This window comes from Phyllostomus discolor, chromosome 4 (genome assembly GCF_004126475.2).
Source record: "Phyllostomus discolor isolate MPI-MPIP mPhyDis1 chromosome 4, mPhyDis1.pri.v3, whole genome shotgun sequence".
Classification (NCBI taxonomy): Eukaryota; Metazoa; Chordata; class Mammalia; order Chiroptera; family Phyllostomidae; genus Phyllostomus; species Phyllostomus discolor.
In genome coordinates this window covers 163,313,780-163,457,958 of record NC_040906.2, presented here as the reverse complement: position 1 = coordinate 163,457,958, position 144,179 = coordinate 163,313,780, and the positions used below count along the sequence as shown (strand labels likewise).

The following is a 144,179-nucleotide window of genomic DNA, read 5'->3' as shown; positions in this document are numbered from 1 at the left end:
CTCTCTCTCCCTCTCTCTCTCTCTCTCCCCCCCCTTCCCTCCCTAAAAATAAATAAAATCTGTAAAAAAAAAAAAAAGTAAAAATAAATGATTACATTATGTAGAAAGGACAAGTGAGATACAATGAACAAATTTAAACAAATTACATTAAATAACTGACAATTATGGTTAGAGAGCAGAATATAAATCTTATAATTCTTTAAAGAGAATCTTAGTGTATAATAATAATTTGACTATAATAGTTTAGGACAAAATTCTCAGAGCATGCAAACAAAAATTCAAAGTGGAGGAAATGGAAAGCAATATTTGTGCTTTACTTCTCTGTCATATGCCATGCTCAGTAGAAATGTTAATTCTGTGATCTGATTTTACCATGTTTTTATTTTTGAATAAGAATAGAGACCATTTGCATTTCCTTAAAACTAAGTTCTGGAGGTGCGAGAAATAAGGGCTATTTAATTAGCTTCATTATAGAATCTCAGATATGGAAGGGATCTCAGGCTACCTATGAAAATATCTATTTAATGGCCTAATAAATTCTATTATTTTATTTCAGACTGATCAAATGACAGCTGAGGCAAATGTGTACATTCCTCCTTCAACTCCAGAGAGCTTAATAATGATTCGTTAGGCAGCCAATTAGATTTGCATTATTCTCAGTAAGAAGCTCACAGACTCTGCCCAGTGAACACACCTTTGGCATCCTCTGTGCTCTTGGAGCATCTTTATGTTGCTATTTAGAAGCAGCCCAAGAGGGAGTTTTGTGTTCTAGGAAAAAGAAAAAGAAAAAAAACTTCTGTATTTTATGAAGCCTATCAGTGCACTGATTTTGATTTGTTTTGTTTAATATACTTCAAAAAAGAAGTACTAGGGAATTTAATGATTCTATGGCATATATATAAAAGGAGAAATTGAAGACAATAGTTGGGTATGTGGCAAGAAACTACATAGGAAGGCACATGTGCAGGACTATAATGTGAGGTTCTTTTGTGAAGAACATCTTGTTCTCGTGACCTGAAGAAAATCCCAAATACATAGATTTAAAGTCCACTTATTTGGTTCTCGAGATAATAGGGTATTGCCCATGGAAAATTCATACATGTAGAATTTTTGTCCTACTCCTGATTTGGCAAAATTCCAGTTCATGAATCTCTAGGGCTTGCAAAATGGTCACTTAAAATGAGATTTTTATTCTTATTACAAGAATTGCCACCATGCTTGAGTTTATTATTTTCTAGATAGATTATTTTATGTATTTCAAGCAAACATCTTATATGGTTTCTAATTTGTTTTGTCATAGATCATAACCTTTTGTCATAGATCATAACCTTGAAAACCAACATCAGAGACATTGTCAAGGTTACAGTTCATAAGTGCTGACATCTAGTGGCTCTTGCTGTTCTTTGATAAAGACTAAGCCAGGTAGTCTTTTCTGCAAGCTCCATTTTAAGAGGTTTAAAAAGTACTGACTTCAGATTTCCAGTCAAGATGGTGGCATAGGCAAACATGGCTCACTTCTTTGCAAAACTACATCAAAATTACAAGTAAGATATAAAACAACCATAATTCAGAAGCATCAGAAATCGAGTTGAATGGAAGTCTGAGAACTATGGAATTAAAGAAACTACATTCATGCAGACTGGTAGGAGAGGCATCGATGCAGAACAGGCTAGTCCCGAACCTACCTGTAGTGGATAAAAATTCGGGTGGGATATCTCAGGAGCAAGAAGTTCCAGCCCCACACCAAGCCCCCTAGCCCAGGTTCCAGTGCCAAGAAGGTAAGTCCCCAAAAGTTCTGGCTGCAAAATCCAGTGAGGACTAAGTTGGAGAAAGAAACTTGTGGAGCCCCTAAGAGTTCCTCTTAAGGAACACACATATGGACTCACCTTCTCAGACTCACTGCCTCTGAGTTCCAGCGCCAGGGTAGCAGCTTGAAAGGTACCAGTGGCATACAGGGAGGAACTGAAGTGTTTGGCATCAAGGTGAGCAGAGGCCTTGTCCCTTTTCTAAACCTTCCCCCAACAGAGCTGGCAAGTTGGTGCCATATCTAAGACTCCATCGACCTGGCTAACAACATTCAGTCAGCCAGGGAAATCCCCAAAGACTCGACTCTACCCAGTTTATAGGCCCACCCAAGCTACTTTTGCATATGAATGGCTAATCTTAGCTCCTGCTTCACAATTTACTAAATCCTATCAAACAGGCAGTATCTGGCCTCATTGAGCCCTAGGCATGGCACTAGCAGCAGCCAGCCTAGATTCACAGATTGGCTTCACCTGGGAATCTTCAAACCCAGCACAAGTAGCAACCCTGTCAGATTGCTTTATAGCTCAGGCAGGGTGGCCCAGGGCAAAACACAGGTGGGAGCTAACCTTGGCTTGTACCACCTGGGAAATCTTACTGGACTCAGTGAACAGCTACAGACCACATCAGAGTGCTACCACACTACCCCTGCACAGTAATCCTCCATGGAGGGTGGAGTTGATGGAAAGTGGTCACAGCCAATCCTTGCAGCTGATTGGCCTGGGTAAATCCATCCCATTGATCTGCCAACAGCAACCAAGGCCCAACTACAAGAGGAGGGTGTACTCAGTCCCTATGAAGGGTGCATCTCAAGTATCCAGCTTGGGTGATAGGGGAGGCAGTGCCACTGGACCCTATTGGGCATTAGGCCACAATACCAAGACACAGAGTCAAAGCAGCTCTACCTAATACACACTAACAAACACAGGGAGACTGCCAAAATGAAGAGACAAAGAAACGTGACCCAAATGAAGGAACAGATCAAAACTCCCCAAAAAGAACTAAACTAAATAGTTTAGCAGTCTATCAGGTGCAGAGCTTGAAACACTGGTTATAAGAATGCTCAAGGAACTTAGTGAGGACCTCAGCAGTATAAAAAGATCCAGTCAGAAATGAAGGATACACTAATTAAAATAAAGAACAATTTATAGGAAAACAACAGTAAAGTGGATGAAGCTGAGAATCAAATCAATGATTTGGAAAATAAGGAAGCAAAAAACAACTAATCCGAACAACAAGAAGAAAAAGAACCCCCAAATGTAAGGAAAATATAAGCAGTCTTTGGGACAACTTCAAGAAGTCCAACATTTGCATTATCGGGGTGCCAGAAGGAGAAGAGAAAGAGCAAGAAACTGGAAATCTGTTTGAAAAAAATAGTGAAATAAAACTTCCTTAATTTTGTGAAGGAAACAGACATGCAATCCAGGAAACAGAGAGAATCCCAAACAAGATGGACACAAAGAGGCCCACTCCAAGACACATCGTAATTAAAATGCCGAAGGTTGAAGATAAAGAGAGAATCTTAAAAGCAGCAAAAGAAAAGAAGTAGTTACCTATAGGGGAGTTCCCATAAGACTATGAGCTGAGTTCTCAAAAGAAACTTTGCAGGCTAGAAGGGATTGGCAAGAAATATTCAAAGTTGTGAAGAGCAGGGGCTTACACTCAAGCTTTCCCTACCCAGCAAAGATATCATTCAGAATCAAAGGGCAGATAAAGAGCTTCCCAGACAGGAAAAAACTAAAGGAGTTTATCATCACTAAACCATTGTTTTACAAAATGTCAAATAAACTTATTTAAGAAAAAGAAGAAAAAACTATGAACAATAAAATGGCAAAAGATACATATCTATCAACAATTAAATCTAAAAACCAAACTAAGCAAACAAGAAGAACAAAGACAGAATCATGGCTACAGGGAACATTTTGATATTTGCCAGATGGGAAGGTAATGTGGGGGAATGGATGAGGAGGTGAGGGGACTAAGAAATACAAATAGTTACAGAATAGCCATGGGGCTGTAAATTACAGTATAAGAAGTGGAGTAACCAAAGAATTTATATGCATGACCCACAGACATGAACAATGGTGGGGGATTGCCTGAAGAAATGGGGAGTGCTGGGTGAAGGGGGGCAAAGGGGGGAATCAGGATAACTGTAATACTATAATCAATCAAATAAAATTTTTAAAAATGTAAAAAATATAAAAAGTACTTCACAGTGTGGTGATTGCTTAGGGGAGGGTGTATAAGGGTACTAAAAGGTAATATAAAAAATACAATAAAGATTAAATTACAAAAAAGTACTGACTTCGAAACTTAAAGTAATTTTATTTCTCTTTATCAAACTCTGTTACTTTAGGCTGGTATAGCTCAGTGGATTGAGTACAGGCCTGTGAACCAAAGGGTCACCAGTTCAATTCACAGTCTAGGGCCTATGCCTAGGTTGTGAACCAGGTCCCCAGTAGGGGGTGCATGAGAGGCAACCACACATTGATGTTTCCCTCTCTTTCTCCCTCCCTTCCACTATCTAAAAATAAATAAATAAAATCTTTAAAGAAAGAAAAAATCTCTTATTACTTTGATTAATAAAATTCATTCTGAACCTTGATATTACTTCTCCCTGCCATTATGCCATTCATAAATGTAGTGCTTTCCCGTCATAACATCCTGCTATATGCAATAGTTTTCAGAGGTGTGCGGAATAAAGGTATGAGGTCTTAGGGTACAGGTAAGGATTTCCTAACCCCCTTGAAACTTGCTAATTAAAAAAAAATTATTTTCTCACCCAAGGACATTTTTTTCCTTTGCTTTTAGAGAGAGAGAAAGGAATGCAGTCAGAAAGGGGGGAGAGAGAGAAATGTTGATGTGAGAAACATCGACTGGTCACCTACTGTATGCACTCAAACTGGGTATCATACATGCTCAGTCTGGGAATTGAACCCACAACCTAGGTATGTGCCCTGACTGAGAATCAAAGCCACAACCTTTCTGTTACTAGACAATGCTCCAACCAACTGAACTACACCAGCCAGAACAAAACTTGCTAATTTTAAGTTTTTCTTTAGTGTTTGCTTAAAAGCGTGGATGACGTCACTGGGTTGTAATGATGATTACATGCATTGGGATTTCCTGGAAGCTTAGGTCCCTAGTATAATTTTGGTGATCACAAAGAATGCTTAAATGAAAACATACACTTATTAGGCATTTACTATTCCCAGACTAATCCTAGGGACACAAAATGAATTATTGAGAAATTTTAAGGTAAGATAAACAAATATATCATGAAATAATAGCAATTTAGTATGATAGGTGTAACGTTGGGACTATGGTAAATATTACAACACACAAAGAAAATGATTGGAGAGAGGAAGAAAAACTTCACATAGGAGTGATCTCTAAACCAGGTTTTAAAGAATATTCATGAATTATCCAGGTGATGAAACAAAGACACTGTAAACAATCATTTATTTGTTAACCATTCAATAAATATCTATAGGAGAGCAATCATATGCCTAGTACAATACAGTATGTGCAAAGGCTAGAAATATGAGTGGTATTTTAGATTGCTAAAGCAAAAACTAGGAGAAATTGGGGGAGCAGTATGAAAGCAAGGCATATAGTTGGGAAGAACAAATCTGAACTCAAAAATCACATCCACTACGCATACTATGTAAACTTTAAGCAAGCAACATAAGCTCACTAAATATCATTTATGCCATCCATACAATACAAGTAAAGCTGTCTTGTGGGTTATTGTGAAAGCAGGCATAAGGTGTAAAAGATTATTGTGGCCATCTGCTTTTGCTGCACTATAAACAACCACAGAAATCTCCATGGCCTACAACAACTAGTATTTATTTTGATGCTCATTGGTCTTCAGGTAGACTGCAGTTGGGCTCATCTAGGCTAGGGTGGCTAGGAAACTCTGTTTCCGGCTGTGGGTGAAGCCCACATAGCTCATTTTGAGCTCTGGCTGTAAGGATTTAGGCTACCAGGGTATGGTCTTACAGTGATGGCAGAAGCATAAGCCCAACTAGTGAAATTCCTTTCAAGCCTCTGTTCATGTCACATTCCTAACAGCCTATTGATCAAGGCAAACACATGGCCAAACTGAAAGTCAAAGGGTGAGAAAGCATCCTGTGACTCCATGAGTGACTGCATGGGTGTGGATATGTCATACTGCCAAGATTGTGGGAATAATTTATTATGTTATATTTATTGCAAAGGCCTTATATATAATCCTAAGGTGTTTTGACTTTATCCTGTGAATAATGGAAACAGCTGATCAAATCTGTGGTTTTAGAGAGATGGTTCTCCTGATGCACAGAGAGTAGAATTGAAGAGGAACAAGACTAAAAGCAGAAACACCAGTGGCAGTAATGTCTAGAGATGACAAAGGCCTGAACTGGCCTGCATAGAGACAGGAGACTTTGTTAAATAAAGAGGAGAGAGTAGTACAATAGGTTGAATTATGAGTCTGAATCCTGAGGGATTTATTCATTTTATCTGCTTAATTTTTTAAAATTATTGAGTAAATCTGGTCAAAGCAATTCTTCCTAAAGCAGGGGAATTTGGACTTGATACACTGGAAGTAATCTTACATTGCTTTGAACAGCCTCTTTGTCCAATAGATGTAGAAAGTGAAACTCAAGTAGAGGGGTGCTAGAGGCAGCTTTTACTGGTTTTTGTGAGTTACTTGTAAAATTTTTAGGAATTTTGTGAGTGAGTTGATTTATGCAGCCATTGTTAAAAATTTAATTGTGTAAACTTATGATGAAATAAATTATGCTAAAAATAAAAGTAATTACTTGTCCTTCCAGCCAAGATAAAATAACAGGAACTGAATTTATTTTTCCACCTGAAAAAAATTGTAAAACTCAGGTAAAGTGTACTAAACAACAATTTTCTAGACACTGGACATTTGGTAATAAAAGACTGATCCCTAAGAGATGAGATGCTACAGTTGCCCCCAGCTTACTGCCTTGAGAAAGGCTCTTGGCCATTGAGCAGAGGGAGAATGTAGGCAGAGCTAAGGACTCCCTGAAATGTGGAGATAGTGTTAAGAGTCCAGAAAGACCAGGGCAACCAGTGTTCTCAGGACAAAGTACCAGAGAGGAGAGAGCTATAGAGATAAAACACTTCAAAGCTCTGTCTAGGGTCTCCCTGGAGTATTCTGCATAGCACTGATCAGCATGTGCGTATAAGGAAATCACTTGAGACTAGAGAAAGAACTGTTGAAAGGATTAAAGGAAAGAGTACTCTGTGCTCACACATGATCTGAAACAGTGCCTGTTCCCACAACTGAAAAAACTTATAACTTGGGTAAAATACTGAGAAGGGTCTTGCCTCAATAGTGGGGAATAATTAACCTGATTTAAATATTATTGCTCAGGTCAACCTTAAAAATTCTTAAAATTGAGAACCAAAAAGATCAAACTGTTCAAGTAACTTAAATACGTCACAGAAAAGGCCCAAGAAAATTTAGAGGAGTACAAAAATATGCAGTACTCAACAAAGTAAAGTTCACAATATCCAATCCAAGATAACAAGAATGCAAAGAAGCAGGAAAATGGACACTATAAGAAGAAAAATTAATAGATTAAAACCAGCTTAGAAAAGATACAGATGTTATAATTAGCAGAAAAAGATAGTAAAAAACTGATTAATTATATTCCATGTGTTCAACATCTAAGTACAATGAAAATATGGAAGATGTTTTAAAAATCCATATAGAATTTCTAGAGATGACAACTACAATGAGATGAAAAAAAAATACTAGAATGGATTAACAAAAAACTAGACAGCACAGAAGAAAAGACTGGTGAATTTGAATACATAGCAGTAGAAACTATCTGCAGTGACACCCAAAGAGAAAAAGAATTAAAAACAAAAAACAAAACAAAACAAAAAATAAAAAGAGCATCAGTAAACTTTGAGAAATAACCCAAACATAAATTAATAGGTGAGTGGATAAACAAATTACGGCATATTCATGAAATGGAATTTACTTGGTAATAAAAAGGAATAGACTATTGTATATATACAACAACATGGATCTCAAATAATAGGCTGCTAAAGAAGTGAGATAACAGGAGCATACATGTAGTATGACTCTACTTATACAAAGTTCTAGAAAATCCAAACTAATCTAGTGACAGAAAGCAGATCAGTAGTTGCCTGGGAGATGGAATGAGGATGGGGATGGATAGGCAGGAGGGGGATTACAAAAGGTCATAGGGAAACTTTCTGCAGTGACGGATATATTCACCTTGGTGATTTTGATGATGGCCTCATGGGTGAATACATGTGTCAAAAATTGTACACTTCAAATATGTGTTGTTTATTGTATGTCAATTTTACCTCAATTAGAAAAAAAAGCAGATTCTGACCCACAGTGATAATTCAATAAGATTTAGCTGTTAAGAACACACACACACATACACACACACACAAAGGTAAGATAGAACTCATTTCCCAATTATTTTACTACATGTTATTATCATCTGTGCCCTTGAAGTTATTTACATCTATTTGTGTTTGTATGGTGGCAATATTACATGATAGTATGCCATTTTGAATGTCTTCACAATCCCACATTCACTGACATCATGCTTGTAGTGTGATATTGGTCATTATGTGAATATTTACATCACAGAAATTGGCAAATACTATATAAATCATGGCCATTTCCTACCCCCTGCCCAAGAGCCTTTGTTAGCTAGTTAGAGAGATGGGTCTAAAACTAGGTGTTCTATTCCTAAACCCAGTGATCCTTTCTCCAAATCTGACACACCAGTATAACTAGAAGCTGCTCAGAGAGACGCTGGGGTGGTGGAGACTGAAGCAGAGACTGAAAGGACCATTTCCTCCTGCCTTCCAGCCAGAGGAACAACTTTAGTTAAGACTGTGAGACTTCGCCCTCATTGTTTCTTATCATTTTCACTTCTTCACTACCCCCTTTCCACCCCTTTTCACCTGATAAAGGAACAAATCTGCTCTCAAAGAACATTTCCCAACAAAAAAGAATACATTATTTTTAGTGGAATTTCAACAATCAGTGGAAATGATTTTTTTCTTTTAGTGAGGCTTATTTCCATCACCTCTCTCATTATAACACATGAATGTGGTAACTATATTTCTGCCCAAAATCAGGCATATAGTTTGAAGATCAAATTTATGCAATCACATTGTTTATGAACATGGTGGGGAGAATATTTGGAATCTGGATTTTACCAGAAATTCCATATAGGCTGAATTTGTCAGTCTTCACCAGTCCCAGTCTGTGGATACAAATGGAGTTAAATAAGTGAGCAATCAAATTTTAATATTTCTGCCCTCATCTACTATCACAGGACCTCCATTCTCCCCCTAAATTCCCAAGGCATGTCTTGCAAGGAAGCCCTCTTGTGCTGGAAATCTGGTCACCTGGTTAATTTTCTGCCTGAGAAGAGAAGCCCCTGAAAGTGGTGGCTGCCTTTGCTGTCCTCATCTGATTGAACCTATTGAAGGTACCATTTTTAAATGTGTATTTTTTAAAACAAGATTTTATTTATTTTTAGAAAGAGGGAGAGAAACATCAGTGTATGGTTGCCTCTCATGTGGCCTTTATTGGGGATCTGGCCCGCAACCCAGGCATGTTCCCTGACTGGGAATTGAACTGGCAACCCTTTAGTTGGCAGCCTGTGCTCAATCCACTGAGCTACACCAACCAGGGTTGAAGGTACCATTTTTTATTGCTTTCAGAGTTGCCCAATCTGGAGGTGCTGAAGCACCAATGCATTTTCTGAAGCTGTTGTTGGTGATGCCAACTCATGCTATGCTGTGAGAAGACCTGTAGGGAGTGCCCCTTTTTCTCACTTATATCGAGCTGTGTAACCTTTGGCTTCCAGAAGTCACTTAAAATGTTCCTTGGAATTCATTTTGTAACTTTTCTTTATAGAGAGTCCCAATGGGAATCAATGGAGTTCAGCCACAGAATATATGATGTTCTCCATCTTTGGCCTCAGGTAAGCGGTTGGGAAGGGTGTGAAGAGTGGGAGATGGCAGGGGACAAAGGAAAATAAAATAGTTAGAAGTCAGTCTAGTTATATCTAAATACTGGTTTTGACTCAGTAGGGGCTCACTACATCCTATCACATGAGTAACCTTCCGTTTTTCCTACGGCAGTAAAACTGGTGTTATTTAAACCCTCTGACCAAGTTGTCATCACAGAAATGATATGTCTGGTTAGAACATGTAGAGACAGTTCTTGAATGCCTAAGGAAATTAAGACAAGTGTTAAATCAGAACACATTACCCAATAGCTTAGCTTTTTTCTTTTTCTTTTTTTAATTTGACAAATCATCCTTCTCATTCTATCACTGAATCTAGTATCTTCCTTTTCGTGGGATAAACATTGAGAAGAGTGTATTTGAAAGGCAGGAAGAAATGCAAAATAAAGTAACATTTCCTTCTCCTTCTTCTTTACAACTTTAGCATTAACTGATGCATGGACACTTGCATGTGAAGTCAGTTTTATAAAAAGAGAAAAATAAGGCACTGAGGGCTTAATATCTTAACTTCACAAAGTCCCTAAAGGCAGGGATGAACTAAGGGTTTGTGTCTCTTGACTCCTAGATCAGCAAAGCCTCTGTGTTGGCTTCTTAACTTACCACCTTATTTTATATACTCAAATTTTAAAGTCCAATCTGCTGATAACTATTATGAAGGAATATCATTATGTTACATTTTGATACATGTTCATGACTACAGCCCATGCAGTGCTGAGGATTTTCTCATGCAGAGTTTTTCTATCACAGATATTAGGTAAATTATGAAAGCTTTGCAGCATGGTAAAGAATGTTTTGACACATCATAAACCACCAGGAATGCAGTTTTGTTAGAGTGTGTGTTTTTATATATTCATAATTTTCCACAAGCAGAAACCTAGCAAATACATGAAAATTTAAAACTCTAAAGGCTTAAAACTATACTTCAAATTCTAAAGCTACAAAAGCAATTGAATGATTTAGTTCAGGCAGGGAGTTTGTAGGGCTCAGTTCTAATATTAGACAAATCAGTTCACTCATCTCTAGTTGACCTATTTGTTCATCCATCCAAGTCATTACCCTAATCTCTATATCTTCTGTGCTCTGTAAGGTAATTAGCACATATGGGATTCATTTGTAGCAGGCTCTGTCACCTCCTTGACAATAAGCTTAATCGAAATATGTATTTATAAAAAACGTACTCCTCAGAGGAGCAACCAATTGATTAAATGGAAGTAGGTAAGGTGTACCTCGGCAGTCACTGTCAGGCAGTGCAGAGCTGCCTGGAGTGCTTCACTCCAGACTCGAGCACTGCTCTATAAGTGATGCTAGAGACCTCTTTGCTCCGTGAGTGGGTATGCTCAGGACCTTATGCAGGTAGAAGGAAATGACTGAACAAAGCTAGTTAACAGGCTGGCTCTGTAATAACCAATCCTACTCATCCAATTTTACTCCACTGGCTCCCTTATGTAAAAAACATATATATTACATATTCATGATCACATATGTAAACACACATATACTTTGTCTATTTCCTATGTACAAATGCACAGAGACATACACATACAGATTTCCTCCACATAATATAGAAGGAAAGTCTCTCTCGACTTGTTGCTTAAACAGCTCTGATATTAGTGGAAAAAATCAAGGATGGTAGTAAATACTCCACTTGAGTGTGTCAGCAGTCTTCCTCATCAGTTCACTCCTGTAAACATCACTGTTCATGTGGAATGGACAACTCATGTCCTTTTCCAAGGGACAGATTAATTTTAGTTGTCAAAGAAAAAACAGGTTGCATAGCCACATCATTCCTTTGGGGAAAAAAGAGTATTACATCTTTAAAATGTTACTTATATGCATATTTCCCTAATTTTACTGAGGTGCCCTCATTTCATTACTTTCTTTAGGCCAAGCAACTCTAATCTTCTTCCAACCTTTTCCTTGAAGGAGTTGGCAGACTTTATCTTAGGGGTCAAATATGACTCATGGTTTATTTAAACTAAGAATGTTTTTTTACATTTTTAAATTGTTACTTTAAAATTTTAAAAATACAAAGGAGAATATGTGATGGTAAATATTTTCTGGCCCACAAAGGCCTAAAAATCTGGTCCTTTTCAGAAAAAAAATTGCCAACCCCTAATCTAGGAGTTGACTCAAAGTCCCCAATCATAGCATCTGCTGAGGAAAAATTATTATGGTCCAGACTTGTCCCTTGATATTGCTAGATATTAGGCAAAACCTAGAGATGATTTTAGCAGAAGTATATAGGGTAGGGCGAAAGTAAGTTTACAATTGTGAGTACACAAAATACAGAGTTTATTCTTGTATTATTATTTATTAATTATTGTATTATTTTCCAAATGAACATCTGTAAACCTACTTTTGCTCCCACCCTCTATAGTAGTTTCTTCTATATCTTTGAACAGAGAATGAGTGTTGTGTACAGGAAGGTGTCCTCTAACCAGCAAAGAATAAATCTGGAAAAAGGACACACAGAGCATTGAGGACATGCATGTAGTCAGTCACATCGTACCACACTCATTACAGAGGTTCATGAAGAGACTTGAGTTAGGGCCAGACAGCATTTGCATTCACAATAGTTACAAGAGTGATGCAGCAAAACAAAGTGGGCATATGGTCCTCTACTACTTTTACTGGCTTATTTGCCAAACTATTGAAGTTCTGTTCACAGCTTTTTTTCCTACTAAGTTGGCAGTATTGTCTATCTCTGATGAAGGAGCTTCTGATGTTAAGAATCTTACCCACTGTACATTGTATTCTTGGTTTGTTTATTCTAATGAAACTGTCCTTTATTTAAAATAGTTAAAAATAGAGTATAAGTATTCTCTTATGTTTAAGTAAGAGACAGTTTTCTTCTTGAATGAAAGAAAAAAAACTTGTCTCTATATACTGTGCTTACTTGTTGATTTCTCCTAATTGTATTGACACTTCTTTATCTATTTTGAATAAAGTCAAGACAAAAGTTATTCTCAACTTATATGACTTATGCACATGTGTATACACACACACACACACACACACACACACACACACACACTTGTGGTTTTCTTCCTAAAAGAGGTCTATGTAATTTTTTCTTGAGAGAATAAAATAATGTTAAAATAAAGTAACTAAAATGAGGGTGGAAAAAATCACACCTCTACTCATCAATTTTCCCTTCCCCAACCTCACTTTTCTTTCATTCTGTTTTATCCCCCGCTCCCAATTAGTGCAAAATAATTGTTAGTGAATTAAGGTATCTGCTTCCAAATGTAAAGACCATGAGGACTCAGGAAGACCTACCTAGGTCACAGTTGTAATCAATAACAATCATTCAATCTTGTTCATGCCTGTGGGGAGTGCAAATCTGTTAGCTCTTATCTGTCCACACCAGGGTTATTGCTTAAAACTATTATCTCACTTTTATTGGCATGCCTTGAGTGCTTGTGGATTTGAATCGAATTGAACTGAATTCAGATAAAAAGGCAGGAAGAACTTACTCTAGTTGCACTGTTGTATGGACATGCTTGCCTGCTTCTGTACGTGAAAATGCTGTTTCTAGTTCTCATGTCTGAATATCTTCCATTGTTTATTTTATTCAGGTCATTCCTTCCTTTTTGTCCTCAGATTTGACTTTTCCTTCCTCTGAGAGTGATTCCTGGCTATCTGTGTTTGGATTTGATGACGCCTACCATTCCTCTGCCTGAGCATGCTAGATGGGCCTCTGCTGTTGGCCTTTGAACCATGTCTGAGTCTTCACTCTAGCGCCACTCTTGATACACAGTAACAGATGCCTTTCTGTAGCAGCAAACTATCCACAATGGGGGTAATAAGGAAGGTGCGCATGCATATTGCTGTCCATGGTCCTGAAACTCCATTGTTCTGAAACAACCTGTGGTTACACTCCTCTTTGCTCTCCAGACTAATTAATGGTCTTGGCCTGTGAGTTTCACTCTGTCATGCATTGGACAAGAATGCTATTTTTAATCTGAAGCACTTCCAGGAAGATGCTATGTAGAGGAACTAAAATAGTCAACTGGGCTTGTATCTTCCACCTGGGTTTATTTTTGTTCGACCAAAAGACGTTTAAAACCAAAGACCATGGCTTGAAAGAAAATACAGCAAAAGGCTGTATCCATACAACAAAACGGAAAGAAAACAGTATTTTCTTTTCTGACTCTCTGTATTTTATCCAACTCTTTAACTTTCTATCAATGCACACTAATAGTTTAAAACATAATTATCATTGTAGTTATTTGCACAGGATTTTTATATTTTTGAATTGTCATGGAGATAGAAAATTTTAGGGGGGTTAGATTTTATTTTTTAAAATATATTTTATTGATTATGCTATTACAGTTGTCCCATTTCCCCCCTTTATTTCCCTCCACCATGCACACCCTCTCCCACCTGGCTTTCCCCTCTTAGTTCATGTCCATGGGTCGCACATATAAGTTCTTTGGCTTCTACATTTCCTATACGATTCTTAATGCCCACCCTGTCTATTTTGTACCTACCATTTATGCTACTGATTCTCTGTATTTTTTCCCCGCTCTCCCCTCGCACTCCCCACTGATAACCCTCCATGTGATCTCCATTTCTGTCATTCTTTCCCTGTTCTAGTTGTTTGCTTAGTTTGTTTTTGTTTTAGGTTTGGTTGTTAATAGCTGTGAGTTTGTTGCCATTTTACTGTTTATATTTTTTATGGTTTTCTTAGATAAGTCCCTTTAACATTTCATATAATATGGGCTTGGTGATTATGAACTCCTTTAACTTGACCTTATCTGGGAAGCACTTTATCTGCCTTTCCATTTTAAAGGTTAGCTTTGCTGGATAGAGCAATCTTGGATGTTGGTCCTTGCCTTTCATGACTTCAAATACTTCTTTCCAGCCTCTTCTTGCCTGCAAGATTTCTTTTGAGAAATCAGCTGACAGTCTATGGGCACTCCTTTGTAGGTAACTGTCTCCTTTTCTCTTGCTGCATTTAAGATTCTCTCCTTATCTTTAATCTTGGGCAATGTAATTATGATGTGCCTCGATGTGCTCCTCCTTGGGTCCAACTTCTTTGGGACTCTCTGAGCTTCCTGGAATTCCTAAAAGTCTATTTCCTTTGCCAGATTTGGGAAGTTGTCCTTCATTATTTGTTCAAATAAGTTTTCAATTTATTGCTCTTCCTCTTCTCCTTCTGGCACCCCTATGATTCAGATGTTGGAATATTTAAAGATGTCCTGGATTTCCTGAGTCTCTTCTCTTTTTTTTTTTGAATTCTTGCTTCTTCATTCTGTTCTGGTTGAATGTAACCTTCTTCCTTCTGCTCCAAACCATTGATTTAAGTCCTGGTTTCTTTCCTGTCACTGTTGGTTCCCTGTATATTTTGCTTTATTTCACTTTGGGTAGCCTTCATTTGTTCCTTCATTTTGCAACTGAGCTCAATTACTTCTTTGAGCATCCTGATTACCAGTGTTTTGAACTGTGCATCTGATAGGTTGGCTATCTCTTCATCACTTAGTTGTATTTTTTCTGGAGCTTTGATCTGTTCTTTCATTTGGGCCATTTTTTTTTTTTTTTGTCTCAGTGCAACTGTTCCATAGTAAGGAGCAGAGCCTTAGGTGTTCACCAGGGCAGGGCAACCCACATCGTTGTGTTGTGACAATGTATATGGGAGGTGTCCAAGAAAGAACAGTGTTGCTTGCTCCACTCTCTGCCAGTTTTCAGTCACTTTCTCCGCTACCCACAAGCAAATTGGTCCCTTCTGGTGCTGATTCCCGGGTGGGTGGGTTTGTGTACATTCTAGGACCCCGTTGGTCTCTACAATGAACTCTCCTGTGAGGCTGGGAGTTTCTCCTGCCACTTCAACCCCCATAGGTGTTTTCAGTCAGAGTTTTGAGGCTTTATTTCCCCACACTGGAACCCTGGGTTGTGTGGTCTGTCTCACTTCCAAGTTGTTCCTCCCTGTTTATCTGCACGTGAATGTGGGACCACCCAGTCCACCAGCCATCACCTCGCCGGGTCCACGAGCCACCGCCTTACCACAGGTTCTCTCCACCCACTGCCCATCTCTGTCCTTCTTACTGGTCTGGATGGATATTTCTGCTTTAACTCCTTGGTTGTCAGAATTCCATACAGTTAGATTTTCTGTCAGTTCTGGTTGTTTTTTGTTTTTACATTTATTGTTGTCCTTCTTTTGGTTGTGCGAGGAGGCACAGTATGTCTACCTGTGCCTCCATCCTGGCTGGAAGTTGTGATTTATATTTTAAATAAGTTTGCCCCAGATAGTTGTGAAACTCTGAAAAATAATCCTCTAATAATAAAAAATTATTTTAAAGTTTAATTAAAGTTGTTGAGAATAGTGAATGGATTAGAATCCAGGTATTCATAAACTCTCTTTATCTTTGGATAAAGATGATTACAATAAGGAAGAAGTTATATGAGTAGAGAAAAAAAATAAGGTTTTCATTTTAGGCAAACAAGTATGGCCATAGAATGAAGCTGGGTTGTGGATACTAAGGGGTCCTTACATAAAGGGGTAGGTAAAAGTAGGTTTGTAGTTGTTCATATGGAAAATAATACAAAAATTAATAAATAATACAGGAATAAACTCTGTGTTTCACCTACTCACAATAGTAAGCCTACGTTTGCCTTCCCTTGTGTATTTCCTCTATTTCTGCTTATGTTTGGAAAACTCCATAACAAAAACGTTTTTTAAGTTGTTTTAAATAGTTGCAAAGAAAATAAAAACTTATGAATAAAGTTACACTACATCTATATAATAAAATACCAGATACATATTAAAATTATTTCTGGGCTCTTTTATATAAACATGAATGTAATGTAATTAGGTAATTGTAACAGAGCTTTTAAGGGCATAGGAAATTCTATCTAGCCTGGGTCAAATCCTGCTCTATGAATTCACAAGTATATGCTTGTTTAGTAGCAAGATTAATACTTAATTCAACTTGGGTGTTGTTATTATTTTTTTTTTGGTAAGCCCTTTAAAAATACAGAGACACATGAAGTATAAATTGCTGCATGTTATCTTAACTTTTTGTCTCTCCATATAATGTCCCTCATCAGAAATGACACCATTATCATGTCCTTAATGGGTATTATCCTTGTAGACTTTTAAAAAATTATTTAATATTGATGTGTAAATGTATAAATATGTAGTTTTATTATACACATATACATTATATTGTATAATGTCTTTCTGCCAATTGAATTTTAAACTTAACTATATTTGAAATATAGTGAAAGTCATTAAATATAAATTCACTGTTTTATTTATAATACCTATTTCATTGTAAGACTAAATTCGTTGTCTCATTATTCTAATAACAAGCTTCTAGCTTCTGGTGTAGAAAACAAAATAAAGGGTAAAATTTCAAAGATAAAAGAAAATATTTATGGCCTACTATTACCACAGCATGGGTAGTTACGATAATTGGTTGAACTGAGGCTATAAAATACTGGCAATAGTGATTTGGAAATACTTCTCTAATTTTCCCAGACCTCTGGTACTGAGCGACAATTAGACTTCCAGTCATGGTGGGTTCTGCTTGGGTCCTATAATTACAGCCTCACATGCAGAGTCTGACAACTTTGTTCTGGGTCATCCATGAACTCATGGCTGCCTGTCAGTTTTTCTCTTTCACTTTCGTTGAGCAGTTATTGCAATTATAGTAGCTAAGCATTTGCAGGGATATAAACAATCATCTGATTTGCTTAACAAGGGTCATAGCACAAAGTGACCTCATATTATTGACATGTCAATGTCTTAAAACTTTACTTGCTTTCTTAAAATTCAGATTCCCCCCCCCCTTGAATTAGCGGTTTTCTTTATTTTTTTTCCAGTTTTGTTCAGATGTAATTGACACATAACATTGTTTATGTTTAAGGTATACAATGTGTTGATTTAATGCATTTATGAATTGCAAAGTGCTTACCACCATAGTATTAGCTACCACATCCATCCTGTCACATAGTTTTCATTTCCTTTTGTGGTATAAACATGTAATATCTACTCTCAGCAACATTCATGTATGTGATACAGTATTATTAACTATAATTAGCATGCTTTACATTAGATCCCCAAACTCATTAATTGTATGACTGAATGTTTCTATCTTTTGCCTAATATCTCCCCAGTTCTCCCACCCCTAGCCACTCACAACCAGCAGTCCACTCTCTATTTCTCTGAGCATGTTTTTCTTAGATTCCACATATGACATCATATAGTATTTGTGTCCAAACCCAGATTTTTGCCTTCATGTAAGTGCCATCACCTCAATCATCACTGAAGCAGGTCAGCTGATTGTATTATGAGGAATTGACTTTTAAATACTTTTTAACAGAATTTCTATGTATATGAAGTTGATAAAATCAGATAACGTTTCCCTGAGTTTCCCTAATGTTTCCCTGGGTTGCCACTGGGGCAGTACCTTTGAAAAATTTTCTATTTAAAAACATATGTGACCCATCCATTTGTAGGAGCAAATTTTCAGAATAAAATTTGCAGTGAGATTTTCATAAGAGGCAATGTGCCTTGTAGAAGAGGAGTTTTGATAAAGAGGAGAGAGTACTGAGTTAGGAATTAAGAATTCTCATTTTAGTATTGCCATAATTAACTATATAGTTTAGGAAAACTCATCTAATCTGGTTAGGTCTCAGTTTCATCTGTCCAGTGGAAATTTCTTTTCTGTCTCCAGTGATACTTTGTATCCCATCAGCAAATATGTATTAAAGACTCAAGGCAATGAAGAGGTAGAGATAGCAAGATCCTACCTCAAACAAATCATTTAGTGAGGGAGACAAACAGTAAAATAACTTAACGCATAGTGAATACACTGTAATATATGTGTATAGAATAACTTATGGGATTACAGAGGGTGGGCCTCTAACTCATCTAGGGGGTGGAATGCGCTGAGACTTAAAGAATAAATAGCAGTTAAGCAAGTGAGTGAAGTTAGAAGGACATTCTAGGGGAAGGCAACAACACCTCATTCCAGTGTGATGTGCAAGAAAGCACTACATATTTGAGAACAATTGGAGGGAAGGGTTCATATAGCATAATATCAAAAGAAGATGAAACTTGAAATGGGGCTTTAGAAGTGCCCTATATGCCATTTCAATAATCTGTACTTAATTCTGAATGAGATGAAGACCATTTGACAGACTGTAAATCTGGGAATGATACAATCAGATATTAGAAAGACAATTGTATAATAGCAGTTTGGAAGATTGATTGCAAGCTCTGACAACTGGCACCGGGGAACCACCTAGGATACTATAGCAAATATCCAAGGAGAATATGCAAGAGGAAATGATGAAGGCCTAACTGTGGCCATGGTAATGGGAATAGAGATAAAAGGATAGATACAAGAAATGCTTAAGGGGAGTTGGCTGTGGGGTAGGGGAGATGGTGAAGGTTATTAACAGGTACAAACTTCTAGTTACAAGAGAAATAAGCTTTGGGGATATAATGTACAGCATGGTGACTATAGTTAACAACACCATATTGTATGGTTGAAAGTTGCTAAGAGATTGTATCTTAAAAGTTCTCAGGATAAGAAAAAAACATTTGTAATTAAACTTACTGTACTTATTTTGCAATATATACATACATGAAATCATTGTATTATTATATTGTATTTTTGTTACATTGCATATTTATTATGTCTCAGTAAAGCCAGGGTGGGGAGAAGAAGAAATCCTTAAGCGGAGGTGGAGCAACAGATCTGTGAGGCCTAGTGGGTATAGAGTGAACAATTATAAGATGATGCCGTGATTTCTTGCTATGCATTTGGATGGAGGTAGATAAAAAATGTGTTAAGAAATACAGGTAGCATAGCAGGACAGCAGACGTTTGTTGTTTGTGCGGCTACCCAGCACCAGAACTTTCTTTTTTTGAGAAGGGACAACTCTCTATAATATAAGTCTCAGTGATAGTCAGGGCCCATTTCCCACACTTGCTAGCTCCCATTGCAGCTAAGACAGAAGCACATCTCCTAGGCTCAACCATTTAGATACTCCCAGAATTTAAACTGGAAATCAATGGTATAAAGAATGGGTACTCTAATTCATTTCTGTGATGACAGTCACAGTAGTAGAAGCTGTGCTGTGGCACCCAGTGTTTGCTGTCAGCAGCTGCCACTGATTGCAACCCTGTGACTGTGATACCTGACACTCAGCAGCAGTCAGATCAGACTCTTTCTGTAGAGTGATCCTGGTTGTAACCCTGGCTGCTGCCCTGGTTTCCAAGCCTGCCTCTGTGCTTCCTAGTGACTGCTCTTCAGCTTAAATTAGAGTGAGTTACTGATGCTTGTGATTTAAGTCTTTGATGAATACTAGCAAACATGGAGGGTAAGATGGTGTGGAGCTGTAGAGAAAATACTATAGTAAATATCCAAGGTGGATATGTTTCCACACAGCTAGAGCTTTCTAAATAAATGTTACTGAAACTTGGTTCCAGCAAGCCTAAAAGGTAACTTACGACTAATTAGATAATGAGAGACTTCCAGAGAGATTGACTGTGGATGGATACTGGCCAGCAGTATCCATCTCGGCTGCGGATGTTCGTCATCACACGAGAAAAACATACACAGAGACAACCAGGTCCTGTGGGGGAATAGGAACAGCAGGCCCACTCCTCATGTGGGGAGCACCTTGGCCACCCTCTCTCCTGGAGGGTGCCATGGCCACTCCTCACATGGGGAGCACGCTGCTTGGCCACCCTCCCTGGTGGGGAGAGCGCCTCCTTCCCCCTCTGGAGAGGCTTTTTATTGGTTTTGTTTGAATAAGAATTCAGGTAAAAGCTCATTACTCATTGCTAGGAAGTAAGGATTAAATAATAGATAACAAGGAAGTCTGAGGCCCTATTTTGAGTCAGGGTCAAAAAGCTGTAAGACTTTAAGGAATAAACTAACTTCTTCCTTGGACCCTTATCATTCAACTGAGAGCATTCTAAACAAAGAAGGCTTCACAGGAATTTACATGTTCTTTCTTAGGCCTGATCACCCGGGGAACCCGCCCTTTTCAGCACAGAGCTGCACCACCCTGTCATTGTTTCAGGCTTAGGTGGAGCAAGGGAACTAAGGCAGCCAAGAGATAAGGAGATTTTCTCCCAAACGTTGAGGACTCAGGCTACGTCAAAGCCGAGGAGTGAGTGTCCATCACCCCCTTTTGCTGTAGCCCCCAAAGTCCTTCTTTTGGGGACCTCTCATGTGATTGTGCCTGTGTTAGGTCGTTTCCCCCTTGGGGAATCTTACCCGTCTTTGGCTAACTGACCAAGCTTTGGGGTTCAGTTATGAATGAAGCAGCAAAAGCAGTGCTCCTGCCAAGGAGATAAGCTTTTGTCTCCTTGCTGGCTTATGGTTCCAAGGGCGTTCCCTTAGCCTTAGCCTAGGTTGGGGTTACAGCTTCTGATACCAGGCAGGGCAGTTCCCAACAATTGACCTCAGAGTAAATCTCTTTACAGTTGGGGGCACAGTGGTGGGGGCACAACAGCCCAGACCTTGGACGCATCCCTGAGTTTTAAAGGTCTTATCTTTCCCCTGACAAATTTCTTTAAAAAATATATATATATATATTATTGATTATGCTATTACAGTTGTTCCAATTTTTCTCCCCTTTATTTCCCTCTGCCCTCTACCCTGCCTCCCACCACGATTCCCCCACCTTAGTTCATGTCCATGGGTCATACATGTAAGTTCTTTGGCTTCTCCAGTTCCCATACTATTCTTAACCTCCCCCTACCCTGACAGATTTCTTTACATGAGAATTCTGGATCCTCTCCATCCCGTCTCCAAGGAGACTTTCATTAGGGAAGGAGACAGCTGACTCTTTTTTTTTTTTTTTTGTATAAATATCCAGGTTCTTTTGTGGGAGGACATTCCTCTTCTACTATACAAGCCCAATTTTTGTAGAATAATGTTTGGTTTTTGTTGTATCACCCCAGGGGAAATAATTGGGCCATAGGGGATCATAGGGTGGTTATTGCTTTAAAGTGAATAATAATTATCTGATTCCATTCCAGAAACTTTGTATGTATGTTCAGGGTAATGTTAATAAACATGGAGAAAGAGGAAGAAATAGTCAATACGTTCATGTATTTTGGGGATATCACTGGTCTGGATCACTGCTATCACTAGCAGTTGTCAGGAGGTCAGAGGGGAAGGACAAGGGGATTCAGAATTTGAAATGGTGGCAAAAGATAAGAAATTGAATCAAACTGCATCAAAACTTAAGAGAAATGTTGTGGTGGTAGTGGACTGATAGTTGGAGAGAAACCAGAGCAAAAAAAAAAACTAAGAGCTCAACACTAGGAGAATGCACATCCTCAGGAACGGGATCTGATCCATTCACCAGGAAGTTAGAACAGGAGTGCTTTTCTCCCTGAACTTCACTCATGCTGATTCTGTGCTCCTATACTTGCCAAGTACTGTGCTAGGTTCTGAGGATATAGCAATGTGCAAAAATAGACTGAGGTCCTTGTCCTCAGGGAGTATACATTCCAGTGGTGGAGACAGATAAGCAACTGTATATGTATCAGGTGGAAATAAATATAAGGAGAAAAAAGAAACAGAACGAAAGAGCTAGCAAATGACAAGTAGTCAGATGAGTATTGTTTAAAGATAACCTGAGGCATATTAAATATTTTAAGATTTTATTTGACCAAAATAGCCCTGGCTGGTGCAGCTCAGTGGATTGAATGCCAGCCTGTGGGCCGAAAGATTGCCTCTTCGATTCCCAGTCAGCACACACACCTGGGTTGCGGGCCAGGTCCTCAGCTGGGGGCATGGGAGAGGCGACCGATTGATGTTTCTCTTGCACATGATTGTTCCCCTTGCTTTCTCCCACCTTCCCCCTCTCTCGAAAAGTAAATAAATAAAATCTTTAAAAAAAGTTTATTTAAGGAAAATCTATTTTAATTGGGCAGCATCCAACTGGAAATGGTTAGAAGCAGTCTACTAACAGGATCAACGCTTTTATAGAGAAGACACGGAAGCAAACAAGGACATTATTGGATTACCTGTAGCTTTCGTGGTTACCTTATTTGGAAAAGCCTGGTTGGCTTTTGTGATTGATTGTCCTTAGGCTTTGATTTCTTAACCTTCGGGCATTTACAGGCTTAGTGTTTGTTTTGGTTATGTAGGCTGACAGGGCATTACAGCCACCTCAGTTTAATTAATTTAACAGTATTAATTTATATAGGTGGTGGTTAAAAAAAAACTTACGATACTTCTCTGTCATAGAGACAAAAGGTAGAGCAGTGGTTGTGGGGTGGGGGAGAGTGGAAATGGGGAATTAGTATTTAATGGATACAGAGTTTCAGTTTTGTAAGATAAAAAATATTCTGGAGACGGATGGTGGTGATGGCTCACCACAATGTGAATGTTCTTAATTCCACCAAATTGTGCAGTTAAAAATGGTTAAGGTGGTAAAATTCTCATATGCAAATTTCACTACAATTTTAAAAATTAACTTTACATATGTTATTTTGCACATATTCAAGCATATCCTCAGAATAAATTCCAAGTTGAATTGCTGAGTCAAAGTGTATATTTGCATTTTGATAGCCACTGTCAAATTAAAGCTCTTTCATTTAAACCCATTTCAATCAGGTTTTACACTTATCATCCCACTGAAACTGTACTTATCAAAGACATAAATGACATCTAAGAAATTCAAGAGTCAATTTTCAGTCTTCTTAGTTCTGATTCTCAGGAGTGTTTAAACACATTCTTCAGGTGGCTTCTGGTCTCCCAACTTGTACTACTTTGCTAGATTCATCCACACTTTCCTATCTGTTAGTGTTGATGGTATTCCCTAAGGGGTCTCATCCAGTTTATGGTTTTAATGCTATCCTGTGCTGATGAGATACGTAATGTAATGTAATGTAATGTAATGAGAAATGTAATATGTTGCCCTGGCTGGTGTAGCTCAGTGGATTGAGCGCAGGCTGCGAACCAAAGTGTTGCAGGTTCGATTCCCAGCCAGGGTACATTCCTGGGTTGCAGGCCATAACCCCTAGCAACTACACATTGATATTTCTCTATCTCTATCTCTATTTCTATCTCTATCTCTATCTCTATCTCTATCTCTATCTCTATCTCTATCTCTATCTCTATCTCTATCATCTCCCTCCCTTCTCTCTCTAAAAATAAATAAATAAAAACCTTAAAAAATAGTTTAAAAAAAGACCTTTAAAAAAAAAGAAATGTAATATGTCTAGCCTCAACCTCTTTCCTCAATGCCAGACTTATAGGTCCAACCTTCTACTTGACATTTTCTCTTAGATGTCTAATAAGTGTCTGAAAGTTAAAGGACTCCTGATTCCCCCCTGCCCCAACCAGCTCCTTCTCCAGAGTCCTCCATATCAGTAAATGGTAACTCCAGTCACATAGTAAATCAGGACAAAATCCTTAGCTCTAAATCTTAGACTCTTGGCTGCTCTCTTTCTTTCAAATCCCTCATCCTACCCACCAGCAAATTCTCAAAAACCATTATATCTCACCATCTTCACAGAAACAATTCTGGTTTAAGCCACCACCATACCTCTACAGAACTGTTGCTACAACCTCCTAACTGACCTCTTATCCTGCACTTCTATATCTCCTACAGTTTGCTCTCTACTCAGTAGTTAGGGAAGTACTTTTGAAAAATATACATTAGATTACATCATTCTGTTTGTTTCAAACCATTTGGTGGCTCATGAAATTACAGTCTACCTACCCCTATATTTTTTTGACCTTATGTCTTAGTACTTCCCCCAAGCTCACTCCACTTTAATTGCACTAGGCTTTGTGCTATCTCCCAAACATTCCAAACTCTTTCCCACTTCACAATTTGTACTTGTGGATCCTTCTGCCCCCCCCCCCCACCAACTTATATTATTTATTTTAATATTTGTATTTTAAGTTTTTTCTATTTAAATGTAAACCCACAAGGATGAGTATATTGTCTGTTTTGTTTAGTGTCATGTCCCCAATACCTAGAACAGCACCTGAAATGCAATAGATACACAATAAATATGTGTTCAGTGGATTAAAATGTGCATGTCTTAATCTGTTTTCCATCAATGATTTTACATCTCCCCCATCTTTATCACCAGCTCTCACTTGTTATTTTCTCATAGACAAGGATAACACCTTATTTTTCTCAGTACCTCTGTGAGAGTGAAGCACAAGGCTCTACACTTGTTCCACCTGTTGAACACATGATGAAGTAGGGATTTGGAGAAGTAGATAGATGTCAGAAGGATGAAAGGCTATTTCTTACAGTCTGATGATATCTTGCAAAAAATGTTTAAAGTTATAGTCAACCCAGTTATACAAAGCTGTTCAGAATAAAATAGCTGTGCAGCTCCACTCTGACCAAGTGCCAGTCTAGTGGCAATATTCTGAGCATCGGTTTAAGCAGTACATGACCATGTGTGAGCATCAAACCCCTTCCCACCTTCAATGCTCCAGGGAACAGTTTCTTCCAGAAATGAGGTGCTCGGGGCAACATAATCTGCTGACATAAAGCTCTTCAAAGCATCACTGGGTCTGGGCTCAGGAGTTTAGGTGGTCTCCCCCATTCCCACTATTCCTCAGTCATCCAGTCCAGAGCACCAGGTTCCCCTTTCATCTGCCTTTTGCCCCCATCCCCACCAAGCCTCTCTCCACAATGACCCAAAAAGTGTAACTGAATCTACACTTTCAGAGACAGATAGAACACAAAAACTAAGTATTCTGTACAGATTATTTAGGAAGACAAATAGAAATCAGCCATCTCCAACTGAGCTAGTGTTCAGCTGAGAAAATGCCATTAAGCATCAAAGGTTTTCTACATTCTATTTCTAAGTCTGTATACTTGCATTCTTAGGTATCCATATTTTAGGTACCTGCATTTTACCATGTATAATGCACACTTCTTGCCCAAAATTTTGAGGGGAAATTAGGATGCACATTATACATTGGTAGTACTAGTTCCATATTTTCATAACTGTTTTCAATTCTTTTATTTATGCTTATGCATTAAAAATGTAACCATAGAAAGCAATAACAATATTCATATGTTCAAAAATAAATGCTAAAATTCCTTTATAACACAAAACATATATCTAAATATAAATAAATAAATACTTGAATTAAAAATTAAAATGAAAAGTTTGTTTTCCTGAAATTTGGGCCAAAAACATGGGCACGCATTATACACAGCAAAATATGGTAATTGTCAAGTTTTAAAAGATAGATCCAACCATCTTTATTGGGGTTTTTTGGGCCCTGATTTTCATACCAAGTCAAGCCCTGTCTTTATGAATGCTATAGGCATACTTATTCATAGATTTAATTTAAAGAATCAGTGCCGCAAATATTGAAATGTAGAGGTTAAACTGGGACTGTAGGAGTAGGTAGAAAGCAGGTTGCAAAGACACAGAAGTCAATGGTTAATTCAGTGAAGTTAAGTAAGGACTTTGGAGCTGTGATATGTGTCCAGGTACAATAAAGCTGTAAGCAGACTGCTCCTCCCTTGATAACATGAAATCTACCATCTCCAAGGCTCAGTGTGGGGAAGTGTTCCCGATCCTTCCCAAATGACCAATCAGGATCAAGAGAGTGGTGAGGTGGCACAGAGTTCCATGGTGGCTATTGTGGAGGGTCGAGGGAACAGCAACTGCTGTTAGTTCAGATTACCTTTTGTCTAAAAGCAACAAGTACTAAGATAATAATTGAGAATTTCTGGGAGTCTGGTAGTGCTAAATTGAGGAAGGATTCAAACAAAAGAAGCAAAAATTTAACAACATTTTGGAAGAATAGACATAAAGGATATTATTTCCCAGACACAAACTTTTGGAGTTGAATAAATCTACATTCTCTGTTTTGGCCAAGTTATTTTGTGTCTCTTGACTCCTACATTTTGGGGAACTGCATACATAACCCAAGCACCTGGTTCCTAAGAGAGCAGCCTATTTAAACAATATGACCCTGCACTCCAGTCTAAGAATGGGCCATCAAGAAAAGCTGTAAGATGTGAGACCATGTTTCCCACCATGAAATACAGAAATAAATCAGTGAAATAATATTTGCTTGTTGACACTGTAATTGCTCCCATTTTGCCAACACTGAAAATGGAGGCTTCCGGGGCTTAAGGAAGTTTTCAAGGCATGTGATTAGTTGGGGTAGACCCAGAAATTCTAATGCCAGTTTGTTTGCCTCTAAGACAAATCCTGGTTGCAGTAAGGGCTCAATAAATGCAGGCAGTTATTAAAATAAGATTGAGAAGGTTGTTTGAGGACAGACTGTCAGGCTTTAAATAGCATACTTAGGAGTTTAGTTTTTAAATTAAGAAGAATGCTGATGCTGCATAGTTTCTAAGGTGGGAAGTAAATGTTTCAAGTTCTTTAGGAAGAGAACTCTGACAGGAAACCAGAGAGAGTCTTATGGTGCCTCCTCCTTTGGGATCCATGAATCATCCTATTATATTAATAAATTTATAGTTAATGTAAGCTAGCTGAAGTCAAATTTGTATCACTTGCAATGGAAAAAGTCCTGATTAATAAATCTCAGTTTGCAGACAAGGAAACTTGAAACCAGATATTCTGAATAAATCCCAGTTTTCTAGTGTCAGTGTCAGCATGTCTTCGATGTGTAGTTAAATGACTCTGCAAAATCACACCTTTTACCTTTTTGCTGCACTAATGGTTTTAAGGTGAACAAGTCAATTCATAGGCAGTTGAAAGTGATTTTATGTAAATTAACCCACACTGACATTGATGCAAAAAACTAATACTCATTAAGACAGATAGATTTATTAAATGTATTTAGCATAAGATCATCCCATACTCCTGACTCAGTCTTGATAATATTCTTCAGACTCTGTGAATCTAATGATTTGGAGTTAGAGACACAGCATGTGCACATAAGTAGTGAAAAACATGATAATATGTGTTTTTTAATAAATCCACTGTACCAAAGTAGAGGACAGACAGACTCAAATGCATGTAAAACTAAATTTGAATGCCTCTGGCCTAGCTTTATAAGAAATGGATGATTTGCATTTAAAATAATTGTCTTCCTCCATGAAAATTTATTAACAAGTTTAAATACTTTTGAACAAGTGTTTCTCCCTCATAAGAATTTACTCTGCCTACCACTATTTTCGGAGTCATTTTTACTCTTACCCATCTAAAATCTAGATTCTGCATCCTATCAATCCACAGTGCTCACATCCATCTTTTTTTCTTCACTCTCACCTTGATAGAGTGTTTTGTTTCACTCACCTGAATAATTGCAGTGGCCTCCTAATTCATTCAGCTGTTGCCACTCTCTTTTAATACCATTTCATTTTGTTGCTCCTCTCTGCTTGAGGAACAGGCTTCAAGCGCCTAGGCATGGCATTCAAGGCTAACTGAAATCTGACTAACACATGTTCGTTAGCCTTAATTATCCAATTAATCATAAGCCTCCACTGAATCAGGTATTAATGCTTAACAGGCATCAAGTGTTATTATTTTCTATTAATCAGATTGTCTTGCTTGTTTCTATTCACCCTGTGTTAACTTGACCTCCTTTCAAGCATGAAATTTTCCTTGATTCTATCCACCCCCATAATGACATGTCTCCCTCCCATAACCATGTTGTTGTTGTTGTTTTTGCATAACTTGAAGGACTCTCCACAGTTTTCTATGTGTTATTTTCATGTTTGTACATGTCTTAACTTTCTCTCCAGCAGTTGAACTCCTTGGGAGTAAAAATATCTTATTCTTTATTGTATTTCCACCTTGCTCCTTGCTTGTAAATATTTGTTTGAATTGAATTTGGAAATGAGTTACTGATGATTGAACGAACTCACCGACATCTTTTACCTAATCCAAGATGAATGTTTTAAGAAAAGCAGAATTTTACTGAAGTGGGCAAAAATCAATACAAATAAAAATGGTTTTAAATATACACAAGTTCAATGATACTAATTTCCTCAACACTGTTATTTTAGGTAGGAATCATGACCTTTCAGCTCCCCCAGGTGATCACCAAGGTCATTAAACTTCCTATACAATTCAGGAAACTCTTTCATAGGACTAATCACTGATTTCATTGATTTATTATGGAAATCAGAGACTTCTACAAATGCTTTAACAGTTTAAAATTTAAAAAAATCTTCAGTCTGCATCTCATTTTTGATGTTGTCTGTCTCTATATTCCAAGGCTTCACTTTAGAAAACATAGCACTACTTTCAATGTTAGCATATATGAAAGTTTGAAATGTCAAAATTATTTTAGTTGTAGCCAAAAGCTCCCACTTTACACAATCACAATTTTGATGATTTATGGAAATCCCATAATTTACATCTCTCTCCAAAATTAATACATTTCAACCCTGAATTTCATGTAGGCTTGCAATAATCTACTCCTGAGAAGTTCTGGTGTCTTGCAATTTTTATCCATGGGAAGAACTGCAGTTGGCATGTACTTCCCATGGTTGATGTGCAGGGAAGAGAATTGATACCTATAGTGCTTTGAATTCATAGAGATATGAGTTTTTAATGTGTATGTCTTCAGTATTTGGAGTTTTTTATCTCAGGACTCAAGAAAAATAGAAAAAAAATTACTGCAGTTAGATTTTCTCAGGATTAATTTTGTCCCATATATTAAGCTTATATGTTGTCTGGAAAGGTAAACATTTTCCTCACTATGCCCATATTATTTCATCTTAGTCTTAGACACCAAGGGTTGTGCATGATCCACATTGAGCCATAGCATTTGGCATTCCTTGGAAGCTTTGACCTCTCCACCTCGTTGCCACACTGGTTTAGGTCTCATCTAAACCCGCTGGTTAGAGTATCTATCCTGAGCCTGTTGCACCACTGGCACAAGTGACCAATAGTTGCAGATTGGGACTGATTTAGGATGGCATGGGCATGGAAAATCCATGCCAGCCACTATCTGCCCCTAAATTTCCTGGATGGGCAGGTGAGACTATCTTTCTTTCTGGACTAGCCAACATACATTATCAGCATTCTTGTGCCCATTCATTGGAAAAATAACTTTGCTTTTCTGAGGAAGAAGATGTAAAAATCCACATTCTTTCTTTCTCTTTTACTCTGGCATCATCTTGGCATTGGTTATATCCAAGAAGGGAAAATTCTCCCCTTATCTCTTCATTGTCAGTGGTGTTAGCCAGGTTCATATTCACCTGCGTGGATTAATTCTTTCATGTGTCAGCTGCTCTAATTTCTCTTTTTATATTGGCTTGTGCTCAACTTTTGTGTAGAGGTGACAAATATGATCTCCCTCACTAATTTTCTTTCACATTTTGTTTGTATTTTTAAGTTGTTTTCAACTTAACAGTTGACCTCTCTTGTGGTCAACTTTGGAAGACCACAAGAGAGGGCGTGTTGACACCCAAAAAATCTCGCCAGGAATTTGAGGGTACGCCCAGACTTTGCATTGTTTTCCTCACACACTGCCCTACCCAGGCTTGAGCACTGCCAAAGTGAGAGGTAATACCAGTGTAGAACTGGCGTGGCTCCGCTAGGATAGGCGGGCTCGGGACTACGATTCCCAGAAGGCTGTGCGAGGCCAAGAGGGAGGAGCCGCGGCGCCGGAAGAGCGCGAGAGGCAAAGGTGGCGGTGTTCTTTCGGTGGTCTGTTTGGCAATCTCCGAAACCCGGACAGAGAACGAGACACTGAGCAGTCCTCGAAGCCTCAGGCGCTTGCCGGGCCAGCCGGCACTTCCGATCGCAGGATACGTCAGGGCGGAATGTAGGGCGCCGGGAGCGGAGGCCGCCAGCGCGGCTAGGGTGGCGCGGGGGCACTCTGAGGATGGAGAGAGCGATGGAGCAACTCAACCGCCTGACTCGCTCGCTGCGTCGAGCTCGCACCGTGGAGCTGCCCGACGGTGAGCGGGGCCGTGCGTGAGCGGGGCCGTGCGGCCCGGAGCTGGGGTCGGGGGGCGAATGGCCCGGGGGTGGAGTTGGGGCCCCCGGAGGTCGGTGGGAAAAGTAACTGAAAGCTGACAAAATGCCCACATTCACTTTCCCGAGCCTTCGTCCTCTGCTCCCGCTTCCGCAGGTGGGAGTTTGCGGGAGTGGCCAGAGCCGTGTGGGTTCTGTCGGTGGAAGAAGCAGAACAGACTGAAATCTCTCGGGACAGGTGGTGGAGACTCGGGTTCCGGAAACATCACAGTTGTGGGCCATTTTACGGTTGCTGCTTGCTGGGGATGGGAAGATGCTCCAGAAATAATAATATGTACTTTAGGCTGCGGGAGGGTGGGGTGGAGATTAAGCAGCATCCCCCCCCCCCCCCAAATCGTAGAGCAGGAGTCCCCAACCTTTTTTGGCAGTAGGGACCGGTTTTGTGGAAGGTGAGGGAGGCGACAGGAGGCGCAGTTTACGTGATGTTTGTTCGCTCCCCAGCTGTGGATGAATGGGTTGGGGAGAGGGGAGGCTGAGCTCAGGTGAGCTTCCCTAGCTCACCCACAGTTGCGGGGTAGGGAGGCGACGCGAGGCGGAGCTCAGGCGAGCTTCGCCCTGGCCGGGTTCGTAAAGGGCGGCGGAGGGGCGGTGGGGGGTACCTTGGCGCAGAGCTCTATTGTATTTTCACAATAGATAAATAAGAGGGTGTCAAATGGCAAACTTGTATGCTTAAAATACTGTGTGTTTACAGACTCGTATATACACTTTTCTTTAATGTGCTTGCCTGCTTTCATTATATTGTCAGACGTGGGTGGGGGCGGGGGAGCTTCTACAAAGGAACGGGGCGTGATCCCCGCAGTTCAGGAATTTTAGTTCAGTGTGCCAGGCAGGGTTCCTTCAGGACAGGTGAAATACTACTAATAACAGAGGTGAGAAAAAGTAAGCTGTTTTGTTTGCAGCCTCATGAATTCAGACATTTTAGTGGTAGTGGGAGATGGCAGTCAGCCTCTCAGGCTTCGTTTATGTATGTGAGGAAAGGGTTAGGCAATTATGGTGGCTAATTTTTTAAATGCATTGCATTACTTTATCTTACTTCATTTTTTCAAAACTTTATTTGAATTGCTGCTAGAGAGGTGATTTGTAAATTAGGGATGGAGACCTTCGGAGGGAGTCATCAAAGAAATGCGGATATGGGTATTTTGGTGATAATTTTCTTGAAAAAATTTTCTCTAGTCTCTACTTACGATTCAGAATAGGGATGATTTGTGGCCTCTGTTACTCAATAATTTTGTATTTGATTCTTTGCTAGTATGAAGTAGTTGACTGAAGATAGTCCTGATATGTAGTAACTAGAACTCCAGCTTCAACTTTTTCTGTTTTCTTTCAAACTTCCACCTTTGAGTTTATTTCTTAAGTTCTGCTCTCACTCACTTTCCAGTCATGTTATTGATATAGGTAGATGAAGACTGCATGTGTAGGTTTATTGACAGTAATTTGTATTGCCTAATTTAAATCCCAAAGTTTTTAATATAAATGTGATTTAGAATTTGATTAATGTTTCTGGGTTTTAAAAGTATTAATGTATTTTCATTGTAAAAAATTTTGAAAAGAAAGATGAAAAATTCTGTTATTTACCTAGTAATAAACAAAGTTAATATTTTCTTCAGTTCCTTCTATTGTTTTTCTTTCTCTACAAAATTATTGCATATCTGCTTTTAGAAACCACTTTTTTGGTATTTTTAATTTGTTTAATGACTTTGTAGGATTTCATAGGATATATGTAACAAATATAGAGTCTAATTTTGTTAAGATAGATTTTATGAGGTGAAGCTGGTACTTTTTAAAGTCTTAGTCTGTCTCCATAAATATTTTCTTAGGATTAATACATACAAGAAATATAGATCTAATTATATCAACATTTTTAAAATTGTGAGTATCCGCTTCTTAACTTACTCTTTGGAAGGTTCCACCAACACATTGAGAGGCCCTGGAAACTAGAGTAACTAAAAATAAAACTTTTCCCTATGTTGTTCAGCAAAAGTGGCATTTTGCTTACATTTGTTTTTCTTTGGTTTAATGAGTCTGTGCTCATCTTGTTCCTTTAATTTATCTTTGTCCTTAATTTCTGATGACTCTTTTTGAATTCTGTGAGATTGGCTGTTTCGTGTGTGTGTGTGTGTGTTTATGTATCACATTCTAATAAAATTCCAGGTTCTGTTTGCATTTTGAAGACTGAACAGGACTTCTAAGATCTCTCTAAATTTAGGAACTAATGAGATATTTATTTTGCTTTGCTAGAATTCATTGGTTAATAAGCGTCTAACTGGAATTCATTAAGATTGGAAAGTTTTTAATCATCTTTACTCTAAAATTGTCACATAGGATTAAACTGTAGATACTTGATTTCCTGAATTGGATACTGAGATGACACATTTATATTTCCTTCGTTTGATGAAAGCCTGAGTATTGTTACTAAGTAATGGAGGTGGTGGAAGTTGTTGGCTCCTGTCCTGTGCGGGCTGACATAGGAATATTCTCATAAGAGAGGAAGTGACAGGAAAGAACTTACTTTAGGGATGTGGATTCTCAATGGCCTTTAAAAGTTGGGTTATATTGTTTGCTTATGTGGAAAAGGTCTTACCTATTGCATTGCAGTGAATGTAGCTTGTATAATAAAATAATAGGACTTGAGCCTATTTTAACCTATATTTGAATGATGATTAGGATAGCTATCAGTATTTTAAAACAATCACTCCCATATTATGATTTGATGAGTAGTTACATATATAACATATAAATGTTTTCTTAAGGTTTTCCTTTTAGTTGTTGAGTTGTGTAACTTCATTAATGAAAATGGCCAACCTATCTGGTTAAGTGAGAGATTAAACTTTTCTTATCACTGAACACTTAAGTTATATGTCTAGTACTCAGTGTGTTTATGAGCATAGAGAAAGAAGCACTTGACAAGTTATATTCTGTTTTTAGTAAAGTATTTATTGGATAGTCTCTTTCTAGCTCTATTACTGTGATTCTCCTTATTTCTTCCTACCTTTTAATGTGTGTGAGCTATATTTTAACAAAGTTAGATTTGACTTAAAAAGATCTACATCTAAATATTATCTAAATAAACACTTGATAAATAAAACCTGTGTGAACCTTATAATGCTCACTAAAAATTATGTGCTACCTTGATTTATAAGTTTCAATTCACAAATAAAAGTATTTCCTGTTTATAACTTTGTTGATTGTGGAGTTACTTCATTGAAATTGTCATGGTTTAGAAGTCCAGACTTTTTTTGGAGTGTGTATTATATGAGATATAGAATGTTAGTGAAAGCAAATGGGACTATATAAAACTAAAAGCAAAGCAAAAGAAACCGCCAACAAAACAAAAAGGTACCAATGGAATGGGAGAAGATATTTGCAAACATCATCCCCCACAAGGGGTTAATATCCGAAATATATAAAGAACTCATATAACTCAACATCAAAAAGAAAGAAAACAAATGAAGAAACAATCCAAATAAAAAATAGACAGAGGACCTGAACAGACACTTTTCCCAGGAAGACGTACAAGTGTCCAATAGATACATGAAAAGATACTCAACTTCACTAGCTGTTAGGGAAATACAAATCAAAACTACAATGAGATGCTACCTCACACTTGTTAATATGGCCATTATCAGCAAGACAAGGAATAACAGCTGTTGGAGAGGTTGTGGAGAAAAAGGAACCCTCGTTCATTGCTGGTGAGAATTTAAATTAGTACAGTCAAAATGAAAAACAGTATGGAGAGTCTTCAAAAAATTAAGGATAGAGTTGCCTTATAACCCAGCAACCCTTCTTCTGGGTATCTACCTGAAAAATTTGAAGACATTTATTCACATAGGTATAGGCACCCCTATGTTCATTGCAGTATTATTCAGTGACCAAGACATGGAAACAATAAAAGTGTCCCTGGATAGATTGGATAACCAAGATGTACACAGAAACAATGAAATACTACTCAGCCATAAGAAAAGGTGAAATACTGCCATTTGTGACAGTATGGATGGATCTTGAAAATATGCTAAGTGAAATAAGTTAGAAAAAGTCAAGAACCGTATGATATCATACTCATATGTGGGATGTAAAATGGAAAGCAACAAATGAACAAACAAGAAAAATAACTCATAGACACAGGCAACAGTATGGTATTTACCAGAAGGAAGGGGAGAGTAGGGGATGTAGCAGTAAAGGGTAAAGGGGGTCAAATGTGTGGTGACAGAAGATTTGACCTTGGGTGGTATCATAGAATTGTGTGCTTGGAGATTTGACTTTGGATGATGAATCATAGTCTTGTACACTTGAAACCTATATAATTTTATTAACCAATGTCATCCCAATCAATTTAATTAAAAAAAGTCAAGAAGAAAAATGTTACCATGCCCAGGGAAGCTTAGTTAATGTTTTTCAACTCCTGGTGGTGATTTAGTTTTAGTTGATGGAAACAATTTAGTAGTTACATTCAACACTAAAACAACAACAACAAAAACTATATAGAAGGTAACAAAACAGATTATAATGTATTGCAATTATGTGAAGAATAAGTTTTATATTTTAGATCTTTGGTTACTGTCTATACTGCATACTGGTACATTGTAAGATTTTTATTATGGGGCTGTGGAATCACTTAACGTCACCATCAGCCAGCTTGCTTAGTGCTTCAGTTTTCTCATTTATAAAATGGGGATAATAATATTACCTACATGATGGAGGATTGCGAGGATAAAGGAAATGATTCATGTGAAGTGTTTAGAACATGCCTTTAAGATAATAGCTTAAAACATGACTTAATTACTAGGATTCTTTGGTATTTTATTTTTATAGCAAAGGAGTTGTATTTGCATACTAAACTTGTGAGTGTTGATTAGCAGTGAGTTTCTTTTAATGACAACAAGTTTCCCTCTTTTGTTGTTGTTTTTGAGGGACTGATTGTGTATTTTGAAGACATTTGTCAATTTTCAGTATCAACATAGTTGCACTGTTGGTTTCTCTTTCTCCCAGTTGGTCCCCAAAGAGACCACACCAGAGGAGAGTACATTTTAAGCCAATAAACTACAGGATGCACACCTAGCAGAACTCACAGGAACCTTACCAAAAAGGGGGTACTGGCTAAGGAAAGAAACTTTTAAAGATCGGCATACTGCCAAGCCCAGATTGTAGAGAGCTTTCATAATCAGATGGAGTGGCCGGTGCACCCCAACCCCAAAGAAGCAAAGTTTCAGAATAATATAAAAATTATAAACAATTTTGAACTTAAACTATTCAAGATTTCTCCAGCACTAACTGGTACAAAGCACAATGAGAGGGCAGTTGTAGAGACAGCAGCTTCAGGCCTAGCGGAGTGAGATGAGATGAGTTTCATATGGTTTAATCAGTGGCAAAAACATCATTTTCTTTTGAGGAGGCATGAGAGCAAATAACTGATCGCTTCAACATAAGGGGCACACAATCCATTTTGTGAACCATTGAGAAGGGTAGAAATGGGTCAGGATCTGGTATCAGAGAGGTCTCACCAGAACATCACTTTTTTTGGCTAACTCCTGGAACAACCTTTCTGGTTTGATTGGTACTCTGTACAAAGCAATGATTCCACCTAATGGAGGCTTTCTCTGGGTTCTGTTTGGCTCTCAGTAATGTAGGCCCATACCTTTTCTCCTCTTCTGTGGAGAGGGCAATACGGATTAAGCTAGAAAGTTATCTTTTAAAAGGGAGAAAGGGATTAGACTGCTACTTGAAAACTGTGGAATTATTTGAAATGCTTTAAAAATGGTTGCTACAACAACAAAAAAGGTAATTACAAAATGTGTATATCACAACATACTTTAAAGACACTGTAATGTGCTCACATTCCCTTAAATGTTGTTTCCAAAGGTACTCAGCTTGTAGTCCAACCAGAATCTCTGGGGAGAGGCAGAGGCAGTTTAGCAAAAAAGACTTTGGGGTAGGGGGTGGGGGTAGGGGATGAAATGAAAGGAGAAAGCAGCCTTTCAGTTAAGGATCAGCCCTCAGTTTAAAGGTCAGCTTCTGGTAGGCTGGCCTCAGGCGGAGTCAGGGTCAGGGGGTGGAGCAGCGGCTGGGTGAGACGGGTGCCGTATCTCATTCTGATCTAGCAGAGTTTGGTACAAGCATCCTTTTGTACAGAGGTGTTCGTCTTTGGTGCATTTCAGTTTATCTTCCAAATCATCAGTTGTCTTTTCCACCTTGGCTACTGATGATCTCTCCACAAACTCAGCTTGGGTCTCTGCTTCTTTGGATTTATCAGTAAGAATCTTGATCTCTTTCTTATATTTGTCTTCTTTTTGAGAGTATTTTTCTTTAGCAGTACTTTTGGTTCTGGGCGATCAGTCTGATCTCATCCACCTCAGCAACCGGACCCTGCCAGCTCAGCTCATTCCTGTATGCATTCTAAGTCTCCCTCAGTAATCACCAACTTATGAGCCACCTCTTCATACTTCCTATCTGCCCCTTCTGCAGTGTGCTTAGCTTCTTTGAGTTGGATTTCCAGAAGTTCCATGTTCATCTTTTAAAGCTCAGTTTTCAGTAACCTTCATAGCTTTCTCGCTCTCATCAGCAGCTTTCTCAGCTTCCTCCAGCTTTTGCAGGGTAGTGGCCAGGTACCTCTGAGTGCAGTCCACCTCCGCTTCAACCAGCTGGATATGCTTCAGGGGCACCATCTCAGCCTTAGCCTGTCCCTGGGCCCTCCTTCCTCCCTCCACTTCCGGCTGGAGGCGCTTGACCCTCACCTCTGCATCACCGGCCTGCTGCTGCAGAATGTGGATCTTGGTGATTCCACCCATAGTGCCCAGCCAGCTCCTGCTCTGATTTGGTTTCCTGTCTCCTCTACCTGGAGCTGTAGCTGCTCCTTCTCCTTTGTTTTTATTTATTTATGTGTTTGTTTGTTTTAAAGATTTTATTTATTTTTAGAGAGGGAAGGAAGGGAGAAAGAGAGAGAGAGGGAGAAAGAGAGAGAGAGAGAGAAACATCAGTGGTGCGGTTGCTGGGGGCTTATGGTCTGCAACCTAGGCATGTGCCCTGATTGGGAATTGAACCTGCGATGCTTCGTTCGCAGCCCGAGCTCAATCCACTGAGCTATGCCAGCCAGGGCTGTTGTTTTTATTTTTAATATTTTGTTTTAACTGATTTTAGACTTAAAGAAAAGTTGCATAAATAGTGCAGAGTTCCTGTAAACCTAATGTCCCCTGAAGTTCACATCTTCTACAACTGTACTACAGTTATGAAAATTTAGGAATTAATGTTGATATACCATTAACTACATTAGAGAGTTTATTAGAATTTAACAAGTTTTCTCACTAATGCCCTTTTTCTACTTTATGATCTCATTCAGGATACCGTATTGCATTTAGTTTTCATGTTTCTTTAGCCTCCCCTAAACTGATAATTCTTTTTTTTTTAAGATTTTATTTATTTATTTTTAGAGAGGGAAGGGAGGGAGAAAGAGAGAGAGAAACATCAATGTGTGGTCGCTGGGGGCCGTGGCCTGCAACCCAAGCATGTGCTCTGACTGGGAATGGAACCTGCGATGCTTTGGTTCGCAGCCCGAGCTCAATCCACTGAGCTATGCCAGCCAGGGCCTAAACTGATAATTCTTCAGTTTTCCCTTATATTTAATGGCCTTGAGACTTTAAAAAAAATCCTCACCTGAGGATATATTTTTATTGGTTTCAGAGAAAGAGGAAGGGAGAGAGAAACATCAGCGTGAGAGAGAAACAGTGATCAATTATTTCTCAATCAGTTACTTCTCACGTGTGCCCTGACTGGGGATCAAATCTGCAACCTAGGTATGTGCCCCGACTGGGAGTTGATACCCGCAACTTTTTGTTGTACAGGGTGACACGCCAACCAACTGAGCAGTCTGGCCAGGGCTTAACAGCCTTGAGAATTTGTAAGAGTACTATTTAGATATTTTGTGAAATTCCCCTTAATTTGAGTTTGGTGTTTTCTTTCTTAAGATTAAAGTTATGCATTTTTGGCAAGAATATTGCAAAAGTGATGTTGCCCTTCTCAAAGGACCGTATCAGGGGCTATCTGATATCAATGTGTATTATTTCTGGTGATGTTACTACCCTGTATCACTTGATTAGGTAATATCCTCTGGGTCTCCACCTTAAAATTAGATATTTTCCTCTGTCATTAATATTTTGGGGAGATACTTCTATACTATATATTTATTTTTTTCCTCAAAATTTAACTCATTAATGTTAGCTTTGGTATTAACTTTTTAATGGCTGGCCCTGGCCTGGTGGTTCACTTGGTAAGAGTGTCACTCCCGTGTACCAAAAGGTTACAGATTCAATCCACCGTCAGGGGACCTACGAGAGGCAACCAGTTGAGGTTTCTTTCTCGTCTACTTTCTCCCCTTCCCTTCCTTTCTCTTTCCTTCCGTCCTTTCTCTTTCCTTCCCTTCCCTCTCCTCTCCCTTCCCTTTCTCTCTCTCTAAAATCAATGAGCATATCCTCAATTGAGGATTAAAAAATAAAGTTTTTAAGGGCTAAGTGGGAGTTGTCAGGGTTATTTGTTTGTAAATAACTTACTTAAAAAAACATAAACCTCTAAAATGCATTGAACTGAGAAATGACCGTTAGTAATACATAACAATAAATTAAAACACTAGCCGAAACTTACATAAGTATGATATGGCATTATAGATGTTATTGACTTAATATAACTTTTTCTTTTGTATCATGTTTGTGTGAATTTATGCTATGAAATATAAATGAAAATGTGTGAGTAGTTAAAATTAGTAAGTAAAACTAAAACTTTAATGCTGTTTTATAAAAGCTTCTAAAATATTTTTTGTTATAATATTGGCAAGAAACAAGTACTATGTATTTTTAATTTAATTTTAGTTTTTAAACTTTTAAAAAAGATTTATTTATTTATTTTTAGAGAGAAGGGAAGGGAGAGAGAAAGGGAGAGAAACATCAATGTGTGGTTGCATCCCATGTGCACTCCCCACCCCAACTGGGGACCTGGCCCTCAATCCAGGCATGTGCCCTGACTAGGAATTTAATCAGTGACCCTTTGGTTGCAGGCTGGTGCTCAATCCACTGAGCCATACCAGCCAGTGCTGTATATTGAATTTTAAAAAAATTGTTAGTTTATATAGCTTTAATATCCATATGTACTTATTTTTTACAGGATTTTATTTATTTACTTTTAGAGAGATGGGCAAAGAGGGAGAAAGAGATGGAGAGAAACATTGATGTGTGGTTGCCTCTCACATGCCCCCAGCTAGGGACCTGGCCTGCAACCCAGGCATGTGCTCTGACTGGGAATTGAACAGGTGACCTTTTGGTTCACAGGCCAGTATTTAATCCACTGAGCCACACCAGTCAGGGCCATATACACTTATCCCCCAAAGTACATGTAACTATGATAAAACACAAAGTCAATAACCACCTTTTTGGAACTAAAAGAAATTTTAGTTGTTAAAGCTGCAGAAAATATTAGGGCTCTAATTTTCCCCTCAGATCTAAAAGCTAAGCAGTTTTATGGTGTTGTAGAGGGGATAAGTATTAGAAGGGATAAGAAATTCTGCATTATTGCAAATTTCACAATAGTTCTGATATTTTGCACTGTTCTTAACCTTCTTTCACCTCTTCTACTTTTTATGTGGAGTTAAGAAAACTCTAAAATAGTCTTAGGCATCGCCCTTTGGAAAAAGTAGGAGATAAAGGAATTCTTTTTTTTTTTCTTTATCAGATAATGAAACTGCTGTTTATACATTAATGCCAATGGTTATGGCTGATCAACACAGGTGAGTTCCTATTTCACAAATTTATACTTTTTTGAGAAATGTAAGTTTATCTGAATGTTGTATGTACATACACACATGTTGGACATTTTGGACATAGATGTTATCTGGGGGCATGTTATTTAACCTATTATAATTTTCTGTCTGAATTAAACGCGAGATTTTTCAACCTCTTATGGCAAGAGATTTTTAAAAAATAGATAGATATTAAGTCAAGTATTTGGTTGGTTGGGGCTGGGTGAAGGTGGGCAAAGAGGGGAAAAGGGGGACATCTATAATTGTGTTGATCATAAAAATAAAGTAAAAAGATACAATTATGTGATTATGGGGTGAAATGTATACATTTCTAGTAGACAGCTGTGCTGTGGTTAGCCATTGGGTAGTTTGGTGCAAATAAGAAGAAAGTGAAGAGAAACTGTATTTTGGGACAAATTTTTTGCTTTAAAATTCCTGTCTGATAATAATTAAAACTTTTTTTGTCTCTGATTTTTTTATTTGGTCAAGATTAATATAGCTGGGCTCAGCTTTCTGCAAGGGAAGCAGCCAGCCTTACTCCCTTTGTTCCTCAAGAATCTACGGGGAGCTGGAGGCTACTTTGGTATCCTCAGAGCAGGTGACATGGTGCAGACGAGGAAATCTTCAGCTCTAATTTATCATCGGTCAGGGCAGTTGGGGTTTGGATGATACTGTGCTGGCTGCCATGCTTCACTTAAAGAACAATACCTGTTTTTTTAGTTTATGCCAGACAGAATCTTTTGAATAATTAATTGGTAAGAGTAACTAAAGAGCTACTAACTTTAGCTATGTGTTTTTTAAAACTCTTTTTTAAAACATATCAACACTTTAATTTTCTTTTGTGTCAGATCTGTTTCTGAACTACTATCAAATTCGAAGTTTGATGTTAACTATGCATTTGGACGTGTGAAAAGAAGCTTGCTTCACATTGCTGCAAAGTAAGATCAAAGAGATTTTGGATTAAACTCTGGTCTAGAGTAATGATCAGTAGTAGGCTGCTTTGAGTCAGTGTTGGCCCACAGTAGTTATGGAAGGAGACAAGGACTGCTAAGTAGTTCTGTATATGGTTAGGGCATTGTGTGCTATGCTTGCATTTTTTTTCTATGTGAATTGTTCACTTTGCATTGGACTCAAGCCTTGTATCTCCTGTCTTAGCTTGTTCTAGGTCAGATCAGAGTAGTTTAGGCACAGATGGATTGTCTTTCCTAGATGTATTTAAGAGGGTTCATTCATCAAAAAAATTTTTTTTAATCAACCAGTATGAGATTTTATATGCTAACTGCACATGGTCATTGGCTTTATAGTATCTTAAAGTAGAGGACATTTTTTATTTGTGACAGAAGTTAACTTCAACTTTAGGTTAATATGGGCTTTAAAATAGTGTATTTAATAGAGATTGTTCTTTAATTAAGCTATGTCAACTTGGCTGTTTGTTGAATGTATCTGACCTGTTTTTAATACTGTTTTAGTTGTGGATCTGTGGAATGCTTGGTTCTGCTATTAAAGAAAGGAGCAAATCCTAACTACCAAGATATTTCAGGCTGTACTCCTCTTCATTTGGCAGCTAGAAATGGGTAAATATTTGTTTCCTTAAGTAGATTAAGTTGTATTATCAGTATTCAAGGCACTCTATCTTGATTTAATTTTTTTCCCTAATATCGTTCTTGGAAAGAGGGTCTTGGGTCATATTCAATTTTTAAGTAACTATCATATTTAATAATTAATGAAATTGTTTGCTGATATCTTTGTTTTTGAAAATGTATTTGAAGTTCATTTTTACTTGTATTATAATGACATTTAATTTTCTGAAAAACATAATTTTCACCTAAGTTTTGGTGTTTTTTTCTTGCTAATCTTTAGCCACATCTTACTCCATGGTATATTTTCCCAATTGCTTATTTAGTTAGTTTTATTAATGGAACTAAATACAGAGTAAATATTATATCCTGTTTATGTATAGTAATTATTTGAGAATGAGCTGTACTAGATAGAATAAGCTTTCTTGATAAGGGTAGCTTACTCCTTTCAGTAACAAAACTACTTCTTATTTTAGTTGTGACAAAATGTTTCCTCAATAAATAATGTGCTTGTTAGCCCTCCTTTTAATTTTTTAATTAAATCAGTTTTTCCCCATTATGAAAGTAGTGTTTCCAAAATGTAAATATATTTTTGCCTTTTCCTGATAACTCTGGTCATCATTATGAACATCATTATGTTATGGTGTGCTGTTTTAAATCCTAATATACTTTTTATGATTTCTCTCTTCTTTTTTGTCAAAAATATTAGATGTTACATCTCCATGTCTGCCTTTATCACTGTGTTTTTACTTCTTAAAGCTCTGTTAGACCAAGAAACCAGACAAAATGTTTATGTTCAAAATGAAAATAAGTAGTTTTTGATTCTGAGTTTGAGAAACTTATAAACATTTTTCTGATGCTATAAAACTTCTTTATGCAAGGTTGTTTTTATGTGTCTCTTATTTTGATTACTCTTGAAAATATTTTTGTTTTCTGTTTGAACTAAGATTCTCGATACGGATATGGGGGCTAAAATTTTCTACTGCATAAGCCGAAGACAAATTTGTATACAAGGATTAAAGTAAAACCAAAAACATAAGAACCTTAGTGATATGTAAATTGGACTGGGAAAGGCATAGTAGTCCTTTGACCCTGTCTGGTCTTCCCCATTTCCTGATTTAGCATATGCACTGGTTTAGTTATACACTTTTCTAATCGGTAACAGCAGCTGATTAAAGAATTGTTTTTATAATAATTGGCCACATTAGGTATGTTTTAGGGTTTTACCCCAGTGTCATAGAGTAAATTATTAATTTCCTTGCTGAATTAATCTCAGATCTAGATACCTCATTCCAAGCGTTGGTAGGATAGTGACAAAGGTCTTCAAAAAAGTTATACATAGAAAAATAATCTCAGTACTCTGTCTCAACAAGGACATATGGGTGTGTTTATTGAATGGGTGTCTTGTACAACTTAGAGGTGCTCAGTAAATGTTTGCTAAGCCATTTGAGTACCTGTTATTTCCTGTAGCTTCTTATGTTTTCAGAAATAGCTTTTTACTTTAATTTTTTTATGAGTTCATATTTGTGTAGACTGAAGCATAGGTCATACAGGAATTTTGCCTCTTTTGCTGGTCCATTTGTTTCTTGGGGTTTTTTGTTTTGTTCCCTCAGCTATCATTGTCAGGTGCCCTGCTTTAGCATTACCCATTAGTGCTGGGTGCCAAAGTTATGGGTCCAATCTGTGGTCAGGGCATATACAAGAATCAACCAATGAGTCCTGGCTGATGTGGCTCAGTGGACTGAGTGCTGGACTGCAAACCAAAGAGTTGCTGATTTATTCCCTGTTGGGGCACATGCTTGGGTTGTGGGCCTGGTCCCTGGTGGGGGGCACATGAGAGGCAACCACACATTGATGTTTCTCTCCCTCTCTTTCTCCTTCCTTTCCCCTCTCTATAAAAATAAATAAAATCTTAAACAAAGAGAATCAACCAATGAAAGCATGAATAAATGGAACAACAAATCAATGTTTCTTTCTCTCTAAAAATCAATAAAATAAAGGTGCTAAATTTTATGTTAGGTGTATTTTTCCACACTAAACATAATTTGAAAAAATTGAGTGGGTAGGAGGATGCATTGTATTAATTTTGTATATATGTTCCTATAATTCATGTTAGGATATTTTTTTTTTTAGATTTCATTTCTTTATTTTTAGACAGAGGGGAAGGGAGGGAGAGAAACATCAATGTGTGGTTGTCTCTTGCACATCCCCCACTGGGGACCCAGCCCACAAGCCACGCATGTGCCCTTATCAAGAATCAAACCTTCCACACCTTGGTTTGCAGGCCGGTGCTCAATCCCTGAGCCACACCAGCCAGGGTTTGGCTTTTTTTTTTTTTAATTTTTATTTTTAGAGAGAGGGGAAGGGAAAGAGAAAGAGAGGGAGAGAAACATTAAGGTGTGAGAGATACATCGATCGGTTGCCTCTCACATGTCTGCAATGACCCCAGTGACCTAGCCTGCAATCCAGGCATGTGCCCTGACCGGGAATTGAACTTGTGACCTTTCAGTTTGTAGGCTGGCGCTCAATCCACTGAGCCACACTGGCCAGAGCAAATGTTACCATTTCAAATGATGAATTTGTCCCAATGACATAAAAATCCTATTGTGCTTTTTCTTTATTTTATTATCTTTGAGTCATAGAAACCATTTTGTATATTATTTCAAATGTCATAGTGTTTATTTAAATATTGCAGATATAGATTGGTACTTGTCATTAAATAGTATTGAGTATAGTTAATATTTCAGCAAAATAATTGTCATTTTATCAGTTATTTATGACTGTATCTCTTTTCAGGCAGAAGAAATGCATGAGTAAATTATTAGAATACAGTGCTGATGTCAACATTTGTAATAATGAAGGCCTTACAGCAGTAAGTGCTAAGTATTTCATGAGATTCTTAAAATATGTTTTAGAAAATAATATTCAAAGTGATAGTAATGCAATGAATAATACCCATGTTTCTGCAAGTTACTTATTTGTGATAGTTAAGAAGATCCGGAATGACTTGAGATATAATTCTCAGCTATATTTATTAAGAGAAGCCATGGTTTACTAAATTTCTCCTTTTTCCTCCTATTTCAGTTTGTGACATTTCATTTGTTTTGAGGTCTCGTTTTCTCAGCTTTTGTCATCGACTTTTAAAGGACTTTGTAGGAGTAGCTCCGCTAAGGTGTATGATGAGTTCATTATAGGAGAATTGTTTCTTATTATGTCCTTTTAAATTCTTCTCATGTGTACATTATAGGAAAATTGTGTTGCTAGACAGAAAGGGAAAAAAAGGTTAACAAAGGGAATGACCACTCACCTGTATTTCCTGCACTCAGAGATAATCACTGCTAATATTTTGGCCTATATTATTTCAGAAGAATGTGTTTTATTAAAACTAATATTTTTATTGATTTTGCCATGTTATTTTTTTCCAAAAAAGTTTATTTTTAATTTTTTACCTACACAGATATTATAGGGAAATGGTATGGGATATTTCTGAAGAGATTGTTGAAATAAAAAATTTTCATTACATTGTCAGTATTTAATGAAGTATTATTCATTTTAGAAGTAGAGATAAAACGGAATTTTGTGATTACTGAGAAATTATTCCGAAGTCATGACAGAAGATGTTAAGTTTTATTTATTAAATTTAACCGGACTCTTTGTGAGGTATATATGATGATCTGTTAGTTAACTGGATGGTGGGAATCCTTTCACAATGTATATCCAATCATCACATTGTATACTTTAAATATTTTATAACTTTATTCTTTAGTCATATCTCAGTAAAGCAGAAAAAAAGTTTTTACCTTCCTTTGGTAATATTTGTAGATTTTGAATCTTTTAATTTTGAATAAAGGAGAATATTAAGTATTTACTTTCCATGTCAGTTTTCTAGACCTTTCTTATTAAAAAATTTTTTTTTGGTAGTGGGGGAACTTAGCAGGTGCACTAGAGCATTAAAAAAAGTGTCCTTAAGATTTGTATCCTTCTTTTCATGACTTATTAAAGAATAAGCTCAGTCATGATTGTGTAGAATCCACAATTCCTGTGGTAATTCAGATACCGTTATATATATATATATCACCATCTACTTTATAAAGAAGAAGTATTTTGAATATCTTCCTGTTGCTTAGTGATATGCTAGATATCTGTATGGAACTGATACAGATCTATCCTTAGGGCACTATCTGATATAGGCAAGATAAGATGTCCAGTATTAATATAATTGTTTTATCACATAAGTTTTTATCTGCTAATTTCTTCCCTTCTTGAACTTTAAGGGAAGTGAAGTAGAAAACTTTTAAAAGTCAAATTTTTATTTAAAAATTATTTATGCATATATTTAAAGAGTCATTTGGTTCTACAAGGCTTGTTATAGAAAAACAGTGTCTACTCTTCTTTCTGCCTGGGATCAGCCTCAGTGTTCTCTCCTGTGGCCCTGATTGGGTGGTGTGCTTGCTTTTCTTGGGTACTGTTCTGACTGCCAAGGATGTTCCTGCCTTGCCCCAGACCACTGTGGTGGAATTAATTAGACAGTTGGGCTCATTGACCCCATTGGATAAAGGAAGCTGGGATGCTGAAAAGGTGCTTTGTTCTGAATTCAGCACAATTATAAAAATTATGCAATAGGAGTGATGGAATATCTATTTGGATTGTGACTAATACCATCTCCCAGCTACTATCAAAGAACTCACTGCCTCTAAGAGAAAGTTCTGTGAGAACAAAGCAAAAAGAACATCAGTAAGAAATACTGAAGTCAATGGTGACTGATTTCATGCAGGTGACAAAGTCAAGGTGTACTTTTATCTATCTGTCTGCATATTTATATCTTTGTCTGTACTTTATCTGTCTCAGGAAATGGGCAGTGACTACTAATGGGTACATGTTTTTGTTGATGATTGTACAACTCTGAGTATTGTAAAAACCAATGGATTGTATACTTTAAGTAGGTGAATTGTGTGACATGCTGTATGTCATTTTACCTCAATCAAATATACAAATACCTTATGATACCCTTGTTCCCCCACAAAATAAAACATTCTCTTGATCTTCCAACTCTCAAAATTCTCATTCCATAGTCAACTCCTTTCAAATATTTTTAATGGATTTAAAAACTTCGTTTTCCTGTACCTGAATAACATGCTAATATTTCTCCTTTTTGATTTTTTCAATTCAATAGGCATCAGCTGTTGACTTTCTGGAAGATAAGATTATTGCTCTCTTTTTTCAGTCCCTCTTCCTTATATTCCATCATGTACAAGCACATTTCCCTCATAACTTTACAAATATAGTCATAATTTTAGTGACATCATTTTTCAGTGTTTTAATTTTTGACTTTATTGAAACTATTCATAGTTAGGCTCAGTTGTTTTCTATAGTTACTTTTCTTACAATGCATTTTGTTTTCCATGTAGTTAGTAACCACACTTAAAAAATGGAGATAATTGTAGATTCATATGCAATTGTAATATATGATACAGAAAAAATCACCTTTATATTTTACCCAGTTTCTCAATGATCACATTTTACAGAACCATAGTTCATGTAATATAATATCATGACCAGGATATTGACATTGATTCAATCTTACTCATTTCCCTAGTTTTACTTGTTTACTTGTATACAGTTTTACTTGTGTGTATGTATATTAAGTTGTATACAGTTTTATAACCTGTGTAGGTCCATGTGTCTATTACCATAGTCAGTATTCCAGACATTTCTAATTCTACAGTGGTATGCTGCTTTTCTTTTCTAACCACACCTTTCTTCCCCTTAATTCCATGTCCAATCCCTGGCAACCACTAATCTGCTTCGGTTCAAGAATATTATATAAATGTAATCATACCGCATAGAACCTTTTGGGATTGGCTGTTGTGTGCTCATCAGATTGCCTGGAGATTGATTCAGATTTTTGTGCGTATAAATACTTCGTTCTTTTACTTTACTGACTAGTATTCCTTGTATATAAGGACTAGTATACAAACAGTATACCACTGTTTGTTTAACCATCACCTTATGAAGGACATCTGAGTTCTTTCCTGTTTGGAGCCATTGTGAATAAAGCTGCTATAAACACAAACACTAGTGTACAGGCTTTGGTGTGAATATAAAAATGTTCATTTCTCTGGAATAAATGCCCAGAAATGCAGTTGCTGGGTTGTATGACAGTTTTATGTTTAATTTTCAAATGAGCTGCCTAACTTTTCCAGAGTGGCTGTATCATTTTAAAGCCCCACTAGGAATCTCGTTTTTTGGCATCCTCACCAGCATTTGGTGTTGTTACTGTTTTTTAGCTATTATTATTGTAGGTATATAGTGATACCTATTGTGGTTTTTACTTGCATTTGCCTAATTGCTAATGTTAAGCATGTTTTCCTGTACTTTTTTTTACCATTTTTTCATCCTTTTATGTAAAATGATAGTTCATGTCATTTGTCCCATTTATATATAATTAGATTTTTTAACTGTTGAGTTGTGGTAATTCTTTATATATTGAAGATAGCAGTTCTTTGTCAAAGATTAGTCCTTTACAAATATTTTCTCCAAATCTTTAGTTTGCCTTTTCAAACTTGACAGGGCTTTTTTTATAGTGCAAAAGTTTTAAATTTTGATGAAGTCCAGTATAAAGTTTTTCCTTTTATGTAAAAGAACTCCATCTAGCTGTAGATCCTGAAGATTTTCTCCTGTCTTTTTTCGAAAAGTTTTATAATTGTACATTTTACATCTGAGTCTTATGATCTGTTTTGAACTCATATCAGTATAAGATGTGACACTTAAGTCAGGGTTCATTTTTTGTGTCTACGAAGTCCAATTACTCTAACATTGTTAGTTGAAAAGGCTACCCGTCCTGCATGAAAGTGGTTTTGCATCTTTCTCAAAAACCTGTTGGGCATATTTGTGTAGCCTCACTTCTGGGTCCTCAGTTCTGTTCCACTGATCTATGTGTCTGTCCTTTTGCTACTACTACACTGTCTTGGTTATTGTAGCTATGCAGTAAGCCTTAATATCAGGTAGAGTAATTCCTCCTACTTTTTATTTTGGTAAGATTATGTTAGCTATTCTGATTCCTTTGTCTTTTCATATACATTTTAGAATAAGCTTGTCTATGACAAAAAATTCTAACTGGGATTTTTATTGAAACTACATTAAACCTGTAGATCAACTTGGGGAGAGTAGACATCTTTACTATGTTGAATCTTCCAATCTATAAACTCAGTAGATCTTGCTGTTTAGTTAGGTCTTAGATTTCTGTCCTCAGTATTTTGTACTCTTTAGCAATTTAGATCTTGTACATCTTTTAAGTGTATATCTAAGTATTTCATTTTCTTTGGAGCAGTTGTAAATGGTATTATGATTTTAATTTTGGTTTCTGTGTGTTTTCTGCATCATTTCTATAGTAGGTAGAAATGTGTTTGCTTTTTGAGTTTTGGTCGTGAACTTGCTAACCTCACTTATGATTTCTAGGAGATTTTGTACATTCCATGGGATTTTTTGTTATATGCAAATAGAGATAGTTTTCAGTTCCAAACTGTATGTTTTTTATTTCTGTTTCTTGCCTTATTGTAGCATAAATTTTTTTTCAAGTTTTCTAAGTGCTTATTACTTTGTTAGCAAACTTTGCCTAAGCTTTGTATCCTCATAATATGTATTCAGCACCTTTTTCCTTCTCTTTTTTAAAAAGATTTTATTTATTTATTTTTAGAGAGAAGGGAAAGGAGGGGGAAAGAGAAATAGAAGCATTGATGTGGGAGAGAAACATCAATTGTTTGCCTCTCACATGCCCTCAGGGAACCAGGCCTGCAACCCAGGCAAGTTCCCTGACCCTGAGTGCCATGGAGTGACCTTTCCAAAGATGCTTATCCCATTGAGCCACCTCGGTTAGGGCCAGTACCTTGATTAGTTTTGAAGTCTCTCATGGAGACTGCTGTTCTCTGTAGGCCAGATTGGTTGATATCTAAGCCTACTTCACACTTTTTGGAATGTCACCATCGTCCTAGAGATTCCTTTTGCCTTTCTGTTGGGTTTTTGGGTTCTTTATTATATAGGTTCTATATCTGTATTTTCTAGTAACTATTTTATCACTTTGCTGGAGTACGGTTTCTAGTAATTAACTGAGAAAGGATGTATAGGAGGCAAATTTGTTGGTACTTAGCATGACTGAATATTACTTGAGTCTTTGAGTTTGTCTGACATTTGAAGTGACAACGAATTCTAGTCTTGACATTCTTTTCCCTTAGGATTTTAAAGCATTGCTTTGTCTTCTTCTGGCTTTTGGCTTTGAAGTTTGGTGCGATTTTGATTCTGATTATTTTTATGAAACCTGTTTCTCTCTCTCTCTCTCTCAACTTAGAATTTACTTTGTTTTTTTTTTATTTTATTTTAATCATTGTTCAGATACAGTTTTCTCCTTTTTACTCCCAATCCAGCCCCCCCCACCCCTCTCCACTTACCTCCCATTACCACTCTCCCCTTAGTTTATGACCATGTGTCCTTTAAGTTTGTTCCCGTGAACCCTTCCCACTGTCCCCTGAAATTCCCTGTACTCTCTTCTGTGGGCACTGTCAGCCTGACCTCTGTTTCAGTGTCTTTGGTTATATTTTGCTTGTTTCTTTGTTTTGTTGTTTAGGTTCCTGTTAAAGGTGAGATCATATGGTATTTGTCTTTCACTGCCTGGCTTGTTTCGCTTAGCATAATGTTTTCCAGCTCCATCCAAGCTGTTGCAAAGGGTAGGAGCTCCTTCTTTCTTTCTGCTGCATAGAATTCCATTGTATAAATGTACCATAGTTTTTTGATCCATTCATTCACTGATGGGCAGAATTTACTTTGTTTTTAGAGTGCTAAAATTTCATAATTGTATGTCCTGGTCTGGATTAATTTTATCCATTTGGCTGGATAATACTGACATTTTGTCAACCTGGAAACTCATGTAATGGGAGCTCATGAGAAATTTTCATAAATGATTTCTTTGATGATTTCCTCTCCCCTGCTTTCCCTGCTCTCTCCTTTTTGAATTCCTATTGTTTGAATATTAGATCTCTTGGCCTAGCGTTTTAGTCTTCTTACCTTTTCTCTTGTTTTTCCTTTTCTCTGTCTTTTTATGCTTTCTGGGAGACTTTTTCAATATTATCTGCTAAATCTTTTGAGTTTGCATGTCTCTAATCACATTATTAATTTTTGAGAGTTTTTTTGGAACTGTCCACTTAAAAATTTTTTTTATGATGTTGTTTTTTTTTTTTTTAAAGATTTTATTTACTTTATTTTTAGAGTTGGAATAGGGAGACAGAGAGAGACATCAATGTGTGGTTGCTGGGGGTTATGGCCTGCAACCCAGGCATGTGCCCTGACTGGGAATCGAACCTGCGATGACTGGTTCGCAGCCCGAGCTCAATCCACTGAGCTACGCCAGCCAGGGCTGATGTTCTTGTTTTAAGGATGTAGTCACCATGTTCTGTCTCTGAGAATATTAAATCTAGTTTTTCCTTTTCAAGTTTTTTTCTTGCATATTCATGGTACCTTCTGTACTTTTTGCTTTTAGTTTATTTTGTATTTTGTCTTTTAGATTAGCTGCAATTGTCAGGTGTTTGGTGGGACAGGAAAAAGCTATTTGAAAGCTTTGAATGACTGAGGTTTGTGCACTGTGGGATTCAGTGTAGGGTGATCTGCCTTTAGGATACTCTCTGATGTCATTTTTCTTAGGCATTTACTCTTGAACTGGTTAGCCTTCTGGATGCTGGGTATAGGAGAATGTTTTGGGATTTCAGTATTCAGTGTGTAAACTTGCATATCATCTTCCTTTTTCAATGTGTTCTTGCTTCAGTGTGCCTAGTGCCTTTTATGTAGGCATTTTTATTTTTAAGCCTCTTGTGTTCTCTCAGATTAAGGAGGGACATTTCTTAGCTATACAGAGTAGGGAAGGGTTGGGGACCTAAGTATCTAAATCTTATCAAATCTGTCAATTGATCTGGTTTTAGTCCCACATTCACTTCTGCTTCAGGAGGTGATAACTGATGATTCTTAGGTCTTTGGGGAGTTCTGTTTTAGGAATCACCATCCTTGGCTTTCTTTACTGTAGGATTCAGCTTTTGGTTTTGATAAGTCAAAAGCTTCCAGTTTCTAAAATTGGTTGCTGTTGTATTCTTTTCTTTACCATATTGAGTTTATCCTTTAAGATGAAGTACTCTTTACTGTTATTTCAGTGGTGTTTGGGGAAGAAATAGATCTGATGCATGTGTTCAAGCTGCCATTTTAAAACAAGTTTTCGTGATACAGATATATATTTCAAAAATTTATTCAGTATCAGCAAGAGGAAACTTTGATTAGCACCACAGAACATTTTATGACTTCAGTTATGGAGGAATACCACATTTTTTGCACTTTTAATTGACTTCCCTTTTTATACATGTTGGCAAGAGAAAAAAAAGTTAGCATATGGCTGAAAGATAAAATAACTAAATTCCATGGAAACCTTTAAAATGAAAGGTGAGGCTTATGTTGAAGGATCAATTAATATATTTAGTTACTTTTTTCCTTTTGATTTATTTTTTCATATACATACTGGAAACAACAGAATTTTATATGTCTGTTTTTCTCTTGCTGCCCAGGTTGATGTTTCCACAAAGTGGTTTTAAGTTCCATCTGCTGAGATTTTAAGTATTTTGATTTGTTTAAAAAGGGTTGTTCATAGAAAAAAAATTGCTTTGGACAGTGTACAGGACTAGTGGAGATAGGCTGGTTCACAACATCAGACAATATAATCCGTATCAGCCAGGTGGCTGGTTTCTGTGGACACCCTTTGTTGTCCTCACTGAAGGTGCCTTGTGTCTTGAGGTAGTCCACTCCTCTTGCCCGTAGACATCGTATGTCTTGTCACTGAGTGCATGTCCTTAATTATCATGATATATTTTTAATTGGAAAAAAGTCAAATAAAAATGCATGGTTTACATAGTCCAAAATTTTAACATTGATTATCTTTGAGTGATAGATTTATTGGTGTTTGGTAGTTTTTTATCCTCCCTATATGTTTTATTACTTGTACATGCCTTACTTGTAAAGTACAAAAAGTAAAGAATATGATACCTACTTTATTAATTACTTTTTAACTCATGTTTGCTTCTGGGAAGAGAAAAATGTTCACTACTTTTTTTCAAGAGATAAGATATGCATCTGCTCCAGGATTTGAACCATAAAGTGCTTGATTTTGAAATACATGGTGATATAACTAACATACATCTTGATGCATCTTTTCCCATATAAAAATTCTGGAAAAAATATAGACTTACATTTTAATTTTAGTCTTCAGTGTGTGTATTATGCTCACATTTGGGAAATAATAGCATTATTTATCTGTTGTTTTTATATGAAAAACTCTTGCATAAATGTTAAGTAACTGAATGGCTGCACAGATACACTGGCTGGCTGTGAATGGGCGGACGGAGCTACTCCATGACCTTGTACAACACGTCAGTGATGTTGATGTTGAGGACGCAATGGGGCAGACAGCACTGCATGTGGCCTGCCAGAATGGTCACAAGACGGTAAATTCAGCTGTGAGAATTTTAAGTTGCATGTGTTTATTTTTTAAAAGTTTGAATCTGTGAGAAGATTTTTACTGTGCATAATTGGGAACATGAAGCATTGTAGCAAAATCTTATTACATTTTCTTTATCATAGTCTTCTGATTTATATATTTTATGTAGAAAAAAGGAATAGAAAATAGTGCTTTAAATCTGCTTAAAATATTTACAACTTGGATTTCAGTTTTATTTCTGATTTGTAGATTTTTAATAGCTGAATATATTAAAATTTTAATGTAGTATGTTCATGTATAACTTTAACAATTATGTTTTCTTCTCAGTTTTATCAACTAGTTCATGTTTTATTTTTTACTTCTAAGCCTCAGTTATTGGAATTAAATAGTAAAAAAAGTGAATACCAGCATTGCTTAAATAGTTAACTTGTGTTATCCTTGTGTTTGCTGCTTTGGAATATGATACAAGGACTAGAGTGACAGTAGTTTTCTTTCTGACTTAAGATTTCTGAAATTATGCATTTGTTCTATAACCATACTTTTCTGTTATTCCCATGTACAAACATTTGGCTTTTAAAATTGCTTCTAGTTTTCTCTCTCATTAGGAGACTTTGCTACCTTATATAAACGTTGTAAACATAAGATTTTAGATGAATTTCTGCTTTGCTATAATTTCCTGTGATTTCCTGGTTACTTTCATTTTTTTTTCACATTTACTATTGTTCATAATAGATTTCATTTATTTACTTTCTAATCATAACAATAACAACAGCAAAGACCAACCCAAAACAAAAAGCCACCACCACCAACTACAAAGATACATAATTTTTTTAAATTTATTTTTTTGTATACTATCTGAGTGTTACCTTTTTGTTGAGAGAATTCTTAGTGAAATCCTGGATATCCATCTCTGCAAACAGTTTTTTCCTATGGGTTCAGGATGTAGGATCCTACATGATTAGATGCTTTATGTATGACCTCAATTCACAGAATATTTTACTTCTTTAAGATAGTGAGGCCAAGGTTGACATTGTCTTATGTTTAATAAGAGTTGAATAAAAAGAAGGATATAGGATTGTTTTTTTTCTTCTAGGAATTTCTTCTGAACATCAATGTTCATTTTAAGTTTTTTGTTTTTTATCATCTGAAAACTAACCCAATGTTTTCAAGGTATATTCCTTCTCATTATTTTTTACTTTCTCAGAGCCTACACTATTATATTTTAAAAGTATTCCATATGAAAAAAAATCTACCTGAAATATTTTAATTTTGAGTGGCCCAGGTTTTTAAGCAGCTCATGCTTATTAGACAGTCAGTCCTCCTGTTAGCTCTCACAGGACAGAAAAGCACTTGCTTTGAAAAAAACACTGTTTTGCTATAACAGATAAGTGGAGTGTCATTTATTAAGATTGCAAAACCTACCTGTGTGCCCAGAAGCTGGTGTAGGAAAAGTTGGAATTCAGATTAGAAGTGATCTACAAAAGCTAATTTTAGTTGCCTTGAATCAGTGAAGAAGCAAGAATTACATAGGAACTCTTGTTTCAAAACATGTGCATTACAGGCTGCATTAGAAATTTAGAATTGCCTTCTAAAGTTATTGAAAGGTAGTTAGTATAAGTATAATATATTCCATATGGTTTGCAACCTAAAGCAGGTGTGGTAAAGTAAGGGAGAATTCCTCATAGCCAAATGCCTTTGAAGAATTGTATTCTCAGAAGATTTATAGGGAGCCTGACTTCACTGTGGTGATGAGTTTTACAGGGTGAGATTTTGCAGATATAGTAGAGGAGGAAGTGTACAAAAAACCATGTTGACTTGGGGTTGATTGTATTAGTGAGTGACATTCCATTCTGTCATAGTTGTTCAATTATAGTTATCTGCAAGGATCATATACAGATAATGTTTAAAACTGACCATTTTCTAAATCATTTTATTCATCTTTAATCCTTCAATTAGGGCAAAAAGGAATCTTGAAAAATTTGTACCTCTAAATTGTATCTGAATTGTACCTCTAAAAATCTGTGTTGATAGGTGGTGATATTACCTGTGTTTCATAATTCATATATTTCTGGGCTGTGTTCAGATGTCAGTAGATAAGCATACCCTTTTATCTTGAGTTAGATATGATTTATTGGGTTATGAGATATGATAATTTGTTGTAGGATAGGGATTATTGATTTTTTTAACCCTTTGTATATCTTTTCATAAGCTGAGTACTGCATCTAAAATATTTTGTCAGGTATCATAGTGACTTATTTTAGTGGCAAGTGAAAATGGCCTTTCCATGATCTTAAAGTAGCCAGTTCTTGCATAAAATCGTTAAAAGGTATTCAAAACTGGTGTCGGTGTAGACATGGTTTTCAAGTTTTTAGATTATATTTCAGCTTAAAAGCTTGCATATTGCTTATGTAATTTTTACAAAATGTAATATAAAACTTCAGAGAGGGAAAGAAACTATTTAGAAAACATTTATAAAAATATCATTGCTTTTCAAATTAAAGAGACAGCTATGATAAAGAAATTCTCTGAAATACACTGTCTAATCTAATGTTAGGGAAAGTCTCAAGGATGCATGATAATCCCTCCTCCACCTACTTTATTTATTTAAAATTGTGGTTTTGTCACTTGCAACTGAAATTATGTTTTAACCAATATATTAAAAATATTTTTTTGCTTTGAATTGATACTCCTAATAACTAAGTGTAGATTTTTAGAGGTGGAGCATTCAGCGTTACAGAATTGGAAATCAGATGACTCATCCATGACCACACTGTTAGGAGTGAAATTAGAATTAGAAGCCTACGCCCTGTAATTGAAAAAATAATGAATTTGTAATTGAATACTGTATTTTTGCTCTAATGACAAGAAATGTTTTCCAGATTTACATTACTTTTTTTTAAAGTTAAAAGATTTGGTATGCTCATTTTTGTTGTAACTAAGAAGTTGCTATGATTTCATATAGATGCAACATAATAGCACTGTGATTTTAAACTATTCCTATTTGTAAATGATCAGGTGAAAGAAAAGATCATAACTCCTTAATAATGTAATTCTTTATAACTGTCCTTAGGTGGTCAGTTGTTATTAGCTGTACAATATTAAAATTATGACTTGTTTTTGGATATTGATTTTAACAAATCATTTCAGAGTTTGATTATTCAGCTGGCTTATTATGTAATCTTTGACAACTTTTTCTTTCCCTGCCTTATGTGCCTCCTAAGGTATATATTCTTTATTGATTACATAATTAGGAAAAATGTTATAAACATGTTGGAAGACACTTAAAAGCAATAATAGTATGAGTGCTGTTAACAGTCATTATTAATATGGATAATGTGATTCTGCTCTTGTGCACATTATTAATATGGATAATGTGATTCTACTCTTGTGCAGTAAGTTAGGCCTAGTGTGTTGTTTGAGTTTTAAACACATTTTTAGAAAGAGTAGTGAAACTTAACATTATTCTGCATATGTGTAATTGACTCTGATTTTTTTGGCCATAAATTGAACTTACTTTTTGGTAACTTTTTTCGTTGTAATTAGTTAAAACTTATTAATGTGTTGAATTGCCATAAATAGTTGCTTAATGTTTCTCTGGAATAACTTGGATTTAGAAACCCTAGAGAACTATGAGGTGGTTCAGTCTTAATTTATGTAAGTTAGAGTACACAGCAGGATTATTTTATGGACAAATTTCAATTTGCTTATAAATAAATTTTATTTTTATCAGAATAAATTTTATATTGCTAAATTTATATACTGAATATGAAGCTTTGCAAACATATAAACTGATAGCTGAACCCTGCGTAGAGTAGATTTAAGTTCCTGAAATGTAAAAGCAGTCCTTTGACACTGGTATTATAGACTATCTTTGATAGAACTGACTACATTTTTTTTTTTTTGCTGAAATTTGTAGGCTTGTTAAGGAACAGTGGTCACTCACCTATGTTCAGTCAGCTCTCTTGATATCTTTAGTCAGCTTCCAAGCTTTTCATCCAGAAATTATAGGACAGACATACATTAAAAGCTTTGTGAAAACATTGATGGATCAGCCTTGAGGCACAAAAGATAGACTAACATTATATATTTTTTGTATTTTTAGGTTTTGAGTAATTTTATTTATTCTAATGTTAGATTTCTCCTTTATCACTTTTGGGAAATGTGGGAAAAAATAGAAAGTTCTCTTATTCTGTTTTTTCTCATATGAATGGATAATATTGATTTTTTTTGCTAGATACTACATAAGAGTTCAAAGTCTCTATAGTTTTATGTGGACAGATTTTTAGAGAAGACATGTAAACCACTCACTGGTTACTGAGTTGGCCATTTTTCTTAGTGCCTATTTGTGCATTGCCATTAAATCATGTCATCAGAGTTTTTCTAATGTTCAGAACTTTTAAAATTTAATTAAATTTATTGGGGTGACATTGGTTAATAAACAGAATTATTTTTTAAAAAATTAAAACAGATTTTTTTGTTGTTTGGTCTTTCAGCATATGATAACATAATAATAGATTTTTACCTGTAGTTTTAATATTGAATATCTATTCCTTTTTACTTTGAACAGTGTTGTTTAGAGACTTGGCATTGATAAAGTGGAGCTGCCTTGGATTTCTTACTTTGTAATTTATCAGTGTATTGGGCACAGGTGGTCTTTGTTAGTCACTGCCTTCAATTAAATGACTTTTGTGATTGACCCAAACATCAGCTTTGCACATTAGTTTTCTACTAAAGATATTGTTTTATCATTTGAAAGGTCATGAAATCTGATGAAAATGCGTTGTTTCTTAAGGATTTTTTCCAGCCTATATGAAAATCCCCCTTCAATGCTTTTTCTTCAAGTTTCCTTCCTGGCACTTTCTTATTCCATAAGGAAGAAGACCCCCATCCCCCATTGTAGATTATCTAGAAATATGAGGATAATTATATTTTAAGGGGAGGAGGGAATTTCAAATTCTGAATTATTTTAAAATCATATTTTGGTGATCTAAATGAGGCATATAAAATGATATCAGTTCACTGTCGTTCTTAAAATTGTGTTGTGATAACTTGGAAAAAAGAAGTAATCAGCTATCAGCCACAATTATTTATGTTGGTATACTTTTACATTTATATTTATTAAATTGTAAGCTGCAAAGCTTGATTTTTGCAAGTAAATGGAAAGCCATAAAATAAGACATAATGCAGTTTTCACAAGTATTTTGTATAGGAGTTTAGAGGAGAGAAATATGCTAAAACAAATTGAATTCAAATCTGTCATTCAAATTCTATCATTTTTTCTGGATAGGCTTTATTACCATCTAGTGCACTAGATATTTTGTTTATTTCTTTTGTCTCTTGGTATTCCTTTCCCACTAGAATGTAAGCTTCATAAAGGCAGAGAGTTTTGTCCCTTTTGTTAATTGCTGTAAGCATCTAGAGTAGTCCCTAGCTCATAATAGACATTGAAATTTTTGTTGAATGATGGAAGGAATGGACTAGTTAAATGCTGTATCATTTCAACCAATTTATTTCTGGCATTCTTGTTCCATTTCTGAGTGTCACTGTTTTTTATAAAAATTGATTTTAGATGGGAGGGAGGGAGAGGGGGCGAGAGAGAGACAGACATTGACTTACTGTTCCAATTATTTATATATTCATTGTTTGATTCTTTCTATTACATAGATTATATAGATCTTAGAATTTCTCTTGGAATAGAAGAAATATATGAATAGTGTATCTTAAAATATTTTTATTAAAACCTTTGTAATAAAAAATAATAGCCCCTTAAACCATCATTCTTTTTTGTCAAGTCATGATCACCAGGCAACAATATTCAATTCTTCTTGCTTTTCTTATATCTATTTCCAAATAACATGCTTCTGCTGCTTTTTCTCAGTTCATAACTTTTAGATAGCACCAAATCAGTTCTTGTTATGGTGTGTGAGGATTTAGCTAATTTAAATCCTCTTCCCATACTCTCTTCCCCCATTTCCAAAATTAATTATACCACAAGTTTTGCTTAGATAATATTAGTTGTATATATAGTTAGGTAAATATTGTTTACTGCTGAGTCAGGTATATTTCTTGTCTGCCAGCCTAGACCCTTCCTGTTCACTTTGTCCAAAGAATAAACCTCCTTCCTGAGACAGTGTAAGGTACATTAGTAGCTAACTGTATGGGTTGGGAAAGAGGGGTTCTGGGAGAAGATCCAATTGTTTCTTTTATAGGTTTTCAACTACTCCTGTTTTTAGCTATATGTAACTATTCCTATCTTCCAATGTACTTGGTAGTATTGGCTACTGTATTTTTTGTGTTCTGTAGTAATCATCGATGATTTGTTGTTGGAATCCCTGTTTATAGGCACTTAGACTTTAGTTTTCTTTGGTCTGCTAAGTCAGTTTCTGTTTCTCTACTTGCTTGCCAATTCCCAAACTGATTGACTTACCTAGTATGCTGTTGTATTCTTTCCTGTTCTTCCTTGTGGGTTTTTATAGCATGATTATTTTACTGCCATTGCACCAGGTTTTAGAACAGCAAGAAAAATGAACATGTGTGTTCAATCCAGAAATAATATTAAACAGCCTGATTCCCAAAACTTACGTTTTTACACATTTTCAGGAGAAATTAAAATTAGGGTCATAGGAATAAAACCAGAAAAGATTCTCCTTCTTACGGTTTTCAGGCAAGCCTTGCTCAACCCTTAATTATCAGATATGTATTCTTAAGATTTTAGATTAGCTTACTTTTTGTTAGTAATTGACGGTTTCAGAAGGAAAGCTTAGGGGACATGAGAAAACAGGAATGATGGTCAGAAAAACTGAGTCAGTATTGGCTGCTGTTATAGCAAAAGTATTCTTAACTTTTTAACATTTTGTACTTTAATAATTATGTTCTTTGACTTTGAGAGAGTTATAGCTGTGGTACATATTTTTTCTTTTTAGAGGCCAAATCTGTATTTTAAATTCAAATATTTAGAGCAGTACCGTTCAATTTACTAGCTGTGAATAGCTGTTTAAACTTAGATTAAATATAAAATAAAATTTAGTTCTTCATTTGTGCCAGCCAAATTTTTTAATGTTTTTTTTTTTTAAGATTTTATTTATTTATTTTTAGAGAGAGGGGAAGGGAGGGAGAAAGAGAGAAAAACATCAATGTGTGGTTCCCTCTTATGTTCACCTGACTGGGGACCTGGCCTACAACCCAGGCACGTGTCCTGACTGGGAATCGAACCAGTGTCCCTTTGGTTGGTAGGCTGGTGCTCAATTCACTGAGCCATACAAGCCAGGGTGCCAATTTTTTTAAAAATTAAGATTACTTTAAAAAAAGTTCTTACCTGAGGATATGTTTATTGAATTGGGGAGTGGAGGGAGAGAAACATCAATGTGAGAGAGAAACATCGATCAGTTGCCTCCTGTACTCACCCTGACTGACCAGAAATGAGATCTGCAATCTTTCGGTGGGTAGGACAATGTTCCAACAAAGTGAGGCACCCGGCCAGGGATGTACTAGCCAAATTTAACGTCCGTGATAGCTCTGTGTGCCAACTTTCTAGAGCCTTCCCAAGTTAACACAGTTTATATTACATTGATAATTCCTTATATATTGTATAGGGCCTGAGAGACTCAGAGAGCTTACCAAAAATTGAATTTGTTCAGCCATTATAATTGTCATGTTCCTACTCATTCCTTACAGCTTCAAGTTGTGGCAAGAACTTTCCTTATATGGATAAAAATTGTGATAATTTTGTCTTTGTTTGACTTTTTTGGCTTTATTTTTAATTGTTTCTTTTCTCCCCAGACGGTGCAATGCTTGTTAGACAGTGGTGCTGATATTAACAGGCCAAATGTATCAGGAGCCACTCCATTGTACTTTGCTTGCAGGTATGATATTTTATATTTCCAGATGCTGTCATTAAAGAATGTTATGTATGTACTGTATTTCCAGGCACAAACATTTCTGTGTATTTTCTAAGGCTCTCTTGTTCTCTCATTAATACTGAGCTGTCTTTTAAGATATGGCATTATGGTTGTTACTTAACTGTGTGAGGAAAAGTATTTTCTATTATATTGTCTTTATATGGTATAAATGGAACTTTTGATTTATTTGATTATTTAATTTTAGATTAATTACTTATTAAGTAATAAGAGAACACATAATACAATAATTTCCATAGTTTAACTTAAGTACCAGATCAGTTCCAGTGAGATATAAGATATTAAAGTATGTCTTGGTCTAGAGCCATGTCTTTGCTTTCTCTGGATTTGTAACTTAAAAAAAAATGTTAAATTATGTATTAAGTTATTTTTGCACTTTGTCCTGGTTCATTTTCTTAAGGCATACATTTTGTTCATTGATTCATTTATGCAATATGCAGGCATTTAGCTAGCACTTACTGTTTTCCATTATTATAGGCATTAGAGATACAGTAATAAATACAGCCCAGTCCTTGTGGAGATAACAATATAATACTTATAAACATACACCCTCCCACACATAGATACACACACACACACACACACACACACGCATACAGTGTTATGTTAAAATTGTTTGCAATTAGCAACAGTTCATAATACACTAGTGATTCTTCTCTTTGGTTTAGATTATATGAATTATAATATTTAGTCTCTTAAATCCAAATATAGAGCTTTTCTGAAAGCTGTTCTTTTTCTTGATCCTTTTTCCTGTTTTATATCATTTTATTGGAGATTTGTTTTAGACTGAAACACTATATTTTTTCAGACTATAAGATGCACCCCCCCCCCCCCCCCAATTTGGGAGGAATAATGGTTGCTAATGCTACTGTTGAGTTCTATTTACATTCACATTGGTGAAATATTATGCTATTTATATTATTAAATGTTTTACCACATTTTTTGCTCCAATTTTTTTTTTTCCTATTTTCCTCTAAAACCTAGATGCATCTTATGGTCCAAAAAACACAGCATCTACTTTTCTTCTTGTTTAGCTTCTCTTTAGGAATTCTGATGTTACTTTGATTAGACTGATGCAAATCATCATTGGACAACCTTGAATTAGAGTACAAGGACTTTGGAGCTCTAAACTTTAGATCTTATCTGAATTCAGTCAGTTTCTAAAATTATTATTTGGTTGCTTGGCTAGATAACTAGTTTTTTCCATAGTATCCTGAATTTATGAATAATATTATTTGATTCTGTGAAATTATATCCCATCCTGAGGGGTTATCTCTAGATAAGACCTTCCTTTGAAGCTTCAGATTTGAATGCCCACCTGTATGATTTATACCATCACTTGCAAGTCTCTTGGAATATTGATGTTAATGTGTCCAAAACGCAGCTTTCTGATTTTCCTTTTCAAACCTCCTTCAGTTTTTCCCAGCTTAGTCATTGGAGCCTATATCCTTCCAGTTTAAACCAGGAACTAGATCATTGTTTTTTCTCTTTCTCTTTCTCTGTCCCTTAACTTGGAAATTATTAGTCAGTTCTATAAATTCCACTTTCAGAATACATTCTGAATCTCTTTATTCTCTCTGACTCACTGAAACCTCTTTGGTTAAAGTTGTTACCTCTCTCTAGAGTACTGCAGTAGTCTCTTAATTGGTCTTCCTGATTCCTCTGCTTCCCTTCCATCTGTTCTTTCCTCGGCTGCCAAAGTGATCTTTTAAAGAAATGAATTGGTCTTGTTCCCTTGTGTTTAAACCGTGTATTTAAAACTTTTCCGTGCCTCTTTGTTGCATTTAAAATAAAACCCAAACTCTGCATTCACCTGTGAGACCTGTGTGGTTGAACTCTGGCTTGACTCACTGTTCTTCAGCCACATTGGTGTTCTTTGAGTTCCCCAGACACAGCCAACTCTTTCCATCAGGCTTTTCTTTTCTATACACTGTTTGTTTTGCCCGAAATGTGCTTCCCGAGGCTGTCTATGTGGCTGACTCCTTTCCTCTCCCCAAATTTTCTTTTTTATTATTTTAAAGATTTTGTTTATTTATTTTTAGAGAGAGGGGATGGGAGGGAGAAAGAGAGGGACAGAAACATCAATGTGTGGTCTTGTGGGCTCCCAGCTGGGGACCTGGCCCAAAACCCAGGCTTGTGCCCTGACTGGGAATCAAACTGGCAACCCTTTGGTTCCCAGGCAGGCTCTCAATCCACTGAGCCACACCAGCCAGGGCCTCTTCCCAGATTTTCTATTAAAACATTATGAGCAATTCCTTCACAGTATTTTATATTTTGTAATTGTTTATTTATTTGTTTATAGTATGTCTCCCCTACTAGACCAAATTTTATTCACCATAGTCAATCTGTAGTACAGTGCTTTCTGCTGAAATGCTTAGTAAATGTTTTTGAATGAATCAGTCACTATAATTACATGTTTGAGAAATATCTTTTATAAAATAATGCCATATCTAATAGAAAAATATAAGTATATCAGTACTGTACAGAACTGGTATATTCATATAGTTAGTGTAAGCACAGGGATATGGTAAAAAAATTTAGCAGTATTTTCTGTTAGTATTATATTCCTATCATTAAGTTTTTTAAAAAATTGATTTTAGAGAAACAGAGAAAACCATTGATTTGTTATTCCACTTATGTATTCATTGGTTGATTCTTGTATGTGCCCTGACCAGGGATCATACCCGCAACCTTGGTGTATTGGGATGATGCTGTAACAAACTGAGCTACCTGGCTAGGGCCCCCATCATTAAGTTTTAGTCTAGCAACATTGGGTCTGTTTGAACAAAGACCGTTAAGCAAATCTGATTAAAATTGAAACTGGAAAATAAATTCATCATATTAGAGTAGGATAATAGATATGGAATATGGTTCATTTATAAGCAGTCTTTTAATAATATTTGTGTTTTCTAGGTATTCTTATACATTAAAGATATGGTTATTATCTGTATGTGGTCTCTGATAAACAAAAGGGAAAGGAATGTGGGAATTAAAAGTGCTTGACCCTGCAGACAAATTATAGGGCTTGAGGATTAAAAAGTTAAATTTAATGCAAGATTTTACTGGTTAAGATGTATTACTAGGTGTATTATCATGTATCTTATTTAAGAATCAACTATCAAAACTTTTTTTTATTTTGAATTAAATTCAAAAGGTATTGAGATGTATAGGAGAAAGTGCTTAAGTTTTGAAAGCAGCCCAAAGCTTTGAACATTTAGTCAGGTTTCTTGACCTCTGAAGCATTGTTTCTTTATGAAATGGAAATACTTTTATCTGCCTTGTGAGGCAACAGAATTAAATAAATTGGGTTTAAACAGCCCATAGACTCAAAACTGTAAACGTATAGAATAGGGAAGGACCATTGGAAAAATATGGTGTTTTTGTTTCATAAGCTTTTGTTTCCTAAAAATATTGGAGTGTATATACTATGTGCACTTTAGACAAGTTTTCAAATTGTATCGCTGAATGAGCCTGAAGTTAGAAGACTGAAAGTGCTTGAGAATTCAGAAGTGTTTTAGATGTACTACAGGTTTCTTAATAGTTGAATCTTTGCTAACTTCTTACTTTCCCAAAAATACATTGGCATATTCTTAAAGGGGGTATATCTCAATCAATATAAAAAAATAAGTTGTAGGTCCTTGCCTTTCATGACTTTAAATACTTCTTTGCAGCCCCTTCTTGCCTGCAAGGTTTCTTTCAAGAAATCAGCTGATAATCTTATGGGAACTTCTTTGTATGTAACTCTCTCCTTTTCTCTTGCTGCTTTTAAGATTCTCTTCTTATCTTTGATCTTGCCTGATGTAATTATGATATGCCTAGGTGTGTTCCTCCTTGGATCCAGCTTCTTTGGGACTCTCTGAGCTTCCTGGACTTCCTGAAAGTCTATTTCCTTTCCCAGATTGGGGAAGTTCTCTTTCATTATTTGTTCAAATAAGTTTTCAATTTCTTGCTCTTCTTCTTCTCCTCTGGCACCCTTATGATTTGGATGTTGGAACATTTCAAATTGTCCTGGAGGTTCCTAATCCTCTCCTCATTTTCTTGAATTCTTGTTCCTTCATTCTGTTCTGGTTGAATGTTTCTTTCTTCCTTTTGGTCCAAACCATTGATTTGAGTCCTGGTTTCCTTCCTGTCACTGTTGGTTCCCTGTAGATTTTTCTTTATTTCACATAATGTAACCTTCATTGCTGTCTGGGTCTTTTTTATGCTGTTGAAGTACCCAGTGAATTCCTGGAGCATCCTGATAACCAGTGTTTTGAACTGTGCATCTGATAGGTTGGCTATCTCTTCATCACTTAGTTGTATTTTTTCTGGAGCTTTGATCTCTTCTTTTATTTGGGCCATTTCTTTTTTGTTTCAGTGTGCCTGTTACGTACAAAGGGCAGAGCCTTAGGCATTCACCAGGGCGGGGTAACGCAGTGCCTGTGTTGTGACACTGTATGTGGGGGAGGGGTCCGAGAGGGAACAATGTCACTTGCTCTCTGCCAATTTTCTGTTACTTCCTCCACTACCCACAAGCACATTGGGCCCTTCTGGTGCTGATTCCTGGGTGAGTGGGCTTGTGTATGGTCTAGGACCCTGTGGGTCTCTTCAACAGATCTCCTGTGAGGCTGAGAGTTTCTTCCGCTGTTGCCCCAACCCCCACAGGTGTTTTCAGTCCGAGATTTGAGGCTTTATTTCCCTGCACTGGGGCCCTGGGTGGCCAGGTCTGTCTCGCTCCCCAGTTGTTCCTCTTGGTTTATCTGCACGCCAGTGTGGGACCACCCGGTTTGCCAGCTGCCTGCCACCTTGCTGCGAGTCCTCTCCACCCAGCTGCCTGTCTCCGCCCCTCCTACTAGTCTGGATGAATGTGTCTCTTTAACTCCTTGGTTGTCAGAATTCCATACAGTTCCATTTTCTGTCAGTTCTGGTTGTTTTTTGTTTTTAAATTATTGTTGTCCTCCTTTTAGTTGTGCGAGGAGGCATAATGTGTCTACCTATGCCTCCATCTTGGCTGGAAGTCCTACTTGGAGACTTTCTAAAAACCACATATATTGAACAGTGTCTCATTTGTATATGGTGATCTGTGTGCATAGTGTGTGATCCCCCCTGGATTGTTCTGAAAGCATATTTCCCTTTGCACCTGATATCATACTTTCATGAGTACTAAATTGTTTATTGTTTGAGAGTAAACCATATGTTTATTCGTCTTGGTAGAACAATATAATATAAATGAAAGACTTTGACAACAGACTGATCTAGATTTAAATTCTGCTGTGCTATGTAACTTTTGACTGAGCAACTCCATTATTTTCTTTGGTTATGGTTTTCTCAACTGAAAAATGGAGTGAATGCTTATTTTATAATAACAATGTTAGGATTAAATCAGACTTTGTACAAAGAACTAAACATTATGCTAGTCATCTATAGATCCTCAAATAAATTAAGATTGAAATCTCTTGTAATTTTCTGTAATACAGCATCTTTTTAAATGCCATTTGTGAATGGTATCTAAAGTTAAAACCTGTAATATATTTCACCAGTTGTGTTGAGTATGTGTTCTAAACCAACTACCATGTTTAGTGCTATGGAACAAGTGTATTGTCAAAAAGTTTACAGTTCAATTGGAAAGATTGCACACGTGAATATATAAAAACATGGTTTTTTAATTTGCTTTTTCTGGAGTAAATTAGATATAGTTCATTTAAAAAATTATTTTGTGTTGGTTTTGTGTACAGCTTAGTGTTTTAGATATTGTTCTTAAGTTAGTTTGGGCCTATTATTACTTGTATTAAGGAGGGTAATCAGTATTACAATAAAATATCAAAAGTGATATAACTATTATTATCTGCCACCAGATTTATAGTAGGATCCTGTTTTTTTAATCTTTAATTCCAGTTGGTTATAAATTATACTTTACACAGTGTCATTTTGTAAAAAAGGAATAAATAGTTCTTTTCTAAGGTTCAGAGAAATCTGTGTAGTCTTCCTTTTGTGAAATGGCATTTCTTTTTAGGTAATGGTATTGTGCAAAGACTATTGGCCTAGAAGACCAGAGATCTGAGTTCTAGTTTTACCCGTGTTTGAGGTAGTAACTTTTCTCATCTACAAAATAAAATTTTTTATCAGATACTCTTTCAAACTGTATGACTTCCTTGGGCATTTCATAAAATTTGCTGAAAACTTTAATGTCCCTGAACTGTAAATTTGTTTTTTATTTCCTGTATCTAAGATCAGATTATCTCATTGAAGTTACCCCCAAATAAACTGCCTTCTAGCTGAAAGAATTGTAGTTTCTAATTTTGCTCCTATTAGAAAGAGAGTAGTAACTGGAGAGAATGGGGCATGTGGATAAAGAGTTATCCATTCTAGGTCAGGTTGAATAGCTGTCAGCAGAAGTCAGACAGAGTGGGTTGATAAAATGAAGATTGGAAGCTAGATGGTATTTTTGGCTAACCAACCCTAACCCTTCCCCCATTCTCTTACTTTGATATTTCTTTTCATTTTAATTTTTTTCCAAGTATTAAAGTGCCACAAAATATACTCTTATTTTGAGTAATGAAGTCTTTTGGATTTGTATGGTAGGAAGAAGTTCTGGTTAGAGCTAAGAAAAAAGTGACTGGAAGAAAAAAATAAAGCATAAGCCTAAGTAGCAGCTACTTACTTAAAAAAATGTTATGATTTATTGTATGTGTTCCAAGTTCAAGTCTAAGATTTAGTAAGTCATTTTCTAATCTACACAGTGAAAGTATGACTTAACATACTTTAACAGGAGAATGTTTTCCTGATTGTTGAGGATGTAGTTCAGATCTTCCCCTCACTTTTTAAAAATTGTTCATCCTCTGTTCATTTCATATTAACTGTCCATTCATAGAGAAGAACTTGAAATTAAAATTATTGTATTTTTAATTTTCTATTTCTGTATAGTCATGGTCAGAGAGACACAGCACAGATTCTTCTATTACGAGGAGCCAAATATCTGCCAGATAAAAATGGAATAACCCCTCTGGATTTATGTGTACAGGTATGTTGTTACATATTTTCTTAGGCCCTTACTTTATCATAGAAACAGACTGGTAAAATCACTTTTCTTTTCAAGTGAGAGGGTGGGTTCAAAGATTTTTATTCTGTGAGGAATATGTTCTTCAAAAGAACTGTGATCTAAGAAATATGTATTGGTTTTTATCCCAGTTTATGACACAAGAACTTCTAAGACCCTTGGACTCTCTAGAGTGTAAGACTATCCGTTTGTATATTAATGAGATGACTAGTGGCAGAAAGCCCCCAGATAGCTTCAAGATGTGGGCTGCTTGCCAGAGGAGCCAACCATGTGGTTAAGAGGGCACCCTCTTCCCCTACTCCTGGGGGAAGAGGCTCCAGCTTGAGTTCAGTCACTGATGACCAATAATTTAACCAATCATGCTTATATCAAGGAGCTTCCCTAAAAGTCCAAAAAAGTGAGTTTCTCAGTTCTGGGTTGGTGGGTATGTCAAAGTGCTTGGAGGGTGGCATGCTCAGAGAGGGCACAAAGCTCTGTGCTCCTTCCTACATATGCTGCCTAAGAATCCCCTCCATTGGCTGTTCCAGAGTTGCATCCTTTATAATGAACAGGTAGTAGTAAAGGGATTCCCTGAGTTCTGTGAGCTCCTCTAGCAAATTATCAAACTTAAGGAGAGGTTGTGGGAACTCCTGACTTTCATCTGGTTAGTCAGAAGTATGGGTGGCCTGGACTGGTGATTGCCTTCCAAAGTGGGGGCACTATTCTGGGACTACACTCCTCACCTGTGGGACCTACAAGTTTTCCTTTAGGAACTTCGTTTTTAAACCTAGATAATTTTAAATATTTTTTATTAGGGTGGATATGGAGAAACCTGTGAAATATTAATTCAGTATCACCCTAGGCTTTTCCAGACGATTATTCAAATGACACAAAATGAAGATCTCCGAGAAAACATGGTAATGTAATTGTGCTAGCAGCTTGTAAAAGAACAAGCTTCATGCATGCTTAGCAGATATGTCAGCTTACAAATGTGTTCTTCATTTTATTATTATACATATTGTGATATTTATAATTAATTTTATTGTAAGTATTGCAACATTTATAATACTATAATAATAGTATAATATTTATAAATATACTATAACAGTACACATTTATAATACAATAAATTTATTATGACTTACTATTTATAATAATATAATGCTAAATTTGCTTATTTGCATTATAGGATAAGTTACGAATTATATAATAATTAATAAACTTTGTGCTAATACTTGGCCCTATCAGTCTTCTTTTTTCTGGGTGTCTGGTCTTTCTTAACAGATACCATGTTATGATCGATACTTACTAGTTTACTGCATTCTGTATTTAGAATAATAGCATTTAAATTTTCCTTAAATTTTAGAATTAAATTTATATAAATCTTGGTGATATCTGTTTTATTTATATATTTTTTTGTTTCCTTGGTGACTTTGAACAAAGATTATATATCATTTGTTCTCTGTATTAGGTTTTGAATTTATGCAAGGCAAAATGACTGTAAAGGGTTTGATTTCAGCTAATTGGCTTTGGGATACTTATTGGTACTTAATTTTTTGATAAAGTTTAATGGATTATTATATAATCACATTTTTAATTTGTAAAATATTTAGTTACGGCAAGTTCTAGAACATTTGTCTCAGCAAAGTGAAAGCCAGTACTTGAAGATTTTAACAAGCCTTGCTGAAGTTGCCACAACAAATGGTCATAAACTGCTTAGGTAAGTGTTTTAAAATATAAACAGATCAACAGGTAGCAGTCTCTCTCAGCTTTGTCTCTTTTAGGCTTTTCTGGGAAGAGTTTATTTTGTTGTATACCTTTTGCCAGTGGTAAGAGATTCTAAAAATTTGCCAACACGTCATCGTATTTTTGTTTTAAAGGATCAGTACAATCACATTTATTCCTCAGGTGAGGAGACTTTAGTTTCCCTAAAGAGGCTAAAACTAGAGATTAGTTTGGGCATATGTGTCTAGAAGTTTATAAAATGATTATTTTGAACAATCATGTAAGTAAAATATGCCTAAAGAGGAATCAAGATATTAGTTTAGGAATCTTGGTCACTAATGTACAGAACTGGGTATAAGCTGCTTATTAGTTCTATCTATCAGTAAACCCTAATGATTCATAATAAAAATTTCTCCTTGAGCTCTCCCTCTTTTCAATTTTTTATTGTTTCAAAAAATTACATGGTTTTAATAGCTCATCTCTAAGTCCATGCAGTTAATGCCTTTATAATATTTGCATTAATATATTACATCTCTTTGCAACTACGTTTCTTTGTATGTGGTTAGTCACTTCAATTAGGAATAAACAGCCATTTAGAAATGATTAATGTGTTACTTTGTAGCTTCAGATTTGGCCCACTTTTAATTTGGATTTTTTGTATCTTGTAATAGTCTTTTTATTTCTGTTCTTAATACATTGACAGTATTAATAGATCATGGTCTTCTCTTACTTCTGTGAGTTGCGACTGGACTTCTTCCTTCTAACTTTCTGTTTCTGTTGTATAAAACAGCCACACTGTCAAATCTATTATGTTAGCCCTTTTTTTTTTCCTGTCTACCTTCAGACTTTTCATATACTTCAGACCAGAATTACATTCTGTATCATTTACTTAGAAGAGTCTTTGCCAAGTCCTTTATACTTCATGGTGTCAATGTCACCTTCTTTCATTCTTTTAGCCATTTAAATATTTTGTCAATAGTTTTAAAACTACTACTGAAAACTACTTTCGACTCTAAGAGTCATTGAATTCCACCTTGACATAATGCTTTCCTTTTATTTAGTTATTTCTATTAATCCACATATAGACTGAGACTATTTTAGACTCTGTAAGAGTCGTTGAATTCCACCTCAAAATAATGCACACTTTGTATTTAGTTATTTCCACTAATCCATTTATTTAATGAGGACTTTCTGAGATTTAGACATACTAAATGAAAGCATTTATACCACACACAGGTGTAAAGCCAGACATTACCATTTATTGTGTGCCTCATCAAGTATAATAACTTTTCCAAGTTGCCCTTCACCGTCTGCCTAAAACTTATTTTTTAAAAAGATTTTATTTATTTATTTTTAGAGAGAGAGGAAGGGAAGGAGAAAGAGAGGGAGAGACACATCAATGTGTGGTTGCCTCTTGTGTGCCCCCTACTGGGAACCTGGCCTGCAACCCAGGCATGTGCCCTGACTGGGAATCAAACTGGTGACCTTTTGTTTCCCAGGCCGGCAGTCAATCCACTGAGCCACACCAGCCAGGGATAAAAAAGAGAATCTTAAAAGCATCAAGAGGTAAGCAGTTAGTTACCTACAGGGGAGTTCCCATAAAACTGTCAGCCAATTTCTCCAAAGAAACTTTTCAGGCTAGAAGGGATTGGCAAGAAATACTCAAAGTCATGAAGAGTAGGGACCTACAGCCAAGCTTGCTCTAACCAGCAAAGGTATCATTCAGAATCAAAGGGCAGATAAAGAGCTTCCCAGACAAGAAAAAACTAAAGGAATTCACCATCACCAAACCATTGTTATATGAAATGTTAAATGAACTTCTTTAAGAAAAAGAGATCAAAACTATGAACGATAAAATGGCAAAAAATACATATCTATCAATAGTTGAACTTAAAAACCAAACTAAGCAAACAAGAAGAACAGAGACAGAATCAGAGATAACAGAGAGTGTTTTGATGTTTGCCAGATGGGAGAGGTGGTATGGGGGAATAGGTAAAGGTGTGAGGGGATTAAGAAGTACTAATAGGTAGTTACAGAATAGCCATGGGGATGTAAAGTACAGTATATGAAAGGGAGTAGCCAGAGAGCTTACATGCTTGTCACATGATCATGAACAATGGTGGGGAATTATCTGGGGAGTGCTGGGTGGAGGGGGGCAAAGGAGAAAAGTTGGGATGACTGTAATAGCATAATGAATAAAATATAATTAAAAATACATTTTAACAGAAGAAAAAAAAAGCAGCATAGGAGATGAATGGAACAGGAGAAACAGATTAGGAAAAAGGAATCTATAGCCAGTACAGGTCTTAAAGTTATTTTGCTAAACTGTACTGTCTTGCCACTACTGTGCTACTGTTCCAGAATCTGTTATTATGGCCTTCTTTGGCCTGTATAAACCACTTTGTTGGGATTAGTAGTGAGTATTGGTTTTTAGTATTGTTAGAATTTATTATATTGTTACTGTTTTGAAAAAACCCAGTTTTCTGTGTTTCTCCTTTACTCTCATGTCACTACCACACTCAAACAACACTCTGACACCAGATACGTGGACTTTTATTCCCTATATTGAGCAATTTCCAACACCATCTGGGTGTCTTACAATTTAAATTAATTCAGACACTCTCTACATGAAGATAGCATCAGAACCCACAGATTAAGGGCTTAGTTCCACGAGACTGTCCCCCCTTCAGATGTCAATCCCAAAGTAGTAGGTATCCAGATTACCCATAACTTCTGTCCAACTTGACTATAGAGTGGAGGTTCTGATAACCTCTTCCCCCTCAGATTTGATTATTTCCTGGAATAGCTCACAAAATTCAGGGGAACATAGTTACCAATTTATTAAAGGGTATGATAAAGGATACTGAAGAACAGCCAGATAGAGATACTTTGGGCAAGGTCTGGGATGGTTCTGGAGAGCATTTTCCCCACAGAGTTGGGATACATCACCATCCTAGTTCGTGGATATGTTCGCCACCCCAGAAGCTCCCTGAGTCCCATATTTTTGGGCTTTTTATGGAGGCTTTATCATGTAGGCATGTTGATCATTAACACCATTTCCAGCCCCTCTCTTCTTGCTAGAGAATGGGGGATGTGTCTGAAAGTTCTAACCTTCTAATTATAGCTTGGTCTTTTTGGTAACCAGCCTCCATCTCGGAGCCTACCCAGAATTACCTCAGAAGAACAAGAGACACTGCTATCACCCAAGAAATTCCAAGGGATTTAGGACTCTGTGTTACAAATTGACACCAAAGATCAAATATTAGAACAAAAGATGCTCCTAGTACTCTAATCACTTCAGAAAATTATAAGGGTTTTAGGAGCTCTGTGCCAGGAACTAGGAGCAGAGACCATTAGATATATTTTCTGTTATCTGACAGCTGCCAAGATAGATTCTTAAGAGGTTCTCAAATACAAATTATTTCAGCCTTCCAAATTATGTTTAATGGTATTTAAACTTATTTTAAAAATTTTGAAATTACAGTTGTCATTCAGTATTGTTTAATGGTATTTTTGCAGATTGTCTTTCTTTTGTTCATTTATTTGTGAATCATTTTATGTTTCTCAAACCACAATGTGATAAAGTTTTGGCCATTTGCTTTAATAGAAATTTTAATTAAGAAAAAAACTGATTTATATATATTAATTTAGTGACAATTGAGATGGTATTTAGCACACTGTTGGAAAAAATGAATAGCCTTTTGTGTAACTGATTCTAGGAATATTTGATAAAAATAAATATTTACTGAGGGCATTTTTGCACATTTTCATTGAGTTTTCTTGCTTTCTATAGATTTAAAATTGGAGGTAAAGATAGTTGACAATATGCAAATGAACGGAGAAGTTGTAAGACACTCTAAGTAAGACACTGACTGAATGGAGGTGCACTCTCATGTAAAAACCAAACGGGAGGTACATTGACAGGGTTTTGCACTAGGAAACTGATTTTTGAACTTTTGTATTCAGACCTGGTAGCTTGGAAAGAAATTATTTTATGATCAACTGGGAAGGATATGGTGAGATTTGAATTTTTATAATCTTTTTGCATAATACAAAAGAGATATTTCACTGGTTGGAAAGTGAAAAATGGCATTGGTTTTTTTTTTTTTTTTTAAACCAACCCATTGGCTTAAAGAAGCTTAAACTGGGTAAAGTAATATAAAATTACTAGGCTCTATTAATAGCTGATGATTTTAAAATTCTATTGTAAGAAAATATTTCTTACTGTAAGGTAACTCCAGATCAGGTACTTAAAAAAATATTTATGTATGTTGTAACTTTGTAGGGGAAAATCAAATCACACCTTTCTTGTGGAGAAGAATTTGAGTCGTACTTAATTTTTTGAAGATCTGCAACACAATAAGAAAAGGAAATAGTGTCAACCAGACAACCTTTCTATTTTGTCTGAACAGTTTTATGATATAAAATTAAAAAATATTTAGTAAAGTCAAATATGTAAAAATTAGTTCAACCAAAACTAATGATTCTGTACACACTTTATTTAAAGTTACTAAAACAAAAAATTTTCCTAATGTGCTGTAGATGTCCCAGTCAGTAGCTGTTATATTTCACTAACACTTAAAACTGACAGCTCATTTTTATTGGCAATTTTTTACAATTTAACAATTCTTAGAGTTAAAAAGAACATGAATATTGACATGAAAATGACAGGAAATTTTGACTGCCATGTCAATTTAGAGGGATAGGAAATAACTTCTTTTTTTATTTTTTTTAATAAAAGACTAAAATGGCAAAGTTGCAGGGACATTATTTACCATGTGGTTTTTTTTTAAGATTTTATTTATTTATTTTTAGAGAGGGAAAGGAGAGAGAGAGAGAGAGAAAGAGAGACAGAAACATCAGTGTGCGGTTGCTGGGGGCCGTGGCCTGCAACACAGGCGTGTACCCTGACTGAGAATTGAACCTGCGACACTTTGGTTTGCATCCCGCACTCAATCCACTGAGCTACACCAGCCAGGGCTAGGAAATAACTTCCAATTTGTCACTCACCAAACGGAAATACTTTGAAGTAGGTATTTGCTATTTCTTTTTTTTTTAATATATTTTATTGATTATGCTATTACAGTTGTCCCATTTCCCCCCTTCTCTCCCCTCCCACCCACATTTCCCCCTTTAGTTCATGTCCATGTGTCATACTTATGAGTTCTTTAGCTTCTACATTTCCCGTACTATTCTTGCCCTCCCCCTATCTTTTCAACCTACATTCTATGCTACTTATTCTCTATACCTTTTCCCCCTCTCTCCTCCTCCCACCCCCCTGCTGCTAACCCTCCATGTGTCTTCCATTTCTGTGGTTCTGTTCCTGTTCTAATTGTTTACTTAGTTTCTTTTGGTTTTGCTTTAGGTGTGGTTGTTAATATTTGTGAGTTTGCTGTCCTTTTACTATACATGTCTTTTCTTTATCTTCTTTTCTTAAATAAGTCCCTTTAGCATTTCATAAAGTAAGGGCTTGGTGATGATGAACTCCTTTAACTTGACCTTATCTGAGAAGCACTTTATCTGCCCTTCCATTCTAAATGAGAGCTTTGCTGGATAGAGCAATCTGGGATGTAGGGCCTTGTCTTTCATGACTTGGAATATTTCTTTCCAGCCCCTTGCCTGTAAGGTCTCTTTGGAGAAATCAGCTGACAGTCTGATGGGAACTCCTTTGTAGGTTACTGTCCCCTTATCTCTTGCTGCTTCTAGGATTCTCTTCTTCGTTTTTACCTTGGCTAATGTAATGATGATGTGCCTTGGTGTGTTTCTTCTTGGGTCCAACTTCTTTGGGGCTCTCTGCGCTCCTTGGATTTCTTGGAAGACTGTTCCCTTTGCCAGTTTGGGGAAGTTCTCCTTTATTATTTGTTCAAATAACTTTTCCACTTGTTGGTCCTCCCCTTCTGGTACCCCTATAATTCGGATGTTGGAACGTTTAAAGGTGTCCTCGATGGTCTTAAGCTTTTCTTCGATTTTTTGAATTCTTATTTCATCATGCTCTCCTGCTCGGTTGATTCTATCTTCCTTCTGGTCCACTGTGTTGTTTTGAGACTCAGATTCCTTCCTTTCACAATTGGCTCTCCTCCGTATGTCTTCCTGCATCCCTTTTATGGTAATCTGCATTTTTTCATGTAATTTGGATCCAAAATCCACCAGTTCCGTGAGCTTCCTGATCACCAGTGTTTTGAACTGTGCATCTGATAGATTGGCTATTTCTTGGTCACTCAAAAGGATGAGTCCTGGGGAACTGATCTGTTCTGCTGGAAACATGTCTTATGTCTTTCTCTGTCTCTCCTATTATTTTACTTATTTATTTATTTTTTCTCCGGTCTGGTCGCTCCTGTTACGGTGGGGGGCGGAGCCTTAGGTGTTCACCGGGGCTGAGCGCCCCAGTCGCTAGCTCGTGACGATATATGTGGGGGCAGGGGCGGGAGCGGGGACAGGAGGGATCAATGGCGACCCTTCTGTTCTCCTGGAGTCAGACACTTCCCTGGGCTTCTGGGCCGTGAGCTCTGCCCTGGTCCCCAATCGCTGCCCCACTGATTCCCCCAGCCGCAGCTTGCGTACTCAGGGATCACCGCTACACCGCTGTGCTCTTGAGTCCCAGATTGCTGTCGCGCCGATTTTGCGCCAAATTTCCCCCGACCTACGCGAGCCTGTGACCCGCGCCAGCCCTGCGCCCGCTCGCTCGGCTCTGCTTGTAGTCCCCTACCAGTCTGGATGTACGGGTCTACTTCAACTTCTTGGCTATCCGACTTCCATTTAGATAAATCCTCTGACAGTTCTGATATTATGACTGCAAATCATTGTTGTAAATTATTGTGGTTCTGTTCTTGGTTGTGCGAGGAGGTACGGTGCGTCCACCTATTCCTCCATCTTGCCGGAATCATAGAGGAAAATTTTAATGACCTGGATAAAGTACACTAAGGGGAAGAGAAGATACGCTTTGATAACTAAATTTGTACAAAGATAATCATACCATTCCAGAGACATAGGAAAAGGTGTTCAATATCGCTAGCTATCAGAGACATGCAAATTAAAACCACAATGAGATACCACTTTACACTGGTCAAAATGGCCATCATAAACATAGCAACAAACAACAAGTGTTGGAGAGGTTGTGGAGAAAAGGGGACCCTGGTGCACTGTTGGTGGGACTGCAGACTAGTACAACCACTATGGAAAAAAGTATGGAACTTCCTCAGAAAACTAAAAATGGATCTGCCTTTTGACCCAGCAATTTCACTGCTGGGACTATATCCTAAGAACCCTGAAACACCAATCCAAAAGAACCTTTGCACTCCAATGTTCATAGCAGCACAATTTATAATAGCTAAGTGCTGGAAGCAACCTAGGTGCCCATCAGTAAATGAATGGATCAAAAAACTATGGTACATTTACACAATGGAATTCTATGCAGCCGAAAGAAAGAAGGAGTTCCTACCTTTTGCAAAAGCATGGATGGAGCTGGAAAACACTATGCTAAGCAAAATAAGCCAGGCAGTGAAAGACAAATACCATATGATCTTACCTTTAACAGGATCCTAAACAACAAAACAAAGAAACAAGCAAAATATAGTCAAAGACACTGAAATAGAGGACAGTCTGACAGTGACCAGAGGGGAGAGAAGAGGGAATTTCAGGGGAGAATGGGAAGGATTTACAGGAACAAATTTAAAGGACACATGGACAAAAACTGGGGCGGGGGATGGAAATGGGAGGCAGGTGGGGAGGGATGGGTGGGTGGGCTGGAATGGGAATAAAAGGCAGAAAATTGTACTTGAACAATGACTAAAATAAAATAAAAAAAAAATCATACCACTCTGCCCAAAAGTGTATGCTACTCTTCACTCTGATTTTGTGCAGCCTTTGTAACAGAAGATAACTGATGTTAGAGATTTTGAAATAAAACCACTCCCTAAACAACAACACCAATAAAATGTTTAAAAATATCTAACATTAGATCCAATACAAATTAGCCTGTCCTCTACAGTTTCTCTGTGGAAGAGTAATGATTGATATTTATGATGATGGCCAATCCCCAGGCGCTGTGGGATTCTGAAGGGCTTTGTGATTTGTCAAAGAAAGTTTATATTATAGTCAATATGGATTAGTGTTGATTGGATTTGAATCTTTTTTTTAATAGTGTGATATGTTTCTTATATTTATGTAGACTCATAAGACAACCCATTATATAGAGAATCACCCTAATAGAGGTAGTAACTTTAAGGCTATTCAATTTGTGAATGTTCTATATGTGAAAAATTGGTTATTATTCTGGGGTGGGGAGAGGACTTGAAGTTATGGATTGAATAGTGGACAGATCAGCCTGTACAATTGAACTATGGGTTGGCCTAAGAACATAAGGCCATCATTTCTACCATTGTTTCTCTGTGAAATGTTCTGAGTTCTAAAGAATCAGTTTAATATACGAATAAACTTTTGGAAGTGAAGGTTGAAGACTGCCTTGTAGCTGGCATCTCAAGAAACCTACTTTCTACAATGGTGATTTTCTTCATATTTTATGCTTTGGTCATTGGTTACATTCTGGTGTCTTAAAATTTGTAATTTATTTATATGTAATCCAAGTAATATACAAGGTCTTTCCAGAAGTTATCCAGCCACATATTATGAATAATAGAGACATTTATTGAAGATACCAGAAACATTGTATATAGAGAACAATGGCACCTAAGTCCCCTTCAAAGTAGGTACTTTGGCACTTCACACAGTCTCCGAATTGCCATCAGCTGCCCTGTTGTATTTTCCTGAATCTCATCACTGATCTGAAATCTCTTCCCTTTGAAAGGTGATTTTAGTTTTGGGAAAAGGCTGTAGTGGGGCTGAGTCACCTGGGTGATTTGATGTTTCACCAAAAAAACTGCACAGGCATAAACGGGCATGTTGTAGTGATGAAGCTGCCAATCACCAGTTGCCCATAGCTGCAGCCTTCTGAGTTATCTGAATAGTTTCCGTGGAGAAATGTTCAAGCTTAATTCTGCAAAATTTGATGAAGATTTGTTACTTTACTGCTCATTCATTTTGAATGCGATGGCCACATAGTACACATGCTCACTCAGTGGCACCTACTGCCCCCACTGACTAGTATAGTAAAGTAGTCATTGTTCACACATGTGCATTACAGTCCACTTGCCTTGGCTGCCAGGTTACATTGATGTGGAGTGAACTGTTCTCATTATATTAATAATGGCTGGACTTTTTCTGGACAGACCTTATATGTTTGATAACTTCCTATTAAAATGTAGTGTTCTCTATCACAATGGGAAAGGAGTTTTACTTGTTATATTATAAAACAGGTGGACAGTTGATGAAATGTTTTAAAATAAAGTATTTTAAGATATAATTTGCTTTATTACATCTAATCTGTTCATATTTTTATTTTCAGCCTGTCTAGTAATTATGATGCTCAAATGAAAAGCCTTTTAAGGATTGTGAGGATATTTTGTCACGTCTTTCGAATTGGTCCATCCTCTCCCAGTAATGGAATCGACATGGGCTACAACGGGAATAAAACTCCAAGAAGCCAGGTGTTCAAGGTCAGAAAAGTATATGACGTTGTTATGAAGATAGACGTAAAAGAGATGAATTTGACAAAGCATGCATTCATTAATCAGAAACCTCATACACAGGACGTAAGTTCGGTTCATACCCATATCACTTTCTAAGTTAGGCACACACCTTCCTCCTTTCATCTCTGTTTAATCAACAGCAAGTCCTAATTGGTGAGCTTTTATATTTCTCTTTCAAGTAAAATTTTAATTCCATTAGTGTTTTATTCTGATGGTAAGATATTTAATGTTTAAATCTAATTAAATTTACTTTTTATTGGCTTATAGGTTTTTAAGGTGGCAATATGCAGCTGTCATGCTTTTTAAAAAATATTTAGAAGGAAAGAAAATACTCAGTTTTATTTAGATTTATTATCATGTATATGTTTTGTGTGTATCCATGTATATATTTTTAAAATAAGGTTACTTTCAGATAATGGGTTTGCCAACAGTTAACTCCTGGTATCACTTCAAGGAAAAATCATTGAGATATGTATTTTGCTTCTCATATACAAGCATATTTGTGGATGGAATCCTTGGAATAATAATTCCATATGAAACCCAAGGCAGGGTTGCTACTCATGCTAAATTATAATTTTATAAAGTAAACAAAATGGACGTGGCTGTAATTGCTATTACTAATGCTTTTTTATAGCATTATATTTTCATATAACTCAGATTTGGGACAAATGTGTAATTTAATAATTTTTTCCATGTTATTTTTTAAAGGTAATTAAAGAAATTTTTATAGTATAAAATTTGCTTTTGGGTTCATAAAGACATTTCTTTAAATAGTCTTTTGAGTATTAATACAGGTTATCTATCCAAAAAGTGATATAATTGCTTTTATGTGCCACTTCCTCCTAAACTAGTTATGATTGACAGCTTTACTGTCTGTAAAAAATTAAAGTTAAATTAATGAGCTATGTTAAATGATTCTTACATGGAAAATTTTTGGCAGACACTTAATAAATAAATGGTTTGCAAGCATTTCAACACTAGTAGATTTTTTATGCTTAGAATAGGTATGATACACTTTTGGAAGCTATGTATAAGAATCCCTGCATCTGTTTGAGTTTTCTCTTTCTGTCATCAATGTAGGAAAGACTTTTCAGTCTTTTTTTTTTTTTTCCTCCCTTCTTTTCTCTTCCCCTATTGTGCCATCTCCTGGAAGAAGGAAGATATGCATCTTCTTGTATTTCAAATTTTGGCTTTTCACATACCACTTCCTTGAACATTAGTTAGGAATGGTAACTGATGGTCTTTGTAAATTTCTAATCTAAATTATTGATCCGTTTTTTCTGTGCTGTTTTAAATGAGTTTCATTGTTCAAACATTCACATTACACAGAGTTGTTCTTAACACGTTCTGGTGTGGCTCCTACTGTTAGTTACTCAATCTACCCCAATTTGGTTTTTCTACTCATCCTTTCTACTTATTTATAATGATCAACAAAAAAATCAAGTCAGGTATAGATGTGGTCACCATTATTGATATTCTTTTTTTTTTTTTGGTTAAAATTTTGCTAAAATGTGCCACCTCTTTACTAATGATGTCAGAAAATAAGTATGTGCTAAGTGGCCTCTCTATATCCGTTTAATGTGTATGCTAGTTTCCTACCTACCCAGTCAATACAGATATGACTGAGTAGAAAAGAATATCACTGTTTTGCTTTTAGGTTTTCTTTTATGGGATTCAGACTCTATTTTGATTGTCACATATCAATTGTATATATATATATATATATTCTTTTATTTCATTTGTTAGTATTTTTATTTATTTTTTAAGGCATTATTTTTTTGTTATTGACAACTGCTTTTGCCTCTCAGCACTTATTTTCTCTTAAATTTTGATCTGTCACTTTAAAACATTTTTATTAAAAAACTCAGCTAATTTTTGAAAACAGTAGTTTTGTTCTTAAGGGATTTATTAGTCTCTTCCTATCTAATTTTATGAATTAAGTGTGGAGTCTTTAGAGGATGGCAGAATGATCTGCCCTCCCACTTACAGGATAAAAATAGAAATTACATTGTCATATGTGTATATGAGGTCTTCTGTTCATTGTGGGACGATCCCAGTTGTGAAAATATTAAACATATTGCTGAGTTACAGTGATGTTAGATTGGAAATATCATTTTAATTTTTACCACATTTTGTTCAAGGTAGCAATTGATCTCTACTTTTCATTTCATTAACTAGGTACTCCAACATGTCACTCTGTTAAGATGAACTAATGGGTTTTCCATTAATAAGAGTAGGTTTATAGGCCATGTGTTTTTAGTGGGTGAAATTATTTAACATCCTGTTATTAGTTTTCTCATTTATCTTAGGAGTTCTTTAAATTAATTGGAACAGCCCTGGCTGGTGTGTTTCGGTGGATTGAGCACTGGCCTGTGAACCAAAAGGTCACCGGTTCGATTCCCAGTCAGGGCACATGCCTGGGGTGTGCAAGAGGCAACCACACATTGATGTTTCTCTCCTTCTCTTTCTCTCTCCCTTCCCCTCTGTCTAAAAATAAATAAATAAAATCTTTAAAAAAAACCTGGCTGGCGTAGCTCAGTGGATTGAGCTCAGGCCGCGAACCAAAGCATCACAGGTTTGATTCCCAGTCAGGGCCACATGCCTGGGTTGTAGGCCATGGCCCCCAGCAACTGCACATTGATGCTTCTCTCTCTCTCTCTCTTTCTCCCTCCCTTCCTTCTCTAAAAATAAATGAATAAAATCTTTAAAAAATTAAAAAAAATCTTTATAAAAATAAATAAATTAATCTGAACACCTAGCCTTTTTTCATTGTTAAGAGATTTTTATCTAGTGCCTTGGGAACTTCTGAGAACCTAAAGGAGATGGAGATAGTTCAGGTTTCGAAGCAGGGTGAGCATGGGAAAGACAATTTAGGATTCCTGAATCTTGATGTGCTGTTTTTATGAATAGTAAGCTATAACTATTAACAGTTTTATAGAAGTATTATTGGGAAAATTTGGAAGCCAAGGAAGATTGAGAAACTTTTAACTATAAGATCTTACGTTTTTGGTTGTGGCATTTGACATTATCAAGTTGAGAATAGTTAAACAGGATTTCAAGATTCTGTTAATGAACTTAAGTTTGTAATGCTTCTCGTCAAATTTGTACCTCACTTTGGCACATAGATCTTGAAACACTTTTAAGTTTTCAACAGGCTTGGGATTATATGTTACAGCTTTGAAATATAGCTTGAAATGTTTTGAAAATCGTCTATGATTGTCATCATTGTTGCTATAGGTAAAATTTAATTCTGTGGTGAAATCACTAAATAATATGAGATGAAGTAATATTTTCACAGTGCTAAGAAGTCAGCTCATGTTTTCCATCGTCATTGACTCATTTTTTTCAGTAGCAGTTGATATGTGCAGTGCTTTGTGTCTTATCTAATGGTTTTATTATTTGTGGATATAGAAAGCATCATAGATATGGTTTGCAATGATTTATTTTTATTTAAAAAATTTATTATAATAATTTTTGTCTGTTGCTGCTTACCACAATTAAAAATTTAAGTTATTGTCACAGTATCTTTTTGGTTGTTGAGGAATGAATTTTCTGAACAGATCTTCAAAGGGACAACTTCCTAGGCAAAAGTACCTCAAGGTTGGGATTTTGTTTTACTGCCTGTGTGAGTGAAGGAAAAAAGGTAGGAAAGAGAGAAAAGAAGGGCCTAAGGGATGCCTAAGGGCTTAAGAAGGAATGACTTACTACTTCTCTTTTTTTGCTTATTCTCTTTTAAATTTGTGCTGTGTTCCTGTATTGAAAACTTTCTAGTTTATTTTTACTTTTATTTACTTTTTTTTTTAGACAAAGAGGAAGAAAGGGAGAAAGAGGGATAAAAACATCAATGTGTGGTTGTCTCTTGCACATCCCCTACTGGGGACCTGGCCCGCAACCCAGGCATGTGCCCTGACTGGGAATTGAACCAGTGACTCTTTGGTTCGCAGGCCAGCACTCAGTCCACTGAGCCACACCAGTCAGGGCTAGTTTATTTTTAGATATTTCTGGATTATTCAAAATTTGCCTTTCAGTTTTGCACATTGTCAGTTTTGGGAAACAGGATTGTTAACAGGTTCATGCCCAGTGCTCTAGTCTGCATGAGGAGCAGGTATCAGTTCATGCCTTAGGCTCATTTCCATCCAGCGTGTTGATTTTCTAGGTTTTAGCCCTTCTCATTTGGAGACCAGTTATTCCTTTTTTCTTTAGTTTCAAGCAGGATTACATCACTATCACCTGTTCTTTCTATTTTGGAATTTGATTTTCTCATGGAAAGCTGAATAGTTTTGCTGATATAAAGAGTTCTTTTTCATCTTTTATAGCAGGTTTAATGTTTTGCTCATGAAATGCAACTGTCAGCTCAAACTTGAGTCATGATTAGAATTAACACATTTTCAGTGAAGGTATCATCTCAGTGTTCATAGTAGCCAGTTGTTTTGCCCCCTCCTTTAAGCAGCTCAGGAACCCCGAATATTCTAGCTGCTCTCTGCCTAATCATGGAAAAAACCATCTTGTGGCGGAGGGGCACTAATTTCAACCTCAGAAAAGGTATAATTAGTTTCTCTCTTTACTTACCTGCTTACCTAGTATGTGCTAATTAAACATTTGTTGAGTGAGTGCATTAGGTTTTTGGTGATGGTAGTGGGGTTTTCATTTTGTTTTGTTTTCTGCTTTTTAGTTTAATGTTTTAAGTGAAGACTCAGGGGTGATTTAATTGTTTGTAAACTTATTAAGTCAAATATTCTCAGAAAGAGAATGTTGTGGACACCAGAAGAAGGGCTAAAGATGTAGCAGAGGGATTTGTTAGATAATTGGAATGAATTTTCTGGCAAAATAGGTTATATAAACACTTTCTAAAGTTCCAAATATGGTTGTATAATCTCTTCTCATAAGCGGTCTTTAAAAGTAAGGTTATTTTTTCTAGTTGAAGTAATGTAAGGGTGGGTCTTTCCAAAGTACATGATCTAGTTTGTAGCATTCTGTGATCATATAAGAATAAAAAAGTAAGGCTAACTTTTATACTCATTTGCAGAAAGTTAATCATTCTCAATAGGAATATTTAGGAAATATTAGTTAATAATAGGAAAATAGTGTAGGAATGAAGGACCATTTAATCATTACCCCTTGCCAGTTGTTCACTTTTATTTGGGAAATAAAAATGTTCTAGTGGGTTCTTATTTAATTGACATAAATATTGTATAACTTTAAGATAAAAGTATATATTACTTTTTTATATATAAAAGTATATATTTGCAACATGTATATATTGCAAAATGTTTATTGCAAAATGTTTACTACAATAAGGTTAGTTAATGCATCCTTCACCTCACATAATTACTATTTTGTTTTTGTTATGGTAAGAACATTAAAGCTTTACTGTCATAGCAACTTTCAATTATATGATGTAGTATTGATAACTATAGTCATGCTGCTGTACATTAGATTTCCAGTAGCAGATCATTTAGTAATAGTTGGGTATTTGTATTTCTGCTTGCGTAAAAATACTCATTGTTAGAGATGATGTATATGTTTCATCTTCTATAGTACTTAGTCCTGTTGTAGCATTTGAGGTTACATAATATTTAAAAAATAAAATGTTACTTGCTGTTAATTTACCAAAGACATTTTATTCCTGTCAAAAGGGATATTTTATATAGTGTAGAAATAAACAGTTTAATTACTCCCCATCTTTTTTTTTTAAGCTGTTAATCTCTACTTGGAATTGAGAATTTGCTAGTCAGTATTTTATAGTTACCGTTTAATAGAGATGATTTTGTATGTGTGTTGGTGAGCATGTGTATACCTATTTGTGCATGTATGTGTATATGTGTATGTATATTTAAATGTCATATCATAATTAAATTTTCTTGTCATAAATTTTCAAAATTTTAGGAATTAGATGTAAAGAAAAGAGCACAGTAAACTAAGCTGTTTATTAGGCCCTTTAGGAAAACCCTAATAATTCTCATTTTTTTAATTGAAAAAAAGACCTATAATTGAAAATTATTTGCACATTAATACAGTAAAGGTTAAGGGGCTTATATATGTGTGTGTATAATAAATGGTTTAAAAGTGAAATATTTGAAAATGTTTAAAAGAAAATTGCTCGTACATTTTTTGTTAGGTTTTAGTTTTTCTTTTTTATTCCAAGGAATGCATAAATACAAATTAAGTTTTCATTATAAATGAATAAATTGTCATTTATATGGCATTCATTTCTTTTTGTTACTTACCTATAGTCACCGCTGCACATTCACTTGGGAAAATAGAAGCATGTAGAGTAAATTTTCTCTTTTATTATTTATTTGGCTGGAGTTTCAGAATGATATTTAAAAAAACCTTTTCTTTTTCTCTTAGCCCCTTGAGTTGCTTTGGCACTCATTAGATGAATGGCTAGTTTTAATAGCTACAGAACTGATGAAAAACAAAAAGGACTCAACGGATATCACTTCTATTTTACTAAAACAAAAAGGCCAAGATCAAGATGGTACTTCCATTCCTCCATTTCAACCTCCAGGACCTGGGAGCTATGAAAATCTATCCACTGGCACCAGGGAATCTAAACCAGATGCTCCAGGAGGGAAACAGGAAGCCAGTGCAGACTGTCAGGATGTTATTTCTATGACAGCTAACCGGCTAAGTGCTGTCATTCAAGCTTTTTACATGTGCTGTTCTTGTCAGATGCCTCCAGGGTAAGAAGGTTTCTGCTTTGTTTTGTGTGCAGGTCTCAGCCTATCAATAACCAATCTTGTGGCTAGACCAGCCCTTGTGGTTCTTATTATGATTGCAAGGCGCCCTTCAGCAATAACCATCAGGAAACTTTGAAAAAAAAAAGGTTTATTACTTACAAGGTCTGGAAATTACATGGCACACCTGGGGCCACACAGCGAGGTCGCTGGGAGAGAGCAAGAGTGAGAGCATGGCCCCTGAGACAGCTAGCGCTCACACGGTGTGGGCATGGGCCAGGCATCCTGCTTTTTGGGGGGTCGAAAATGGGGGGCGGTTTCTGGTGCTCACCCTTTATTGGTGAATTTAAAACATAAGAGTGGGAATTTAAAGTGTGGGAAGAGGGAAAAAACAAGTAGCATAAGTGGTCAGTTATTGAAATCAATCAAGATCTCTAAAACAAGGGAGCCTCAGTGGGGGGAGGTGGCCTGGCTCTTATCTAGTTGGGTGGCTGGCAATGTGTTTATTAAAGATAGCCATCTTTGAAGTGTATACCTCTTTGAAGCGGAAGCCTGGGCAACCAAAACTTAAATCAGGCACTTGTATTATAAAAAAGAGAAAAACCCATCTGTGAAGGCTTACACTGCATGCTTATTATTTCTCTGATAGATGAAAAAATGCTTCTTTTTTATAATTTCAGTAAATACAAATAGTAATTTGTTGCTTTTTAGGTTCTATTCTGATCTTGTTAGGATAGTCATTGTACTGATCTAAAATTAGTTCAAAACATTTGCTAAACATTGTGTAAGTTATTAGCATGTAGAATGGTGAATGCCATTTTGTGTAAGGATCACTTTATTATGTATTTGAAATGTATAGACCAGAGATGCTTAACATTTTAAGTTTTTCAAAATGTCATTTGTTTATATCAGTATTATCTGTTAATGAAAATTATGTATTTTTTCATCTTATAGATTGACCAGGAATGCTTAATTTCTTAAATTTGTAAAAATGATCCAAACCCCAATATTTTTTTGCCTAGAAGCCAGTCCAGTTCAATACAGAGTTTTCAAATTTGCTATATCACCAACTTTTGTCTATAATTCTGATTTTTTTTTACCCTTCACAGAATGACTTCACCCCGTTTCATTGAATTTGTATGCAAACACGATGAAGTCTTAAAATGCTTTGTTAACAGGTAAGGCTTTCTTAGATTCATAGACTGCCCTTATAGTTTTTTTCTTATAGTTTTCATCTCAACAGAAAAAAATGTTACTTCTGTTAAACTATTCAAAAAATGCTTCATGATGAGTGAAAGTATAGTAGGTGTATTCTTCTGTTTTAGTGTCTATGTATTTCAGTTAATGCCACTTAATCCTTCCTATCCATTTAAACAAAGTGTGTTTTTCTTTTAGAAATCCCAAAATTATATTTGATCACTTTCACTTCCTCCTTGAATGTCCTGAGTTGATGTCAAGATTCATGCACATCATAAAAGCACAGGTAGAAATTTCTCTTAATCTTATTTCTAGTCTTTCTAAGGAAAATTTTCTAAATTTGAGTACTGTTTAATGAAGTAATTATTATACACAATACTTCCTGCTATAAGAAGAGTGAAATTACTTTATTCTTTTAGAATATAGAGTTATGTTAGCATGTTACTTTAGTATGAGGAGTAATTTTTTTCTTCAAGAAGTGTGTATTGAGGTCCTGCTATGTTCAAAGGCTGTTCAAAGACAACAGAACACGTTGCCACATCTCCTGGAATGAGTGGTCCTTGAGACAAGGATTTTACCCCTAAATACACTTGGGAAATATGCCCTGTTGGAGATTTATAAAGTTTATGAGTTCCTTGTTAAAGATTTTGAGAAGCCCTTTTCTAAATACAGTGATTAAACTTTGTTAACCCTCTAAACTTTGACCTGAGAACCTTCCCCCTGCCAGGGTTCATTCCACATATTTCATTTTGTATGAAACATGTTAGGAAAAACTTTCTACTTAATAACTATGTGACTTTGAGCATATTTCCAGCATCCTTGAGTTTTTGTTTCTTTGTAAAATAGAGATAAATGTTGTAAAACTCTTGTAAAGAGTAAGTTTTAAGCAGTGACTGGCATTATCTGTTCAATTTATGGCAGTTGTTTTAGAGGTAGAAGAAATATATCCTTTTTCCAACAGGATCTTAATTCAGTCTAGCAGGGGAGATGATTAATGTACCTATAAGATAGTAATTACAATATTACCTAGTTCTGTAGAAGTTTATAGGATAAAGCACTTGTTTCTGGTTGCTATAGTCAAGGGAGATTTCAAAGAGGAGGTAGATTTTACACTGGACCTTGAAAAACATGCAAAATGTTGATGAGAGTAAATGGGGAAGATGGACATTCTAGCCAAGATATGAACATGTAGGTAGAAAAGTATATAAAACTACAGTGGTTGAAGCAGAAATTTTGTGTAAGTGAAGAATGTGATATAATTCTGGAAAGGCAGATTTGGGTCATTGTGCCTTAAGCCTTGATTGTCAGATTAAAGAATCTTTGTTTGCCAGGGTGGCAGGAGTCACTGCTCACTCTGCTTTAGGAGAATGACATGATCCTGGCAAAATTCTAGGAAACTGTTATCAGAAGTGTAGGATAGACTATAGGCTATGGTTTGGATAGTAGTCATAGGATAAATACTGTAAGTGCTTTAAAATGTCTTTAGGGACACTGATTCTTTCAGCAGTTAAAGAAAGCTAAGAACTAATCTTAAAAAACTATACACAAGTACATAGGTACCCTTTGACATCTATTTCATCATGATAATGTAAAAGAGAACATACTAATAATTTACATTTATTGAATGCTTTATGTGGATTATTTTATTGCCACAGAAATCATGTGAACTGGATACTGTTACTGAAGCTGAAGAGGTTAAGTAAGTTAAGTCATTCAGCTACTAAGTGGGAGAACCAGAATTTAAAAGTTTGTCTGGTTCTCAAGTTTATTTTTTTAACCTACATTGTGACTTCATTCTAGTGCAAATGAGATTATGGGTGAAAGAAGCTCAGTTTTTGAAAGGGATAGTTTGCTATTTTTCAATACTGTCTCTGCTTTTCACTTCCTTTTTCTCTTCCCTTCCCAAAAAATTCAGTCCAAAAGCATCTGCATCAGCTCTCCACCACATGTACCTTTTTGACCAGGGTGAGGGAAGTATCCACAGGCATTATGTTGTTCCATTGTGGGGTTTGGAGCTTGGGCATGGAAAGGAGGGTGTGTGTAGAAGAGGGGCTCAGCATAGACAGTGGAGTTGAGGTGGCATGTGGAGGATGTCCCATGAGGAGGGTAGTGACAGTTGCTCAGAGTAGGTTGACAAAGCCCAAGTGTGGTGGAGGGTATCCATGCAGTGAAGCATTCATGCTAGCACTCATGGGATATATACAGGTATATACAATGGTTATATACAGGTTGATCAAATAAGTAAAGATTATGGAAGCTGTTTCTCATTGTTGGAGAAAGGAGTTATAAGACAGAGGAACATAGAATGAACCATGCATTGTTGGATTGTAATTGGAGATAGCAGTGTGAACTTACTTTTTAATGTAGATAGGTATAGCAATCTTGGCACTCAGTTCTTGGTCTTTAAATATCATTCTCAAAAAACCTAACTCACTGGAGAAATGGCTGACTGTAGGGCCAGGTCAGGGAAAGTACAGATGAGCCTGACCTTCTTATTGTGCAGGAAAGTTGTTTAAATAATTATGTTGTACTAAAAATGACCCAGAACCAGTTTGAATGAGTCCACTAGACAAATCTGAAACAATCTCACCTCAAAATAAATAATAATGATAAAATACTATAAATGAAATTAAATTATGAGTCTATATTGAAAATAATTAATGAATAAATGGAAAGTTTGATGATGTGTGTTATATATTTATTATTTCAAACTATCTCTCTATGGAATACTTACTGATTACAAAGATTTAGAAGCAAAAGAACTTTAAAGTGGATACATTTGGCAGTGATCAAAGCAGACAATATTGGCATGCCAGCTGATAAGATGCATGGAGAAAGAATATGGTATCGCTTCTTTAATATTCCTGCCAAAGATGCACACACTAAATTTAATCAGGAGAAAACATCAGACTTAACTCCAATTGGGACATTCTAACAAAACACTGACCTGCAATCTTCAAAAATATTGAGGTCATGAAAATTAAGAAAACACCGAAGAACTCTACCAAAATGAGACAGACAACTAAATACAATTCACGAGTCATTGTGCTATAAAGGACATTGTTAGGAAACTGGCAAAACTTGCTTTGGGTCTAAAGATTAGATATAGTAATGCGTCTGTGTTAATTTTCTGACTTTGATGGTTGTTTTCTGGTTATGTAGAAGAATTCTCTTATTTGTAGGAACTATACACTGAAGGTTTAGGGATAACTGGACATCTTGTTGGCAATTTACATTAACGTCAGGAAGAAGAAATACTTTATATTCTACTATATTTAGAAATCTACACCCTGGCTGGTGTAGTTCAGTGGATTGAGTGTGGGCTGCAAACCAGAGTCGCCAGTTTGACTCCCAGCCAGGGCACATGCCTGGGTTGTGGGACAGGTTCCCAGTGGGGGCCAAATGACTGGCAGCCACACATTGATATTTCTCTTCTCTTTCTCCCTCCCTCCCCCTCTTTCTAAAAATAAATAAAGAAAGAAAGAAAGAAAGAAAGAAAGAAAGAAAGAAAGAAAGAAAGAAAGAAAGAAAGAAAGAAAGAAAGAGAAAGAAAGAAAGAAAGAAAAATTTTTTGTAACTCGGAGGCTGTTCCAAAGGAAAAAAATACCAATTAAAACCAAAAATACCAATTAGAGTATCTTCTAAGGGATTGACTTCTTGTTCTGTTGGTGGTTTTCAGGTGACCTCTAGTTAAAGGGAGAAACATTTTGTATTGCTGTAACAGTCCTGTTTTGTGAATTATTTTATGGAAGTGCAGGTGCTCAGAAAGTTTACACATAAAAATCTGCCTTTTGGCTTCAGGTGTGTGTATATGTATGTGGATGTTTTGATCTTACAGATATCTTACTAGCTTTTACTAGCATTTTGTACCGTTTGATGTTCCTTTTGAATTACTTTTAAAAATTGCCACTTTTATTTCTTGGTTCACATTTTACAGATAAAGGATATATCAGTAGTTTAATATTTAATATCTGATAATGGCAAGGATGTTTACTCTCATTTTAAATACGTATTCACAATAATTTTAACATCGTTATGAGTGATAACAAGAGCAATACCTTTTTATTGAGCATTCTGGGTGTTGAGTATTTCTAAAAGTTAACCATGGTGTTACATTTTTTCTTCTGTGAAATGGGTGTAATAAGAGTCTCTTTCCTCAGAATGTTGTAAGGATATGTCAAAATGCATATAAAGTGCTTCGAATGGTACCTGGCTTATAGGTACTTTAATAAACATTAGCTAATTTATTATTATAATTATTATGCTCCGTATTTGCAGTTTTAACTTAATTCTCAAAATTAGCCCTAGAAGTATTTTCCCTATTTTACAGGTGGAAAAACTAAAGTTCTGAGAGTATTCTTAATTCCTCTAAATTCTTAATATACTGTAATTTGCACTTCATTGTGTAGAACTTAATATTGTTTATGTATGGTATTATTCTCATGCTAGTCTCATCTCTTTAACTGTATTAAACAGTTTTTAGCAAATTGAGATGTTTACAGCTCTTAGGTTACCTGCAGTGTTAGCACATGCTGGGTATTCAGCAGTTCTTTCTGAATAATCATAAAAAAATTGCAAATCACCTGCATTTGCATATCTGGCAAATTAACAAAATGTAGAGACATTTCTGCTTAAGAGATCTTATTCTTTAATTCTTAGGGTGGAAGAAGGGAAGGAGGAAGGAAAGAAGAAGCTTACAAATTCTTTTTTGGTTGCTGCATATATTCAAAAGATAAAACTAAGTAAATTTAGGTGAAAAGATTATTTTCATGAAAAATTAAATGGAACATGTGACATAATTTTTCTGAAAAAAGTTATATTTTTATAAGCCTTGTTGGGGTCAAAAGAAATTGAGAGTAAGTGTGTTTAACTATACATATGACATTAAGTTCTTGGATATAACCTTCTAATTTATAAAGTCTTCTCTGTTGAAAATGTAGGGAATTTTAAAAAACACACTCCCTAGATAGTCAAAGTATTTCAGCTGAGCTCTGCCTTTTTGTGAGTAGTTGCTGAAATGGCAGGACATTATCTAGAACCACTTATTATAAACAAATGTCCGAGGGTGATTATTTGTAGAAGGGGCATTTAGCATGCTAGTTAGTAAATTTAAGAGGTGACTGGAATACTGCTAACATATTATACTGTTATTTGTTGGGGTAGCCATTTAAAGATCGCTGTGAGTGGTTCTACGAGCATTTGCACTCAGGACAACCAGATTCAGACATGGTGCACAGGCCAGTGAATGAAAGTGATATCCTGCTGGTCCACAGAGGTATGTGTAACAGAGAAAATGGACATGTATGTGAGGCGCAAAATACTAATTATTGTAAGTTTTAATATGTGAAATTAATCAATGCTACATATTTAGATTCTATTTTTAGGAGTAGCTGTGAAGTTGTGTCAAAAGCAAACTGTGCAAAGCTAAAGCAGGGAATTGCTGTGCGGTTCCATGGAGAAGAAGGCATGGTGGGTATGAGATAAGTGCTGTGAACATCAGTGCATGTAAAAGGTTGGAATGCACCTGAATAAAATTTGATATTTAATCAATAATGGAAGAAATTTAATATGATTTTAATTTTATTATTTATAAAACATTCCCCATTTTATATATTTCCTTTGATACTTAATTTTATTTTCTTGAACTCAGGGTCAAGGTGTTGTGCGTGAGTGGTTTGATATTCTGTCTAATGAGATAGTCAATCCTGATTATGCACTGTTTACCCAGTCAGCTGACGGTAAGTTGTACAGTTTAGATGACTTTTTCTGTGGCTTCTCACATTTTCATACTACTTCAGTGTATTTTATTCTTTGATTCCCATAGTAGCCTTATGAAATAGGTGGAGTATTCCCATTTGATAGAAGAGACAACTGAAATTTAGAATGTTTGTCTACATTAACACAATTATGAGTGGAGACTGACTCGGTCTAGCAGACTTTCCTTTAAACACTTGATTCTCAGATGCTTGTCTTGGATACTAGTGCTGGTACCCGAGAAACTTTTCATTAGTCATTTGTAAACTAAAACTAAATTTATTTACTTTAAGGATTATCCTTTAGTCTACTTTTCTTGAATTAAAATTTCCTTTAGTGAAATAGTGATAGTAGATGGACTTAAAAATAATGTAAAGCCTTATTTGGAAAAATTAAAATTTGCTAGCCCTATTTGAGCTTCCAGGTCTCAAAATTTATTGTTCATAAAAACACAGTCTAGAAGTATGGTGTCAAATCTTAACTTAAAGTCTGTTTATGTATAGTAACTTAGTTTTCAGTCTTTTTTGAAATATCAAGACCTTACGACTAAAAAGCTCTTACTGCTGGGGGGAGGGAAGTATAAGGGGACTAAATGGTAACGGAAAAGAAATACAATTAAGATTACATTGTTTTTAAAAAGCTCTAATTTAACCATATATTACAGATGAAAACCTCTGTTGAAATGGTGCTGTTGACCTACAGAATTGTAATTTTATATTGTAGGCTAAATGGAATTGGTTAATACTGCCTTATTGGTGTGAGGTATAGTTGAGAGTTTTGTAACTTAACAGAGACATCCAAGGGAAGGTAGGATTTCAGTTTCTAAATGCTGTGTACAGTTGCTTTTATTTCCTGAAAATGTTTTCTTTCCCAGTGTTTAAATTTTTAAAATAAGAATAAGAGTGCTTCATTAATTGTAGTTCCTGATTGTATCCAACCAAATGAGCAGCAAATCTCCTTTGAATAAGAAAAACGACTCAGAGAGGCAAGCAGGGGTGGGCTGCAGTGATGCTAGGCAGCTGTGGATGTTTACCTGTGTGACAGGCTCCTCAGATATGCCTGGTATATTTGAAATTATTTAGGAATATGGGACTGCCAGCTTACACCCTGTTACCTTTAACTCTTTGCTATGAAATGGATTTGTTGAGGTTGACAAGATTGATGGGACACTGGGTTTAGTTAGTTAGGCCTAGTTTTTGATGTAAGACTTAGCATTAAAACATTGTATTTTAGATTTCTTTCTTTTCTTTACGGCCCTTTATTCTGAGTCTAGTTAGTTCCATACCTGAAAAACAGATTTGGTTTGAAGTCATTAGATGAGGTACTTCCTTATGCTACAAATTTATAGCAAAGCATATATTGAAGCACATAGACTATAAAGATTGTGAGTTGTTCTGTTTGTAAGCCATATGAGTATTTTCTTTAGGGTCATAGTATTAACACATTAAAATCTAGGTCACTGATGGCAAACATAAGACCCAAGGGCCGAGTCCGGCCCTCCACTTTGTTTTATCAGGCCCGGTCCCTTGTTTCTACCTGGCAGCAGTGCCCAGCTCCTTGCCCCCCTAGTTAAGGAGTTGTTACATTTATTTTAGTCCTAAAATTACGTTCAGCCCTTTGAAGGCAACCTCGAGGTTCATGTGGCCCCGGTGCAAATGAGTTTGACACCCCTGATCTAGATGAAATCATTCTTATGTGTAGTTGACATGAAGAAAATTACATTTAAGAACTAACAGTTTCTAAATGTGGGAAATGTTTAACTAGATCTAACTTCTATAATAATTTCTCTAAATTAAGGTACATTTGAGAAGTGATGTAGTATAGTGGCTGTTTGGCCTTTGTTGTTACACTGATGTGAATGATGGCTCTGCCTCTCATGCTATGATCTTGGGTCAGTAAGTGTAACCTTTCTGGATCTCAGTTTGCTGATTTGAAATGGTGACGACCGATGTTTTATAATGTAGTGAGTGAGAATCAATTGGCTGTTACGTAAAAAATGATTGGCCTAGTACCTGGCACATAGAAAGCGGAAATAACTATTAGATGTTATTGTTACTGTTCTGTAAAATACAGTTTTTCTGAAGTGATAAAAATAGCTGGGAATATTACAGTTACTCTTATTTTGAACTTAAAACATAACATAAAATTTATATTGTTTTTACTACTTTTCAAATTAAAAACTATTATTTGTTTCCTGAATATTTTTCCTATTTGTTTCATTTTTTCTATGTCTCCATATCTATTCTTTTTACTAACCCAGGCTTCCCAGAAGTACTTAGGGAAGGAATTATACACAGCCCTGGGGGTAAAGTCGAGTTATCAAAAGTCTTTGCTGGTTCATCAGTTACCCTAAGCACTCACTATTTTTAATAGGTAAAAGATATTTGTGATTATTCTCAGAATACTATATTTTTTGAAATTATGGTAGGTTTATCTTTGAAGTTTTTCTTCATCTCACAGAACTTTGCTTTGACTTTTAATATCCAGTCTTACATTATGACTGGGAATGATTCTCAAAAGGTGAATAAATAGCTTTATGTGGCTCTTTTAAATCATTCACCCATAAGCTTCCAAATTTGTACCTTATATCTAAGTAAATTTGTCATGGCAATTTAGTCCAGTGCCAATTCTAATAAATCAAAGACCAATGAAGAATAAAGGGAATTATTGTCAAAATATATATACTAAATGACCAAACATTTCACTCTCCAGTACTTTTTTATTTTTCCTTTATTTTTCTTGGATGCCATTTCATTAGATTTATCAGTTATTCTTTCTTTTAGCCCGGGTGCCTAGAAGAGTAGTAAGTAGCATGAACTCAATAAATATTTGTTGAATGATGAGAGAAGTTAGTGATTATCACAGAAGAGTAGGGAGGGAGGGACGGTTATTTAAAGTTGAGATTTTGGTATTAGATTTATCCATTGCACTAGGTTTCTTTGAGACTTTATTTTTTAATTTTTTAAAGATTTTATTTATTTTTAGAGACAGGGGAAGGGAGAAAGAGAGAGAACATCAGTGTGAAAGATGTTGATAGATTGCTTCTTGCAAGCCCCCAACTGGGGACCTGTCTTGCAACCTGGGCATGTGCCCTGACTGGGAATCGAACTGGTGACCTTGTAGTTCTCAGGTGGGTGCTCAATCCATTGAGCCACACCAGCCAGAGCTCTTTGAGATGTTTTTATTGTGATAAAGTAAAATTTACCATTTTAACCATATTAAAGTGTTATAATTCAGTGGCAGTAAGTACATTTAAATGTTGTATAACCATCACCACTATCTGTTTCCAGACTTTTTTCATATAAGCGGAGTCATATACTCCATTGCGTACACATATGGAGTAGATTGTGACAGTAATTGATAACTATTGCCCTTGCCATTTTTACTTTTACACCTCAGTGGTATTGTACTTAATTGATTATTTGCCATGAGGATGAATTGGTTAACTTGTGGACTTTGGTGATTTTCTGATAATTGTTAAACGGTATCAAGTTCATTGATTTGGTCTGTCACTTAAGAACAGTTGTACATTTAAAATTTTTAGATATTCTTTTGTAGTGCTCTGTTCCATAAGAAGCAAAAAGTAGTAAATATTTACTGTTCTGGGCCTGAAGGACAGTAGAATGCCTGAATTCACAGCCCAGTAGCTATTTCCCCACACTGCTTATGACAGCACTGTGTGTGTGTGAGAGAGAGTGTGTGTGTGTGTGTGTGTGTGAGAGAGAGAGAGAGAGAGAGAGAGAGAGAGAGAGAGAGAGAGAGAGAGAGTGAGAGAGAGAGGGAGAGAGATCTTTTAATATATTATTTCCGGGGCCTCTCTGACAAATCTTCCAATCACAACAGTTAAAAGTACAGTTAAAAGTATTCTAAAATTTTCTCTCTGTACAAAGACTTGCTGTGACACGTGTGTGAGTTAATGGTCATCTTTTGTACCTCAAGTTCCACTGCCTATTATATAGTCCACAAAGAGCATTCCTGTGGAAGTTTATAGATAGCTTCAGTTTTGCTGAAGTTTTGTATGAACTGATTTATCTGCATTAAAATGATCTCTCTTCTGCTTATAGGTTTTTAAAATAAATTATTTTGTATTTTAATAGGAACAACTTTTCAGCCTAATAGCAACTCCTATGTAAATCCCGATCACCTGAACTATTTCCGGTTTGCTGGACAGATCTTGGGATTAGCACTGAACCACAGGCAGCTAGTCAACATTTACTTCACCAGATCATTCTACAAGCACATTCTTGGTATGGCTGTAAGATTATTTCCATAGACATTTACTTAAAGTGTTTTTCTTCAAGTTTTTAGGGAAATCTAATTTGGTAAGTAATGGCATTTTGGACAAGATCATTTTTATTTTCATTAGAAACTATCTGTATATGTAAGGCATTTAAATGGGGGCCTCAGAGGGGTGGGAAATCTACTCTTTTGCTACAAATTTTTTTTATTTTAGTGTGTGTGTATTTATGCTAAGAATGCATTTTGATACGAATATAGTAAGAGAATTGGTATTTTTTGAAGTTTATAATTTCCTGAGTAGCTATTTCAAAGAAAGATTACATTGTAAAAATGTGGAAGAAATGTAGTCTTAAATTAACATACCTTCAGATTCAGGAATTAGCATCCATTTAAATCATGCTGTGAATTTGATTATATTTTGCAGTTTTGCACAGTATCTGTAGAGGGCAGTATTTTACCATTAAACAGATAAGGAAAGGCAAAAACATTAAAATATGACTGCTGTATGTTTACATTTATAGGTATTCCTGTAAATTACCAAGATGTGGCATCTATTGATCCAGAATATGCCAAAAATTTACAGTGGATTTTAGATAATGATATTAGTGATCTAGGTCTAGAACTAACTTTTTCTGTTGAGACTGATGTTTTTGGAGCAATGGAAGAGGTGCCTTTGAAACCTGGGGGTGAAAGTATTCTGGTGACACAAAATAACAAAGTAAGTATTTGAATTTTTACCTTAGCCATTGTTTGTAATTTGACCCTGATATTCTGAAGTCTCCTGGTACTAACTAAAAAAGCTTTTATTGTTAGAGTTTTATAACAGATAAAATATTTAACTAAACCATCACATATCAGACTCATGGTTAATAAAATTAAAAACTTTTTTCTTTCCTTTAGTTGGATTATAGTTCCAAGACAGCTTCAGAATCATCTAACTATAAAAATAATGTTCATGGAACCTTTTTAGACTAGCAATTTAGTAAAATACTGATTTTTTTTTAGGCCAAAAGAATTGGCCATTTTTTTAGCTAAACTCGTTGAGCCTCAGTTTTCTAGTCTGTAAAACTGAGATGATAATGCCTCCTACAGAGAATTTTTACTAGCATTATATAAACCTAAAAGCACATTACAAACATTGTTATTGGATAGTTTTTTTGATAAAATAGGCTTTTAATTTCAGATGTTTACAGGGTATTGGAGGCCTAGATTAAGCTACATAATTTTACTTTTTGAAACTTAGATACTGTACATATAAACAAGCATGAAGTTTATCTTTGACACATAAAATCAGGAACAAGTTTTTCCACATTTATACTTGGAATGTTTTCATTCTACCCTCTCATTTTACACTTGAGGATACTGAAGCCTAAAGCAAGCACCAAAACCCAGGTCTCCTAGTTGCAAATCTAATGTTCCGTGTACTATTTACAAAATTAATCATGTTGAGGAAGACCTTACTTGACTTTTAATACAATGAAGCATATGATGCTCTACAAATTAAAATAGTAAAGTACTTAAATTAATTTTTAAAATCTATATTAGCTTGCTAGTGAATAAAAATATTTTCAAATTCTTCTAATTTTTAGATTGCCCAACCTTATAGTGATATGTTAGTTTATTTTACTCTGGAGATGTATACTCAATTATGGGCAATGAAGTCATAGACTCCTTCTCATGAACAAGGGATTGCTTTTTGTGAGGAAACCTCAAACATGATTCCTGTCTGTGAACACTGTGTCTGATGAGTGGCTTTGTCACTCCTCTCAGATATGCTTTAGGTAACAAGGTGGAAAGCCCCAGTAACAATTGCACGATAGGTATTAAACCTATTCCTCCTACTGGAGAGCTTCCTTTCCACTATGATGTGACATTTGTTTAGATTTTTAAAAATTCATATTTTATTCTTTTACAGTTAGTCTTTTATTGAAATCTAGAAAGAAGGAAGATATGGAAAAAATAATAACAAATGAGAATATACTCACATTGAAGGTATACCCTTCATCTTGATTCTAGTCTGAAACTAGAATACTTTTGTAATATTAAAGAGCTTGAAACTTTAGTTTCTAAGTTTAATACATTTTTATTTAACTATCTTAACTAATTGCTTGGTTGATTACAGGCTAATCTTTTTCAGTAGTTTTAGTAACAGAAGTAAAAGCAGGATCCCAATCACTAATATATTAATTCTTCTCAGCTTTCATTTTTCCGATATAAAAATTTTTCATAATAAATTGAACTTCTTCATTTTCTAATATTACCAGTAAGAGCCAAGTTTGATTTTATATCTGATTGTTGATACTTAAACATTTAATGTCATTTAATAAACAACCGGATTGTTAAACATACCAACAGCTTAAATTTATCACTCACAATACTTTAAAATTGTTAAAGTATTTAATTTACAAATAAAAGTTTCAAACCATGTTCTTTAGAGGTGTTTTTTTTAACACACATTTTTGTCATGAACTTTTGTTACTTTAGGGTCAGCCTTTTATCTACTTACCTTTATAGGTATCAAATGATAATTGTCACGTTTGGAGTTCAACTTCAAAATTTATAGGCATTTTGAAGCTTAAATGACTTGCCAAGCTAGTTAGTAAGAGAAAGCCTATGTAAGCTGATCTCCACATGGGGGAGGCATTTATTCCTCAGTTTTATTGAAAGGCTTTGGTAATTATAGAGTGAAACCAAATAGATGAAAATACCTTTGTTTAAAAAGTAGTACATTAAAAAATACAAGTGATGTAAGGCAGAAGACAATATATTGGTTTTACATTTGAAGTATATTGCTTTTTTAAAATTTAATTTTGTATGTGTCAATGATTTGTTTTAAAATCTGACAAAAAAAACCTTGGCTTCATTTTTGAAAATGGCTGAATTACCAGGAGCTAAATATTTACATTTAAGTTTTTTTTTTGTTTGTTTGTTTTTTGCCAGCCCTCTACATTTAAGTATTTTTTTAATCTTCATTTTGTTTTGCTTTCACTTTTTTACTTTTAATTTCACTTTTAAATTCTTGATGAAAAACTGAAATTGTAGAACTGTGAAATCTGGAGTTAAAAGTGACTTTTTTCCCCCCTTAAATCTTCAGTTATAGCTAACAGCTAGAAATGAAGAGTAAACTACTTGCATTTAAGTGTTAGCAACACTTTTACAATAGTAATCATCAAGTTCATTCTGGCTGGGAGGGGAAAAATGGGGGTGGGATGAGACAGGATATCAGGGAATGGAGTAGGTGGCATGGAAGTTGAACAGAGGAGAATCACTAAGTGGTCAGTTAGGAGTAAGGACGGGTAGAAGGAAGTGCTCTGTGCTTACAGGAAGTCACAGGGGTGATTGAGCATATGTTTGGGAAACCACAGAAAGAAGAGACTTGTGGATCTCTTCTCTTCTCTTGTGGATCTGCTTAGATTGCAAGGTGAGTGAGTGGAAAAAGATGAGGCGAGAGAGGTAGAAAACGGCCAAATCTGAAAGACTTTAATTCACAATTAGAAATTAGAAAATTATTGAAGGCTGTTGGGGTGATTGCAGATGCCATAGAGGGGAGTGACATGATTGAATTTCTGTTTTTTAAGGAAAACGTAAACTCAGCTTGGAGTGTGGGGAATGGATTGAAATGGGACAATACTGGAGTCAGGTCAGCTGATAGGATGTTGTGGCATTGGTCTGTGGAGCAAGCAGGGGGGATTTTATAAGACAGTAACAGCGGGTGTGGAGAAAGTGAGATAGCTTTCAAGGATACAGAATTTATAGACCTTAGTAATTGGTTGTTTGGGAAGGTGAAAAGAACAACTCGAAGATGACTGCTGCTTAAGTGGATTGGCCCCCAGAACGACGGCTGGTGTTGCCATCCTGCTCTTCACCAGCCTCATTACCATCAGTCTGGTTTCTGGTGATGATAACCGCTACTGTCTATTGAGTACTATGTATATATTTCATGTATTTGAGATGTGTTTTTTGCGTGTTTCTCATTTATTATAACAGCCTTTTGAGATAGTTATTTCTACTTATTGATTGTGGAAACAACTTTAATATTAAAAGCATCTGACATTTAAGTGCTTATAATGTGTTAGGCACTGTTCTGGGTACTTTATGTGAAGTGTAGATATTTTTTCCTACAAGTCAAGAAACTGAAGCATAAAGAATTTAAGTAGCTTTCCTCCAAATCACATGATTAGTAAGTGTTGGAGCTAGTATTTGAACACAGGCAGAGTATAAATTTCAAGCCTGGGTTTGTAACTATGACACTATATATTCATTTTTTTTTTCCTCACCCGAGGACATTTTTCCATTGCTTTTTAGAGAGAGAGGAAGGGAGGGAGAGAAACATTGATGTAAGAGAGAAACACTGACCAGCTGCCTCCTGCATGCGTCCGGACTGGGGATCGAACTGCAACCTAGGCATATTCCCTGACTGGCAATCTGACACTCAGCCTTTCAGTAATGGGTCTACGCTCCAACCAACTGAGCCACATTGACTAGAGTGACACTATGTATTTCTTTAGAAGTTAAATAACTGTCTTAAGGGCTCAAGATTAGTAAGTGGTGGATCCTCAGTTTAAATCAAGGTCTGTATGATTGTGTAACTGCTAGGCCTCTTATTTACTAAGTCAGTGAATATGAATAAGGTTGTAAATAAATATTTAGCATATTTTCCTCCACTTCATTTTTATATGGTTAATACCTTGTATTTTATTGCTACATTCATTTGATTTATTTCACACACAAACACTTCTGATGCATATAGAGGCACAAAGTACAAGTTTGTATATATAGTGGTGGATTCCTTATTTTATCTACAGAAAAGTGTACCGTGAGAAATCTTTTCATTACTTGGAAAACTTTTAAAACTGGATTTTAAATTATCTTTTTTTTCATGGAGATATGTACATTTATGCTTTTAAATTATCTTTAATATCTCTCTGTCTACAAAGAGAACATACTTTTCTTTGCATTTTAGTAAGTATATTCTAAAATTTTACCAAATCCATGAAATGGTTATCTGAAGAATCACTATTTTCAATAACTAAATTTTCTTCAAGGAAACTGAAGTAATATGATTTTTACCAGACTATTAATGTTTGTAACTAATCTGTGACCTTGAAAATAAGAATATACTCATCAAGAAAAAATTATTGAAAAATACTATATTGTAAGAACATGTCTTCTTTTTTTTGTATCTACTTATCTCTACAAAAGAAACCTGTTATTCTTTTGAGTTCTAGGGACAGAAGTTTTCAGTGATAATTGTTCCATAACAGAGCAGTAATAATCAAGTGGATAAACCCAGGAAGGAAGCTTTTATTACCAAAAATTTATATTCAAACAGTTCACTGAATTATGTCAAAATTAATGCTATTTAAACTATAAATTGCTAAAAAAAATTCCAGACAGTTTTATAAATACAGGCAAATTTATCGGTTTATTTAGAGGAGGGGAAAGGGACATCTTGTTTTTACTATAAGAGTTTATTATTTACATAAATATGGTTTAGTTAGATATTTTTCTACAAAGAATGAAAAAGAAGAAAAATAGCTTGAAAAGATGTGTCAAGTTTTCAACATCACCACTGTCCTTCATCAAAAGACATAATCTAGGTCCAAATAAGTTGGAATTTTAAGGAACACTTCTGAGTAGTGATATTAGTCATTATACACATTCAGAAAACTAGGAAATATTAAAACATTTCTATAACTAAACCTGTAATTTATCTGGAGCATAGTGTCAGAAGTTGCATCTCATTAATCTTAATGTTATTTGTTCCTTCTTAGTTACTTTTTTTTTTTTTTTGCCTTTGTTGTATCAGTTATGAGGCTCAGAAGTTCAGCTAAAAGAGTTGCTAGGGTTTTTGCTGTTATTCTTATTTCCACACTGAGGCTTTCTAAGTCGGAAACTATATATGTTGACATAACTATTCAGTACAAGTACTAACTCAGAATTTTGTATATAGTTAATTCTTCAATTTAAGTCTGTGGCATCTGGTATGATTTTATGCCCTCAAAGAATTAACAACAAAACTCAGGTAGGAGCAAATGTGCCATCTGTTGGGGGATGAAAGATACTCCCCCACCTCCCTTAAGTTATATCATCTCTCCCTTTTTTTTTTTTAAAGATTTTATTTATTTACTTTTTTAGAGAGGGGAGGGAGGGAGAAAGAGAGAGAGAGAGAAACATCAATGTGCAGTTGCTGAGGGCCGTGGCCTGCAACCCAGACATGTGGCCTGACTGGGAATTGAACCTGCGACACTTTGGTTCTCAGCCTGCGCTCAATCCACTAAGCTACGCCAGCCAGGGCTATATCATCTCTTTTAATACCTTAGAAAAGAGTGAGATTTTAGATTTGGTTCATATTTAATGTTTGATTGTACAGTTCTTTATGCCAGTGTTTTGTAGACTGATTATCATCTGTATATCCACTGTTTAAGGCATGTAAGATTTTTGATGTAGATGTGTAGGGCATACGTGTGGAGGTGAGGCACTGACTGCTTGCGTAGGCAGAGGGAATGCAGCCAGTGCGTCTCCATAGAGCTTTGTGAACAGTCAAAATGTTAGTGCATAATAATAGTGGCTTTTCATAGTACTAATTATACAGTATCGTCAAGAAAATGTTCATGTGTGTTTTTCTGTTTGAGGATGTACTGTATAAGGATGCAGAGCAACATTTTAGAAGCTTTTGGGTTTAGATTTTTTTTCTGTTTTCTGTAGATTTTAACTGTTAAACACAGTTATTTTTCACTACCTGAAAACACTTATTTTACTACTCTCAGGGCTATTTATGACGGCTAGGATTTTATTGCTTTACTGAGAAATAATTTAGACCAAGATCCATTCACATTTAAATTAACTTAATATGGACACTGGTATCTGAAAGAATTGATTTTTACTAACTGATATCCAATAACTGTGACCCAGAGTTACAGAAATAAATGTGGAAAATAATGTTCGATGGAAGAGAAGGGAACATGTGAGCAAAGATTAGTATACTTGTGAAAGTTAATTTCTGAAAATCAAATGTATGAGTAAAAATAGTAATTAACTGATAAAAAAGAGAATTTGTACTAGTCTAATAAGAGAGAGTGCAATGGCAAATTAAAATAGGTTAAGTGTACTTCAATTTAAAATCTTTTACTTTCATACTTCATAATTTATTAAGGTCTTGAGCAATGACTATTAAATAGTGCCTTAAGATTATAAAAGCAAAACCTCTTGAGAAAAAGCTATTTTTGTTAAGGAAAAATAATATATAGCACCTTAAACATATAATTAATGGTTGAATGGGGCAAAAAGAATTGTAGTGTTCAGTAAGCAGTTTCAGAGCACACATAAATATCAGTATAATCATGTACTAATACGGAAATCACTGCTGGTTATCACTTAGAAGTGTGTTATTATATATTATTTCCTAATTGGGCCCTGGAATTTTAGCTTTATGTTTCTATTTGATTGTTGGGCACCCATTTCTGTCCCCATCTAGTAACTATCTGTATGTAACTTGTAGTCACTGATTAATTCCTATACAGTGGAGAAAAGCCTTTGGGTGCTAGGGAGTAGGATTTGGGGATAGGAATAGATTCAATGACAGGGATAGTAGCTTTTCCTGTGCCAGCTTGTACAAGGAGCCACATGGGGTTTGGGGAGAGCTGTGAGGAATTCACTATGACACTTCTGTAGCTCTGGGATATAAGGAGAATTCATAGCCAGAAGTCAAATCTAACTTGCTGGCTCAGCGCCTGTGGGTTTTTGGGAGGTGGGGAACATAGCATCAGGTAAGTGCCAATGATTAAATAAGTAAGTCAATAAAAGTAAAGGGAAGGTCCTAAAACAGGCTTTGTCCCCCTTATGTTTAGAGCATTTGTTCCTGGGAAGTGAGAATTACATACGACATACTGTTTTTAAGTCACAAAGTTTCACTTAGATGTAAATTAAAGTAGATAAATGATAATAATTGATAGAATATATATGATAATTTATTCTGGTCTGACCCAAAATGCGTTTTTTATTACCAGTCAAAATTTTCAGTGACACTATTTCCTATGACGATGATGATGTATTTTAAAATAAAAAGAGTAAAAGTAGCTTACCTTAACTCAGAATCAAATCAGCTACAGTTAAATGAGCCATTTTATCAAGTTCTAAGTATGTATTAAATGAACTTGTTGAATGTATGCATTTACCACACAGTTTTTGAACACTTACAAAGTGGTCATAACTGTTTTTAGGAGCTGAGGATGTATGCTGGTAAACCAGACAGGGACCCTGCCTGCAGAGAGATTATATCCTAATGAGACTTTTCAGTCAGAGGCATCAGGATGTATAAAGACACTGAGGCCTGAACAAGCTTGTGCTTGGGCAATACAGTTAGTGAGCAAGGGGAGAGTGGAAGGAAATGAGTGAGAAAGCAAGGCAGAGAGGCTAGGAAGGGAATTCGGATTTTATTCTAAGTGTCATGGGAAGGTAGTGTAGGGTTTTGAGCGGGAAAGTTATGTGATCTAAATTATATTTAGAAAATCACTCTGTGGGGTGGAGAAGGAGCAGTACAGAGTTAAAGTGGAAACAGGGACACCAGATGTTGCAGTGATTTAGGCGAGATGATGATGACTTGGACCAGCGTGTTAAAAGTTAAAAGTGATGAGGTAAGGCCAGACTGAGGCTAATTTTTTGGAAGTAGATCTGGTAGCACTTACTGATACAGATGTAAGAGAAATCATGGGTGATTAGGAGTTTGGCCTAAACAGTGTAGTGAATGGATATTCTTGCCAAATTAATTCTAAACTTCACCTCTTAAGTGAGAAATGATTATATCAACATTATCTTAAATATGTGAAATTAAAAGTCATCACAAAAGCTGTTTTTTTTTTTTTTAATAGGCGGAGTATGTCCAGCTTGTTACTGAACTTCGAATGACAAGAGCCATTCAGCCTCAGATCAATGCCTTTTTACAGGGCTTTCATATGTTCATTCCACCTTCCCTCATACAACTGTTTGACGAATTTGAGTTGGTAAGGAAGAACATCAGCTCCTTTGTCGTTATACAGCAGTACAAAACTCAAGATGATGTAATTCAGAAATAGTTTTGGAATACTATGATGAATGGGATAATGTGTAAGATTTATGGTTTAGTGTTCATGTTTAGAGACTTGTTGCAACACTTGTGTTTGTTCCTCTTTTAAACTTAGTCACCAGGTTAGCAGTTTCTTAACGCGAAAGGGAGCGCAGTGGTGACAAACAAAAGTGGAGTGTTACTTCCGAAGCGCTGTACATGGGAGATGCTGAAAGCCAGTCTTCCAAAAGCAAAATTTCCATTATTTCTGAATTTTTTATTTGGCTATCTGTGGTAAAGAAGATATTGATACAAACTTCTTGGACTTCCGAAAAGAAGAATTGATTAATAGGGTTTTCCTTGTTGTATTTGGGTCATCTTTTCCAGCTTCTTATTTCATCACATACATAATTTTATAATCTTTCATTTCAGACCTCTGTGGAGTCCACTGTTTTGCTGGGCTCCAGTCCCTAATGAATATTTTGTTATACTTCATTAATTTGCCTGCCTTTTACTGTGATCTAGTGGGATTTCTAGTTTCATATAATCTATGTTTGCATTTTCCCTTATTTCCTTTTTCTCTTTTATTTTTGGTAATAATTTTTTTAAACCCTATGAGTTTCTGACTCCCTAATAAAACACAGTAGTATTTTAAGTACAGTATAGTTTTTATTTTTTAATTTAAAATTTTTATTTTTTATTTTTATTTTAATTGTTGTTCAAGTACAGTTTTCTGTCTTTTACTCCCATCCCAGCTCACCCTCCCCAGTTCTCCCCACCTCCCTCCCATTTCCACCCCCACCATTGTTATTGTCCATGTGTCCTTTATACTTGTTCCTGCAAACCCTTCCCCCTTTACCCTTGAAATTCCCTCCCCTCTCCCCTCTTGTCACTGTCAGCCTGTTCTCTATTTCAGTGTCTTTGGTTATATTTTGCTTGTTTGTTTGTTTTGTTGTTTAAGTTCCTGTTAAAGGTGAAATCGTATAGTATTTGTCTTTTACCACCTGGCTTATTTCACTTAGCATAATGCTTTCCAGTTCCATACATGCTGTTGCAAAGGGTAGGAGCTCCTTCTTTCTTTCTGCTGCATAGAATTCCATTGTGTAAATGTACCACAGTTTTTTGATCCATTAATTTACTGATGGGCACGTAGGTTGCTTCCAACACTTGGCTATTGTAAATTGTGCTGCTATGACTATTGGGGTGCATAGGTGCTTTTGGATTGGTGTTTCAGGGTTCTTAGGATATAATCCTAGCAGTGGAATTGCTGGGTTAAAAGGCAGATCCATTTTGAGTTTTCTTAGAAAGTTCTAAACTGTTTTCCATAGTGGTTGTACCAGTCTGCAATCCCACCAACAGTGCCCTAGGGGTCCCCTTTTCTCCACAACCTCTCCAACACTTGTTGTTTGTGCTGTGTTTATGATGTCCATTCTGACTGGTGTAAAGTGGTATCTCATTGTGGTTTTAATTTGCATCTCTCTGATAGCTAGCGATATTGAATATCTTTTCATGTGTTTCTGGATCCTCTGTGTATCCTCCTTGGAGAAGTATCTGTTCAAGTTCTTTGCCCATTTTTTAATTGGGTTACTTTTCTTCTTAGAGGGGAGTCATGTCAAAGGCATTTTTTGTATACCAACAATGAAACAGAAGAAGCAGAAATCAAGAAAAAAATCCCATTCAATATAGCAAAAAGAAAAATAAAATACCTAGGAATAAACCTAACCAAGGAGGTAAAAGACCTGTGTGCAAAAAAACTACACAACACTGAAGAAAGAAATGCAGGAAGACACAAACAAATGGAAACGTATACTGTGTTCATGGATTGGAAGAATTAACATCATCAAAATGTCCATACTACCCAAAGCAATTTACACATTCAGTGCAATACCTATTAAGGTACCAATGGCATATTTCACAGACATAGAACAAACACTTCAAAAATTTATATGGAACCGTAAATGACCTCCGAATAGTTGCTGCAATTTTGTGAAAGAAGGGCAAAGTAGGAGGGATCACAATACCTGATACCAAACTGTATTACAAGGTCACTGTAATCAAAACAGCCTGGTACTGGCATAAATACAGGCACATGGACCAATGGAACAGAACAGAGAGCCCAGAAATAAACCCAAGTCTCTATGGTCAATTAATATTTGACAAATGGGGCAGCAACATAAAATGGAGTACAAATAGCCTCTTCAACAAATGGTGTTGGGAGAACTGGACAGCTATGTGCAAAAAAAAAACAACAAAAAACTCGAGCACCAACTTAAACCATACACAAAAATAAACTCAAGGTGGATAAAAGATTTAAATATAAGTTGTGACACCATTAAAGTCCTCGAAGATAACATAGGCAGGAAAATCTCAGATATTTCATGCTGCAACATTTTTATTGATATTTCCCCAGAGCAAGAGACATGAAGGAAAGAATAAACAAATTGAATCTCATCAAAATAGAAAGCTTCTGCACAGCTAAAGAAAACAGTATTAAAATAAAAAGTGAATCATTTGTATGGGAAAACTTATTTGCCAATGATACCTCAGACAAGGGTTTGCTCTCCAAAATAAATATAGTTTTTAAAAAGTATAATTTAGAATAGTAAAGTTTGGATTAATAGAAAGTATCCTTTGGTTTTTATTCTGTTTCATAAAATTAGTTTTACCCTATGCCTTTCATTTTAATATATGAAGAAATACAATGGTGTGTACATTTACTTTCACATATATACCAGTTTTTTCATTTTGTTACTTAACAGTGTATCTTAGTACAGTAGTGGACAGAATTTGCTATTTGATTTAGAGGTCCCTTATGACTTAGTTTCATTAAATACTAGTTTTGAGTTTTTTGGTTCTGTTTTTAGGATTAATGGGTTTGTTTAGCATAGACTTGTCTGGTTTTTGCATAACCGTAAAAGTTACTTTTAACATTTAAAATGGAGGAGTACTTATGAACTGTTAAACAGAAAATTCATTACTTTATTTCTTGGACCTGTGGAGTAAAAAACCAATAGTAACATAGTTAACAAAAACTTTGCCTCATAATTTACTGATACTGGTAAGTCCTGTGAAACTTACTGAATTACAATATACATAGAGAAGCACATGCATCATAAATGTATAGTTTGATGAATTTTCACAAGCTGCCTACACCCATGAAATGAGCATCTAAATCAAGAAACTGAAATCCTAGCACCCCAGATGTCCCTCATATGTCCCCTATCACTTACTATTCCCAGTCATGGGTAGCCACTCTCCTAACTTACAATATCATAGATTAGGTTGCCTGTTTTTGAATTTAATATAAATGAAATAATCACCTTGAATATATCTGACTTCTTTAGCTCAGCGTTTTGTTTGTGAGAATCATAAGTGTTGTTGCATGCAGTATAATTTGTTCATTTTCATTGCTGTATGGTGGTTCGTTGTGTCAGTGTACTTTTTGTCGTTTTTACTCCTGATGAACATTTGGTAGGTACCTTTTAGTTTTGGGCTATTTGAAATAGTGCTGCTATAAACATTCTAGTATAGTCTTTGGAGGAACATAAGAATGCATTCTGTCAGTTATATATCTTGGAGTAGAATTGCTGGCAGATAGGGTGTACATTTATTCTCTTAGTGTACATACTAGCCAGTAGTTTTCCGAAGTGGTGTGTCAGCTTACACTCTCACCAACAGATGTGAGAGCTCTGGGTGTTCCCATTCTTCATAAGCATTTAATAATTTTGTTTTTTCATTTTAACCATTATCATAGATCAGTGGTGGTATTTCATTATGATTTTAATTTGCATTTCCCTTATGATTAATGAAGTTGAGTGTATTTGATATGTTTGTTAGCCATTTGTGTTCTCTGATTTTGAAGTGCTTGTTCAAGTAATTTGTCTGTTTTTCTATTGTGTTCTCTGTTTTTGTTGTGGTGGTTGTTACTGATTTGTAGGATTCTGTAGGGGTCTTTGTTAGATGGACGTATTGTGAATATCTTTTACTGTAGTGTCCTGGGGAATAAAATTTTTCAGTTTTAACACAGTTCAGTTTATTTATTTATTTTTAATGAATGTAGCTTTTTATGTCCTGTTTAAGAAACTGTTTCTTATTCCAAGGTCATGAAGGTATTTTTCTTTGTTTTCTTCTAAAAGCTTTATTTCTTTGTCTTTCACATTTATTAGAAGTTAGGTCCAGATTCCTAGTGTGTCTTAGACTCTAGCTTTAAAACTAAGTTGAGCTGATTCAGATGGTAGGATTGTTTGGGAAGAGAAGTGTTAAATAGGATAATAAAGATCTTTCATCCTCTTCATAAAAAGTTATAACATGATATTCATGAAATAGTTCAAGTTTCTTGAGAATAAAGCCTCAGTCATTTTTATTCATAATTATTAACAATGAGAGCATCTTAATATTATTAAAAGCTTACTCTAGCTTAGAAGGGAAGAAGATTAAACTCAGATTGTAAGAAACATGTAAAATTCATTCTTATTCCCTTTTGACAGGTCTGTATCAGGGTCCAGCTACAAAACAGAATTCTCCAGATGATTCAAATAAAGACGTTTTGACACAGAAATTATTACAGAGGTGAGGGCAGTGTTGAGAATATACAAGATTTGGTGAGGCATCCAGAGACTAGTAACAGTGGAAAGGCTTTATCACCTCTAGAACCGAAGAGACAGGTGGAGGAATTACTGTGAGGAGCCCTGTGATGAGGGGACATGGCTGCTGAAGAGATGTGCTAAAGCAGGGAGGGAGCAGAAAATACTCTCACCTCCAGACTTTTGCCTGTTCTCAGTGGGGAAACCCAACCTCAAGCCAGCAGACAAGAGAGCTAGTTTGCCAGCATCAGCTCCCAAGGAACAGAACAGTGAAAAGAAAAATAGAGAATGTATTTGTGGGTGGTAAATGGACCCTAACCAGCATGCCTTATCTAGTAAAATTATTTTATGTAGTAGTAGCATGGCAAGAACCAAAATACTAGCAGTTCTCAAACTTTTTGGTCTTAGGACCCCCCTACAACAAAAGCCTTTTTGTTTATGTGAGTTATATTAATTGATATTTGCTGTATTTGAAATTAAAATAGAAGTATAAAATACTGTATTGATTCAAATAAACAATTCATTACCTTTTAACATAAATAACATTTTACAAATGAAAACTGCATTTTTCCAGAATGAAATAAAAATAATGGGAACAGTGGCATTGTTTTACATTTTTGCAAGTTTTTTTAATGTCTAGCTTAATGAAAGACAATTGGGAACTTATATTTGCTTTTGCACATTATCTGTTGTGATATCTTTTTGGTTGAACTATATGGAGAAAATCCAGCCTTAGATAAATTGGAAAAGAGATACCTTGCAGACTGCTCGATCAAGTCTCAGCAACACCCAAGAGTTTTCAGACACCACCTGATGTTAACCTTCAAAGTACACTAGTATACTAGTCTGATATAGATCGTGAGTAGTTGCTGTAGGGAACCTGATTTTGAGCCATGTTATATTTGTCTCTATAGTAACAAATCCTGATATTCTAGCTTGTCAGTATTTTAGTGAAGTGCAGGCTAGTTATTGCCTCAGCTGACTGTGAGAAATGGGCTGGTTTAGAGATGTGGACAAGCTCTTTTGCAAGTTTTCTTTTGGAAAACATAGTGCTAAATACTGTTGCCATTCTTAATTTAATTTTTTAGTTATCTGATTGCTATTTTGTTTATTTGATGATCTTCCTGGGAAAAAGGTGGCTGCTAAAATGTTATTAGGGAAATTTTGGGGGGTTTTCTCACCTTGGGAAACGTAGACATTAGAGGATCTAGATTATTCCAGAATGGTTCTTCAAAGGCCTGAATGTGTGTGCTTTTTAAATATAATTATTTTCATTATATTACTTTCTTTTTCCTAACGATTAGGGTTACTTGATGATCCTTTCCTTTGCTTAACCCAGGATTTATTTGGGTCTGTGTTGTCACTCTCCTGTTGAGAGTATGGCCCCTTTATACAATTTACCAAGTTCATAAAATAAAAATAAACATAAAGATAATATTCATAAAATTATTGTACATGTAGACTGTTGCATAAATGTTTATATATAAAAAATTATTGTCTTATATTGTAATTAAATTGTATCAATGTAGACACACCTCCACATCTTACAGTGTTTGAGATTATCATTACCAAGGATTCTCTCCCATGTATAATAGTACTTGTTACTGATGACTTGCAGAATCTGTCACAAAAATAAATCAGTTTTACATGGAATTAGTTTCTAATTAAGGCACATTTACTCTTTAAATGTAATAGTTTATTTTTTTCCCCAAAGAAGATTAATGAAATATTTTTCTGTTTCCCCAAAGGAGCTACTGCTTTCTGGCATGCCAGAAATTGATGTGAATGATTGGATAAAAAATACAGAATACACAAGTGGCTATGAAAGAGAAGATCCAGTTATTCAGGTAAAATTTCTCTAGAGCTTAGAATGAAGTTAAGTTTTGCCATTTAATTTTGTAAGCTTTTCAGCGCTATTGGATGAAAACTTACATTAATTAACAAAGTTTTTCTCTAAATTCTTCTCATGGGAATTGCATATGAAAGCTTTGTATGAAATCATTTTTGATAAATGAGTTTCTTAGAATAAAATATGCTTTATGAATGCTGCATATTTCTCTGGTATTAAGTCTATGATTGCTCTGAAATATGAGCTAAGTCTTTTTTGTTGTTGTTAGTGGTTCTGGGAAGTTGTGGAAGATATTACTCCAGAGGAGAGAGTTCTTCTCTTGCAGTTTGTTACTGGCAGGTAAGAAGTGTTTTTATGATAATATGAAAAGAATTTAATGTATTCCATTCCTTAGTGGCTTAGAGATAAACAACCAAAATGAATTATTACTCTGAATTGTCAGTTTCTTCCCTCCCTTTCTACTTTTTTTAAATCCTTATCCAAGGATATGCTTATTGATTTTAGAGAGAGGGAGGGAGAAAGAGGTAGAGAAACATCGATGTGAGAGAGAAACATTGATCAGGTGCTTACCTTATGCACCCCACCAGTGACTGAATCCATCACCTAGGCATGTGCCCTGACCGGAAATTGAACCTGGGATCTTTTGGTGTATGGGATGAAGCTCCAACCAACTGAGCCACACAGGTCAGGGCCCCACTTTTTTGATATTAAACAGATTTATTTAGGCATTTAAGATAAAACATAATGCTAAATAAATGCTTATTTAATGTATGAAAAAAATAAACTGTTGTAACTCAGGTTATTAGCCTATATACTGTATTTTATAATTTGGTAATCTTTCTAAAGGTTGGTCAATGGTAGTAGCCAAATTTTTAATATTGCTAGATGACAACACAAAACATGCCAAGAAATACTTAGAGAATTGAGTAATAAAAATAATTAAAAATTGTATTTTCTGTGTAGGAAGGTTAGACAATTCCAATTTAAAAAATCACTGAAAATAATCACTATTAATATTTTGGTTATTCTTCCAGAATGCTTCTCATATATATACAGTTTTCCTTTTTTTTTTTTAAAATCCTCACCCAAAGATATGTTCATTGATTTTTAGAGAAAGAGGGGGGAGAGATAGAGAAAGAGATATTGGACTGGCCTAAAAGTCCATATGCTTTTTTCCATAAAATAGAAGACACATTTTTCATTTTCACCAGTAACTTCATTGATTTGGATATTTTGAGTATGTTGGCTGTCTCCTGCTTGGTATAATGTTGATTGTTCTTAGTTAATGTCTCAATTTGATCACTATCAACTTCAACTGGTCATCCTGACCATGGAGCATCATCCAGTGAGAAGTTTCCAGCACAAAATTTTGCAAACCACTTTTGACATGTTTGATCAGTCACAACACCTTCTCCATACACTGCACAAATCTTTTTTTTTTTTTTCAGTTGCGTTTTTACCTTTCTTGAAAAAATAAAGCATAATGTGCAGGAAATGTTCCTTATTTTCTTCCATTTTCAATATTAAGATAACTATACAAAAATTTATCAATTTTGATAAGTTTTTTAAAAAATGCACACTGATATGACAGCTGTCACAATACAATCTAATGAAATTATTTCAAATGAAGTTAAAGACAACTAAATGCTACTAGACACATCTTACAGAAAAAAACTAAGGAACTTTTTGCCTGACTCAATGAGGGGGGGGAGAGAGAAAGAGAGAGAGAGAGAGATATGAGAGAGAAATATAATTCGTTTGCCTCCTGTACCTGGCTTGAGTATCAGACCTGTAAGCTTTTGGTTCAGGGGACGATGCTCCAGCCCACTGAACTACCCAGCCAAGGCTAAATTTTTACTTTTTAAAAACATTATCCCTGTTTTATAACTTGAATTTTGCAATATATCATTAAAACTTACTCCATTTATAGGTCTAATGTTTTAAAAGGCTGCCTGCTCTTCAATTTATGACTTTCTTTCAGTGATATTGGTCTTTTTGCTAAATTTTCCTATTTATGAATAATGCTGAAGAAATAAGGAATTTTTGTGCTACATACCAGTCAGGTCAATATCCTACATTATTTACATAGGCTAAATTCATAGAAGGGAAATCTTTGGATACAAAATTATATATATTTTTTACAGCCTTAACATATATTGCTCATTTACCTCTCAGAAAGATATTGGTATTCACATCAGCAGGGAATGAGAGGGCCTATTCCTTTTATTCTGTCAATGCAAGATACAATCATTTTTATTTTCATATAACTTCTTATTTATATAAATTTTTGAGTGGTTTGAATTGCCTGTCTTTGTTTTCTGTTTATTATTCTGCTGTCATTTAAAAAAATTCAGTTTAAAATGTTTTTTTTTTAAGTAAAGGGACATATATAAAGAACTTTTTCCCTGTTTATCACTTGCCTTTTAACTTCATTAAGTTAGAGAGAGTTTCATGTAATTTAAATTATAAATTTAATTCATAAAATTTATAAAATAGAAGTTCTAAATGATGTTGCAAGTTGATTATATTTTCCTGTATGGTTTTTATAAATCTTTTCCTGTATTCAAGATTTTATAGATATGTTTACCTACATTTTTTTCCTGTAACTTTTTACGGGGTCTGTTTTTACATTCCAATTTTAAACTGACTGGACTTACTTTGGTTTATTGTCTGAGGTAGTGCTCTTTCATTATTCTTCTAGTGCTTTATACCTAAACACCATCTGGTGCATTGTATTTCCCCACCCTTTACCCTGTGATTTAGTTAGTGTGAGTCTTTAAAATGCAGGGGAAAAATTATTCATGTTCTTTGGTACCAAAAATGTCTGTAAAATTGCTACTCTTGTAGAATCAAAAATCACTTGGCTTAGTAACACACAGTGCCACTCTTGTGTCAGTAGTATAGTCATTGTTAACAGTGCTGAAAAACACGCTGCTGCTTCTTTGACTGGTTAGGACGTGTAGAGTGTGAATCCATTTAAACTGAGGTGGAAGGATGTGGGTACAGAGTATGAACCGAGGAATCTGAGGGGAAGCAACACAACTGAGCTTTCGCTCATGTTGAAGAACCCACCTTTCAGCACTTACTGTACATTGAGTCCTTGTTTTGAATTCAAACAGTAGTCTTAAGTTCTTTAAAACCTTAACTGTCCACCCTGGCTGGCGTAGCTCAGTGGATTGAGTGCAGTGGATTGAACCACACTCTGGGCTGCGAACCAGAGTGTCGCAGGTTCGATTCCCAGTCAGGGCACATGCCTGGGTTGCAGGCCACAGCCCCCAGCAACCACACATTGATGTTTCTCTCTCTCTCTTTCTCCCTCCATTCCCTCTCTAAAAATAAATAAGTAAAATTTAAAAAAATTATAAAAAAAACAAAAAAACCTTAACTTTCCTTCTACATGAGACCTCCCAGCAGTCATTACTCCAGGTATAGTGTTTGCCATTCTAAACCTAAAGTGTGTGTTTTTCTTTTCTTTAGCAGTTTTTGGAAAACTCTGGTTATCCATTGGTTTAAATTTAGATACTGAAATTTCTTTCTCCATGTATTAGTATAAGTTAGCGCAGTCTTACTAAAAAGTTAAATGTGTTCAATTATAGAGTAAGTATAAAAATAATTTTTAAGTATTTTTATGGTAGTGACAATATTTTCGTGGTCTATAAGGCTGTCTTAAATGTGTTACTCTTTTGTTTCATATTCCCTTAAGAATAATGAAAGTTTGACTTGATTTTATCTATAGATTCAACCCTCTTTGGATTGAAAATTCTTGAAAAAATGTTACATTGTTGCTGATATGTACTATGTAATTAGACTACGGTGGCTGCTGGTTGTGTCTGTACTGAAGATGTACAGACTTTTTTTTTGTCATTATTTCCTCAACAGTACAGTATAACTGTTTATTTAGCATTTGCATTGTATTAGGTGTTATGAGCAATCTAGAGATTCAAAGTATATGGGAAGATGTGTGTAGTTTATATACAAATACTATATCAATTTAAATAAGGGACTTGGGCATTAGTGGATTTTGGTAACATCAGGGGATCCAGGAACCAATCCCTTGCAGATATCAAGGGACAATTGTACATTATTTAAAAAGAAGTTTTTTATTGTTGTTCAAGTACAGTTTTCCCAATTTTTTCCCATTACTCTCCCCTGCCCTACCCACCCCCTACCTCCCATATGCTATCCTCTGCCACCGTCCCTCACCCCCCTCCTTGTCTTTGTCCATGGGTCCTTTATACATGTCTGTTGACTGGACCCTTCCACTTCTTTCCTCCATTATCCCCCTTACCCCTCCCCTCTGGTTACTATCAATTTGTTCTTTATTTCCATGTCTCTGGTTCTATTTTGCTTGCTTCTTTGTTTTGTTGATTAGGTTCCACTTATAGGTGAGATCACATAGTATTTGTCTTTCGCTGTCTGGCTTACTTCACTTAGCATAATGCTCTCCAGTTCCATCCATGCTGTCACAAAGGGTAGGAGCTCCTTCCTTCTTTCCGCTGCACAGTATTCAATCATGTAAATGTACCACAGTTTTTTTATCCACTCTGATGGGCACTTAAGCTGTTTCTAGCATTTGGCTATTGTAAATGATCCTACTATGAACTTGGGGGTGCATAGGTTCTTTTGAGTTGGTGTTTCAGGATTCTTAGGGTATAATCCCAGCAGTGTAATTGCCAGGTCAAAAGGCAGTTCCATTTTTAGTTTTTTGAGGAAATTCCATACTGTTTTCCACAGTGGCTGCACCAGTCTGCCTTCCCACCAACAGTGTAGTTGTGTATTATTTTTATCAACTGTAATTTTACCTTGTATAACCCAGGTTTCATAATATTCAGCCAGACTATTTTTCTCATACATGGTTAAGTTTGATGAGCTATGGTCTTAGCATAAGGATCATGGATTATTCAAGTATGAAGCCCAGTCATATTTGTAGTTTAGAAAAGGAAGAGTATGGTTTCAGGGACAGTTTGTGAATGTCAGTTTACAGAATAATTTCAATTCAGATATTAAAATTGGGAAATCTTTTTTTTAAGCTTTTCAAAATTTAGCTATATGAAGACATTAGACTGATTATCCTGATATTGAAATACTGTGTTATAATTTGTGTAAGAAGCAGTGTCAAGGCCCATCGTCTCAGCCTGTCCTGATAAAGTGGTACCCTTGTTTTTAAATGCTGCCTCTATAGGCAATTGAGAACAGCTTGGTTTTTTTGTCCTTTTTCATTTTGGGGTGCCTTTGTGATTTTTTTAGGCAAAGGATAATATGCATACATTAATTAACTAGTGTAGAATTTTATTTCAATTTACATATCAGATCTTTAGATATTACTTTGCCCTAAGTAGGGATTGCTCATGCATTAGCATTTTATTAGTAAGATTCAGACATACCTACAGTATTCACTTAGACTCTAAGGTAAGCTTGGGCATTTAGTCAAGAAAACATTTAATAGCAACCAAACTGTTTCCCAGCTAGAAGAGAAAACTGCCATCTTTAGAGATTCATTTATAGTAGATTGCTGTGTTTGTTCCTGTGAATGTACACATATCTGTGATTTCAAGTAGAAAGTTTTGGTTCATTTTCAACAGCTTTTATAGTATGAGCTGTAAAATACATAACATTTACCTTTGGAAACACAGTTCTGTGACAGTAAGTGCATTTACATTGTGCAGCCATCACCACCATCCAACTCCTGAACGTTGTTATCTTCCTCAGTTGAAACAGTCCCCATTAAACACCAGCTGTCCATCCCTTCTTCTGCAGCCCCTGCCTACCACCATTCTTCTGTCTCTCTCTATGAATTTGACTATTCTAGGAAACTCGTGTAAGTGGAATTATTCGTCATTTTCTGATGGGCTTATTTCACTTATCATGATGTTCTCAAGGTTCATCCATATTGTTGCAAATGCCAGAATTGTCTTTCTTTTAAAGGCTAAATAGTATTCCATTGTGTGCATACACCACCTTTTGCTTATGTCTCCATCCATGGATGGTCACTTGGGTTGCTTCCACCTTTTTGCTGTTGTGAGTGGTGCTGCAATGAACATGGATGTTTACATATCTCTTTGATTCTCTGCTTTTAGTTCTTTGGGACATACACTATAATCCTGTGTTTCGTTTGTTTGAGAGACTGCCAGGTGGTTTTCCACAGTGGCTGTACCACTTTACATCCTGACCAACAATGCATATGGGTTCCACTTTCTGTATTTCCTTTCCATTGTTATTTTCTTTCTTTTTGGGGGAGATGATTGATGGATTTTTGTCTTTTGTTTTATTAATAGTAATCCTAATGTGCCTGAAGTGGTTATCTCATTGTGGTTTTGATTTGCATTTCCCTATGACAAATGATTTGATTTAGCATCTTTTCATCTTTGTAGGCCATTGTGTATCTTTTTTGGAGAAGTATCTATTCAAGTCCTTTCCCTAGTTTTTATTGTATTTTGTTGTTGTTTGAGCTGGAATTCTGTATATTTTTGGATATCAATTCCTTATGATTTAGGATTTGAAAATATTTTTACCCATTTTGTGTGTTACTTTTTCCCTCTGTTCCTGGTATCCTTTGGCATATAAGTTTTTAATTTTGATGAAGTCCAGTTTATCTATTTTGTCTTTTGTGCTTTTGGTGTCATATGCAAGAAATCATTGCCAAATCCAGTGTCATGAAGCTTTTCCCTTATATCAGGGGTGTCAAACTCATTTTCATCGGTGGCCACATCAGCCTCGAGGTTGCCTTCAAAGGGCTGAATGTAATTTTAGGACTGTGTAAATGTAACTACTCTTTAACTAGGGGCAAGGAGCTTGGCACTGCCACTGGGTAGAAACAAGGTACCAGGCTGGATACAACAAGGTGGAGGGTTGTATCGGCCTGCGGGCCTTGTGTTTGCCACCTGTGCCCTATATCTTTTTATAAGAATTTTGTATTTATGTCTCTGAAGTGTAGGTCTTTGATTTATTTTGAGTTAATTTTTGTAAATGGTGTTATTAGGTAAGGGTCCAAGTTTATTTATTTTTTTGTGGTGGATATCTGGTTTTCCCACTGCAGTTCATTGAAAGACTGACTTTCCCCCATTGAATGTGCTTATTAGCACACTCCTTGAAAATCATTTGACCATATATATGAGAGTTTATTTTTGGTTTCTCTGTTCTATTCCATTGGTCTATATGTCTTTATGCCAGTACCACAGTTTTTTTGTTTTTATTTTAAAGGATGTCTTTTTTTTTAAGATTTTATGTATTTTTTAGAGAGGGAAGGGAGGGAGGGGGGGAGAGAGAGAGAGAGAGAGAGAGAGAGAGAGAGAGAGAAACATCAATACATCAATGTGCGGTTGCTGGGGGGTCATGGCCTGCAACCCAGATATGTACCTTGACTGGGAATCGAACCTGCGACACTCTGGTTCGCAGCCCGCGCTCAATCCACTGAGCTACGCCAGCCAGGGCTAGTACCACAGTTTTGATCACCGTAGCTTTGTAGTTTAAGTTTTAAAATCAGAAACTATGAGCCCTACGAGCTTGTTCTTTTTCATGATTGGTCTGGTTATTCAGATTTCAGTGTTTTTTTTAAAATGAACTGAATTATGCTTTGTACTATGAATCATGTTGGAAGACAGTTTTACTATTAAGAGAGTCTACTGCTTTTGAGGATGCCTTTAATACCTGTATGTTAAATGTTTACCATCATTCTAATTTATCCAAAAAGCACTACAGCATCTCATTTTAAAAACAAAAAAAATTTATTCCAGGATCAGTTTATTTAATCATGATGGATATACATAGGCTAATTTGAAATACTAATTTTTTTCAAATTGAAACAGTAGAATTTCAGAAGTTATAATTCATCCTTCACAGCCATGTACCCAAGACTAAATTTCCTAGTGGTGTTTGTGTATTTATTGTGTTGGCCTTCCTGTGGTTTCATTATGTTGAGTAACATTTAAAAAAATTTATATTGATATTGTGAATCTCAGGGAAGAGAAATGCAAAGAATTTTCTAGTTTTTTCAATGTGAACAACAAAACAAAAGCCCTTTGACTCTAGATACTTTTCAAACAGGGAAATTATTTGGATTACATGTAAAGGCCTTTGTTGCCTTAATTAATCAAGCAAACATTCCTTTATTCAGCAAATATTTAATGAATGTCTATTAGATGCCAGTTGTTTTGCTAACCGCAGGGATGCAAATACAAATATAACATACTTGGGCCCACAAATCTGTCCCAGTTTAGAAGGGAGAGACACGAAATCATTGCATATTCAGAATGGTGAATGCAATAGTAGAGCCATGTTCTGTGGCTGATTGAAAGCATAGTATAGTTTATAGAGATGTGGAGGGGTATAGCTTATAGAAAGTTCCATGAAGCTTGCTAACTGGCCCCAGGGTGACTTTTAATAATGAGTTAGAGTGTTGTAGATTCAAAAATGTTATTTTGTCAGTGATCTAGAGTTGAATACATTCTTACCCTAACTTAGAGTTTAAAATACATCTATGACAAAGATTTACCTTTCTTGATTACAACTTACTAAGACATGAACTGTTAGTTCCAGGGTCCCACATGGTGGATTTGCTAATATCATGGGTGGAAGTGGATTGCAAAATTTTACAATCGCTGCAGTTCCATATACTCCAAATCTTCTACCGACTTCAAGCACATGGTATGTTAATTTTTTTATTTAAATGCATTTTAAATTTTGATTAATTTTGAATGATCAAAAATCTAACGATTGTATTGGTGCAAGGAGAGGAAAATGTCAACAGTGATCGCTGTCAGTATTTTAGAATCACTGATGAATAAACAGCTGCATAGTTCCTTGCTTCCCCCTGTTTTGGTAGGGAATATGTTTGAGGAAACTACCTATAGTTTAATTGAATATAGCTCAACTGTCACTAAAGTTAAATTGTTATAGTATCACTGAGTTACACCATTATTTCAAACTAAATCACTCTTATATATTTTTGGCCAAAAGGAACTTACTTTCTTTCACTGCATTTGCATGCTAAAGGAAACTGCAGTGCAGCAGAATTTTAGTTTTTGTTCTTTTTAAATACTACTTCAGGGTTTTCCCATTTGAATGCAAATTTGAATGGATGATTTTATGTTAATTTTTGAAGTTGTCACTGCTAGACAAAACAATTAGAAATTTCATAGATTTCCTATTTAATGGTGGTGTATTTTTCTTTTAAAGCATCAACATGCTCAAGTTACCTGAATACCCAAGTAAAGAAATACTCAAGGACAGACTTCTGGTGGCACTGCATTGTGGCAGCTATGGTTACACAATGGCGTAATGAAGTCTGGAAAGCTCATCTGACTACTGACAATTCAGAGTGGCAGGGGTAATTTAGGGAACTGTCAGCGGAAAAGCAGCCTAAATGCAGCCGTAGGCAGGGCTGATGTTTAAAATTCATAAAGGATCAGGTTTTCTCCTCCCCCCTTTTCCCTTGTATGTTTTCTCAGTTTGCGATACAATTAGAAAATCACAGTAGTGTTCATTTTTAAAAATGCTAATTGAAAGTTGTAGAAACTGCCCTTACTGATATTTCTTTAATCTTATCCAAGATTGTGTTAGGGCAAAATTTTATTTTATATTTCACCTCTGCTATGTTACAGTCTTGTTGAAAGGATGTTTTCTCTTTATTTTCATGTATATTAAAATATATTAGGACTTCCAAACTGGTATATTCTTTTGCATGTAAAGTGCTGTTTATATTTTGGAAAACTATTGAATAGAATGGATTGATTTAGATTGTGTATAAAGCCACAAAATATGTATTTTCCCATATTGAATCTATATTGCAATGATGTTTTTTAGCTTTTTATTTTTTAATATATAATGTAAAGTTTAAACTAATGTGACTAACACAGCTGATGAAATGATATCTAATTTATATATTAAAGCTTATACTATGAATTATTTGCTTCCTTCATGTTCAGTTTTCCATATATATTGCAGTCTCAAAATTTTTCTTATGCCTTAATTTATATTTTAGGTAAAAGTAAAATGTATTTTATCATATTTTTATTTTATCTGTGAGTTTTGATGACACATTTAAAGAAGTAATCTGATGTGCAGATTACAATTTAAATATGTAATTTTTTCTTAAATTGCTTTTTATGATTAAGAGGTTGAGTTCCAGTGACATATGCCTAAAACTGAGCATTAATTTTTAAATTTAGGGTGATCTAATCAGATTTTATTTTGAAAAGACTCACTTGGGTAGTTCAAGCATACCTTTTAGTGGGAAGTGGGAATATGCACATATTTGGAAATGCCAAAGGAGGAAATTTGTAATGTTAAGGACCTTTGCATGGGTTGGGGGGGGGGGCGGTGGGGACTAGAAGTAGACTCTCTAATGGCATATCCCTGCTTTATTTTTTCACTTGAGCAGCCAGTAAGTTTGTCACTGACAAATACAGACAATGTATACGTCAGTGCAGACAAATATATACTGTATATATATATATATATATACACATATATATTGAAAGCTTTGCTAAGTTATAAAGCTTCTCTGATACATGTTTTTTTGGTCCTCTTATTATTGTGGGTTTTTTTTATATTACAAAGATATCTCCTTAATCCCTTCACTTTTTTCATTCTGCTCCACAACCTCCCTCCCCTCTGACAGCTGTCAGTCTGTTCTCTCTCTGTGAGTCTGTTTCTGTTTTGTTTGTTAGTTTATTGTGTTCATTAGGGATTAAGGGAAAAAAAGTTCTTAGATACAGACAACAGCATGGTGATTTCCAGAGAGAAAGGCAGGTGGGGAGAGGTAAAAGATAGTATGGGGTATAAATGCTGATGAAAGGAGATTTGACTGGGGGTTGATGTATTATAAAATTATATACCTGAAACCTATAGAATTTTATTAACCAATTTCACTCCAATAAATTCAATTAAAAATAAAAAAAGAAAAAAGAAAACATCTCAACAGATTACATTTAAACACTGGGAATTCTTTAAAAATTACTTTTAGCTATAAAATTAAGAGTGGTATGTTTTATTTATAGTAAATGAAACTAATAATTTTTAAGTTTTGGTTTTCAAAATTTAATTGTAGAGGTCATTGACTTCTGTCTTTTTAAATAAGTATTAATAAATGACTTTAATATTACATTGCTTATAATTTTCATGTTTACAAACATTAACTTCTGTCTATAACAATCCACTTGCTTTGTCAGATTGGCCCTTTTGCAAGTATTTATGTGTAAGAAATAATTAAACATTAAAAATCTCATGGTATTTTATCCATGAATATGAATATTTTTTGGTATAGATGTAGTAATTTCAGGGGTTACTCTTTTACATTTTATTTATTTTTTAAACTATAGGAATGTAGTTAATATGAAAAAATTTTACATGGATTAAGAGTAGTAATTAAACAAGAGGTAGCAAGCCTTTCTAATTTATTCCACAATTTCTTCTATAAGTAGATGGATATATTGAATGGAAGATAACATAGAAAAATGATTAGAGCTTTACTTTCCCTTCGGGTAAAAGAAGATTATACTAATAGGAAAATGACTTAAGTCTTAAAATACATGGTAGTTCCACAGAAGGAAGAAAACAGAAACATAACGCTCTAAAAGGAATAAAAATATAAGTCGCTGGAGTGAATTGTAGAAAACTGATTAATGAAAACCTCCGGGCAAGAGGTTATTAAGTCACCCAAATAGTTTGAGTGGATAATGACCGCGTAGTTAATTAAGTCCATTTTCTGGTTCATCAACAAAATAAAATGTAATCTAAGGAAATCCCAGTTTTAAAATAGTGTGTTGAATCCAGTCTGTTGCCATGACAGTCTTTATTAGTGTGGCAGGGAGGGGACAGGAAATTTTAAAGCACAGGTTACAAGGTGGAGTCCAACAGATATTCCCTGTTAGAGGAGGTAAAAAAGAGGACTCCACCACCAGTTGGCCTTAGAGTTGGACCTGTGCAGTCAGAGGCTCCTCACCCCCTTCCCTGTTCTTAGAATGCACATTCTACCCACCATTCCCACATTGTGAGCCATTTGCAAGGACACAGCCTTGAGAGAGAGCACTGTGTAAAGAGCATCTATAAGGTATATGTGATTGAGCTGGGTTACGGCCTCTCTAAACTTGCAGGATTTGGCAGGTGGATGCAAAGATCTACTTACCTTGCAGCTGCCTGTGACAAGCCTCATAAGTAGGTGCTGGTTAAAACTGCCACCTATCAGTCTAGTCTGGAGGGTCTGCCCCTCTTCTCGTCTGCCCTGGCTGGCCCTTTGGGTATATGGGCTGCTTTCAGATTTTACCAGGCAGCGCCCAAGGTTGTGTACCAGCACTCCCTTTCCACACATGGCTTTTTTGTTAAGTTATGCCAAGTCTGAAATTTTAATGAGGTGTCAACAATTTAAAAATCTGGAGATTTTATGCAGAAGTCCAGAGTTTGGCTTTTGAGAAATCAAACAATCTAACAACACTGAGCATAGTGTTCCGAGAAGGTGTTTTCAGTGGGCTGGGCTTGAGTAGAAGCTGCTTCTTTCAATGACTGACTGCAGCCTCCAGTTTGCCATCTTCTCACCCTAGCCTGCCCCACAAATTTACATTACCTTTCTGGCATTGATGGCATTGGAGTTTGCTTTTTAAAATCTTTGTTGATCAGAAATGTTCCCTTGGAGTGTTAATTGGTACAAATACTTTGGAAGGCAGTTTGGCAGTGTCATATTTTAAAAATGTACATATGCTCTGACTCAACAATTCTACTTCCAAGATTTTACCCAATGGCATACTTAATTCATGTACATAGAGACATCTGTACAAGAATGTCACTGCAGCCATCTTTGTCATAGAGAAAAACTGGAAATAATTTCAATGTCTATTGGTGAGGGGTAACCAATAAATTGTGTTACATCCATGCAATCGAATATTAGTTAGCATTTATAAGAATGGTGTGGATCTATACATGCTGATATGCAAATATTTCTGAGATGTGTTAGGTGAAATAAGGTGTGGTAGAGTGATTAGTGTATAAATACAAAATACATAGGGTTGTATTCAAGAAAAATTTTTTGGCCAGAGACCATTGCTGCATCTCAGAAAGTATTATAAAATGGGATAAAGTTTTTTTCACTATATAACCTATATCCATTCGTCAAAATCACAAGTTTGTGTTATCCTCTATTGTATAAAGGAACACCCAGTATCTTTGCTCAAGGGAAACAAGGATCAGTGATAAATATTATTGAATCTGTAAAATGCAGTAGCAGTGTTGATGAGGAATATTTTCATACTCACAGGTCTTACTTTATAATGAGGTGAAAAGTCAGTCCCCAGTTAAATTCCGTTGCAAACAAAGTGAACAAAGGAATGCTCCCTTGCCCACAAATGCCCATTTCCACATTGTCTGATACTTAGCCCTGTTTATGGCTCTAAAATTCTAATTAGAGATTTATTTGAATTTATACTTTCTCCCAATTTTCCTTTTTCTCCCCAAATAACAGAAGTACTTATTTAATATGGGAAAATGTGGTAAGCATGGATTTGTGTACTAACTAGAAAAAAGCAGTAAGTTCTAATTCTACTCACCAGCAATAGCTTTCCTTCTAGTCTTTCTCAATGCATTTTCTCCATAGTTGAGTTTGTAAAGAACATAGCATTTAGTACCTTCCTTATTCACTGTTATCTTTCAAACATTTCCCACGTCATTACACCTTGTTTGTAAATATTTGTGTAAATGGTGACATAGTCTGTTGTGTGTATATATCATAATTTACTTGATTGTGTCTCTAAAATTTTTTAAAAATTTAATCTGTATTGTATTTTTTCCATTACCATTTAGTCCCCTTATACCTGCCTCCCACCAGTAATCAGCACACTGTTGTCCAAAACTTTTTTAACACTTAGATTTCTAATATTTTTGCTTTTATAAACAACAGGTGGCCTCTTTTAACACTGTAGTCTAGGAGTGGCTACGTTTTCCAGGGTATTTGTCAAAATGTTCACCAGCTGCCCCGTGGTTATGGGACTGCTGTTCGGTGGCTCAGAAAGGGCCGCAGGAGCATGGGACCCTTTTTGGTAGGTGGGGCTGCGTAGGCTGGTGCCAGCAGCACCACCAGGGCTGTGCGCACTGTTAAGGTGGCAAAGGGTTAGAAAGGGGAGGTAGAAGGGTGTGGCAAGAGTAAATTAGTTTTAATAATTGGTTACTTTCATTAACCAATTTTCCCAAGAACGGGGTAGGAACGGGGGAGGAGAAGGGGGTTTGTTATGTGATACAAGCCCCCTTCTCAGAACCCAGAACTGAAACATGTATGTTACATAGTTTAGCTACATCAAGGGTTGCTTATGCGCTTATGGTGAAACTAGAAACACACCGACTCCATTCATAAAGTTTCCCTAAAATGGACATACAAGCTTTTGGAGTGCAACCTTTTGTTCTTTGGACAATGCAAGTATAACAGCTATCTCCGTGAGCGGGTGTTTCGCTAATACTGAAATTTTGGTTATTTTCACAACTTAGGCGTATCAGTATAAACCAGTAGTCAGGATTTTTTTTCATGTGAAATGTGCTGCTCTGCTCTTGTGCACTTCCACAGTTGTTCGTCAACAGAATTTACGTTTAAGGTTAACAATAGTAACAGAAATCCCAATTTTACAGTTTGGTTTAAGCTAATTTAATGTGGTCAGATTTCTCTTAAAATGTCCTTTGTGAAATTCTTAGGTCCTAGGCTATGGATAACTGCCTATTGTTCTGCTGCAGCATGGCACATATTTATGTATCTAATTTGTGATCGTCCTTTCATTTTACAGATCAGAAAACTGGAGACCAGTGAGGCGATACCTTCCTTAAGGTTCAGGGCTCCTTAAACAAACTAGAATTTAGAACCTAGGTTTTCTGATTCTTAGTCCACTAGGTTTTCTTTTACGCCATGCTGTCTCTTTATGACATAACTGCATTATAAAAAGACTCTCAGAAAAACACCTGCAGCCTCTTAACAGTCATGTAAGATAAGCCTTTTGGGAAACTATAACTTAATAAACTGATAGTTAAGAGTGATTAATAGGACTGGATTTCTCTTTCCCACTGTGTAACAGTAAGCTGGGGTGGGTATTTTATCATCTCAAAATGAAAAAGAACAGATGTATTGTCAGATCATAGATCATGGATAGTCATTAACTTTTATTGTCTTTATAAAAATGTTCAATTTTAAGCATGCTTGGTGCTTGCTTGGAAATATGTTGTGCATCAAAGTTGCAAAACCATTAAAACCATAAACAATATGACTATTATCATATACTTCTGTGAGTGGATCAAGTCTCAAGGTTCTAGCTTCAATCAAGTGAATGAAGTGCAACGGGGAAGTAGTCCTATGTGGTGCTGGATATACAGTTAGTGGAGAAGTCTTCAAATCAACTCAACAAATCCCCTTAAATACCTTTTATGTATTCAGCACAGGTTTAGGGACTGTGACCCAGTCCCTACCTGCAAAGGAAAGAAAATTCAGTTAAATGGAAGGCATATTTGAAGCAGGTTTTAAAATTGTGCAGTGTAGCAAATGATTAAGGATGAAAGCCAGCTGTAGAAATGCATTAGGATATGAGGAAGACAGTTTTAATAGAAACTGTGTGTCCAATGCTGCTTCCAATATTTGGCCTAATTGAATTATTAAATTGTCCTCTAGATTTCAAAACTAGTAAGTTGGCCAACCTGTTGATTGAACAAATAAATGAAAAGGTTAAAAATGACTGAATTATTAGCTTGCTTAGTCCTAGTTCTCGTCATTCCTTGAGAATTCTGATAGTTTCCATTTGGAGACTGTTCACATACCAGCCATATTTGATGGAAGCTCTCCAATTTTCTCAGAAGAGTGGCAATATCTGATTCTTTTTGAAAAGTTTATTGTAGGAGTGGGTAGAAATGCTTAAGTGGTATCTGTACAGTATTATATAGTATTTCTCTTTTCCTAATATCTAGGAATACAGAAAAAAGTAAAATGGCTATTCTCATATTCCAAAATTCTTTATGTGGTTTGGATGGTTATAAAGAATCTCAAACCATACATATGTCCAGAGAGGATCTCTTGTTTCCCCATGGTCTTCCTGCCACCTGTCACCCTTCCCAATTTCCCATCTCAGTAAGTGAGGACCACCATCTATCTACCTTGTTCTAAGATGCAAACCAGAAGTCATCCTTTATACTTCCATTCTCTCATCTTCTACATCCAGGCTCCTGCCGAGTTCACCTGTCTAATACGTCTTTGTCAACTTCTGCTGCCCTGATCTGGTCTGACCTGGTTGCCGTCCTTGGACTGCCATGGTGTACCACAGAAGAAGGCAGGAGAGCATTGTGGTTGGAGTGCAGATATACAGTTAGCCTGCCTGGGTTTGATTTCCAGCTTTTCCACTGTTAGCTGTCAGGAGCTCAGCTGAGCTGGGAGAAAACAAGTTGAGCTACCAGGTGTGTCAGGTGTTGGAGGAGTTGATTAATGCAACAAGCGAAAAATGAAAGAAGCCTTTAGTCACCTGTGGTCATGCTATAAGTGAATAGTCTAAAATTGGAGAGAGTACTGACTGCCCCTGTTCCATTTCCCCATGGAAGGTCCACTGATTCAGGGTCAGGTATATCAGCAGAGACGTGGGGATTGTCTCAGTGTTTAGGAAGCTGCCAACTAAAGGTTCCAGCGTTTCTAGGACCTCCACAGTTGTGGGGAAGGGTAAAGGAGTTGGGTTAGGAATGGAAACGAACTGGAAAAATGGTGGGGGGGGCCTCCGCCTGCAGGCCCCCCCGCCCCCAGCCGCCACGGATGAGAATAGGTCTACCAAGACATGATCTGCATGGGGAGGAAAGGTGGCCGATTTCTCAAAGGAGAAGGGCCAACAGCCTTTTCCTCAATGGGCTTTTATTGGCTTTGTTTGCACAGGAATACAGGTAAAGCTCATTAATCATTGTCAGGTAGTAAGGATCAAACAATAGATAACAGAACTCTGAGGGTCTATTTTGAGTCAGGGTCAGATAGCTAAAGAGCTATAAAACTTTGAGGAACAAACTCACTTCTTGCTTGGACCCTTATTTAATTGAGAGCTTTCTAAACAAAACAGGTTTCACAGGATTTTACATATTCTTTCTTAGGCCTGATTGCCCAGGGAACCCACCCTTTCCAACACTGGGCTGCACCGCCCTCTGTCATTGTTTCAGGCTTAAGTCAGGTTGGGGAAGTAAGGCAGCCAAGAGATTAGGAGACTTCTTGCAGACAGAATGAGGATTCAGGCTTTGTCAAAGCCGAGGGGTGAGGGCCCATCACTCCCTTTCTCCATAGCTCCCCAAGTTCTTCCCTGAGGGCCTCCACGTGATTGTGCCTGTCTTAGGTTGTTCCCCCCTTGGGGACTCTTACCCGTCATTGGCTAACCGATGAAGCATTGGGGGCCAGGCAGAGTGAAGAAAAAGGAGCAGAAGTGGTGCCCCTGCCATGAAGATAAGCTTTGTCTTCTTACTGGCTTCTGGTCCGAGGGTCGCCGACTCAGCATTAGCCATGGGGGGGTTACAGCTTCTGAAACCAGGCAGGGCGGTTCCCAACAGAAAAAGTCAGAGTGAGACAAACTATTTTCAAGTTTTCTCCATCTTCCCCTCATGAGGAGGTCTCAGCAGAGATGCCTGAAGATCTCTGCCCAAAGCCTCACCTAAAGAGACCTAGGGATGAAAGCATTGGGGCTGGGAATGCAAATATTCAAAGAGCGTAACTGGCCAGGGAAGCCTGAACTGTTGATTGCAACTGCTTTAGAGACTGCAGTGTGTTGCCTGTGTATGGCATCTTGGGTGTGTGGGTGGGGTAAAGGCTTTGCAATTGCCTATGAAGAGATCTGGAAACCACACACACAGGTTTGTAGCCAGGAGCCAGACGCCTCAGCTGCGTGACGTTGGACAGAGGTTAAGTTTCTTAACCTCTGCATGTTCCAGTTTATAAAGAAGATGTAAAATTATTACATACTCTGTTAGTTTCTTTTTTTTTTTTTTTTTTGCTGCTGTAACAAATTACCACAAACTTAATGTCTTAAAACTACACACATTTTTTACCTTAACAGTTGTGGAGGACAGAACATTATTGGAATAAGAAAAAATCATTGATTACATCAGTGAAGGTAGAAATAAAAGCCTGATAAAATCCAAGTCCTATTGATGATAAAAACTGTCATAAAATTCAAAATTTTAAAGAGCTTCCTTGACTTGATAAAAACAATACACCAATAATTCTACAGCAAATATTGTGTTCGTGGGGAAATGTGCATTCCCTGTAGGGTCTGCCCCAAGACAGGAATACTCATCGCTACTGAAGGTTTGGCCAAGGGTGTGATGGAAAAGAAGACTTAACTGGGATTGGAGAGAAAGAAAATTGCAAATCCTTTCAGATATTATGGTTATGTAAATAAGAAATGAGTGGATTTAACAGAACAACCATTAGAACTACTGGGAGATAAGAGTGATAGCATTTTTCTTTATTGGTATTAACCAAGCAAAAATTTAATTGGACATCAGATACTATCTATGATAGCTGCTAAAGCTATAAAGTATCTAAGAAATAATCTCTCAAAAGACTGTAAAACAACATTTTCAGATGAAACGTTAAAACTATTTAAAGGACTTATGGCCTCAGAGTGAGGTGAGAGAAAACGAATAGGACCCAAAAAAGCACAAACTTTAAGGTGAAAAATTGCTTACTACAAAATTAAGAAGTTCTTGATTTGAAGGACAGCATGGAGGAAACTAACAGACAGGTTACAGATTAGGAAAAGTTATCCAAAATGCCTAACCAGGGATTGCCATAGAGAATATGCAACACAAAGCCTGCATTTCAGCAAGAAAAAGACAGGAATCCCAGTAGAAAAATGGGCAAAGGATATGGTTAGGTTAGTCTGGCTAAAAAGTATATGAAGATATACACAACAAAAAAGACAAATTTAAAATAAAAATTTGGTCCACATCAGAATAGCAAATATTAAAAATCAGAAAATACCACACTTTAGTTAGGATGTGAGAACTCTTGAGCCCTTCTAACTGGTAGAGTTATCCTGGAAAGAATTCTGGAAAGCCTTAGTAAAATTAAATGTGTACCTATGACCCAGTCAGCCCATGCTTCATATTTCTCAGAGGAATTTGACACATGTCCATAGTGGAACTTTATTATTTGTTTATTGTGGCTTTGTTTAGGGTAGACATTTGGATTGTTTACAGTTTTTCTCATTAAAGCAGTGCTGCCATGAATATTCTCATTCATCGTCATATGTGCCAAAATTTCCCCAGTGCAATTGTTGGGTCACAGGGAATGCACACCTCCAACCGTGCTAGATGATCCTGATTGTTTTCCAAAGTGCAGATACTGATTAGGATTCCCTCAGGCAGTGGGACTGTAAGAAATGTGGTCACTCTAGATTCTTGTCAACACTTAATGCCTGTCCGATTTCAAAAATCTCACCAATATGGTTTGTGTGAAATTGTATCTCAGTGTGATTCTGACTTTCATTTTCTTTATTACTAAAAAGTCAGGCATCATTTTTATAATTTTTGGCCATTTGTGCTTCATTCTTCAATGAACATATGGCAAAGAACATAATCTGTATGATATCAATCGTTTAAAATCAGGTGAATCTTGTTTTATGGCCCAGAATGTATTTAGTTCTTGTAAATTACTGTCTCTGCTTGACATACTTCTCCACTCTTTGAGTACAATGTTATATATGTGTATACACTAGGTAAAGCTTATTAACTGTGCTGTTCAAATCTTTTATATCCTTACTGATAATTTTCTGCTTGAGTTTGGAGCTATCAACCACTATGGTGTGTTAAAATCTTCATCTCCTCTGGTATGTGTATGTATTTCTTCTTATAATTCTTTTAAAAGATTTGCTTCATATAGTTTTAAGCTATATTATTTAGAATTTAGTTTAGAATTTTTATATCTGGCAAATTAACCTTTTCTCATTATGTAGCTTATCTCAGTGCCTTTTGCCTTAAAGTCTATATTAATACAGTAACATTAGCTTTCTTTTGGTTACCTGCACTGTATATATGTTTTTCATGCATCTAATTTCACCATTTGTTGTCATTATATCACAGGCTTCTTTCTAAAGCAACTTGTAATGGATTTTATTTATTTTTATCCAATCACTTTAAACAGGTTTATTTTTCCATTTAGATTTATGTAATAATTCATATTTTGTATGTATTTCCATGTATTACTATTTATTAAAACCTTAAATTATGGCTTTTATTTTTCTATGTGTTCATCTTTTAGAATTTAGGACTTTCTGAATTTGAAGATTTAAATCATTTAATCTAGAAAATTCAACCATTATTTCTTTGAATATTGTCTTTCCAAATTTCCCCTATTTCATCCTTAGGAATTCCAACTTGATTTTTTTAGATATTTCCACTCTACAATCTCTTCCATATTTTCCTTAATCTTGTGTCTTTGTTCTGCATTATGCAAAATACTCTGATATACTTTCTAGTTTATTCTTTCTTATGCTGTATCTTCTGTTTTATCATCTTTTGAATTTTAAATTAAAATTACTTTTTTTTCTTCCTAGAAGTTCTAGGAAGTTCTTGGTTCCTTTGTCCAAATATTTCTTTTCATGTTTTAATCTTTTATTCCTTATTTATATTTTAAATTCTCTGGCAAGCAGCTTACTGTGGGAAGTGGACCCAGTGAACAGGAGTGGAAGATTGCAGAAAGTAGAATAAGGAAAGAGGGAGGGACAATGCAAGGGTGCCCTGTGGGTGGATCTCCACTGTGGGCAACTGGGACTCAGTTCCATCAGGAACTTTAAAAGAGGTGGTGTCTCAGAACTGTCCACCAAAAGAGAGAAAGATGAGGGCATTTATTACACTATCAGTCAAAGGTGTAGTTGCCCCAGGGATGGCAACTTCTCTGTACTTCCAGGTACGCATGCTGAGTGCCTACTTGGTTTCTGAAGGCATCCTGACATCAGAGAAGCCCTGGTCCAGAGAGCAAGAAATAAGTGGTACAGCTGAAGAAGACACTACCAGATTATACCCGTCACTCTCTATTGCATAACTGCACTGTCTGGTGTCTGATTCTTAAGATTCTGGTCTGATTCTTATGACTATAGTTTCTACTGGCTCTGTATTCTACACTGAAGCACAAATGGTGATTTGTTTATGTGTTTTGTTACATTTTACGCTGAGCTTTTATTCCTTGGTAGTTTATCTGTGGGAATTCTTGGAGAATTGATTTTAAGCTTTTAGTCCCTGCAGGGTGGGGTTGCTTCTGATTCTGCCAGGCATCTAAGCATACTACCAATTCAGAATCATTTACCATTTTCTTAACCTAAAGTTTCTTTGGTACCCTAGTGCTGTGAATTTGTACTAGAAACTCAAATGAAGGTCTCTTTTGTAGTTTTGATTCTTAGGTGAGATTGTTTTTCTTCTCCACTAACACTAGGGATTGAGAAATTAGTTTTTCTTATTTCTGATGTACAAAGTGGGTCTATGGGTCATGAGATCTCCCGTTAGACTCTCAGCTCAGTCAAGCCCTGGACTTTGGGTCCACTTTTTCATGTAATTTTAAGTACATCAGCTTTCCTTTCCTACTTGTCAGCTTATTAGCATGTTTTAAAAAGTTTTCTTCCATTTAATTTTAGGCATCAATTTGGGGAGTTTTCAGTGGGAGGGTCAATCAGACTATCTAGGCTGCGATACTGCTTGGAATGGACATATTTGTTTTTAAGTCAGAAAGAGCTAATAAAACTCCTAGTAATTCAGGAGGTCTCCAAACTTATCATCACTGCCACCCAGTAGTCAGAGCACATGGGGGAGAATCAGTTTGCCGAGGTTGGAATCTGGGCTCTTCATTCACTAGCTGTAGGGTCACAGGTGAGCTCATCAAACCTCCTGTTGCCTCAGTTCTCTCATCAGAACAACGGTACCTGTTTCCAGGGTTGTGATGAGACTTTCATAAATGAATACACATAAAGCACTTAGAATGGTGGAAATATTAAGTGCTTAATGTACATTAGCTATTATTATTACTGTTATTATTATTTTTTCACACTTACCTTCTCCTTACAATCTACTCTTTCCATTGCCCATTGATGGAATTGTGTGTGTTATTATTTCTCTTCCAGCAGTTAATAGGAGGAAGTCTTTCTCAAAGAACACTTGTTCCATCACTTAGGGAGAATTTTCAGCCCTGTATTCCACCATACCCTGCCCATTGTTGCTGACTCCCTCCCTATGCGATCTCTGTTTCCTTACCTAAAGGGTTGAAGTGTGGCAGGGATTCTCTAACGGTGCTGCCTTACTCAGGGGCAGGACTCTCAACACTGTTATCGCGTGCTACTCCACTAACCTTGGAATCTTAAGACAAGGCTATAAGCTCCAATAACAAGATTTACAGTATTGGGAAGACCTGAAAATCTGAAACCCTGAAATCTAGTGTTGAGTCTCAGTCCTGGGATTTACTGTAAATGACCTCTCAGTGTTGTTGTGGCAATAATTAAACAAGATAAGGGACTTAAAGATCTTGCTAACTAGAGAGTCCCACACTGGCATTATTAAGAGTTTGAGAACCCTTGTTTGAAAGACAGGATGTGATTAAAAAACAACACCAAACCCTTATTTACATTTGGAGGACTCACGTACACTTGATTTGTTGAGAAATGCTTGTGAGGGCAGCGGGTTACATGACATGAAGCCCAGTTGATGTAACATCATTAAACATGGATTGACACCACCACACGCAACAGTGTGCTTCTTCCACCAGACCAAATGCAGTGATCATTAACTTAAACACAAGAGGCTAGAGTTTGTGTGTTGACACAGAGTTCAGCTGTATGTACTTATTCCTCTAAGTACTTGTGACACGCTATGTCAAGAGTTCAGCAGCTGAGTTTCATATAGGGCAGTGTGGTTCATCGGGATTATTAGGATCCTCCTGGAGTGACCTCCCTGAGCTGATTGCCTTTGACAGATCGGTTTGCTTAGATTAAAAAGCAATTGCTGCTGTCTAGTCAAATTTAAACACTTTGGCTAGAAGAAGCTGAACTCTAACTCTGTCCAGTCTATAGAAACACCTTGATGTGAAAATTACATGGAATGTAGTGAAGAGAAAACTGAGTTTTGCAATACTCCGGGGCATGGCTTCATAATAACATGAAACAGTGTAACAAACAAAAGTGACCCCAGGCATGTGTGAGGGAGGAACAAGTACATTGCTTTTTTTTTTTTAAGATTTTATTTGCTTATTTTTAGAGAGAGGGGAAGGGAGGGAGAAAGAGAAGGAGAGATACATCAATGTGCCAGAGAAACATCGATCAGTTGCCTCTTGCACACCCTCAACCAGGGACCTCAACCAAAGAGCAGGCATATGTTCTGACTGGAAACTTAAGTGGTGACCTCTCAGTTTGTGAGAAGACACTCATCCCAGTGAGCCACACCAGTAAGGGCAACAGTACACTGATTTTAATGGCAACTTCATCTATGCCCAAAGTACTGCTAAGTTGGTAACCATGTTTGAGGTACTACTCTGCTCCATGCTCATAAACACCGACCACCATTAGAACTGGAGTAGAAAGGATTTGTCTTCTGAGCTGAACAATGGAAAGTGTTTTGGAATGCAGGTATCTCCTTCTTCCTCCCTTTGGAATGGGCCCAGGAATTTAATAGAAGAAGCAATAGCATCAAGAGGACTGAAATAGAAGTATGCTAAAGTTTAAATCACCTTTTAAAGAAATGAATATCTGATTTAAGTGAAATTTAAGCCTAATGCCTGAAACTATCTTCCCAGCCCACCTGAGCTGTAGATAAAATGAAGGTTGAGATGATATTAAGCTGACCTGTCTCTGATAGATCAGCAAACAGTATTGAAAGTAGTACGAGTAGGAGGAAGGTCTCATACACACCCTCCCTTTCACCACAGCTGCCTTTGACAGTTAGTCTCCTTGATCTCTTTGAACCTGGGGGCTGCCTGGGATGTTCAAAGTGGAGGAGATGAGATGCCAGGCTTAATGGGCCTCACTCTTCTTTCTTAGGAGTATAAGCCCTCTGAGAGGATAATCCATTCTTGGACAGACTACAGAAGGCATTGGTTATACAGTTTTAATTTTGGAGAATTTGTAGCACTTTTTTCAAAAAAGCATTGCTACCATGTCCATCTCTTAGTGTATTTGTTAAGTTGTGCAACCATCCCGATGTTCTAAATTTAGACCGTTTTATCACCCAAAAGAAACCCAAGTATTTATTGGTAGTCTGTCCAGCAGAACACCGAAGGCCAGGAAGCAGTGCCAGGGGAAGACTCCAAACACATAGATGACAGCAAAGATGGCCACAAGGCCAGCCACCCGGACAGAACACCTCTCTGCCCACTGCATCGTCACATCAGAGCCACCCAGGACAACAAGGCAGCCTGGCACTGGATGGAGCAGTGCTCTCACTCCCGTAGAGAAGAGGCAGAGCAAGGTTCACTCTAACAGTAGTCGGTCACTCAGGGCTAGTGGGGGCCCCAGGCAGCCGACAGGGCGACTAGCCTACGCACATTCCCCTGCTGCCACAGCAGAAGGACCTCAACCCCTTGCCGGTGGAGTCTGAAACACTGAAAGCTGGGGAAGCACCTGAAGGCCACTGGGCTCAGGGACCATCTCTGGGCTGCTGCTGCTAAGGGTATGGCAGCGGGCGCCCACCTGACTACTTGGTCTCAGCCCACTGGAGGCTGTGCTCAGCGCCTGTCAGGCCTGGGCGGGACCTCGCATCATAGCCTCGCTTCGCTGAGGTCCCAGCACCCTCCGCTCTGGTGCCCCTCCCACCCTGAGAAGATCTCTCGGGGCGAGGCAGTGATTGGCACAACGTCTGCCCCTTGGGAGGGATTGCGCAGGCTCAGCACTTGCTGTGGCGCAGGGCTCTGATCAGAACCCCTTGGTTCTCCCGGCCTTTCCCTGGTCCACTTCCTGGTTCAGCTTGGGTCGTGCCACCGCTGCGGCCTTGGCACCATCTGGGTGTTGCTCACCCATGCTATATGGTATGCCATGCCATCTGGAAGGCTCTCACTGTGGACGTCCTGGGGTCCTCATGCTGGACTTCCACCTCCGCATCACTGTTGGACTTGAATGGGAGATCTCCCCTCGAGTGGATGACTGTGGTGTGGTCCAGCCAGGGCCACCACAGTCTCTGTGGTGGGAGGAGCCCCTTGGACTTCTGGGCCTTGGCTCCTGGCTGGGGTCCAAGGGTTGTTGGAGGCCTTGCCTGTGCTGCTCCGGTTTGGCATGGATGAACTCCATCTGTCTTTTCAGCTGGGCCTGCAACCTCTCTGCTTTTGTGGGGGAAGTCGATGCCTTTGAGGTTGACACCGTTGTATAGAGCCAAGTGCCTGGAGGCCTGAAGGTTAGAGGCCTGGAGTTTGGCTCCGATGTGCAGGAAGTCACAGCTGAGGAAGACCCAGGTTGTAGCAGCAGAAACAGGAAGCAGACGCTGTTGGGGAGGATGTTGGCTCCTCATCCAGCAGCAGGCAGTCCTGGTCCTGGCCTAGAATCTCCTTGAGGTCATAGCAGCCTTTGACTGTGCACACGAGGCTGAAAAACTGGATGTCTCACTAGAAGTTGCTCTGTATTTATTCTATGAAGATGTAGGACAGGAGCAGGAACATGTTTTTAAAGATGATGATGGCGATGTTCTAGGGACTGCAGCAGCCCCACTGTGTGAGGTGGGTACATGTGTGCTTCTGCAGCAGGGTTGTGCCAAAGAGCAGCAGGTAGAAGCAGGCCAGCAAGAAGCCCAGCTGAAGATGCTGATATGGGTGGCTCCTTTGACGAATACCACCACTGGCACCTTTTAGAAGAGGTAGAGAATGATGTCCACCTTCAGCATGTCAAGGTAGGATCTGCACTGATGAAGTTGGGCATAGGGTTGGGCTCCCCTGCTCCCCATACTCCAGGCAATCGGTGTTGATGACAGCCACACGGTGCCTCCCTTCAGTATGTGTGGCAGAGAACACCTGAAAGGCTCAGAGGAGTGGAGGAAGTCACTGATGAGGTTGGTGGAGTTGGGGGCCCTGAAGAAGTCAGGCAGGTACAACCACTTGATGAATGTGGAGTTCCTGGGGATGGTTTGGTTCTGGTGCCAAGGGCAGTCCATGCACAGGGCAGGGCTGATGCCCAGGCTCAGCAGGTACTGGTACAGCAGGAAGAGCGCTAGAGGAGGCAGTAGATGGGCCAGAGGTAAGGGATGGCCCACAACATTAGTGGGTGAGGATGGCTACCAGCCAGCAGCTGTGTAGGATGATTAAGTTCATGTGCTGCCTAATCATATTCATAACTATCAGGAAGAAGATCTCTGCCCAAATTGTGGAAGAACTTGAAACAGCTGAGCAGCTCTTGTTCCAGCTGCAGGCAGTGTTGTCAGTACTGGTCTGGGCGGGCAGTGGGGCCAGCAGGTGCTATTTGGGCAGTGGTGCTCTTGGCACTGGTACACCATGGCCATGAATACCAGCAGCAGCAGGATCTGTGGGTGGTTCTGGATGTAACCCAGGTTCAAGAAGCTCTTCTATACCCTAAACCAGTTGATGGGACTCTAGTATAGCAAGGACTGGTGTTCTCCATCTTCTGCTGGTTGGTGTTGTTAGGAGGGGCTCATTGAGTGGCTGGAATACTCTGAGGCTGACGATCTTGAGCTGGTAGAGCATCTTGCACACAATGATGCTGGTCCACAGGGTGGATAGACAAGAGGCCATGGGGGGAATGTGGAGGGAAGGTTCACAGCAGGGCTAGCAGGTGGTTCACCACCCACACCCCCTTTGAGGGCACCCAGATAGTATACATGACATCCATTCTGAAGATGTGTGGCTCCAACGGATGCTGCATGAATCCCTGCATACGGAAGGAAGGGTGTTCCAGAAGCCAGCAGCCAGGTCCAGCAGCTGCTCCACCACTAGGCCCCACTTGTTGACTGTGGCTTCTGGGACCTATGTGGCCTGGCATGGGCCAGCTGTGCTCAGCCCATCATCTCTGGGGCCCTCCTTCTCCTCCTGCTGCTGTAGCAGTGGGGTTTTACTCCCCACAGTACTGCCGGTGAGCCCAGAGTGGGAAGTGAGTGGCACTGGGCAGGGGCAGGGATGGGGTGCGTGCCCCAGGTTGGTGAGGCATGAAGAGCTGGCAGAAGTAGTGCAACTGCAGGATGCAGGTGAGCAGGAAGTGCCCAGAATGAAGATTCTGGGCAAGAGCTCAGACACTCCGAACTGCTCCAGGCCCAGGCCCCCCAGCTCTCATCAGTGTAGCGCATCAGATTGTACAAGTACGTGGGAATGTGCTGGACCTGGAAGTTATAGGTGGCAGTGAGCCCTGGCATGTTGTAGGCCATCACTGGCCACCAGAACACCTTGAACAGCTTCCTCCACAGGCTGCAGTAGATCTGGAAGAGGGTGAGGCAGAGCAGAAAGAGGAACATCTCGATAGTCTTGTACAGGTTGAGGCTGCCAGTGAAGCTGACTGCCAGGGACATATCAGCACACACACAGATCTAGTACCTGACGTGGACACCTGTGACTGTCTCCCTCAGTCTCCAGAGCAGTGTCTGCATCTGTGTGGGCTGTGTGTCTGCCGCCATGACCTCCATCAGTACAGCGGGGACCTTTGCCTTCTTCAGCAGCTTCTCCTTAACAAATTGGTGTAGCAGCAGCCAGAAGGTCAAAGTGTATAGAAACATGGCACTGAGGTCCAGGCAGGCTAGAGGGTGTGCTGCCTGCCACCCCAGGTGGTGCAGGCTGGTGGAACCCAGAGTGGTGGGCAGCTGGTGATGCAGGTCCATAGCCCACATGTAGTGCAGGCCACATAACACCAGCCTGTAGAGCAGGATGAAAGGTGAGCAGAGCGTGGCAAGCTGGTGGCTGCTGCACAGAGAGAGGAAGAAGAGAATGAAAGTCCGTGAGCTGTGGTAGGCGATGCTCCCTGCCGTCATGGTAATCAGGAGGGCGCACACACGCTATAGTCCGTGATGATGTAGCCCAGGCTGTGCAGTGATGTCTGCCTAGGCTTAGCCAGCCTGGGGGGTAGGGGCCACTGCTGGACAGGACTGTGGTCAGTCAGGTCATGTGTTCATTGGCTTCTGGGTCAGGCACTGTGGATGTAGGCTTCATGTGCTGGGCAGCCCCTTCCTCTTCAGAACCGCAGACCTGAATGGCTCGGGGGCCACTGGTCAACCTTGGTCAGCACCACTTCCCACTCCTTCTTGCTCCACTTCTAGCCTCCTCTTCCCTCTGTTCCAAGGGGTGGTATGTGGGGAGCTTTAGGAGTGAGGTTCAGAAGCTTGACTGTAAGACCAGTGTAGTCCTGGAAAGGGTCTTCCAGAGGCTGTAGTTCAAGGTCATGTATCTGGAGAACATGAACCTGGAGGGAGTTGGTTCCTCATCCCTCTTTGATGTGATGGAGTGTCACTAAGAGTCACCACCCCTTTCTACCACCCCTCCTTCTGAAAGCACATGGGCACTGCAGGTCAACAGGCTGCTGCCCAGGACTGGGAGGGAACATCTGTGAAATGATAATGCAGGGCTCCTAAAACAAGCTCAGGAAGGACAGAAATATCCCATGAAGCAGAAGGGCTTGCTTGGTCTTCATTTCTAGTGTGTGGATACAGACAGATCCTTCTGACCTTTTGGGTTTTAAGTGGGAGGTGTCAGAAAAGTTACCAGCAGGGATAACTGGCTGTGGTGGCCACGTGTTTATAGTGAGTTTGCTTTATTATCCTTTTATGTCGGTTCTTACTATCATTGTGAAGCAGAATTCACCAAGCATTGGATCATTCACCCACTGATAGGGAATGTGAGTTGGGATCAGATCCTGATTGAGACAGGCTAGTTTTACCCTACTGACGATATGTTGTTGCCAAGGTAATCCTCCTTGGAACAAGAGGAAACACCCTGTCATTTTCAATAATCACAATTCTGGACTTCACTTTAACTTCAGAGAAGTGTTCTGAGTGTCACACTTAGGAATTTGATTTTGTTAGTTCTATTTGAATGAAAAGTTTAAAAACAAATTTACTACAATATTCTTGAGATACTCAGAATTTTGTTCCTGGAAGGATTTTCTAGATTATCCGGCCCAGGGATTAAGCAGCAGCTACTCAGTGCCAATCAGTTACTGCCAGACTGGAATGAGGGCTCAGTGATGTTGGAACTTCCAACTTAAAAAAAAAAAAGCTGGAAATTTGGATATTTATGGAATACGTCCATAATTTTAAATGGCAACAATGAATGCAAAACTCTTTTTTAAAAGATTGTATTTATTTATTTTTAGAGAGAGGGGAAGGGAAGGAGAAAGAGGGGGAGAGAAACATCAGTGTGTGGTTGTCTCTCATGCGCCCTCTACTGGAGACCTGGCCCACAACCCAGGTATGTGCCTTGACTGGGAATCAAACTGGCCACCCTTTGGTACACAGTCTGGTGCTCAATCCAGTGAGCTACACAAGCCCAGGATGAATGCAAAACTCTTAAAACTCTGTTGAGGTTGGAGTCCCTGCTCTTTTAGTTTGCTTTCATCCTGCTTTGTCTTCAGGATGCTGTGCATTGGTGATGTTGTTCAAGAGCTTAGTTAAAGGAATTATAGGAGATTGTAGGTCTTACTAGCTCTTAAGACTGGCACAGACAAGAAAAATGTTATTAGCCTCAGCCTTTTAATATAAATATTGGCTGTTGGGAACCAGATAGATATTAAGAAGTCATGTCACTGAACTTTCTTCCCTCCTTAAGCTTTCACACTCGATTAACTAGCCATTTATAAAGTTGGATCTTCAAAGACACTTTATGTTAGCTCTGGGAGTTGTCCCTTATATTCAGCTAGAACTTGATGAAATGCTTTAAAATCAACCCTCTGTGTCCTATCCAGCTCAAGTGTTAAGGATTGGTCTCTTTTGAAAGTGGGGCTCTCATAAAGAAGCATCCTGGGCAATTTGACACTCAAGGAGAATGGCCTGGGAAACTTGCCCATGGAGAATCCAGCACCATCACTCAAAACAAAGCTCTCAATATATTTAAAGCCATACGGGGAAAGGACCTGAGATACTCACATTTTAAAAATGTAGAATGGGTGCCATTTTCTGGGGCAGTAGAGATAGACTGTTTCTTGTGATCTTTTTCTCCTTGGCTGATTTGGGAATTTTATTTCTATATTAAAAAAAAGAGCTGGTTGTACATTCTGTTCCCTGAAATACCTCAGCCTCTTTCCAGGTGATTTCCAGAGTCCTTAGTTTCCTTCCTGTGAAACTGTCTCATGGTGGAAGAATGAAACCTGTGGTTGGTTACATCCTGATTTCCTGGTGTGTGGTGGATCAGTCTGTTTCAGATCTCAGGAAAAGGCAAGGGGGAGTAGGTTCCTAACCTTTCCCTTTTCTACTTATAAACATTTAGAATTAGAAGCCTTTGAACCAACACAACTGGATGTCTAAATATGTTTTGCCAAGTAAGATGATCCTCTTAAAATGGGACCATTTAATGGCAAAAGTGAAAATCTTGAATTTTCAGCATGGGAGAATGCCTGATATTGGAGAGCTCTAATAAATGAGGTATAAGCATCTCTCTTCTGAAAGATCCAGGTGCTTTTGTACCCTTTGTGACTTCTGCTTTTTTCTTCATTTAGGCAATATAGATTTTTTCTCCTTAGTGAATAGCAGTTGAAGTATACATTTTATATACCAGTAGGTGGCTATGAGATGCTTCTGAAAATTAGCCACTAGAAGGTACATCTCATGTGTGAGGCAACATTTTGGCAGATGGACTTAGCTTAAAATTGACACTGTCCTAAACTAGCTTTCAGGATCACAAATTAATTCCATGTGGAGCCCCACCAAATGGCATTAAATGGAGCATGGTGTAAATGCTTGAAATGTACATCACACTTGCTGAGATGGCCTTTCTGATAAAAAGTGGGTCCAGAGGCTAAACATATGGTGTTGTTGTTTATGCAAAATTCGTTGTCAAACTGCAGAGTATAGGAAAA

The 144,179-nt window shown here is 36.6% G+C and overlaps 1 protein-coding gene and 2 pseudogenes across 8 annotated transcripts; 1 reads left to right on the top strand and 2 right to left on the bottom strand.

Moving 5' to 3' along the window:
• The first annotated feature begins 30,399 nt into the window (after positions 1 to 30,399).
• On the top strand, positions 30,400 to 123,144 carry HACE1 (HECT domain and ankyrin repeat containing E3 ubiquitin protein ligase 1). 8 transcript variants are annotated; one of them, XM_036024521.1, is made up of 24 exons: positions 30,400 to 30,707; positions 40,492 to 40,546; positions 41,407 to 41,496; positions 42,028 to 42,132; positions 44,932 to 45,007; positions 53,532 to 53,663; positions 61,436 to 61,518; positions 68,476 to 68,572; positions 69,403 to 69,504; positions 70,201 to 70,307; positions 79,713 to 79,959; positions 86,248 to 86,582; positions 87,686 to 87,754; positions 87,972 to 88,059; positions 92,937 to 93,048; positions 93,145 to 93,242; positions 93,424 to 93,511; positions 97,625 to 97,774; positions 98,288 to 98,484; positions 106,637 to 106,768; positions 113,141 to 113,239; positions 113,510 to 113,580; positions 121,771 to 121,884; positions 122,416 to 123,144. In XM_036024521.1, exons 1-24 carry the CDS (start codon positions 30,632 to 30,634, stop codon positions 122,516 to 122,518), a joined length of 2,826 nt encoding a protein of 941 aa, XP_035880414.1. In that variant the 5' UTR covers positions 30,400 to 30,631; the 3' UTR covers positions 122,519 to 123,144. The 8 variants fall into 8 exon arrangements, with proteins under 8 accessions (XP_035880414.1, XP_035880415.1, XP_028364654.1 ...); XM_028508853.2 differs by having other exon boundaries at positions 30,401 to 30,707; positions 79,713 to 79,863; positions 122,416 to 122,794; XM_036024522.1 differs by lacking the exon at positions 53,532 to 53,663.
• LOC114494065 lies at positions 36,293 to 37,594 on the bottom strand (annotated as a pseudogene).
• Positions 123,145 to 138,167: 15,023 nt separating the features above from the next.
• Positions 138,168 to 144,179, bottom strand: part of LOC114495064 — a 12,940-nt pseudogene continuing 6,928 nt past the window's right edge.

What these genes read in the sequence shown, in the direction of transcription:
- HACE1 (XM_036024521.1), top strand. Translation starts at nt 30,632, where the DNA reads ATGGAGAGAGCGATGGAGCAACTCAACCGCCTGACTCGCTCGCTGCGT. An exon ending in TCTTGTCAGATGCCTCCAGG is followed by an intron (nt 86,583 to 87,685) that starts GTAAGAAGGTTT and finishes TACCCTTCACAG; the next exon opens with AATGACTTCACCCCGTTTCA. An exon ending in ATTCTACAAGCACATTCTTG is followed by an intron (nt 97,775 to 98,287) that starts GTATGGCTGTAA and finishes TTACATTTATAG; the next exon opens with GTATTCCTGTAAATTACCAA.